At 41.2% G+C, this 144179-nt stretch overlaps 1 protein-coding gene across 1 annotated transcript; it reads left to right on the top strand.

Moving 5' to 3' along the window:
• Window positions 1–43637: 43637 nt before the first annotated feature.
• Window positions 43638–120144, top strand: LOC124606333 (UDP-glucosyltransferase 2-like). Its single transcript, XM_047138316.1, has 7 exons — window positions 43638–43748; window positions 78811–78996; window positions 82927–83117; window positions 105837–106296; window positions 108605–108824; window positions 111569–111788; window positions 119705–120144. The coding sequence occupies exons 2-7, from the start codon at window positions 78820–78822 to the stop codon at window positions 119979–119981; spliced, it is 1545 nt and encodes a 514-aa protein (XP_046994272.1). The 5' UTR covers window positions 43638–43748; window positions 78811–78819; the 3' UTR covers window positions 119982–120144.
• The last annotated feature ends 24035 nt before the right edge of the window (window positions 120145–144179 follow it).

Below are 144179 nucleotides of genomic sequence, written 5' to 3'. Positions count from 1 at the left end.
GACTTAATTAACACCTTCTGACCAACTGACAAGATTTTTAAACGACCAGGACGCTTAGCTGATTTCTCTCTTCTAGCAGCCGCAGATGCAATATTTTGTAGAGCCAGGTTGACAACTTCAGAATGCTGCAGTTTCCGTGTAGGCGGAAAAGGAACGATTTCAGAAATGCGATTTGTCGGAGCTTTGTTTTTTAATATCAATATAGGCGGTAAAGAAGTTGAATCATTAGGGAGTTCATTCAGAATGTTTTGAAAAATATGAAGATACTGATCCCACGTTCTGTGATTCTGATGACAATAAAGACGACACAATTTATTGATTTCCTTCATCCATCTCTCTGAAGCGTTAGATTGAGGGTGAAAAAGTGAAATGAAAATTGGTTTAATTTTACGACGCTGTAGAGTACGAAGCCAAATTTTAGAACGAAACTGTGATCCATTATCTGATATAACCTTATCAACATGACCAACTTCTTTAAAAAAATGTTTGATAAAAGCGTTAGATACTGAACGAGCTGTTGCTTTGCGTAAAGGTGTAAAACACACATATTTTGACGTCAACTCCACTGCTACGAAAATGTACGCAAAACCATTAGTAGAACGAACCACTGGACCGAACAAATCGACTGCAGCCATCTCCTTTAATTTCGCTGGAATGATAGGAAACAACGGTGCTCTGTGAGAAACTGTTGGCGGCTTAGCCTTTTGACATAATTTGCATTTGGCCAGAACAGATCGAATACGTTTTTCCATATTACTGAAGTAGCAATTTTCTCGTAATTTATGAAAGCATTTTCTGGGACCAAAGTGTGCATAACTGAAATGCGTATACCAAATCAGCTTATTAACCCACTCATCAGGAATACAAACTAACCAAACAGAGTTGTCGACCGATTTTCGTTTAAAAAGAATGTCATTGCGAACTAAATAATGCTGTCTAATCGCTACGCTTTCCTTTCTCCTCCACTTCTCCTTAATGTCCTTCCAGATTGGACCCTTATTTTGCTCCTTAGCGATGTCCTGGAGCGAAGACGAAATAAAGTTCTCAAACGCAACACCTTGTATATACATCAAACAATAATTGTTTTCCTTGCAGTCCTCTTCAGCACTTTGTTTCAAACCTATAGGTGCACGTGATAAAGCATCGGCAACAATATTTGAAGAACCCTGTATGTAAACAATACTAAAGTCAAATTCCTGTAGGTACAACGCCCATCGTGACAATCTGCCGTGAGTTAATTTTGTTGACATAAGAAATTCCAGAGCTCGATGATCGGTGTAAACCTTAGTATGTCTGCCAAACAAAAATGTGCGAAACTTTGTGAAAGCCCAAACAACAAAGTTTCAAGTTCCGTAATCGAATAATTCTTTTCTGATTTAGAAAGAACACGACTTCCAAATGCAATAGTCTTCTGTACTACAACGCCGTTTTCTTCTATCTGTTGAAATAAATGTGCACCTAGGCCTTTGTATGATGAGTCCGTCCCCAAACAAAATTCTTTAGATAAATCCGGATGTGAAAGAAGTGGAGCAGCAACTAAAGCATCACGAAGCTGTTCAAATTCTGACTGAGCTTCCTCATCCCTACACCAATTAGATTTCTTTCCAGATAGTTCACATAAACGAGGTGTGGCCAAATCGTCCAATCTAACAAAGCGTCGAAGAAAATTACAGACACCAAGGAAACTACGAACATCACGTTTTGTGGTAGGAACAGCATAAATACGGAAAGCGTCAAGTTTTTCTGGATCATGAAGAATACCTTCTGTAGAAATAATGTGACCGAGATATTTCACCTGAGAACGACCTAACTCAGATTTTTCTAAGTTCACTGTAATGCCAACTCTTGCAAAGATACGTAATAATGAATCCAAAATTTTGTTGTGCTCACTCCAAGAATGTTTAGCAATAAGAATGTCGTCAACATATGAAATAAATTTGTCACGAATATAAACAGGTAAAATTTCGTTTAAGCTACGAATGAATGCTGATGAAGATACAGTAAGTCCACATGGTAATTTTCGTTTAAGCTACGAATGAATGCTGATGAAGATACAGTAAGTCCACATGGTAATTTCCGAAATCACATTTAGGTAAATTAGTCATATCCGGTTATTGTTTACTTACTCTCTAGATAGATTCATAGTCGAAGAGTTGTTTTGACAGATGCAAAGAATAGTAAAAGAGTAGGCAGCGGTACAGAAAACTAAAAGGGAAATAGCACCACTACAACTCGGGGCCCTATGCTCGCTACGGCACATATTCACTTAGAGTAGTGAATCCCCTGAGGGCTTTAATAGCCGCACATAATTTCAAGTTTGTGACTTAGTGGCCAATTTGGTGGAAGTGCGTACATAAATTGATCTAACCATGCACATGGATGTATGTTATTCTTACAATTGCGGAAGATCTTAAATTTCCGAACAGTCAAAAAGTGTTTATAGTCAAAGTTGTGCCTCGTGGCGACAAAGACCTACCGCGTCTGTCCCAGTCACAATGACGATTATTGTTAAATTCACGCGCCTGGCGCTCTCTTGTCGCATCCCGTAAATGAAACAAATTATTTTCTTCAAACCCTTCTGCTATCTGTGATTCCAAATTTCTTTTGCTGTCTTTTCCTACAATTTCGCCTTCGATCTGTTTGACTTGCTTTCGTAATGCCTCAACTTCCCTTTTAACGCGTTCATTAAATTTTCCCTGATTTTCAACATGTTTATTTATGTTCTGGTACTCTTCGGTTTCTGCGAATGGTAATGCAGCTGTATCATCCGAATCTCTGTCCCCATGTAAACTAAGATTTGTCAATTTATCTGATATCTCCTCAACTCTTTCCGCTAAATCACCTATTTTTTCTTTCTGTTTATTTACGTCTTCCGTAAGTGTCGCGACTCGGGTTTCAGTATTGACACATTTGGTAGTTAACTGTTCATATTGTTGTGTTAGATTATTTATTCTGTCATTTGGTACGGATTCCTCGATTCTTTCAAATATTTCTTCCTTATCGTGTGCACGTTGTAAATTTAACTCTGAAATTTTTTGTATTATCACGCGATCTCTTTCTTCCTGTTCTCTAACCTGTTCCTTTTGTCTAATCTCTACTGCAATTAATCTGCTATTGTGAGAATTCAAAATCGGTTGTACTTCTTCTCTGATTTCTTTCTTTAATTCATCTTTCATATTTTCGAAACATGTCCCTATTCGTGAGTCTAACCGTGTTTCCATTGTTCCCATCTCTGTTTTAATTGTCCCTATCTCTGTTTTTAATTCAGATCCTAACTGTGTTTCCATTGTTCCCATATCAGTTTTTAATTCAGATCGTAAAGTTCCCATCTCAGTTTTAATTGTTCCTATCTCAGTTTTAATTGTTCCTATTTGTGATCTCACTATTTTTAATTCAGATCCCAAATTTAATATTGCACCCATCAACTGCTCCATATTAAATGGTTCAAAATTTTTTTCGCCCCTAACATTTCCCGCAAAACTAACTTCCTTCTGCATAACCATAAAGCTATCTGTGTTCGATACTATTTCAGAATCATTTATCATTAATCTCGTATTCTGTGAATTTTCTGATTGAGAAAAATTTTGAAATGGTTCCGGACTATTTTCCCCACTTATTACATTGTTTTCCACTTCATTATTCATCACACTGTTTTCCTCTGTTGGCGAGTTCGCCATGTTAACAATTTCGTCATTCTCACTATCCATCATTTTTGCCTTCTTCATCGATCGCGTAATCATTTACAAAACATACAAACTCGTCACTGTACGAAAATTACACACAATGACTCTTTATCTCCAACAATACCATTTACATGAAAAGTTTCCCTCAAACACGATTAATCGAACAATTGAAATAATTGCACTAAATTGTCAAACCCGTAGACAAGACAAAAAAAATTTTGAAAAATACCATTAGAAGAATGCCAATTACCAAATCTACACATGCAATATAGACTACAATTGCTAAACTACAAATTACTACAACAATACTACTGTCTACTATTTTTACAATCAGAAGATTCCAAGGGACGATCCGAAGCAGCGGTCGCCACGTGCATGGGGGCTTAATTAAATAAAAAATGGAAATATTTTTTAGTAGCTGTATGTCCAATTACGCTGTTTTGTAAACGGTTGGCCCTCACTAGTATTATTACGCTATCTGACTGCAAAGAACAACAACAAAGAATGAAAGAAAATTTTCGTTAACACAATTAATGAATTAAGTCCCCAGCAACTATAAAACCTACAAAACCAAGGCACAAGTATAACTGTTCTGTGTGTGGAAGTATGACTCAACGCACATCTGGCACGGTTCTTCTTCAACAAGACAAGAATTTTTAAATACCAATTTTACTGACGTGATAAAAGAAAATTAGAAATACTATAATTGCGTAAGGAAAGCAGAATTAAACTCTAATACAAGAACACACGCCAGATGCTTTGTTGACTGAACCTGTAATGACGCATTATTTAGGACACTGAAATAATGAAAAAAAAGAAACGGAGTTTGTTACCTCATTTATATTGATGAAAATCACTCTAATCCTTACAACATATCTCACACCGACTCTCTACTATCACATCTCAGCCAGAACTCTCCAATATCACATCTCAGCAAGCAATGCCTACTAGCACATCTCAACAAACTCTCTCTGCAACAACATCTCAGCACAGACCACCCCGAGTCCTCGACAGGCACTGACTACTACGAGCTCTCGACAAGCACTGTGGAGGCGGCTTAATAATACTCTTTGGCGCAATCTCTGGCGCAGTGGCTCAGTGTATCCACCTTTCAACAGTCACGTACGATAACAGGGATACGTTTTATGCTGTACGTTACGCTACATCGACTGAGCGATAATACGGCACAACAGTTTTACAAGCACATTTAACTTGGGCAGCTCAGGCCAGCCAATTGGCCAAGCTAACCTGCCATCATGTTAACAACTGAAGTTGAGTTGAAACGTAAAAAGAGATAAACAGGACCTACTTCCAAGAGCGTAATAACAGTTTACGTGTGCTGCAGCTGCTTCACATCAGGTTTATTCTTGTGATGAACAAAGTACAAGGTGCACAACTTTACTTCCGCCGCTTGTCCCCAACATTTGAGGCTTTAATGAAACAAATTGGTTACACATGTATCATTCAAAGTATTTTCCATCGCTGACCACCACTTTCTCCCATGTTTCGGGCGGTGTACCAATCCTGCGTCGAAAAACATTTTTCATCTTTTGAAGCGATCCACGAAGCGATCCATTTTGTGACGTCTTCATGAGATCGAAAGTGTTGGTCAGCCAGGCCATGCGCCATTGATCTAAACAGGTGATAGTCAGAGGGAGCAATGTCTGGAGAATACGGCAGGTGGGGAATGACTTCCCATTTTAACGTTTCCAGGTACGTTTAGACCTGTTTTGCAACGTGGGGTCGAGCGTTGTCGTGCTTCAAAATCACTTTATCGTGGCTCTCGCTGCATTGCGGCCGTTTGCTTTTAATGCTCAGCTCAAACGCATTAATTGCGTTCAATAACGAGCACCTGTGACTGTTTCACTTGGTTTTAACACCTCATAGTACACGACGCCGAGCTGGTCCCACCAATTGCAGAGCACGATCCTGGAGCCGCAAATATTCGGTTTGGCCGTCGACGTGGAAGCATGGCCGGGATATCCCCATAATTTTTTGAGTTTAGGGTTATCGTAATGAACCCATTTTTCGTCTCCGGTCACAATGCGATGCAGAAATCCCTTCCGTTTTTGCCTCTGAAGCAACTGTTCACAAACGCGCAAACGCCGTTCAACGTCTCTTGGTTTCAGCTCTCACGGGACCCAAGTTCCCTCTGTCTGAATCATGCCCATAGCCTTGAGGCGTTTTGAAATGGCTTGCTGTGTCACTCCCACTAATTGTGCCAATTCTTCTTGAGTTTGACCCGAGTCTTCACTCAGCAATGTCTCCAATTCCGTATCTTGGTAAACATTCTCTCTTCTACAACTATGCCGGTCTACGACGTTAAAATCACCGTTCTTGAAGCGTTGAAACCACTCACGACACTTCTTTCACTAATAGCGTCCTTACCAAATGTACTTGAGAGCATTCGATGGGACTCAGCCGCTGTTTTCTTCATATTGATACAAAACAGTAACACCTCCAGCAAATTATGAGAATTAGGCTCGTAAACTGACATTTTCAATCAAGAACGACTTTATGATGCAGACACAAATCGAATAATGTTTGAGTGAGGTTATGTTGACCGAGGTCCAAGCTTACTGCCTGACGTCTGCGATCTGTTTCTTTCGATCGCTACTTACCGTTGTCGCCACCTATCGGCAAACGGCGGAACCAAAGTTGTACACCTTGTATATGTCCTATGTGTTTGGTTAAATCTGTAAATCGTAAAACACTGCAGACATGTTTGTAATTTTTTTCCATGAATTATCAATCTGTTGTCAGGTATGTAATCTGCGATACGGCTAAGAAAAAGGTTATAAAGACATACAAAATTGTTCACTTCTGATATTGTCCCTACTGTTGTGGAATAGCACTGTCTTGTATCAAAAATCACCTGGAAACATTTGGTAGCAAATAGCTCTCTAGCTCTAAATGTAGAAAAATATAAGTTAATGCGGATAAGCAGGCAGAACAAAGTGGGTTCGGATGCAGCATTAGTAGTGGCTTGCTTGAGCGTATCGTTGCAAAGCGATGCGAAATGAAACGAGCGTGTGAGGATTGCGGTAGGAAAGGAGAACGGTCGACTTCGGTTTATTTGAAGAATTCTATAAAATTGTGGTTTATATGTAAAGGAGACCGCATATAGCACGCTAGTCTGACCTATTCTTGAGTACTGCTTGAATGTTTGGGATCTGTACCAGGTCAGATTAATGGAAGACATCAAGGCAAATCAGAGACGGCTGCTAGATTTGTTACTGGTAGGTTCGAGCAACACACAAATGTTATGGAGCTGCTTCAGGAACTCAGATGGGTCATCTCTGGAGGAAAGGTGACGTTCTTTCCCAGGAACACTTTTGAGAAAATTTAGAAAACCGGCATTTGAAGCTGAGTGCAGAACGATACTGTTTCCTACAGTATACATTACGCCTAAGGACCAGGAAGATCGGATACGAAAAATACGGCTCTTTCGGAGGTATATACCGGGTGATCAAAAAGTCAGTATAAATTTGAAAACAGAATAAATCACGGAATAATGTAGATAGAGAGGTACAAATTGACACACATGCTGGGAATGACATGGGGTTTTATTAGAACAAAAAAATACAAACATTCAAAAAATGCTTTATCTGATCAGAATAGCAATAATTAGCATAGCAAAGTAAGACAAAGCAAAGATGATGTTCTTTACAGGAAATGCTCAATATGTCCATAATTCCTCATCAATAGCTGTAGTCGAGGAATAATGTTGTGAACAGCACTGTAAAGCATGTACAGATTATGGTGAGGCATTGGCGTCGGATGTTGTCTTTCAGCATCCCTAGAAATGTCGGTCGATCACGATACACTTACGATTTCATGTAACCCCAAAGCCAATAATCTCACGGACTGAGGTCTGGGGACCTGGGAGGCCAAGCATGACGAAAGTGGCGGCTGAGCACACGATCATCAATCATCACCAAACGACGCGTGCAAGAGATCTTTCACGCGTCTAGCAATATGGGGTGTTTTTTTTTTGTTCTAATAAAACCTCATGTCATTCCAAGCATGTGTGTCAATTTTTACCTCTCTATCGACATTATTCCGTGGTTTATTAAGTTTTTTAATTTATTCTGACTTTTTGATCACCCAGTAGATAGTCATTTTTCCCTCCTTCTATTTGCGAGTGGAACAGGAAAGGAAATGACAAATTAAACACCTTTCCGCCGCCAAGTTTCCAACCTTATTTTATTTGGCAACGAGTTTCAGCGTTTTACTACGTCAACTTCATGCCCCTGGCCGACGTGTAGCGAGAATCTACCTGGGTTGTGATCAAAATAGGGGCCAGCAATATTGGTATTAGTAGATCACTATAGCAAAAATCTACTAATACAAGTATTGCTGGCCCCTGTTTCGGTCACAACCCAGGTAGATTCTTCCTACACGTTGGTCAGGGGCATGAAGATAACGTAGTAAAACGCTGAAACTGGTTGCCAAATAAAATAATGTTGGAAACTTGAAGGATGAAAGGTGTTTAATTCGACATCGTCTACCGAACAGCCGAGTCCCGCAACCATCACTAGAAAGATGGACATACAGAGGAAAGGAAATTGCTAGCAGTGAATGGGTAACTCCGCCACTCGCTGCAAGGTGGATGTAAATGTAGATGTAGATGTGACTTTTAGTTATCTTACATCAGAGAGTAGTGTACCAGAGCCACAAAACGTACGAAAGAAGGAAACTATTAAGGTCATAATCTTCAAATATTCGCAAAGTAACCATTGAAACAGGTCTATTGGGAGTTCGTTATTTGCATTTCTGGAATTTGTACGTACAATAGATGTCCCAGACTCTAAGCCACAATTTTGAATCGCTTGTTAATGGCGCGCAGTCTTTGCTCAAGTAGCTGCGTCGCTGGAAAATGTGCTTGTTTTTGTCACCGCTGCTGGACAGCGAGGAGCGCAGGAGTTCTATAGTTAGATTATTGAGACAAATCCAGAATAGAAAACTCGTGGCAATGTGGACGTAAAGTTATGTGCATGTGTGTTTAAGCGAAATGATTTATATTTTAATATTGTAAAACAGACGAGAAGGATATGGTTAGTGAATTAGAATGAAAAGCGTAGGAAGAGGAACGAAGGTAACATTTTAATATTTTTATTTACTGGCATTGTAGTCGCGTAGTTGGTATTCATTGTTGAACGAGACATCCATAACAGAGAACTTCAGATTTTTCATTAAATACTGGGTAATTTTCACTGTAAGATGTTTTTCATGTTTATTAATGATTTTTCCAATATTAGTGAAATAAGAATTTATTACCAATGTTGCCCTTTGTCAGTGTTAATGAGTGTTGTAACATGAACTTCATGCAATAAATAATATACCAGATAATTTAAAAACAGCGTGTTAAAGAAATATTTCACCTAGGAACATTAGCCACACCCTCGATCCAATTCATTTCATATTTAAAGGAGAGTCTCACTCAGTGATGTATAAAATACTTTACTTGCTGTCTGGAGCATTGCGCTAAGCTCTCAGCTACTGTAGTTACAAATTTGCAACTGGCACACAGAGAGTAGCAAGCACCACATTTCTAGCAATTACATTACCAGCTAAGACTTTTTATTTCAGGAGCAGTTTTGCTACAGAAATTATCAATGCACAGGGATCATTTCATTAACAGCATTATTACACAGATCATTAATGCATAAGGACCACTTTGTTTAATTAAAGAGATTAATAGTAAAGTTCAAGATTTCTACATCTACATCTACATATATACTCCGCAATCCATGATACGGTGCGTGGCGGAGGGTACCTCGTACCACAACTAGCATCTTCTCTCCCTGTTCCACTCCCAAACAGAACGAGGGAAAAATGACTGCCTATATGCCTCTGTACGAGCCCTAATATCTTCTCTTTGTGGTCTTTCCACGAAATATAAGTTGGCGGCAGTAAAGTTGTACTGCAGTCAGCCTCAAATGCTGGTTCTCTAGATTTCCTCAGTAGCGATTCACGAAAAGAACGCCTCCTTTCCACCAGAGACTCCAACCCGAGTTCCTGAAGCATTTCCAAACACTCGCGTGATGATCAAACTTACGAGTAACAAATCTAGCAGCCCGCCTCTGAATTGCTTCTATGTCCTCCGTCAATCCGACCTGATAGGGATCCCAGACGCTCGAGCAGTACTCAAGAATAGGTGGTATTAGTGTTTTATAAGCGGTCTCTTTTACAGATGAACCACATCTTCCCAAAATTCTACCAATGAACCGAAGAGGACTACCCGCCTTCCCCACAACTGCCATTAAATGCTTGTCCCACCGCTCTGCAGTGTTACGCCCAAATATTTAATCGACGTGACTGTGTCAAGCGCTACACTACTAATGGAGCATTCAAACATTACGGGATTGTTTTTCCTATTCATCTGCATTAATTTACATTTATCTATATTTAGAGTTATCTGCCATTCTTTACACCAATCACAAATCCTGTCCAAGTCATCTTGTATCCTCCTACAGTCACTCAACGACGACACCTTCCCGTACACCACAGCACCATCAGCAAACAGCTGCACATTGCTATCCACCATATCCAAAAGATCATTTATGTAGATAAGAAACAACAACGGACCTACCACACTTCCCTGGGCACTCCAGATGATACCTTCACCCCCGATGAGCACTCACCATCGAGGACGACGTACTGGGCTCTCTTACTTAAGAAGTCTTCGAGCCACTCACATATTTGGGAACCAATCACATATGCTAGTACCTTAGTTAGGAGTCTGCAGTGGGGCACCGAGTCAAACGCTTTCCGGAAGTCAAGGAATATGGCATCCGTCTGATACCCTTCGTCCATGGTTCGCAAGATATCATGTGAAAAAAGGGCGAGTTTCGTTTCGCAGGAGCGATGCTTTCTAAAGCCGTGCTGATTTAATCAGTTTGCACATTTTTTTTAGATATATTATAAAACAGGGTCAGTTTCATGTTGCATTCTCGCAAACAGATATATTTGTAATTCTAGATTTTCATTTTCTTCATTATTCACTTGAAGTCTTGGAAAACAGTGGTAATGTATAGGTGGTATGTACGCAAGCAACTGTTCTAGTATCACTAAATTCATTTTTTTTTGTGCACAGGATGTACCCCATCGTATTTTCAACTTCAAGCTGACGTTTATGCCATATTGTGCGCCATAATTTATTATTTCGTATCTAATGGCTTACGCCATTGTAATCACGTATGCAAGTGGAAACGAGAAGTTCCCTACTCCACGATTAACAGATGGTCATGCCATATGGCCAGAGAATGTGGGAAAGACATGAGAGTATTATGCAGTGTACTGAAACGTCAGCAGATAGCAGGAGACATATGTTAGATTTGGTGCCAAGAGAAATAACTTCTAGTATTAATATTTAATGTTTAATTGACTAAAATATCACCGTGGTGTTACTGAAGACCTTATCCACACGGGCTTCATAATTACACCAACAAACTTCGATCGTATGCAGAAAATATCTTGACGAACAAAATGAGGACAGGAACCGGTGACTGGAAACTTCATCCAACTGCTCTACAGAGCGTGAAAGTTACAGACGCCGGCGACTGTATTTCTATTTATGTATGTCTGTGTATATGGGGTTATAATACAAACTTTTAGGGATGATGGAGAAAGATAAATGTATCAGTATGAGTTAAGGGACCCTGGTCCGGAAACGAACGAGTCAAAAGTTAAAGCGAAAATCATTTTGGTACCTCTGGCAGTGGAATATTTGTACCGGTAGCATTGTTGCTGAGATTTTAGGATAGACAACTTCTGGGCTGGTAGTATGGGCCAAAACGAGGAAAAAATGTCCAGTTAATATGAGCCTGAAGACGCTTACCTTAAGAATTATGAGCACTTGTTCACATTCTCTTCTGTGAAACACATCTCCTCTCTTGAACAAGTGTTCATAGTACTTAAGGTATCCATTTTAGAGCCCATATTTGCTACACTCTTTTCATTGTCTTGGTGCAGACTACCACCCCTGAAAGTTGCCTGTACTAAAATCTTAGCAGCAACAGTTCCGGTATATGTATTCCACTGTCAGAGGTATCAAAACGATTTTCATTTATAATTTTAGACTCGTTCGTGTCTGGAACAGTGTTGATTAACTTAAACTGATACCTTCACCCTTCTCCATCATACCTGAAAGTCTCTAACATCATCACAGAATCACTTTGTATACACGTACACATTCAGTTGCCAATGCCTGTAACTTCGACGCTTTCAAATGGTTCAAATGGCTCTGAGCACTATGGGACTCAACTGCTGAGGTCATTAGTCCCCTAGAACTTAGAACTAGTTAAACCTAACTAACCTAAGGACATCACAAACATCCATGCCCGAGGCAGGATTCGAACCTGCGACCGTAGTGGTCTTGCGGTTCCAGACTGCAGCGCCTTTAACCGCACGGCCACTTCAGCCGGCTTCGACGCTTTGTAGCATCGTTTGGTGACGTTTACTAACACAGGTTTCTATCCCCATTCAGTTCCTCGAGACTCCTCCTACATCCCTTCGAAGTTTGTCGATATAATTTTGAAAAATCCTGTGTGTGTGCGTGTGTGTGTGTGTGTGTGTGTGTGTGTGTGTGTGTGTACGGTTATTCAACACTGACGTGCAAAGATTAACTGAAGGAGTAATTTAATATTACGTGCAAAGATTAACTGAAGGAGTAATTTAATATTACGAGTGATTGGTGGACTTATGAAATCCCGCAAGCTCAAATGGCTCTAAGCACTATGGGACTTAACATCTCGGGTCATCAGTCCCCTAGACTTAGAACTACTTAAACCTAACCAACCTAAGGACATTACACACATCCATGCGCGAGACAGGAGTTAAACCTGCGACCGTAGCAGCCACGCGGTTCCGGACTGAAGCGCCCAGAACCGCTCGGCCACAGCGGCCGGCTTATCCCGCAAGCATCCTGCGCGGGCCGGTGGGAAAGAGTAGGAAAGCCCGGGGGGAGTCTTTGACTATCTATCATGCCGGCAACGTTTGTAATCTACAAATGCTTTGCTCAGGAAACGACAGTACTAGTCTATGACCATTCTTCCGGCTGGCAACTCGTGTGCCCTGCATGTGATTGTTTCGTTTAACTAAAAATAAGTTGATGTTTTTCCCTCGTGAAATTTTTATATGCAGTCTCGTACTACCATCAGAGTTGTGAAAGCATACGAATCGCGAGTGCTAATTCACACTTAAGAAATTAACCTGAAGTTTTATATTGTCTAGTCAACTATTAAAACTGACGAAAAATGGAAACAGATACTGTGTATTGCTTTGTAAATATCATGGTGCTCGAAAGGCTATAATCTTATTCCGTGAGCGTTACTTCAGTGAATGATTTCAAACTGATTTTCGCGTAGGGTTGACTGCGAAAACTCATTTTCCACATTTTGGTTTGAATTAGTAAATGAGGTAGCATCTCATGTTTCGACACTTTATTGTAGAATCGTATCAGAATTCTCAAAAGCCACTCCAAAATTCACCGTCTATTAATGGTATGTCAGGAGCAGCGTCCTACGGAGAAAAAATCTAGTGGATACATCGAGACAGCTGTAGAAGAATTAAGGAATCCACTCTACCTCCTAATCATCTGGGAAGAGTCAGAACCTTACATCGCAGTTAGTTCAATGCAGCCCTCCACATGAAACCTTTCACAGACTACAACTTGCGTGGTTAATATGTGTAGCACAGTAATGTGTCACGACAGGAAAATTTCTTTTCTTTTCAGTTTCCCAATATATCACTTAGAAGGCGTTCCGCTACAGTTTCTGCCTTTTCCGTAATGTAACATTTAAAAAGGCTGCATTCAGTCGATGTTTGATGTTCATTGATATTGCGTTGTCGTTGGTTGGCTGATCCGTGGGAAGGGACCAAACAGTGATGCCATTGGTCCCACTGGATTAGGGAAGGGTGGGGAAGGGAGTCGTCGGAGCCCTACTAAAGGACCCATCCTGGAATTTGTCTGAAGCTATTTAAGGAAAACACGTAAAACTTAAATCATGAGGTCTGGAAGCGGGTTTGCACAGCCGTCCTCTCGAATGCAACTCCACTGTGCTAACCAATGCGCCACCTTGCTCGATGCGTCAATGCCACCTGAGTAGCTGTACATTTTTGTGTTCCAATTTAAGGCATACAGTTTGATTGAAGTTGATGTTTTGCCCATGACCACATTTAGTTTTTATATCTGTAACATTAAACAATTCTCAAAAATATTAATAATTGCTATATCTTAACCTTTAGAAGTTAGACCAATGGAAACATATTGCGAAGTGACACAGTATCTTTAACATCTGGTGTATTCCCTGCTTCGTAATTAGGATCTGCATGACTACCATCAATAAATGGGTCACTGTTGCTATTAAATTCTCGTGAAACATCCATCTCTTTACTCGATCGCACTAATGAGACGTCATTGCTATGTTGACACCGTAGTATGGCACTGTTTTCTTGGGAATATGAGAACGTTAATATGATAAGGCAAAACAATATTCACAGCCGGTAAATTCTTTCTTCCTTGGCAGCATGAAGTGCAGTTAAAACCACGACAAAAAGCGAAACCAAACTAATTTTCATTAAATTGATGGCTTGCACTTTCTTCCACCCACCTCTCCATTTCTGCTTCAGTATTTGCCGCATCGTTTTCCAAACGATATAATATCTACTATATTGGCTATAAACTGTGCTTTATCATTGCCTCGTAGATGGCGCTCGGTGCATCTTTGCGAAATCTCGTACTCTAACGTTCTGTTGCTGTTGTAACAAACTCGTGTGGTGAAATTCGAGGACGACACAAACCGTCCACGACATTCAGCTAGATATTCATTCATAAAGAATGCATATAGAATCATATTGTTGTAACGGGGTGATGAGGACTAGTAGAATGTGATGGCATGCAAGCGAATGCGAAACAATCTGTCGTGGTACGTATCGTGAAACCGGCTGTGCTTTAAGGCGTAGTTGCAAATAGTACGATAATTTGTCTTACAGGCACAGGAAAAACAAAACATCCAGGGCACAGACTTGCCCAGCGGTTCCCGGTGGTATGAATTTTAATGTTACACACTTCTCAGGCAGGGGTAGTTTGCTTTAACTGAGTACGATTTTAACATGCAGACCAGGAATCAAACAAAGGCAAGTTATCTTGCTTACTATTGACCAAAAGCAGTGCTCATACCATAGTTGTAGTTCTCATAAGCCGTTTTCCCACTCTTGCTTGCTGTAACGTAAATATTCCCTACTGCCCTTGCAAGAGCATACACGAGAAAGAATCGTAGGGGCAGAGTACCTCCAACTTCTCGCAGCGCAATAAATAATTATCCAGCCAATTTACCATCCAGATTGACAGTCGGCATAATTGTGTACAAATCCGTTAGGGCATTGATCTAAATAGAAATCTCTTGCTGCCTATAATTTCAAGGTTCCTTTTCATAAGGATTTCCTTTTCAAATCCCTATTTGTCAGAGTTGAAAACAAATTCCTTAGTGAATGAGGCGATTAGTTTGTTTATGTCTACAAATTTTCGGGCCGATACCGCAGTCTGCTGTGCATCGTCAAGTTGACGTTTTGTTTGATAATTCGTTATTTTATGTCTTCCAATTCTGTAGCACTGCTTGAAGTTATGCATCATCCAATCTTCCTTTGAGATCACTATAATGTATGCCACACGCAGTTTGATGGGCATAATGTAGTAGGTCCCTATCATACACATCCTGTGAACTGAATGAAGCATACTTGAAATGGGCGAGCACTAGTTTTTGTAACAGGTGTGCCTTGTCCTTCCTTGAATATCGGTAGGTTTTCTTCTGTACTACATGGTCATACCCTCCCCCCCTCTTTTCTCTCCCATGAACTATGGACCTTGCCCTTGCTGGAGAGGCTTGCATGCTTGACCGATTCCGATAGCCGTACCACAGGTGCAGCCGCAATGGAAGGGTATCTGTTCAGAGGGCAAACAAACATGTGGTTCCTGAAGAGGGGCAGCAGCCTTTTCAGTTGAGTCAGGGGAAACAGTCTGTATGATTGACTTATCTGGCCTTATAATGTGAACCAAAACTGCCTTGTTTGTTGGTACTGCAAACGGCTGAAAGCAAGGGGAAAGTATACCCATAATTTCTCCCAAGGGCCAGCAGCTCTACTGTATGGTTAAATATTGGGTAAAATATTCTGGAGGTAAAATAGTCCCTCATTCTGTTCTCTGGGTGGCAACAACAAACAAGACATAATCTAGCAATGGAAAAGAAAGGCACTGGAATTTAAAAAATATAAAAAATTATCGCTTTCTATACCAACTCATTAAGAAATTTTGATATAGGAAATTAGTTAAACAATTAAAAATCATATATTTTCATGGTGCTTTTATGACAGAATACTTGTTTTTGATTCATTTGGAACTAATATACCAATTAAACTAGTTAGCTGTTTTAGGTACAAACAGTCTATACTACAATGCTGAAAGAAAAATAATTTTAATGAGGTAATTTGCCATCATTTATGTCTATTTGTTTTAAAACTGTTAACAGACAATTATGAGTTTAATGATATTTTTACTTTAATAAATGGACAATTTGTAAATAAGCTCAATAACGATTTTTAATCATTAGAACCAAAAACTAGCAATGAATTAATTTCAAAAATCGAAAATATTTAATCATCAGTAGACTCACTAATAATTAATCTAGTTAAACAATTTCAGAAAGAATTAAATACCATTTTTAAAGTAAGTAGAGGTTGATTTGGTTTGAAAGGCAGAAGAATTGCGAATATAAGTTATCCAATAGATTTAAAAGATGTAGTCATCAAACAATATTTACAGAATGGTTTATCAAATCTTGTTATAAAACCTGAATACACAGGTATTCTACCACAACCCATTAATTATGTCAATAAAGAATAATTTAAAAATCTTCTTGGAAAATCTGAATACAGCAAGATTTAAAGCAAAGAAATTGTATGTATGAAGGTATCATGAAACATCGTAATAAAGAAATAAATAACATGGAAGCAACTCTTCATCATGCATTAGATGAAACAGATTTACTGTCTGGTAAACTTAAGTTATTAGATTTGAAAATTGGTAAAGGTCTAGAAGTACTGAAGTCTTTAAAATAAAGTTAAAAATTTAATAAATTTTTACTCTATACAACTGGATAATTATAATCACATCTATTGTTTGAAGTGTAATAAATTACTGAAACACATAACCCTCAAAGAGGTACCACTAAAGGTGGAAGACAGATGACTGAAGGCCTTTGTACAGTAAGTAAAAGAAAAAAGAGTAAATTTGTTAAAAGAATTCTGTAGGTAATGGGGTGAATATTCATGAAGAAAGTGTTAATGAATTACATAAACAAACGAGAAAAATTTTTAAAAGAAGAAATGTAATTTTTCTCAGTGGAGACGAGTTATTGCAAGCAGACTTAGTCAAAATGGACTCATGAAAATTAAAAAGAATTTCTAAAATAAATGAAGGATATAGATACTCATTAACTGTTGTAGACATTTTTGTCAAAATATTTTTGAGCTATTCCAGTTAAAGGTAAAACAGGTAAGAATGTAGTTGACGCTTTTGAAAAACTATTTAGAAAAGGTTGCAATCCAAAATATTTACAAACAGATAATGATAAAGAATTTTATAATAAAGATTTTTAAGAACTGAAAAAACATTAATTATTATTCAACTTTCACAGAATTAAATGCAACTGTTGTTGAACAATTTTATAGAACATTGAAAGGAAAATATGGAAAAAAATTATCTTCAAGGAAATGGATTGAACTAGTTTCAAATTTAGTTGACCAATATAATAACACAAAACATTCAACTATGAAAATGAAACTGATAGATGTTAATGAAAAGAATTATAAACCAACCGTTGTCTTAGCTAAAGATAAAAATAAATTTAAAAAAGGGACAAACTTAGAATCAGTGAACATAAAGGTATTTTTGAAAAACGATATACAGCCAATTAGTCCACAGAAATTTTTGAAATTGAAAATGTTATTCGTTCTAATACTATCACATACAAATTGAAAAACATTAAAGGAAAGTTTTACTAAGAAGAATTACAGCACACAAAATACAGTGATGTACATCTTGTTGAAAATTTTTGAAAAAAAAGGAGATAAAGTAGATTTTTCATGGTTAGGATTTGATCATTAACAACAGTTGGGTATATAAAAGTAATGTAATTTTTTTAAATATTAATAAAAACTTTTCCTTATAAATAACTGCATTAAGAATGAAAAACTTACACTTTTATTTTTTCTAGCTTATGTTATCCAAATGACAATGAAGAAGACGTAGCCCTTAATTCATAAATCAATTAAGTAATGAAAATATTAATTATTTACAGATTCTTAATTAAGAAGAATTTTGTATTGTTTATGAATACTTTAAAAAATGGATTATAAATACTTAAATTTTTCCAATCACTGGCTTTCCATATAGTTACAAAAGTTGAATTTTGGTAAAGGTAGCGAATAGTTACACTTATATTTTTTATTAAGGAATTAAATTTGTAAAAGGGAGACGAATAGGCAGGGTTTATAACTGATGAAGAAAAGTCATTAAATCATTAATCGGTTGTTCTTGTGAATAATTATCTGAAATATTGGAATAATTTCGATGATAAATAATTCTTAAGGTTTCTTTCATTTGGTGATAAATTTACTGAATTTGGTACATAATTAATTCTTAAAAAGTCTTCACATCTATTTCTGATAATATCTATTTGATTTTGTGCATTTCTAAATTGTATCAAGTTACATAATATTCATAATCAAAATCATATAATCCTAAAATAACGAAAGTTGGTCTTCAGTTTTCTTCACTTAATTCAGGAACAATTTATCGTAACAAACTATTTATTTGTTCATTGCTTTCACCTAAAATTTCTATAGGTCTATTAAATTATTCACTTGATTTTTGTATGAATGTCTTATTTCACCTGCATAAACTGGTTTTACATTAATATTTGTTTTATATTCCCCATGTCTTCAAACACATGCTAAAACTTTTTCCAGAATCCCATCTTGAAGAATTTCTGTTAAAGTCATTTTTGTCTTCATAATTAAAGAATATAATCCATGTTCATTTATAAAATTTGTTTCAGAATGCAAGAAGAATGTATCAGTTCAACTTAAATTTTTATATTTAATATGATGCTTTTATCTAACTTGATCTCTAGTTGGCTTTCTAGTGTTTGTAAATCCTAAACGTTTAGCAACATCTTTTACTTTAAACCATCGATTATTATTTTCATCAATAGTTACATACACTTGCTTACCATTGTATGCAAGCTTGCTAATAACAAGACCAATGACTGACTCCATTTATATAGAATAAAAATATATTAGATAAATTAAAATTCTATAGTGGACACATTCAAAATTTCGTCATAAATATGTTTCCTCTTCGCATTTATTTCATTAACAGTATCATTGCATAGGTAACATAATTTGCCAATGCAATATGATAAGACTGTTGAAATGAATATCGTACATTTCTTTACTTCCATCTACTCTGTGCACACCAAAATAAATATTAAGCATATGTTCTACTAATTTATAATATATATATTCATTTTTTGAGGCATAAAATATTTTATCTTGTTTATGTCTACCCACTATTATAACTGGATTATCTTCCTGAAAGATGATTTTTGGACAGTACAACATCAACTTTAAAATAATTTTTCTTGGAATATTCCTTAGATCTGGCAACGTAAATGATTAGCTCTTTCTTCATCTCTACTATATCAGAAATTATATTTCTTAGTTGTAGACTATCTTGACCTTTTGCTTATGTTTCAGTCACTTATCATTCAATAATTTTTTGAGATTTATCTTTTGAAACAGATGCTGTATAGTTTAGATAATTAACTAATATATCCTCAATTGTTGTGCAGTGATCTTTAATTTCAATGGCAGCCTTACTTATTAAACTCATTAATTTTTTGAAATTTCTAATAGATACTAAAAGCCAAGTTCTTTAAATTGTTGAGTGTTACTTGTTTACTTTCATTATGAATATATTCATATTCTAAAGTAAGAGGAAATAGTCTTTGACTTCTATACATTCTTAATTATAGTTTTTTAAAGAATCTAATAAATGTCATTTTATTTTATTGAGTTTTACAGGTACTGGCGTCAGGGAACCTATAATTCCTTGCTTAGTAAAATATAAATATCATTTGTAATTATAATATTTTTCGACTAAATAAAGGAACCTGAACATCTTTAAACCAACTTCCCAAATTTAACTGATAATTCTTTTTCTGTTAAATTCAAAAATATATGTCATAGGTATTTCTGAACTATGGCATTAGATGTACTAAAGACTGATTCAGTCATCATTGGAATTGACTACATTTACACAGAGTGATTATATATTAGGTAAAAATATTTAGCCAGATTTCAGTGATTTCCTTAAGAGTGTGTCACAATTTCTTTGTATAGTATTTCATTGTCTTTCAGAAACTGAACATAATTTTTCTTATTTTGTTTCATATTTGTTGAGGGCAAATATTTATCCTCAGGAATTCAATACATAAAAGATAAAATATTATTAGTAATTAACATATTCTTCTCTTCAAATAAAGGAACCCAAATATCTTTTGATGTACCTAAATACGAGGGCAGTTCAATAAGTAATGCAACACATTTTTTTCTGAAACAGGCGTTGTTTTATTCAGCATTGAAATACACCAGGTTATTCCCCAATCTTTTAGCTACACAACACTATTTTTCAACATATTCTCCATTCAATGCTACAGCCTTACGCCACCTTGAAATGAGGGCCTGTATGCCTGCACGGTACCATTCCACTGGTCGATGTCGGAGCCAACGTCGTACTGCATCAATAACTTCTTCATCATCCGCATAGTGCATCCCACGGATTGTGTCCTTCATTGGGCCAAACATATGGAAATCCGACGGTGCGAGATGGGGGCTGTAGGGTGCATGAGGAAGAACAGTCCACTGAAGTTTTGTCAGCTCCTCTCGGGTGCGAAGACTTGTGTGAGGTCTTGCGTTGTCATGAAGAAGGAGAAGTTCGTTCAGATTTTTGTGCCTACGAACACGCTGAAGTCGTTTCTTCAATTTCTGAAGAGTAGCACAATACACTTCAGAGTTGATCGTTTGACCATGGGGAAGGACATCGAACAGAATAACCCCTTCAGCGTCCCAGAAGACTGTAACCATGACTTTACCAGCTGAGGGTATGGCTTTAAACTTTTTCTTGGTAGGGGAGTGGGTGCGGCGCCACTCCATTGCTTGCCGTTTTGTTTCAGGTTCGAAGTGATGAAACCATGTTTCATCGCCTGTAACAATCTTTGACAAGAAATTGTCACCCTCAGCCACATGACGAGCAAGCAATTCCGCACAGATGGTTCTCCTTTGCTCTCTATGGTGTTCGGTTAGACAACGAGGGACCCAGCTGGAACAAACCTTTGAATATCCCAACAGCACTACCAACAGAGATGTCAAGTTGAGCACTGAGCTGTTTGATGGTGATCCGTCGATCATCTCGAACGAGTGTGTTCGCACACTCCGCCATTGCAGGAGTCACAGCTGCGCACGGCCGGCACGCACGCGGGAGATCAGACAGTCTTGCTTGACCTTGCGGCGATGATAACACACGCTTTGCCAACGACTCACCGTGCTTTTGTCCACTGCCAGATCACCATAGACATTCTGCAAGCGCCTATGAATATCTGAGATGCCCTGGTTTTCCGCCAAAAGAAACTCGATCACTGCCCGTTGTTTGCAATGCACATCCGTTACAGACGCCATTTTAACAGCTCCGTACAGCGCTGCCACCTGTCGGAAGTCAATGAAACTATACGAGACGAAGCGGGAATGTTTGAAAATATTCCACAAGAAATTTCCGGTTTTTTCAACCAAATTTGGCAGAAAAAAGAATGTTGCATTACTTATTGAACTACCCTCGTATAATTGATAATTATTCTTCCATGTAAATTCAAATAAATTCATTGAATTGTAGACAGCACTAGATATCACTGGAATCGACTACATTTATATAGAATAATAATATATTACCCAGGTTCCAGTAATTTTCTTAAGTGTGTATCACTATAGATCTCAATTTCTTTTTCATGAAATGTGTATTGTACTGAAAATCATAAATGAAATGTTAAATACACAGTAGAAATGCTAGTGACAGTAAACAAAATTGAGAGTTTAAATATTTTGTCTGTACAGCTATCTAAGCCACAGCAATATGAAAATGGATTCGTTTAGTAAGGAATAATTTTTATTTCGAATAGAAAAAGATTGCAATAGGTTGACCATAAAAATTAAATTCTTTTTCTAAACATCTAATTTTTCTTGTATGGTAAACATTTTTCATCCAGTTATAAAACAATCTGCTAAATCATAAACAGTTTCACTACAATGAAGATTATTGAAGTGTTCTTTTGCCCAATATTGAATATGTTCTTCGTATCACTTGATGTTATCTTCATGATTAATAAATATGTATCCATGTCACATATATTCATCTTAATTTTTTCAAATTTTTCCTTAGAACATCTCAAATTTTTGTTTCTTCAGTAATGTAGTGATGCTTTCTTAATTTATATCTTCTTGGATTTTTTGTTACCAATTGTAGCAACTTTAGAGTTTCCATTGTATTTATTAAATAAAATTATTAATTAAAGAAATGAAAATTTTTCTCAATAAATGGAGGTATTCAAGAAGCGTAAAATTTGTGAAGTGCAGATGTCGATTGATAACTTTTGCTCACACAATTATGCAAATTATAAACATTCTTTGTGTATGTGAAAAATATATTTCATCTAACTATTAAAGAAGCCTTTAAAAATAGTTTTCATAAATGAACATGCTAAACTATTGTTATCTATGAAAAGTGATATATGTGATAATTCTGCCAAGAAATATACAAACTGTCAACAATTTAAAAATTTGATTGTTTCTGCTCAAATCCCACATGGTTTGTATTTGGAAATATGTCAAACAACGAAATAATATTAACAGACTTCCAAGTGGTGATGATGAAGTTGATGAACAACAAACAGACTGTAAAAACTGTATAGGCTGTAAATAAATTAGAGATTTTAGTTATTTTTCTTTAAGCATCCAACTAGGAACAAGCTCTCAAATAAATGTAAGATCTGTCAACTAGAAGATAAGCTAAAAAGAAAAATTGTGGAACAGAAATAATCAGTGACCTCAAAAGACATTTATGGTCAGCCAAACATATAAAAGTAATTGCAGATAATATTTACTTAATTAATTAAGGCTTCTCATTTTTTCACTTCCCTTTTTTTGCAAATCTAATGGATTTTTATCTCTGTTAAATAAGGACTAAAAATGAAAGGTTCACTGAGAAAGTTTACAGTCTCTTATCTTTCTTGAATGTTGAAGAAGGAATAATTTAAGAGTATATATCAGATATAGAAAAGATGATTTAAGTATTTTAATCGTTTCAAATAAGTTTACCCATTTTCAAAAGTCGAATCAAACAATTTTCCTAATAAAAGAGAACAAAATTGAAACTGGTAAGAGAGTTTACAGTTGCTCGATTTCTTGATTATTGTAGAATTAATGATTTAAGCATATATATACGATTTAAAAAATATTTTTGAATTAATTTAATTATTTTGCATATTTTACCTACATCTACAAGGACTCTCACTAATTTGAAAGCAAAGAAACTCAAAGCTAGTGCTAAAAATCTTGGCATTAGAGGATACAGTAAATTAAAGAAATCAGAGATAATTAATACTGTTGGGTTACAGGAATTTAATTTCATCCAGAATTATTCGAAAAGACTAGATAAATACCAAATACTCAATATTATTGTGTTACATTATGAAACCGAAAGACAGAGAAGTATTTCTGAAATGGCATGGCTCCAGAGTTAAAGAAAATTATGTGTCCAATACGAAAAAAGATATTAATGAGTACTGTACTTCTGATGTAGATATATTGAGAAGAGGTTGTTTGGAATCAAGAAAACAATTTCTAGAGATAGCTAGTATTGATCCATTCTGTGATTTAACAAATGCAGGTATTTGTATGGCTATTTGCTGATCTAAAAATTTAGCTGAAAATACAATTGCTGTATTGGATAAAGAACAATTTCAGGTGTTTGTATGGCTATTTGTGGATCTAAAAATTTGGCTGAAACTACAATCGCTATATTGGATAAAGAACAAAACGAAAATGATAGTAAAGAATCCATAGGTAGGTTGACCAGTTTAAACAATCACAATATCATCCATGTTCGTAATGGAAGAAAGGTAAAAATAGCCATTGCTGAAGCAATACTGTTTATCAGTACCATGGTTGGTTTTGACATGGTTGTAAAAAATGTTTTTAAAGTGAGACGATTAACAAATAAAAATAAAGAAACAATGGATGAACTTCAACAAAAGACTTTAACAAGAAGTGCAGAAATATGAAATGCGGGATATAATTTAGTGGAAATGTCGGAATGTGATTGGCGCAACTCAGCAGATTATAAGAAGCTTAAGAAAATAAAACAGATACCTGAAATTGTTGAACCAATTAATCCTAGAGATGCTTTGTATGGTGGTCAAACAAATGGGACAAAATTGAGAGCTAAAGCAGATAGTGTTAGTACGAAAAAAATATTATGATTATTAATCTGTTCGACATGAAACAAAAATATATAGACCAAAATATTTGTCTAAAAATGGTACAGATATATGAAATGCAAAGTAGTGGCACCTAGAAGTTTGTATCATCCTGTTTTACCTGTAAGAATAAATAAAAAACTGTTGTTTCCTTTGTCTGTCAAATGTGCAGGCGAAAAGGTAAGTGCAACCACAATTATGAAGAAAGACGTTTTATTGGAACTTGGGTAACTGGTGAGGTAAAGTTGGCTGTAGAAACAGGATGTAACACTTCAGATGTCTACGAAATATTGGATTTTAGAAGCAAAAGCGACATCTTGTTTAAAAATTATGTGAAAGATTTTATGAAAATAAAATTAGAAACCCATCCACTTTATGCTGAAACTGATGAAGAGTATATCAAAGGAGTTAATGAGAAATTAGATATTGATTGTACCTGATAGAATAACACAAAATCCAGGGAAACAAGCTGTTGCTAAGAATGCCTTAATTCATTATGGGTGAAACTTGGGCAAAGGCAAATTATAAATCAAAATTTACAGCGATTTTGTGAGACACTATTGGATGATTGATTAGATAATATAGATATCAAGTTTATTACTGATAATATAGTTCATATGAAGTACAATTTCAAGGAGTGTTATGTGGAATATAACAAATATATTTATAGCTCCTTTCACTACATGGAATGTTAGGTTTAAATTGTGTGATAGACGAGATAAACTAAGAAAAATGTTATATATTTTGATACTTATTCTGTAGTGTAGAGTGATAATGTCAAAGTTAATTTGTATGTTGGGTGACTGAATTGATGAATGACGAGATAATAAATGGGTATCAACTGGACCGAAAAGTTATATTTATGAGAAATATGATAAAAGCAAAGGGATGCAGTTTAAACTACAAAAATATTAAAAAACTGAATGGCGAATCTATGATAAGATTAATTGAGAGTGAAGTGAAGGAATAGATACAATCAGAATGCAGTAAAATCAATAGATCTGTTGATATTAAAAATCTTATCAACAATCAGGCTAAGGAAGATAAGTCATTTCGGTATGATAAAAGATTAGTTCTAGAAAATTATGATACAGAGCCTTATGGATATTATACATTAGTTAATATTTAATAAATTTTAATAATGTTAAAATAATTTTTCTATATCTTCTAGTGTAAGAATAAAATTCATACCACTTTTGTTGTACCAGTGATAAAAATTTATTAGTTTAGTTAAATAGTATTCTCTATATTCTAAATTTCTAATTATTCAGTGAGAAACTATTAAAGTTAATGAATAGTCTTTAATATAATTTTCTATTATTTTTGGTAAAATTTGGATTGGTAAATTATAAGTCACTACCTTTTTTATAGTCGTAAAAAAGAGAGAACCTGTGTGTTATGTTTCCTCCCATAATTCTATACCTGTTTCTCATGACTATTAAATTTCATTTGATATTCTTCTCTATAAATTTGCTCTAATAAATCAATATTCTCAGTATGGTCCTGATTTCTCAAATGTTCTATTGTTAAAAATGGTTTAAAATATTCTTTGCAAATGTTACATTCACCTTGCTCCTCTCTTGGTTTCTTATTTCTGTCAACAAAAATGTCAAATTTAAGTCATACCACATGTTAGTCATATATATAGATAGATAAAAATAGCAATTTAAATTTGCTATCTTCAGATATACATAACTTTTTTGTTTATTTTTATTGATTTAATTTTTATATTTTATTTTTTCTTGTGGGAGGGTTTGATCACTAAATAAGCCTTTAGTCGCTGAACATACCCATTTACAACTCAAGTCGCATCCTAGCCAACAGAAACATGGGAAATGTTTCGTACAATATTTTATTATGAATGTAGTGCTCATTATCTTACCTGAACATGGTGCCTCAAGGCATTAAAGAAGACTGACGAGTCACCTCTAATCTAGTCCAGCGCCATCTACCGAGTGTACTGTATACCTGAAGAACCAGCCAACCAGGGAACTGCCACCATCACAGACAAGCTAATCTGCGACTTCCTGTTGCCTGACTTTCTTGTAATCGCTCCCACCATTGCCTGCCATGCACTGTGACTCAAGCACCAGTGGCTAGGATATATAGAGTAGTTCTAATCAATTTCATCCTGACATAGACTGCTCAGTTTAAAAAATCCGAGCCAAAGATGTTGTTGACCATACACCTCGAATTCCTGACGTGAAATGTAGATTTCTCTCTTTTATATGAGTCATTTTCTAAGACAGAAGAAATGGGATCATGCACACATTTTCACATCACTCAAGTATCGCTGCTGGTTGTGAAAATCCGGTACAACACTATGGCATAGGCTATATTTATTCTAAGTATTCTCTCATCACGTAGAAAAGTGTCTTTTCTTATCTGCCACGTACTGCACTATAGGACTAGAATGTTAAACTCATTTCTGGTCCATGATGGAGCGCTAAGAGCATGTTCTATTTCTGCTACAGAATGCCTCCTCGCTTTCGAGCTCTCTCTTAAAGTAAACAAAAGTCTCTCATGGTAACAACACAGGGAAATTGTAAATATCAGGTTCATACTACTTATCATGTTATAAATTTGGTAATATAGCTGATTTTATTACAATGATCATCTCTCCTGATCACCACTACAGCTCTCGAATCATGATTGTGGTACTCTCGTCCACATTTCCATCCTCCCAGCGGCAGGTCATTGATATCAAATTGATGGGCTGATTAATTAATTAGACCATCAGAGCCCCTCTGCATGGTGAGTAATTTTTTGCTGCAGTCGGATTACACTCGACAGGTAGCTGTTACAGGCGCTTCCATGAGATCTCTGGAGGCTTCCTGCAAGCTAGGTACTCACTTCTTCCGATGCCAAAATGCGTGGTAACCATAGTCAAATAACTGAAGACATTCACTGCTAGTTGCGTTTTGTCTCTCGGTTGTCTTGTCATACTTGTGGAAGCAAGTCACTTAGAATTCAGATATATTTCTTCCCAAACTAATCATGCTCAGACCTGCCAATCCGTGGGGGCAGTAGGATGCTTCACTCTCTTCTTCACCACCAGGACGTCTCTGCCGTTGCGTCGTATGTGAACAGCCGTCACCGGAACACGAACCTCCAGCCGTGCATGAGTGTTGTACTGCTCCCAGCCATTAACCCACTGCTTGCCGTGCCGGACACCTGTTACCTATTCCAGACTCGCGAAAGTTGTCCTAACCTTCTCAGAAGGAGTGGGCGCTTAAATGTTGGAATACTAGGATGTTGAACAATATGATTCCCCACGTCTCTCCTGGAAAACGAAACATTCTGAGATGTATTTTCGAAATATCCTGGAAAGGCTGCCACATCCCAAACGTGTACGAGTCTGGAGACCTAGGTGGTCAAGCTGTCTCTTGGCCACAATTTGGTAATGGTGGTTCATGCAAACAGACAGCTTGTTGGTTGTGAAACCTTTGTAGAAAACAGCACAGTGGCTGCAACTTAGTTCATAGATAACATAACTTCTTTCATAGGTAGGCCTCGCTTCGATGGGATAGGTCATGCCTCTGACTGACTCGAGTAAGGGGTGGTGAGATGATGTATGGGACAGATCTTGCGTCTAGGTCTATTGCAGGGGTGGAGTGGGAAAAGACAACGATATCGCATAGGTTTGATGTGTGGCAGAATACCACTGTGGGAGAGATGGGAAGGATAGTGAGCAGGATATTCCTTATTTCAGGTCATGCCAAGAGGTTGTTGAAATTCTGGCAGAGAAAGTGATTCAGTTGTTGCAGTCCTGGATTATATTGAGTAGCGATGGGGTGCTCCTTTATGGCCAGATGAAAGGAATGTCTACCTTAGATTTGTTTGTAGGTGATGTCTTCAAAGGTGAAGTAATTGTGGGTGATGATGTAGTTGGTCATTATGACAAGAGAGTGGGTTATAGGTTTGGAATCAGTCAGGTACTAGGAAAGGTAGTGGTGAATAGTGGCAAGGGCAATAGTGATGTTAGTGTAGAGGGAGGTGGCATCAACAGTGACGAACAGAGTGCTGTGTGGTAAAGGAACAGGAACTGTGGAGAGTTGATGCAAGGAAATGGTTGGTGTCCTTTATATATGAGGATAGGTTATGGGTAATAGGATGAAAGTGTTGGTCCATGAGAGCAGTGATTCTCTCACTGGGGGCACAGTAACGCCTGCCCACTGAATCTAAGTAATATCTTTGTCCATCCCTACTCCAACCCTGCTCCCAACACTTTGCCTCATGGCTCATACCCCTGCAGTAGACCTAGATGCAATCTCTACCCCATACATCCTCCCACCACCACTTACTGCAGTCTGGTCACAGGCATCACCTAGCCAATTAAGGCAGGGTTATCTGTGAAAGCAGTTGTGATCTACACACTGTATTCATATAACGGAATTTGGGCTCAGTAAAGGTTGGCTTCTCTAACTCGTAGTGAAATCAATGCATGTGGAGAGATCCAGAATACACATACTGACACAGAAAGGCTTTATTAAGTATGCCCACAATTTTGCCAACTCCAGTCCTTGTCTCAAGATTGAGGACTGCTTAAAATTTGGTCTCTTGATATAATCTCTTGTGTCACATTGCCCCTCCCAACGAAAATATAAACGAATTTTGTGATAGTTAGAAACTTCATATGGGTGGCCTAATCAATAGGTAATTAATGTCAGGATAATTACCATAATTTATGGGCATGATGACCATCTTTGTTTCGCTTTGTACCTAGTTGTTCAATGCCTTTATCATAAAGTGATAACTGTCATTTTTAATTATAGTAATTTATGATCCAAAAAAATTATGTCTTCCTGCCCTCACTATGCTTTTATTGGTTGCACCTCTACCACCAGCACCCCCCCCCCCCCCCTTCACTGCTCCATAGTTTCATACTAAGATTGGCATTTTTACAGTGGACCTTAATGGAGTAGCAGCAACAGCATCAGTAAATACACATAATATTGCAAATTTCGAACGTAGGAAAGCAGTCACTGGTATTGGCTTAGTTTTCATGACTGTTTGGCTCCCAACGCTGTTTTCTGGAACGTATGGCACTATTTGTGGCTTTGTGACCAATATTTATGACTTTATTTTATGAAGAAACACACATCATTGTCATTTTACTGATTTCCCCACACTTTTTAAGAAAATGTATGTAAATGTACGTGATGCTGCTATTTTCTCCAACTTTTGAAGAACATACATGAAAATAGGGGTTTCATTACTAATTTGGCTAATTTTTAAGACAACACACAAAAGTATGGGCCTTTAACTACAGTTTTATAGATTTTCTCCACAAATAGCTCCTTTTTCTGGAAGACTGATGTAAAAATATTGGTCAACCAATGACCACATCTCGATAATCTAACAAATTACACAGTCAAACAATGGAAACTCCAGGTAGGAATTTCAACAATATAGGAAAAGACAGAATTCTAAATACTGTAAGGAAGACATGTCAAGTTGCGGACAGGCACAATTGAGACACTCACACCAAGCTTTCAGCCACAGTGTTCATCAGTAAAGAACACACACACACACACACACACACACAAATGGCAAGCACACATCATGTAAACATGATCGCCATCTCCAGCACTCTGGCAAGAGATGCTTGAGTTGACAGTCGTGTGTTTGTGTGCGTGTGTGAATGTGTGTGTGTGTGAATGTGTCATTTGCTGATGAAGCCTTATCTGAGTGTCTTTTAATTGTGCCTGTCTGCAACTTGACAAGTCTTCTTCACTGTAAACAACAATCTGTCTTTTCCTACATTGTTAATAAATTACACAGATATTCAGCGTTTAACAATTTTTATTTAATGACAAAATATGCACTAAACCTACATTTCAATTAAAACAAACTTACCATCTACACTTCTGTGATGCACCTATCAGCTCTCCTGACACTATATGATTACAGTGGACTTATAAAAAAATAATGGCTGGAAAATATATTCTTCACTAATATGCTCCGCACATGCACCACTACCACCAGGGTAAGAAAAGGAGGGCTATAAACTGTACAAATAAACAATAAATTTCTGTATTTCTCACAGTGTTTTTTATCTCATCACAGACCAGGCCCCAGAGTGCTTTTCTTGATACCACCAAGGCTATGGAAAGAGAGCTACCATCACTTCTTTATTTAAAACTGGTAGAAACAATGTAACAGTCCTGTCCTGGTCCAGTCTGTCTGTATGCTACCATTATGTAACCGTAAACTGGAGCGCTGCCACTGCAGCGAGTCTTGAAGGCAGCTTGCCTCCACAACATGGACAAACAAAATCTTATGAATACAGAGCTTGACTTGTATTGACCGGTGGCTGTGCTGTCCCCCCCACCCCTCCCACATCCTGCTCACCTGCCTAGCACCAAGGGGGAGATTAGTGAACGCAATTGTATGGCGCGTCTGTGCTGCACTGCAGCCAGCCTCTACGAACGACATCCATCCACACATATTTCAATTAAAGAAAACTGAGTAACCATGTTAGCCCTGTGTACTGGAGCAGACTGCATTCCTTCTAGTCGTTTTGTAGTGTTGAAAGAAAAAAAAAAACATTGGACACTTCCCCCTGTGCAACTCCTGGCCCAATGCACGTGCACATCCTGAGTCACTGCGTGCCCCACCTACCTCTGCTCGCATAGTTCACTGCTGCACTGCAGTATGACATGGCCAGTCGGCCAACCACAGTCACACTGCTTGAATACATGAACATACTCTAAGAATATTTTAATATAATGTCTCCCCTAGCTCCATAAATGAATAACTGATTATGCTGACAAATTTCTTCTCTGTAGCAAGACACGTACAGTATGCTTCATGTCACATGTTTCCACAATGCCTTTGTGTTAGTGCACAGCATACACCTGAACAGCATGTTGGTATGCCATTGACGCTGAATACAATATCGGCTCTACACAACACATTGTACACGTTTCCAGAGTTATGACTCCACGTGTTTTACGAAATTCCTGTTCAGTAGCGGTTTCCAGTATTTATTTTCCCTCATTCTATCAGAACATGGTCAAATTATGCTCCAGTTACAGCAGGTGTCTCTCTCCTTGTTTTATGTTTCACTATCGTGCCCATAAGATATCTTTGTCACTCCTAGGCATTATCAAGCATAATTGTTTTTCATCTGCAGTTAATATTATTTGTGCATTGCGCATGGAAAGAATGTCCGACTGTTGGTCAGAGTTCTTAAGCTGCAGAGTAATTCCATAACTTTATTTATTGGATTTCATCTACAAATCAAAAAAATAAATTTAGTCTGCCTGATAAGATGTCAGTCTGTCCATTTGTAGACAGACAGAACTCACAGAAGAATGTACCAAGAAAACAAAAGATGGAACTTCTACTGCTGATTGTCTCTAGACAAAAATCTTCATATTACCTACTAATTTTCTCAATGTAGTCACTTCATGAAACACATGAAACTTACATAGCAGAAAGTAGTATGCTTGCTCACAACACTTAGAAGATGTGATATAGAGCTCACCTGTCAGGTCCCTTTTTCTCTGAGCATCACTCATCACTCATGAATCTTCCAGTCTTGACTATATAGCATTTGAATCTACCTGATTTTGATGATTGAGGCTGGTTTGAAATGCCCCCAGCCAGTTCACAGACTCTTGTTAATTCTCTAAAACCCACCACATTGCAAAAGCAATGTTCCATTAGTTAGAAGGCTATCGATCCCGCTAACCATTTATGGGTAAGTAGAGAGCTATTGGAATGAGAAAAATAGCACACTAGCGGGCAGGAAGAAATTCACAACCGTACAGATGCTTATGTTCAACGATTTTGTGATTGGTACTTCTTCTAGTGACTGTGGTCAAAAGCATACTGGAACAGTACCGGTTATCTTCGGCTGTTTAAGAGTCAATAGCTACATTTATTTACATGCAGCTTCAACTTCCACCAACTGTCAATCCTTTCAGCTTCCACCAACTGTCAATTCTGTGCAGAGTACTATATCTTGCCAGCGTTGGAGCCCTCCAATAGATAAGAGTCTACGTCCAAATACGTATTCTCCAAACCACTGCAAGGTGCTGACTATGTCGCAGCTGTATTAATGATATTTTCATTCCTCTTCCATTCACATATGTAGTAATTGAGTAACACTGATTGTTTGTATGTCTCTGTACACACTCTAATCTCCTCTGCTATTGCTATGCAAGATATAGGTTTTTAATGGCCAACAAAGTCTTACTGCTGCACATTTAGTATATGAGGAATTCACAAATAAATTCAGAGGCATAAGACCTGCAATTCATCAGTATTCAATGATCGTCTATATATGTGTTTCTCTCCTAATCTCCTTTACCATATTACTATGATCGTTATGCTAGATATATGATTATATAATAGTATCAAATTCTTCATTGAAGATATATTTTCTTGCAAGAAATAAATTGCCTTTTTTTGTCAAATGGGAATATACCAATGTAACGCGATTCTGACAGTGTTGCAGAACTTCCAACACACACTATCTGGAGAATATTTCACATTGGTGCAGCTGCTTCACACTACCAAGAACAGTTTAAAGCTACTGTAAGAGTAGGAAAAACATTTAGAGTTTAGTTACAGCATTGTTCGTTTTCCCTTCATGCGCTATTTGAGAGTAAGCTGACCATGAATTTATATTCCAATTAGAGCAGTGGGCAGTATGCATACCTGTAATGGTAATTAATTTTTTGTAGAAACAAACTCACCAGTACTTGCATGTAGGTCTCAGTTGTAATGTTAGGTGACATGCAAACTAGATTTCTGGCTGCTCGCACACCATACATAATTCAAAGTGTCGGTTCTTCCCCTAAGATTCTAGCAACTCAATCTGAGCCAAACGTATCCATTCTGCTTCAGTTTGTTCCAGGTGCTTACTGCTCTGCATCTTAATCCAGTTAATGCTTCTGATAACAGTATATAGAATTCCTAGTCCTATTAATGTGCAAAAGATTTAGTTACATTCATATCAACTACCAGTCCCCATCACAGGTCATCCCACCTACTTATAAACAACTCCATCACCAGCAAAATCCTACATCTAAAACAAATATGCCACCTGAATAGTGCATAGTGGAGGGTACATCACAACAACTCTGTATATTACTCTTCCGTCCCAGACTCACACAATGACTGAGTAAAAAATGATTGCCTATATACCTCCATTATAGTAGACAACATTGTGTTAGAACTACTGATAGCCTTGAGAGAGTCAGCTATGATAAAACTCTTCCATCTGGTGAGCAAAATGTATCAGAGAGGCAAAATACCCTCAGACTTCAAGAAGAATACAATAATTCCAGTTCTAAAGAAGTTCCAAGGAAATGTATGATGCTGGATGTGAGGTTGGTAATATTTGGGCAGTGGAATTATTGACAACAATATAATTTTTGTAACTGGATATCACATGAATAAGGTAAAATTTTCTAAATACAGTGTTTGCTCTACAACCAAATCTTTCTTTTGGGTAACAATGCCTCCTAGTAGTTAGAGTCTATAATAGTTAGACTCTTTTTATTTAGCTGGCCGTTGTTACTACTTGCTGTAGTTCGTGTTATGAAGATTTTATGCGAGGTAAGTGACTTATAAAAAAGAATGGGGTTTCCACTATCAGGATTGGTGATTGAAATGAGTTTAGGCAGTAAACAGAGTTGAAGATGGTTTCATATTTCTTTAATTCCATCCTTCTTGGGTTGGTATTGTTGTTAGAATTTCTTTCAATTCAGGGCCATTCTTTTTTGTTAATTACTGGAAGTCATGTTGTCAATGTATACCAGTCAGTTTGTGTTGGGCTTGTGGGTAATAAATGAATATGTTAAGTTTGAGTCATCTTAGTCAGGGAAAATTCTGTTGGTCACTGCTTAATAAAAAAATAATTAAAGGGTTAATTTCACATGCCACTACAATGTGTTACTGACAAACAGAGGTCTGCAAAATATTCATATCTTCCGTCTGGAATTGTAAACATCTGATATGCTAAAGTAATATCAAAAGGCGAAATGTCAGGTACGCTGAAGGCATTTACGATTTCAAAATATGTATTTCTTCTTGCCTCCGCTGACGCACTTAAGCTGGTGATCGGTGTTGCTGGAGTGCAATATGGGTGCAAGTGGATTTGTTGATGAGGCAGTAGTAACCTCCTATGTGCGGCAGTAGTAACCTCCTATGTACAGAACAGAGTTCCCTAATTAGTGATATGAACTTTTTGGAATATTATTTGGGTCGATAACTTTAAAAAGAAATTTGGCCAAAATATTCCGAATACAGCTTAGAATCCCTCACTGTTTTGTTTTATTGTTATATGGTATACAATTTCCAATGCCTCACTGTTTTGTTATATTGTTATTTGGTGTTTCTTTCTTGCTACTTTCTTTCTCATATATGGCGGTGCCAAAAATGCATTGGTATTGCTATGATCTGCAAGACAAAATTGCTTATGAAGTGGAGTTAGATGAGACAGTTTTCCTGCACATCTGTTTAACGAGAAAATTACCAGCTGAAAATATTTAAGTAGAGAATTAAACTGGTTTCTGTAAACAGGCTACGTCTGATTTGATTTTCCTATCACGTCAAAGAGCGCCATAAATTCCCAATTTCTCCCTATGGCGAACGTCTTTGCACAATATTTTCTTGCGTTTGTGGAACGTGATGTAAATTCGTTTGAGATTTTCCATATGTATATGAAGATGGTATCTGTTCTTTCGGACATGCAGGGCAGGGGCACTATGAATATAATGCTGGCCGGCCGCGGTGGCCGAACGGTTCTAGCCGCTTCAGTCCGGAACCGTACGACTGCTACCGTCGCAGGTTCGAATCCTGCCTTGGGCATAGATGTGTGTGATGTCCTTATGTTAGTTAGGTTAAAGTAGTTCTAAGTTCTAGGGGACTGATGACCTCTGATGTTAAGTCCCATAGTGCTCAGAGCCATTTGAACAATTTTTGAATATATTGCTGGACAATAAGTTGCCAATGTGGGTATCACGGGAGGCGTGTCATAGATTAAGTCCGTGCAGTCGCATTATCCTCTGTGTCCTCGGTGGCTCAGATGGATAGAGCGTCTGCCATGTAAGTGGGAGATCCGAGGGTCGAGTTCTGTTTGGGGCAAACATTTTCCACTGCCCCATTGTCTTATATCAAGGTCTGTATGCAGCTAGGGGTGTTAATTGCACTTTAATTTCACCCCTTAACTAGTTGTGAAGTTGTGTGCATCATTATCTTTCAAGATAACAACCGGAAACTTTATGATCGACTGTGTTAACGTTTACATTGGTACACAGTTGTTCGATTAGTCTATGGTATATAACGAAATTGTGGACCACATCTATTTTTCCGATCGTCCATCACCCCTCGCCTCCCACCGATTATGATAATGTACGTAATACGTAACTTGAGCGTATCATGTAAAATCTCTTCATGCACACCTACAGCTGAGTAGAATATAAAAGTTCCACATGGGAGTACACTGCTTATAAGTACTCATTTTTTTGATTTCTAGTAGTGTGTAGTGTACTCATAGTTGATTAAAAACGCTATTTGCATGAGTAATCCATTGGGAAACGTTGTTGTTGTTGTGGTCTTCAGTCCAGAGACTGGTTTGATGCAGCTGTCCATGCTACTCCATCCTGTGCAAGGTTCTTCATCTCCCAGTACCTATTACAACCTACATCCTTCTGAATCTGTTTAGTGTATTCCTCTCTTGGTCTCCCTCTACGATTTTTACCCTCCACGCTGCCCTCCAATACTAAATTGGTGATCCCTTGATGCCTCAGAATATGCTCTACCAACCGATCCCTCCTTCTAGTCAAGTTGTGCAACAAACTTCTCTTCTCCCCACTTCTATTCAATACCTCCTCATTAGTTATGCGATCTACCCATCTAATCTTCAGTATTCTTCTGTAGCACCATATTTCGAAAGCTTCTATTCTCTTCTTGTCTAAACTATTTATCGTCCACATTTCACTTCCATACAGGGCTACACTCCACACAAATAATTTCAGAAAAGATTTCCTGACACTTAAATCTATACTCGATGTTAACAAATTTCTCTTCTTCAGAAACGCTTTCCTTGCCATTGCCAGTCTACATTTTATGTCCTGGGAAACGTTAGTACGCTTTATATACAGTGAGGCACAAAATAATCTAGTACAGGCATGCATATTCAAATACAGAGAAATGTAAACAGGCAGAATATGGCGCTGCCGCCGCCAACGCCTGTGTAAGACAAGTGTCTGGTGCAGTTGTCAGATCGGTTACTGCTGCTACAATGGCAGGTTATCAAGATTTAAGTGAGTCTGAACGTGGTGTTATAGTCGGTACACGAGCGTTGGGACACAGGATCTCCGAGGTAGCGACAAAGTGGGGATTTTCCCGTAGGACCATTTGATGGGTGTACCGTGAAAATCGGGAATCTGGAAAAAAAATTAATCTCCGACATCGCTGCTGTCGGAAAAAGACCCTGCAAGACTGTGACCGACGACGACTGAAGAGAACTGCTCACCGTGACAGAAGTGCAACCCTTCCGCGAACTGCTGCAGATTTCAGTACAGGGCCATTAACAAGTATCAGCGTGCGAACCATTCAACGAAACAACATCGATATGGGATTTCGGAGCCGAATCCCCACTCGTGTACCCTTGATGAATGCACGACACAAAGCTTTACGCCTCGGCTGGGCCCGTCAACACCGAGATTGGACTGTTCATGACTGGAAACATGTTGCCAGGTCGGACGAATCTCGTTTCAAATTGTAACGAGCGGATGGACGTGTACGTGTATGGAGACAACCTCATGTGTCGATGGATCCTGCATGTGAGGAGGAGGTTGTTCAAGCTGGCAGGAGCTCTGTAATGGTGTGGGGCGTGTGCAGTTGGAGTGATATGGGACTGCTGATACTTCTAGATTCGACTCTGACAGGTGACACGTACGTAAGTATCCTGTCTGATCACCTGCATCCATTCATGTCAGTTGTGCAGTTCGGCGGACATGGGCAACTCCAGCAGGACAATGGTACCTCCCACACGTCCACAATTGCAACAGAGTGGTCCCAGGAGCACTCTTCTGAGTTGAAACACTTCCGCTGGCCACCAAACTCCCCAGACATGAACATTATTGAGTATCCTGGGATCCCTGCAACATACTGTTCAGAAGAGATCCCCACCCCCTCGTACTCTTAGGGATTTATGGACAGCTGTGCAGGATTCATGGTGTCGCTTCCCTCGAGCACTATTACAGACATTAGTCCAGTCCATGCCACGTCATGTTGTGGCACTTCGGCGTGCTCGCGGGGACCCTACACGATATTAGCCGGGTGTACCAGTTTCTCTGGCTCTTCAGTGTACTAATTTTGTTCAACAGGCACACATATCATCGTGTTGAGATCTGCTGGACGGATTTTCAGGTTTTGTACTTAGTAACACGAATGGCTAAATATTTGTTCCATGGGTACATCTGGGCATCGTAGACTGTACAGCAGTCAGTCTCTAGCTACAAATGTCTCACCTTTGTGAAGTGCTGACTGTCATGGTGTGAAACACGTACTTCGACCAGTACCAGTGCGTTTCCGATTTCATAAAGTGACCTGATGCCGCTCATTACGACACTAACGTGACAAGCCGCTTTCAATACGATTCTTCCATGCCAGCTTCTTGATTATAAAAGGGGCGACCAAAAAGTTTTCGTTTGAGGGCCTTGCTGTGGAGTATATTCAGCGAGCACGACTCTGATGCTGGTGTACAAGCACCGACATGTAGGCAACCGATCAGTGTGCGATAATGTGAACTATGGGGACGTTGAGTTAAAATCTTCTGGATTATTAGGCCGCGTCATATTTCCTCTAAAATAATCGACGTTTCGACCCCTCTGCTGGGATCTTGTAAAGGGCAGTTTTCCTGCGTTCGTGCTCGAGAATTGGTATTCTTGTTTAAATTCTTATGGCTTCCATTGGTGGGCCATCGTCATAGGCTAGTATTCCCTCACTGATGGAGAAGAAGGGGCGTTATTGGCTAATCCCTTGTGGATACTATTGATCGCTCATCGTCATTGGATAGAAGAAGGGTTGTTGGTTGAAATTCCTCCTACTGCTGTTGGTTGACTGTCATCATTGACTAGGTGCGAAAGGGACAGATCAAGAGGTTGGGGGCTGGGGGATCTTTACCCAAATTATTATTGTCCTCCGAGGTGACTTGCAGCGCGTTGTCTATGTTACTCGCACACAGCTGCCGCATATTCACTTCCTTCATGGCGGAAGACCATAGCCGTCCTCTTTATTGAAATCAGATGCATTCTTGGAACTTTCGACCGCTTCTCAGACCTTTCTTCTATAAATATTTGTTTCCTTAGCAAGCATAGGTACGCTATTGAAATCGCTGTGAAACCCACAGTTCTCATGATGTTCCGATACTGCCGATTTTAACACTTGTTTTCGCCGTGTGTGCCGTTCATGTTCCTTAATGTGTTCTGTAACAGTTCTTCCTGTTTCTCCTATATAGACTCTGCCGCAGCCACGTGTCACTTGATGGACGCCTGCATTGCTTTTTTTATGTCTTTGGTAGGTATGGATATGACTGACAGGGTCAACAGTTTTCGGTTGTCGGCTATGATGGGGGACAGTGCGTTGTCTCTAATAAAATTTCTTCAACTATTCGGATTTTTGGATTAAGTCGTGAAGTGTTCAGTATGTCGTGAAGAAATGAGGCTTACTTAAAGTTCCGTTGTCTCCGACCAGGGACGGCTGGATATGGAGATGTCGTAAGGATAACAGGAGGTCAAGGGAAGTGTTCGATCCCAGTGTGTGGCTGTAAATGTTGGTATCGGGAGATATTTTTGAGCTATATAGGTCAAGGGAAGTGTTAGGTCCTAATTTATGGGATCAGGAGCTGCTGTTGAGCTATATAGGTCAAGGGAAGTGTCCGATTCCAGATGATATTGTGCTTAGTGGTATTTGGGGAGTTTTGTGGTGTCGGTTTTTTTCGTCGTTTTGCGTGGTTTTGTATGAGGGTGGGTGTCTAAATTTGTTTATATTTAGTTTGTCCCCACCCAAAAAAAACCCTATTTCCCGCGCTTGTCCCGTTAGTGTCATTAGGTTTTTTGTGGAACGTGTGTGTGTGTGTGTGTGTGTGTGTGTGTGTGTGTTTTTCGATATATTTTCGTCCTCATAATGTATACGTAACGACTTTATATGCGCCATATTGCAATCGTGGTTTATGGTCGATTCCGCCATATTTGTGACGTTTGGGGCAAAGCAGACGGGCGGGATCGGACGCTTCCGTATTTCCGGGGACTGAGTACCAGGTCACCATCATTGTGAAGCCTAGTGCAAGGTTGGCTGAGGTGACTGACAGCATAGGTCAGTTACGTAGGAATTTTATGGAGGAGGATCAGGTAGTGATAGTGGTTGGAGCAGGGATCAGTCTTGATAGGGACGGGGAATATGATGTAGGTGGTGACCTAGTGAAGATAGCTACTCAAACTGGTGGCACTAATGTTCATTTCGTGCAACTGTTTCACCATCATGATCGGCCTCACCTTACTGCGGCTGTTAGGCGCGTTAACATGGGGCTGAGGAGAGCGCTGATGGCAGAGGGCATGGGTCACATCTCAGTGGTGCCAGTTTGGTCTATCAGTAGGTCGGGTTTCACTAGGCATGCCCTGCATCTCAATAAGTATGGGAAGGGTAGGCTGGCTAAGCTTACAGGTGACAGTGTAGTGGGTGGTGGTGGGGTCACTAATGGAAAAATTCCTCTAGTATTTGGCGTTAGAGCTGCACCTTTTTAGATTGAAATCAGCTGAAAGGTATACCTGCTGGAAGGAAGTCCCTGTGACTAAGGGCTCACCTTCCGAGGATGTTATGTTTCCAAGTAGAGAAGGAATTAGCTTGTTTCATCAAAATATAAGAGGTATTAAAGATAAACTCAGTGAACTGCTTATAGATGTTGACTCTGAAATTATTGGTATATCAGAGCATCACTTAAATAATTTGACAATTCAGAGGCTTCCTTTACCAGGATACAGATTAGTTGGCTGTTTTTCGAGGAGTTCCTTGCGGACTGGGAGAGTGGCTACGTATGTAAAAAAAAAACAGTATTCATTTTGAGTCCATAGGTGTATCATGGCACCGCACTGAACATATATTTGAATGTTGTGCAGGGGCAGTTGAATTTAGTGAAATTAAACTTCTAATTGTTGTTGTTTATAGGTCCCCTCACTCCGACTTCAGAGCATTTCTGCTTAAGCTAGAGAGGGTTCTTGAGTCTCTTTGTAGGAAGTACCAGAAATTAGTTATATGTGGTGACTTCAATACTAATTTTGTATATGATTGTGCAAGAAAAAGGATGTTGGTAGATCTCCTAAATTCATATGATCCGAAGCAGACTGTGTTTTTTCCAACTAGGGTGCAGGGGAACAGTTACACAGGCAGAGACAATATTTTTATTTATTCTTCATTACTAGATGGGCATTCTGTTGGTAAAAGTGCGAATGACCCTTAAGACTACAGTGCACAATTTTTTAACACTAAAAGGCTTTGGTACTCAAACAAATGTCATATTTAATTACAAACTATGTAGGAAAGTTAATCCAACAGCAATAGAGTTTTTTAAACCTTGTCAAGGAACAAGAGTGGCAGGACGTTTATAGTGCCGATAACATAGATGATAAATACAATGCTTTCCTTAACGTATTTCTCATGCTCTTTGCGAGTTGCTTTCCATTCGGTTACTGGCAGTAATAGGCAGCCCGGGTGACTGTCTAGTGGGATAAGGATATCTTGCAGAACAAAGTGGGAATTACATCAAATGTTTGTAGTCACCATCAAGCTACAGTAGCCCATTACAAACAGTATTGTAAGGTGCTTAAAAATATTAATAAGGCAAAGGGGATGTGGTATGCAAATAGAATAGCTAATCCACAGGATAAAATTAAAACCATATGGTTAGTTGTGAAGAAAGTGTCTGGTCAACGATATAAAGTTAGTTCGCTTTAAAAGTATTTCTGTTACTCATAAATCGGATATATGCACAGTATTTAACGATCATTTTCTGAACATTGCTGGTGAATTAAATAAAAATTTAGTTTCTACAGGGAGTCATATAATATTCTTGGCAAATGCCTTTCCGAGATTGATGTCGGAAATACTCCTCTGTGATACAGACAAAGGGGAAATTGAATCAATAATTAAATCACTGAAGACTAAGGAGTCTCCATGGATATGATGGAGTGCCTAGCAGAATATTAAAGTACTGTGCTGCACATGTTAGCCCTGTATTTAGCCATGTTTGTAATTTTTCCTTTACAAATGGTCAGTTTCCTGAGCGATGAAAGTACTCAGTAGTAAAGCCGCTTTATAAAAAGGGTGAAAGGGATAATGTAGATAATTTTAGATCTATTTCTATGCCATCAGTGTTTGCAAAAGTTATTGAAAAGGCTGTGTATGTAAGGATAATTGATCATTTTATATCACACGATTTGCTATCAAAAGTGCAGTTCGGCTGTAGAAGTCGTTTGACAACTGAAAATGCTATATTCTCTGTTCTCTCTGAGGTACTGGATGGGTTAAACAAAAGGCTTCGAACGCTTGGCTATTTTTGTATTTAACTAAGGTATTTGATAATGTTGATCACAAAATATTGCTCCAGAAGTTGGACCATTGCGGAATACGGGGTGTAGCTCACAATTGGTTCACCTCTTACTTTAGCAACAGGCAGCAAAAGGTCATTATTCACCATGTTGATGATGGCTGTGATGTGGAGTCTGAGTGGGGTACTGTCAAATGGGGCGGGGGGGGGGGGGGTCCCAGGGACCACTTCAGTTCCTTATTTATATAAATGATAGGCCCTCTAGTACTACAGGTAAATCTAAAATATTTGTTTGATGATGACACTAGCCTGGTAGTAAATGATGTGCGCAACATTGGCTCGATTTCAAATAGTGCAGTACATGACCTAAGTTCATGGCCTGTACAAAATAAACTAGCGTTAAATCACAGTAAGACTCTGTTTTTACAGTTTCTAACACACAACTAAACCTGAAGTTTTAATTTCACAGAACGGGCATATGATTAGTGAAACTGAACAGTTCAAATTTCTAGATGTTCAGGTAGATAGTAAGCTGTCGTGAGAGATCCACATTCAGAATCTTGTTCAAAGACTTAATACTGCCATTTTTACTATTAGAACGGTATCTGAAGTGAGTGATCCTTCGACACGAATATTAGTCTACTTTGCTTATTTTCATTAGCTTATGTTGTATGGTGTATTTTGGGTAACTCTTCCCATTCTAAAAAGTTATTTCTGGCTCGGAAACAGGTGGTTCGGTCAATAAGTGCTGTAAGATCACGAACCTCGTGTCGACCCCTGTTCACTAGTCTGGGTATTTTGACATTGCCCTCTCAATATATAATTCCTTACTGTCATTTCTTGTTAACATTATTACTTTATTCCCAAGAACAATCAGCTTTCACTCGTTTAATACTCGGCAGATATCAAGCCTGCATTTGGATCGGACTTCCTTTACTCTTGTGCAGAAAAGTGTGCAGTATACTGCTGCATCCATTTTCAATAAGCTACCACTCGAATTCAAAAATCTTAGTAGTAATCCACTCGCTTTCAAATCGAAACTGAAGAGTTTCCTCATGGGTCACTCCTATTCTATCGAGGAGTTCCTTGAAAAATGAAGCTGATTCTTGTTGTATTGTTGATTGCGTTTACTTAAACTTATTGACTGACTTTTTCGGGTTCATAAACATTTTTTTGTATTATATTGACACGTTCCATGACCTTGGAGATTTGCTCTTCAAATTGGTCGTACGGAAGTTGACGTGTAAATAAAATAAAAAAATTCTGCAGAACATATCCTGTGAATATGAATGAGTCGTTCAAGGCGTTCTGTTTCTTTCGGAACTTGAGTGTATAAACAATAATGTGTCGAAATGACTTTCTAACACTAGAAATTCAGTTTGCGTTGTTTACTTCTGCGACGCAGATAGCTTAGGAGCTGCAAAATTTCATCAAATTTCCATAGGATGGCATTTATCAGAGTTGTATTTTGTCTGTTCAGTACGTTCGTATTCACTCGAGAACGCGATTTGTTACAAAACTGCGTATATTATTTAATTACCACGTTTCGAGACACTCTTATCGTAGCATCCAATCATCGACAATACCACGTGCACCGTGACACGAGCGATATCTTAACGGTCTAGTATCTCTGCCGCACCGCGCCGTGTTGGTGCGAGTTAGCAGCAATGATGCAACGCTGCGCACGTCAAGGTCGCGCCCGTTACAAAACGTTGGCGAAGACTCAGCAGCCGGCAGTCAGTGGCCGGGACGCTAGCAGTGCGAGGATTGAGCAACTGTACCCGACCTACACGTGCTCACACCTCGTGCGTAGCCAACGCCCACGGAAAAGCTTCCTTAGTTACTGAGGTCAGTGAACGCCTTATATAACGCGTTTTTATAGGAACAAATAACAAGCAAAGAGCTAAGGCTTAAATGCTTAGAAGACCTTGAAGATACTCAACATTTACCACACTACCAGTACGCGAATTCATTTCGATCAAACTCTGCTTGGCACCGCCTCTCTTCTAAGTTTCGACTTATTAGTCACCTTGTAAAACCAGTACCACCAATCTGTTCCATTTATACATTCGCAGCCGTTTTGTATTTTTTGCGTATTTGTACCGAACTGTCTTGTTTTAATCTATATCCATACTACTATATAAAGATAAGACGCTCTTTAAATTTTTATTCCAAATCTTCTTCTTTATGAATATTCTGCAGATCACACGTGTCTGGCAGATGGTTCATCGAACCACCTTCAGAATAATTCTCTATTACTCCATCCTCGAACAGCGCGCAGAAAACGCACTATATCTTTCCGTGCGAGCATAGAGTAAATATCTCTGGAGTGAGCATTGTGTTCTGCGCATGTTGTAAGCATTGAACCAGGATTGTCACGTGTTTTCGGGACTTCGCTGTGCGTGTGTACTTTCTGCAGCGTTTGAAGTTTATAATATCAAGAGCTTTTTTTTTGTATTTCACCGTTTGTTGATAATGTAATAGCGATGGTAAATTACTGTTGTTGCTACGGACCCAAAGAAAAATATGTGAAAGGAGGGATAGTAACTTTTCATGGGCAAGTACAATGTAGCTCTAATTATAGTTATCATATAAGTAACAGACACTGTATATGTTTAAAAATTTCGAGACGCATTATAATTAAGGCTTGATTCTGTAGACCTATTTTTCTACGATTTTATGACTATATAATCGATATTACGGCTCGTACAAAAGATTACAAACAATCGCTTCCTCTCGTAAATTTGCTAGTGGAACAGGAAAGGGAATGGTTAGTTGTTTCAGCAAATACTATCCTCCATGCATTTTTCAGTGACTTGCCGATTATGTATATAGATTACTCAGTCTACTATTTATTTAATAAACTGGGAGCAAGTACGTAAAATGCGTTAAATAAGTACTTCAAAGTGTCACCAGTAAGAAAAATTGTGCTTTAATTCGCAAAAACGAGAAAATAAAGAAATAGCAGAAAAAAAGACGAATTAGCAGGGATATAATCGCTAATGTGCGGCAAATTCGGTGTTTTTCGGAGACTTTCAAAAGTACTAGCGTACTGTCGTTTTGCAAGACCATCACCGCAAAAATGTACGTGAGGCTCCGCAATACTATAAAGTGCCGTATCATACCGAAAACTACAAAAAATCGAGTGTATCTGAACTGTGACACCTATCGCAAAGAAGCAGAATGTAATATCACTTGCCCTTAAAAGTTACGTAGCTGGTTTATTCCCGGTATCAAATGGATACTGTTAAAATGTCTGCGCAACATATGTAAATAATCCACGGCACGTACGAAAAGGATCCGTCTGTACTAGGGATGTAGTGACATTCGAAATATACAGGGCGCTATACGGACAAACACACGACGTCCCGAGAACACGTGACCAGGCCGGCAATGTATGTTGACAACACAAAATCTGTTCTGCGCATGTGAATGCTCACTTCAGAGATATTTACTCTATGCGTGCGAGCTCCGTTTTCCCGTATTTTATTATGATGATCGTTTCTCCCTGCGTAGATCGGCGTCAAAATATTTTCGCAATCGGGGGAGAAAGTTAGTGATCGGAATTTCGTGAGAAGATTCCGCCCCAACGAGAAACGCCTTTGTTTTAGTTGTGTTCATCCTATACCATGTCCGTGACACTGTCTCCCATATTTCGCGATAATGCAAAACGTGCTGCTTGCTCTTCGTTGAACTTTCCCGATTTACTCTGTTAATCCTATCTGGTAAGGATCTCGGACCGCCCAGCAGTACTCCAAAAGAGGACGGACAAGCGTGGTGTAGGCAGTCTCCTTAGTAGATGTGTTACACTTTCAGAAGTGTCCTGCCAATGAAACAGTCTTTGGTTTGCCTTCTCCACAACATTTTCTACGTGTTCTTTCCAATTTAAATTGTTCGTAATTAAAATTCTTAGGTGTTTAGTTCAATTTACGGCCTTTGGATTATACTGATTTATCGTGTAACCGAAGGTTAAAGGATTCCTTTTAGCACTGTTGTGGATGACCTCACACTTGTCATTATTCATGGTCAACTGCCAATTTTCGCACCATTCAGATAACTTTTCTAAATCGTTTAGCAATTTGCTTTGATCTTCTGATTTTACTAGACGATAAACCATAGCATCATCAGCAAACAACATAAGACGGCTGCCCAGATTGTCTCCTCAATCGCCTACATAGAAAAGGAACAACAGAACAACTTGAAAAGTTCTTGACCGATTTACTTTATATAGTTACATGATGCTCTCATAAACATTCGAATCTACAAAGGCTGTAAATTTTATATTTATGAAGTGAAAATGTTGTCAAAACTCTCGAAATGTTCTTGACCGCCGGCCAATGTGATCGAGCGGTTCTAGGCGCTTCAGTCTGGAACCGCGCGACCGCTACGGTCGCAGGTTCGAATCCTGCCTCGGGCATGGATGTGTATGATGTCCTTAGGTTAGTTAGGTTTAAGTAGTTCTAAGTTGTAGGGGACTGATGACCTCAGATGTTAAGTCCCATATCGCTCAGAGCCATTTTTTTTTTTTTTTTTTTTTTTTCTTGACCGATTTACATCAAATTTTTATACGATACTCTAATACACGTTTCGACGGACATAGGCTACACACTTTTTAAATATGTATAAATTATAAATACGATAACTAAAGGGGAAAGGTTGTTTCCAGGTGTCTCGGGAAGTTCTTGACGTATTTACTTCAAATTTTTATCCGATACTCTCTGAACGTTCGGGAAGATATATACGAAATTTCTTCTTACTATATACACACTATAAATATATACACATAATATACAAAGGGGACGCACTGTTAGCAAAAAATCTCCAAAAGTTCTTGGACAGACACAGGCCACGTATTTTTAATGTGTGTGGTAAGAGTATTAATAGCTACAGTAATCTGTAAAGGGAAAACTGTTAGCAGACATTTCGAGAAGCTCTTGACTCTTTTAGTTCAGCTTTCTACACAATACCCTAGTAAAAAATTCCACGCACGAGGGTTATGTATTTCCTGTAAACAACAATGTTCCGGTTTTGTGTCAATACTGTCTGCAGCAAAGGAAATGCTTTGCTGTAAAATATGCCGTTTCGTTCTCTTTTTTGCAGTGAGTGTTGACTACGATAGCAAGGCATATAAACCAGTAGACAAATTGTTTCCCCCATATATATTTTTTCTCCTTACATAAAATTTTAAACAAAAATTGTGCACGTAACCATGTGCTGTTTTGTTTTGTACTTTGGGGTCGGTTTTAATAAAAAAAGGAAGTCATAAGTCTGTAAACTCTTCTTCCTTACGTACGACCTTGCAGTTTTAATTGTAAACCTGTGTTTGGCAAAGCTTTTCTTGCAGCATCTGACACTGCAGTTTGAAGAACATACCCGCGATTATCTCGAGTTTACTGAACAAACGCCTGTGAAAGGTATCTCCCGTCTTTGGATGTTTACTATCTTCCCTATTAGTTCTCCCTGGTAACTAAGTGTCCCAGACTATCAATACTAAAGAACCTCGGAAACGAGTGTTTTTTGAGCTACCTATTTTGCTTGTGTATTAGTTTTGCTTATGATTTTTGCAGCTAGCTGCCTTTCCTGCAACTACTTTTATACGATCGTCTGTCTTCTCTCTTGATGCATGCACCTAAGAAATAGACTTTTGGCACGTGATAGTGCTAAAAAGTGAGGAATGTTTTTGCTGTACTACTGTAACTTGTCACCTTTGTACCTACCAAAATACTAAGTTTTTCGCCCTCTTTCTATCACATTCGGAAGTCCTTGGACTGAGCAGAATTATAACGACTGACAGTTGTTGCGATTAAGTGTTTTGTATGTGTACATAAATGGCTGGGAATTGTGAAAAAATGGAAGGCCGAAGTTGGCCAGCATATTGTAAAGTCACCTCGAGCTGAAACAGAAATCCGAGGTGAGTTTTTAATGGTGGCGTTAGTGTGTTTGTCCTGGTCTTTCACCTTGTACCAAGGATGTTTCGTATGTAAGAGCTAACTGTTACACAATAACAGTGCTTAACCATAACTGAGCCGCTGAATGCCAAATTGTTTCAAGTTCCATGAATTTTCATTTAATATTACGCTAGTTTCTATCGTCAATTTGAAATTGCTATCGAAAATTTAATTAGTGAACATGCAGCGACCAATGAAAGTTTGCTCTTTATTAAACGTTCCAAATAGTTTTCTGGAACAGATTATTGAGGTTTAGGACTGCAGGAGTGAGGGGGGGAGGGGGGGGGGGGTTGGCCTTCTGTACATTGTGGTGAAGTTCAACGATCTAAGTAGCTGTATAATGCTCATTTATTTAACAGATGGAGCTTACTCCTGAAACTGCACTTACATGAATGACATATAAACAGTAATATGGTATGCTTCCAAACAACCAAATGGTGATAACGTACAATTTCTCCCAATGTACTGGGTGAATTAAGGACCGTATCATGGACGCGAAATTGCCCACACACAAGGATTCAAACTCCCCGAGTAATCGAGAGAAAATTTCGCCACTTTACATTAACAACTGGTCAATCTTCAAAGGCGGTTCGTCACTCACAGCAAAAATAATCTTGAAAGTTAACTGGGCGCACGATATATAAAGTAAATTAAGGACCAAGTTCGCTACCATCTGAATCTACGTTAAATGGAACTGCGATCCAAGTCGTCTGTGCCCCGGTAACTCCCGGTCAAAATCCTAACTTCCTTTCTTGCGCCTACAGAGGACGAAAAAACTTGGTAGGGATGCACTGACCAATCAGCAAGACGATTTGGCCCGAGGTTCCATGCGTTTCCTGCTATCAGAAAAAAACGAGAGATCGCTCCTCCGCCTTAAAATTTTTCACTCCGTTCAACGGCTGAAGTTTTGAAGACGGCGTCCTCAGGCTGGGTTCAAAGGGCCAACAGCATGGTGGCACGTTTAAGGGCGCGCGACTGAATGTTGCCACAGACTTTTGGCACAGGAGAGGACTTCGAATATTACATTCAGCTGTCTTTTCAGTCTGCTACAGCAAAATTAAACTAAGAATTCCACCTGAATTAACCCAGTTGCATACGTTTCCAATTACACCCACATTCATTGAAAACGATCGACCATCCATGTTTAGGACGGATGGGGTACATGTTGTGCTGACTAGTAATATCAATAAAATGAGTATTAAACACACTCAAATTAGGTACCCAGCGTGATCTTCCACCTTACATGAGAAATAGGAACAAACGCAGACACAGAGAATATACCCCGCGAACATGTTAAAGCAAAACCGCAATATTATCGAGAAGTGAACTGATTGACGACTTTCAGTATCAATCCTAGTACGGGGTGTTAAAAAGTCTTTCCGCAGTGCCGTATGATTGTTAGCCGCGCGTGCCATATGCCGCATTCAACATACCGAAATGAAACTCAGTGCAATACAAGTTGCTAATTTATTGAATATTCATTTTTACTTACAAATTTTCACATTAAATGTTGAAAGTGTCCCTACTGTTTTTGATTACACAATTCAATACGTCTAATCATGTTTCCAGACACATTTCTTCTGTAACAGACGCAGTGAAAGTGGATATTGCAGTTTTCAATTCATCGATGGATTTTGGACGTTTTGATAGACAGTTGCTTTCGCTGCAACCCAGAAGAAAAAGTCAGGTGGTGTTAGGTCAGGCGATCGTGGAGGCCAAAGTCCCTGTGAAATTATGCGATCACCAGTAACATCAGCAAGCAGTGACATTGAAACGCGAGCTTATGCGCGGTTGCACCATCTTGTTGAAAATAACCGTTCAGTATTTCACTTAACCCAAGTTCTCCGATGAATGGGTACAGAATATCACTGCAGTATCTTTGTGCGTTTATTGTTTCGTTGGAAAAACCCAGGCAGGTGAATAATCATACGGCACTGCGGAGAGACTTTTTGAACACCCCGTATGTATGTCACGACCTCTGGTTCAAGTAGTTGCGAGTTTACCTCGTGTTGGCGGACTTCGGCTTCACTTTTATCGCATTTCCCATTGATTTTATGAAATGTTAAAGCAACGTATGTTAGGACTCATTATATCATATTTCCCTTCAAGAGCCATCGAATGTAATTCAAAAAATATTTATGTGATTAGTGTGTTCTCGGCTGATTGGATGGGATCGTTGGGTTAATGCCCGTTAACCGTGTCGAGAAAGTAGCCAATAATGTCTGCAACAGGAAAAGAATTCACATCCAGCGCTATGTAAATATAGTCTGCCAGATTTGTAACTGCTCTTCACAGGAGAAGTTCACCCGCACATTTACCACATTCATTTGTTAAATGTTTATCTGTGAATGTTAAGTTTTACTTAAGTAGTTGTCAAGCACTGTTAAAAATAAATTAGTTACGCAAGTAACTCAAAAAGATAATGTGACTAATAATAACACAGCAAAATACTGTCAAATTCTGTTGAGAATAACATATGGATCTCAGCAATTAACAAAAATATTTGTTTCCAGAATTAAATTTTCACTCTTTGTTCCTTTCCCCACTACCACACATCCAAAACCTCATATCGATATTTCGAACATTTTATGAAGCGTTGCAGGCTTTCAAGGTATGTGTATCAGTCTATCCTAATATAGATAACTAATAACATTCCTCTTTACCTTACCAATAAATTTTAATGAAGTTTTACAATTTTTAATCCTTGACATACTTTGGTTCCCCATGTCCTATAGATAAATTTGTTTTTCCACACTGTCATGATTGTACTCTTAAAGTTAACATGTAGTCTGAAGTTCCTCCACACCAATAGTTTGTTATTAATTTCTTCAAAATTAATCTCCGGCATGCTATTATCTTTCACGACAATACTGAGCTACTGTCAGCTGTTACATATGGCGTCCATATTAGTAACGTAGCAGTAACACTGTGGAGGATGGTGCGTTTATTGTTTCGTTGAAACTTTGACGCTCGTATCATAGTTAGATGTATACAGGACCACACACCAAGCTGAAAACAGAACTGATAATCAGCACTGCTGGATTTTCGCTTCACTGGGCTGTGACATTCGATGCGCCACAGCAACAAATCAACCCTCTCCAAAGCCTGATGTTCTGATCAGATCAATGATAAATTTCAGAACTGCACCATCATTTGATATAGCGAAACACCTGCACAATTTTCTACAAAAACGCTTTACGTCCACAAACAACAGAAGCCTAGCAAACACCAGTGACCTAACCGAAAAATAAAGTCTATGAAAATACACAACACAGCAATACTACTCTCATTTGACATCACATCAATGTACATTCACCTATCAAACGAAGGAACAATCACAATAATTGAAAGACAACTGAGAGAAACATTATCCCAGAAACACAGGCTCAAAGGGTCTCAACTATTTTCGAAGTAATTGCAGAGCTAAATTATTTCAAATTTAAAGATGAATTCTGCATCCTACAGAAAGGACTCGTGAAGAGATCAGTCACGCGTGGCTCGATGGCCAGCATCTTCCTCAACCACCTTGAAAACAAAATTCTTGATGAAATAATAAAACCTAAATAGTACAAAGTACTGTACATGTGCCACTATGTTAGTGACATAATTAGCATGATAGATGAAACACATGCCGCTGTGGTACAGTTACATAAAGATATCAGTACTGTCCACTTCATCCTTGAAAGCGAAGCAGAGAAAACAATACATTTCCTCGACATCACATGAAAAATAAAAAGCCCAAATACTAGTCCGCAATATTTAAAAAACCTCCACAATAATTCACAACATGTCAGACCACTCAACAGCCCACAAATAGGCCAGACTCAGATACTCCCTTGACAGCTGAGCAGAATTCCAATGGACATACATAGCTACACACAAGAACTAAACATAATCAGACAGTTCACCATAGAAAATGGGTACAAGGTAAATACAGTAGCAACGCAAAGAATAGGAACAGTAAGAAATTGTAAGGCGAGGAACAACTTTTTTCTGATTTGATCGGGATGCACATTAAAGGAAAATCGCGTTGTTCAAATCTCTAAGCTCACCAACGTTAAAGAAAATGCGAAGTTTCAAGGATTCATTTTAGCCTCTTAAGTATTACAACAATAGTATCGTAACGTTTTGACGACACTGCCAATGTAATATTTGCCTTTCAGTTGTTTGCGAGACAGTTTGGCGTTTCAGTTGAAAGCGCCCCTGGGCACGTGCTGAAGTAACTGATTGATGTACGAGGTAAGTCCATCTTTGAAGACAAATCCCGTTAACATAAAAACTGAACAGGACGTCTACATTGCTTTCCTCGGGCAGAATATGCACGTCTCCGTAATGAGGTTACAAAAGTGTTGCTATTGTATATTTAGACCAACATACGCGTGTTTGTGTGTGGGGGGGAGACGTTTTTTCGATTATGAAACTAAATGAGAGATGATTATGTGGCAGCTGAGTGCGGAAATCTGTGAAATTGTCCGCGCCTGTCCGCATGCCGACAGTTTGTACAAGATAAAAATTATATATCTACAACTACATATATACTCCGTAAGTCACAGTACGCTGCATGGCAGAGGGTACCATGTACTACTCCCAGCCATTTCCTATCTTGTCCCACTCACAAATAAAGCGAGGGAAAAACGACTATTTATACGCCGTGTGAGCCCTAATTTCTCGTGTCTTACCTTCGTAGTACTTACGCGCGATTTGTGATGACGGCAGTAGAATCGTTCGGCAGTCATCCTCAAATGCTGGTTCCCTAAATTTTTTCAATCCCTCCAGGGATTCCCATTTGAGTTCCCGCAGCATCTCCGTAACAGTTCTGTGTTTTTCGAACCTACCAGTAGCAAATGTAGCAGCCCGCCTCTGAATTGCTTCGATATCTTCCATCAATCTGACCTGTTACGGATTTCAAGCACTCGAGTAGCTCTCAAGAATAGGTCGCACCGGCATCCTATATGCGGTCTCCTTTACTGGTGAACCACTTTCCTAAAATTCCCCTTCTCTACCACAGCTTTCACATGCAAATTCCACCTCATATCGCTTCGGAATGTTACGCCCAGATATTTAAACGACTTGACTGCGTTAAGCAGCGCACTAGAAATTAGAAATACCGTACCCGAACATCACAAGTTTGATCTTCCTACTCATCCGCATTAACTTACATTCATCCACATTTACTGTTAGCTGCCATTCATCACACCAACTGCAAATTTTGTCTAAGTCGTCTTATCTTCCTACAGTCACCAACTTTGACACTTTACTGTACACCACAGTACCATCAGCGAACAATTGCAGATTGCTGCCCATCTCGTCCGCCAAATCATTGATGCATGTAGAAAACAACAGCGTTCCTATCACACTTCCCTGGGGCACTCTTGCACTCCTGACGATATCCCTGTCTCCGATGAACACTCGCCATCAAGGATTACTATGTTCTATTATTTAAGATGTCTTCGAATCACTGACATATCTGTGAACTTATTCCATATGCTTGTACCCACGTTAACAGCCAGCAACGCAGCACAGTGTCAAATGCTTTCTGGAAACCTAGAAATGTCGAATCTGCCTATTTCCCTTCATCCATAGTTAGCTTTTTGTTGTTGTTGTTGTTTTTATGGGGAGGGAGACCAGACAGCGAAGTCATCGGTCTCATCGGATTAGGGAAGGACGTGGAAGGAAGTCGGCCGTGGCCTTTGAAAGGAACCATCCCGGCATTTGCCTGGAGCGATGTAGGGAAATCACGGAAAACCTAAATCAGGATGGCCGGACGCGGGATTGAACCGTCGTCCTCCCGAATGCGAGTCCAGTGTCTAACCACTGCGCCACCTCGCTCGCTCATAGTTAGCATAGTTAGCAGTATAGCCGGCCGGAGTGGCCGAGCGGTTCTAGGCGCTTCAGTCTGAAACCGCGCGATCGCTACGGTCGCAGGTTAGAATCCTGCCTCGGGCATGGGTGTGTGATGTCCTTAGGTCAGTTACGTTTAAGTAATTCAAGTTCTACGGGACTGATGATCTCAGCTGTCAAGTCCCATAGTGCTCAGAGCCATTTGAACCAAGTTAGCAGTATATCATGTGAGAAGAGGACAAGCTGAGTTTCACAAGAGCGATGCTTCGTACACATAAGCTACTCAGTCTCAAGAAAGTTTAGTATATTCGAACTGAGCGTATGTTCGAGCATTCTGCACCAAACGGAAGTTTGCAGGTCCGTTCTTCTACCCTTCTTTGTACATTGGAGTCACCTGCGCCTTTTTTCATTTGCTTTGGACTTTGTGCTCGGCGAGAGTTTCACTATAAATGCAAGCGACATAAGGATCCAATGCCGTAGAATACTCTTCGTAAAATCAAACTGGGATTCCATCTTCAGTGCGCCAAAAATAATTGAGTAGTAGTGAAAACTTGTTCTTTTCAATATATGTTGTTGAGAAATGTGAAACATGAAACTTTGTCACACTAAGTGAGATTGCACCGCCATTTAAAGGCGGCGCGTTCGCCTGTTCGCAATTTGCCCATCTTCACGCTCAGATAATGTGACGTGGCAGTGCGGGAAAAGTGCCAGAATGGCTGAGCGCTACGGCACACGTGCCAGGGAAAGGTCTGCGAGTCGAATTCTTGGCCATCCGTAAATTTTCCCACTTTTAAAATAATTTATATCAGCGAGAGAAAGTATAGACGGCGGTAGGAAGAAAATTGTGGCAGTTGCTGGCTGTTTGAGCCTTTGTTGAATGTAGTAACTCTTAACAACTGTTAAATAATTGATGTAACATAGCTATGGGCCGGGTAATAGCCAACAATAATGAACGTAGTACAAGCAACAATTTATTGGTGGTCAACTCATCCGCCCTTCGTTTACGCTTCTTTCAAGCGGTCTTACACCTTATTGAGATTATTTGAGAAATTATTAAAAGTATTTTAATTTCGTCTTTGCAACAACAAGAAAATGTGCATTTTTTTCAGCACATGCGTTTCGTTTTATTGAAGTAAAGCATCATCAGTGGTCCCTAATGAAACGTATTTCCAATCTGGCTTGCTTTCAGCATCTAAAAACAGGTCGTTAGAAAAGATGTTGATGTCACGTACGAAATGTTACGCCCGATTTTCACTCACATCTGGAAATGCTGTCTGTGCACGTGTGTGTGTTATTCTCTCGTTGAACATCAGGCTTTGGATATTGTTGTTAATGTGGTAACACTTTTCTCCATAATTGGAATACTGTCGAGAAATGCTTCAGCCATCTCTTTGTACTACATACTTTTTTACATTGTTATGTGGTAATTCAGACAAACAACGTACTTCATGGTACAATTGTACAAGTTTTTCGATGTGGCCATTGGTCCACCCCCTTTCTACACTCTTATCAACTAGAGCTTGCTGTAACCTGAAAACCAGTCTTTCATCAGTGGTGAATTTCGAATATCACCTACATTTCTCTTGTTTCCATGTCAAAATTTGCATCTTCTGTCAGAACAATGCGGTGTTTACGCAATGCCACCTCCCCAACAATCCAATCAAGTTGCAGATGCGACAGCATCCTGGAACAGTGGTTTATTTAACGAGGAACTCAGAACAAATCGGGTCAAAAGCTTATGAAAATGCAGATTCTCGGTGTAAATATAAACGTGTAATTTCTTCATTTACAGTATCTTGCTGCAAAGCCACACCAATTTCTCATTTCACCAACTATCGATGACTTACAGAATTACGTAATTTTATCGCAAAAGTCTGCAGTTACTCACATTTTGCGATAGGTAACGAAGTTTGACCTGTTCGCCATGTGGAAAAACACTCTTCTCTTTCTGCGCTGTCGTTTGACAAAATCTCGTTTCGATATTTCAAACCGTTCGTGAGATACAGGTGGTGTTAAGAGTATATCATTCCCGGTTTATTGCTGGCACGCGCGATCGCAAATGAGTGCGATGCATACAAATCAATTTGCTCGATATCAGCGATAGACAGACTCCTCCTCTCAAGTCTAAATAAAAGTTCAATACGTTAGCTAAATTTCATGTGCAGCAATGTATGGTCTAATATGCACCCAACGCAAATTCAAGTGACGTCTATTTTTCATTGCAAACTTTATGAATTTTACCCAGTATGTTTCTTGTATACAAAGTATCATAATAACTTTGATCATTAGCGAAATGATAGGCCCTTAATTATGAAGCTAACATATAAAGCTATAACTAATGAAAAAAAAACATTTTTTTACCAAATATTTTCTTTAAAATTCTTTTGGATAGATTACGGGGTAGCCAACGTGATACGACAGTATATAGCCAGCTATACTGCCTTCCTTTCGCCATTCCTCTCCCCTTGGCAATGCGGGGGCAAGTCATGACTCCTGCCTTTCCCGACAGCCATTGCGAGGATTGTCCAATTGTTGTGGACAAACACTACACAGCCGAGGCCTTCATACTACAGAGCGCATTTACAGGGTATTTCAGAAGTGATAGTCAATAATTCACACATGGGAAGTGCAGGCCAACAGTAACCAAGCGGCTCCAGTAAACATGGGTCCGAAAATCAAACGTTGCCGACGTATCGCATTAATTCGAGTTGGGAACCGCTGTAAACGCATCTGGATACCGCTGTAGTTACGTTGGTGTCTCAGGGTTTAGGATCGACTATCTGTGCTTGGCAACTACTTCGCTTTCCCCCTCTGTGCACTGTGCCGTCCTCGCAATTAGTTACGAACATGAAGGCACCTTGTCAGAGGTACACCAGTTAAGAGTACGCTGACATGCACGTCCTGAGACTGTTTTGCTGCAGCTCTCCATGCTACTCTATCCTGTGCAAGCTTCTTCATCTCCCAGTACCTACTGCAACCTACATCCTTCTGAATTTGCTTAGTGTATTCATCTCTTGGTCTCCCTCTACGATTTTTACCCTCCACGCTGCCCTCCAATACTAAATTGGTGATCCCTTGATGCCTCATAACATGTCCTACCAACCGATCCCTTCTTCTAGCCAAATTGTGCCACAAACTTCTCTTCTCCCCAATCCTATTCAATACTTCGTCATTAGTTATGTGATCTACCCATCTAATCTTCAGTATTCTTCTGTAGCACCACATTTCAAAAGCTTCTATTCTCTTCTTGTCCAAACTATTTATCATCCATGTTTCACTTCCATACATGGCTACACTCCATACAAATACTTTCAGAAATGACTTACTGACACTTAAATCTATACTCGATGTTGACAAATTTCTCTTCTTCAGAAACGCTTTCCTTGCCATTGCCAGTCTACATTTTATATCCGCTCTACTTCGACCATCATCAGTTATTTTGCTCCCCAAATAGCAAAACTCCTTTACTGCACGTAAAGTGTGGCAAAGCGAACGGCAGTGCCCTTGAGGCTGCGCGATTGTATGAAGGAGCTTTACCTGTCTGCAGGCAGCCCGACAGGCGTACATTTAGCCAGTTACATCAGCGCCTTAGAGAAACCGTTAGTTTGGCACACCATGTACGAGAAGACCGAGCCAGATCCGTAACTCCAGATGTTGAGGAAAGGGTGTTACGCATTGTACACGATCTTCCGAGTACATCAAAGAGGAGGATTGCTACTCAAGAGCGTGTTTTGAGTCATAGCAGTGTGTGGCAGATTTTACATCGGCAGTACTCTACCCACATCATCTCCAGCGAGTGCAATCCCTCAACAATGCGGACTTCCCTCCTAGAGAGACTTTCAGCCAATGGGTGCAACAACAGTGCACCCTGAATCCCCTGTTTGTAAGCAGTACACTGTCCACTGATGAGTCTGGATTTACTCGTGACTGTATTTGTAACTACCGTAATTGTGACATTTGGCTCGATGTCAATCCTAATGCAACATAAGTATCACGATATCAACAGCGTTATTCGTTGGACGTCTGGGTAGAACTGTTCGGAGACCGCATAACTGGACCACACTTCCTACCACAGAGACTAACCGGACAGCAGTTCATGCGGTTTGTGGCACTGTACTGCCAGATGTACATGATGATGTCCCATAGAACCAGCGCCTGAACATGTGGTTCATGCATGACGGTGCTCCAGCACATGTTCATTTACGAGTGCGCCGGCTTTTAACTCGGACGTATGGTCAACACTGGATACATAGAGGACGGTCTCCAAGCTCTCCGGATTTAAATCCCACGGATATCTGCTTGTGGGGTCATGTCAAAAGCATGGTCTACGCTAGCGAAGCCAACTCTCTTGAGGAATTACGCTTGCGGATTGAAGCAGCCTTCCAGCATTCACAGAATTCTCCATGACTGCCTGAGAGGATTCGCATTTCAGAGACGAGTTCAGTGTTGCATTCAGACGCATGGACAACATTTCGAACACTTCAAAGTTTAGAGATGTCATGTTTTCCTAGACACATGAGCCTCAACAGAAAATGTGGTGTACCTCAACAAAGGTTGATCTGTGGGCCCATGTTGGAGATTTTTTGCTGCTTTTGGCCTGTTTTTTCCGTGTGTGAATTATTGACGATCACTTGTGAAACACCCTGTATAGACACTATGGTGGCTGTGCGCCTCTACAGGTGAGCACGGGCAGTCGAGTGAGCTGTGTCCACCCCTCAACCCCCTCAGATATGTGGGTGTTGCATACGTACCAGCAGGTAACGCGGTGGCGTATTGCCGGCAGCACTAGTGTTTATACTAAAACACAGATTTCAACTGCAGCATTCGGAGCATAGTTCATTGTCGCTTGTGCACTGTAATCTTCCAGTTCTCGTTTAAGCGGGTAATAAATTCCACATCTTTTAGCTTTCTTCACGTTTTATATTACACTAAACAGGGCGCAGGGGCTACACTGGTCGAGGAAAACATCGTGATTATGCTCCACTGTGGGAGCAACGGTGTCTACTCTTTAGGAGTATTGTTGCACGCTTTGAGACTCTTACCAGAAACGATTGATGGAGGACGCTGAAGAAAAATTCAAAGAAAGGCAGTTAATTTAGTATTATCCCGAAATAATGGAGGGAATGTCATGGATACCATGCGCGACTTGGGACTGCAAATATTCTCGCACGTAGACACGAATACCGGCAGTGGATTTTTAACTGAACATAAATACAAGCTTCGGAACGCTAATATTTGGACCTAATCGTCAGATGTAGCCGTAATTTTCGAGTCAGTGAGTTGTTATAATGTCGTTACATCTTACAGTAAATAACACCAGAGTGTTTCGTAGTGTGTGGCAGAGACTGCATTATCCTGCGTCCCTGCCCGAATCATGTGGAAAGAATGATTGCTGGTAAAGCTCAGTATTAGTTTGTGTAGCTTATGTGCAACTTTCTCGCATCCACTATACGAACCCTTGACAAAACGCACCCCCCTCCTGCATCTTCTGGTAATTTAACACGGTTCCAGATGATTACTTCCAGGTATTCTTTTTGCGATTACTCCAATTTCCAGCGATAATGTAACCGTACAGTTCTGGATTTTTCGACACACTAATATACATTAAATGCAGCTTACTTACATCCATTGTCAAGCCTCAGGCTCCAACCAACCATCAATCCTGCATAGGTTTTCCTGCAGTTACCAAGTCTAACTACAAAGCGGCCTCCTCCCACACAGGGAACGTGGACTAATAGCTGAAATGTCCCCAGACCAGGAAGTCACTACAAAACGCATTCTGTGTAGTGATTTTGCCATTCTATCCCAACAATTCTGAACCTAGTGACTCCAAATCATTATCCCACCTAACATCTAACGTGAAGGGTTCAACTACTTTTTTTTACCCAAGAGATAAAACTCGCCTTGACATGTGTACCCTGTGTCTAGTAAAAATTTAGGTTTCTTACCGTTTGTAACAGCTGCTAAACAACACTCCGCCTCTCTACACGTTCTTGCAGAATTGAAACTTACTGGGAACCTCCTATTGCGATACCTGACAAATGCCTTTGTTTCCTGTGCCAAATGCAACTTTGTTATCTGCAACGATTGGCCATGCACCCAGGAACCCTGTCTTGGGTAAGCCACTACATCAGCTATAAATGACAGTACATCCCTTGTTTACTTTCCCAAAGAGGGTGTAGCCACACTGGTGGCAGCTGAAGACAACAAAGGAGCAGGCAACCTGGATAAGGCCCTCTCCCCTCTCATAACCCATTTTATTCCTCTCCCGTAGCTGCCAATCAACTCTGTGACCCGTCTTTAACTGTGTTTTCTGCTGCTCGATGGCTATGTCACAAGTAATCGGTGACGTAATGCCATTGTATCAGTAGTGCCAACATGTGATGCATGCATGTGATATTACTGTGTTTGTACTCGAAATATTACACAGTTTGGCAAATAACGACGTAAACAATTTTATATTGACACAAGACCGAATTACTGGCTGGAAAAATAATATTACACAAATTTCTATACAAATAAAGTGGCTCCACATGTGTACTATTCTATAACATAACCCCAAGGTGTTCGAACCAATGTTTTCTACCGCAGGCGGAGTATTTCGGTATAACTGTTTTGCTGCAGCATAGCTATGTATGGTGTAAACTGCCAAATGTCTATCTGCTTATCTGTAACGAAGAATACTATAGGAAATCCTGCGAGAATCTTTTATACAAATTGATTTTTACACAAAATCTGAACGAGCAAGGTGGCGCAGTGGTTAGAACACTGGAGTCTCCTTCGCTAGGACGAAGGTTCAGTCCCGTGTCCGGTCATCCTGGTTCAGGTTTTCCGTGATTTCCCTAAATCGCTTCAGGCAAATGCCGGGATGGTTCCTTTGAAAGGGCACGACCGATTACCTTCCCTAATCCGATGAGACCGATGACTTCGCTGTTTGGTCTCCTCCCCCAAATCATCACAACCCAACCAACACAAAATCTTTGCTGCAACCAACTTGGTTGGCCTTAGTCTCTGGCTTAAGGTACACATAACTTATGCAAATATTTTATCCTGTGAAGTCTATTACAATTTTATGTTGACGAGAACCTGTACCTGTAGGCATTTACGAGAGAACATTCATTCTGATGTACGATATACGTAACCTGGCTGCTATCTAAAGCCATCGCTTGCGATAATTCTTGTTTTGTCAGTTTTGTTTGACAAGAGCCGCTCGGCTTCATCTAATCTAATGAACCATCATGTGATGTAACAAGGCCTACTGCTTCTGAAGATATTTTAGCATATATCTAAACCTAGGTCAAGGGCTACTAACCTTTATTTGCAACTAGTTGCCTAAATTTTCAGCCTCTTTTTCTCTAGTTCTAAATTAAGAGCCGTCATTTCAAGAGCTAAATTTTTCTTCCATTTTTTTCTATAGCTTTAAATTAGTAGCAGCCATTTCATTTCTCATCTTTAAAGCTTGAGTTGCTAACCTTTCTCTCCCGTTTCGTGTCCATTCCGCAGACGAAACTGTTGCTTATATTTCTGCTAACTGTTTAAATTAACGGCTGTCACAACTAACAGTTACTATACAGGGCAGTGTGCCTATTAAGCGTACACCGTGTGATGTTACAAAATAAAAGTGATGTTGTTATTCAATGGAAAGTTGGAAATTGAGATTTAGCTTACTGTTTTATCAATCACAATTGGCGTAAGAATCACGGATTGACCATTGTCATAAAATATTGCATTATGAGATGTGATAAGTTTTTACTTGCTGTTTCGCGTGGCTTGAGGCAGTCACAACTAGCGTGCCATGGATTAAGAAATCGCATTATCGTCTGTCTAATTACTTCATGATCGTAGATACGATCATACCCGGTTGTGAAGTTATTGTTATGACAAAACAATTTCCTCAGGGACCAGAAAGTTCTTAAGGGCGCAAAAACAACTGTAACATCACACAAAAGGAAATTCAATATTAAAGCTGATGCAAGAAGACGATAAAACAGTTTTCTTTTTATCAATGTAACACACACATTGGACTGCTGATCTCCGTGTCTGTAATCTTAGCAAAATGTATAATTAAAATGAAAATAATACAGAGGAGATGGTAGGAATGAGCACTGCTAAATGATTCAGTATTCCCAGAACAAATATTTATTATAAACTAAAACATATATCGTACCTTAAGCTTAGTACTACAATGACGGTAGATTTTTATGTCCGTATCATGTCCACTGAGCACTCTTTTATATGGCCATTGTCTTCTTTGAGTCGCTCGTGCGTCGTCACGGTAAGTTATAACAGTTCTTTACACTTCACTCAAACTTAGACATAACACATTTTTATACATTTAGTTAAAAAAATTAGATCAGACTGCCACAAATTTGCGTCCGTCTTACTTGATAAAAACAGTACAAGTCTTTTTTAGCGCTCAAGGCTTCATTTGTTCTCCAGCGAACAAAATAGTGAAGGATCGCATATCTATTCGTATTTTTCTGTTTGCCGCCCAAAGACGACGAATTACATTATTTAGAAAATTCCACCGTCGCCATGCAACGCCTCATTATACATTAATCATTATTTACAAACAAGTATTTGCCTTCTGGCTGAAAGTATTAACTACTCGTATTTGCTGTTTTAATGAAGTCAAAAATAGCGAATATCACATTGCCTCCCATGAGGAGAGAGGGAATGCCGAAGGATTACCTCGATCCTCATGTCCTCATGAGATATTCGTGATTTTTGGTGTGACATTTACATAATGTTACTGGCGTACTATGTACATAAATTGAAATTACATTTATAAACATATATCAGATATTTATCATTTTTCAAAATAAAGTTTTTCATTCTTTGTTCATCAGTCACTTCATTCCATAATACCAAGATTAACATTTATGTGCATATTTAAGTTTGGTCCATATTTGCTTATAACAATAAGTGAACGTTAATTTCGCACTTCAGGGGATAGAATTCAGAAATTACTTTCTCTTACAGTGAGTGCTTATTTTCACTAAACTAGAGTGGACAATGTTCGAGCATCCGTTGACTCATTGTAGTTCAAAAACAGTTTAATAACGTAGCACTACACTTCGTGATGCTTTCACTTTCTGTGTTAGCTCTCTACGGCGTTCATCATGCCGTACATCTGTCCTTTCCACTGTGGTGCCAGGAATTCAAGTGGCTTCCCGGGTTTTTATTTACAATATGAAACAGAAGAAGTGGAAAATTATTAGTATAACTTACAACCTATTGGATACATTTGTTAAGGATCGGGACTGGTCTGGAGTTTAGGGTCTTCCTATAGTGCACATTCATTTTCTTTGTCCATCAAGAGACAGGATTATAATTCATTTTAGCAGTGTTCAGGAGTGCTGGTATTAATGGCTTTAAGGTCTGAGTAATCTAACAATCTACTTCTTACTCATCTTAACTTCAACTCAAGAAAATTGCTTAATTTACGTATGAAAATGTAGTCACACAAGTAGTATGTACGATGGAAGTCATGGCGGTTAGCAGTTTAAAGTTTGGATTGTTTCGTCACCCACACGTCAGCCACTCACAGCGGCTGCACAGTTTTGCGTGAGCTCCAATACTCAGTATCCGTTCGCGCTCAGGCTGTAACAGAGCTGCTGGTCGTCGATTGCTCCTTTTTTTTTTAACTTAGTAACACGCGAGTGCATCGATACACACACCTCGCGCGCGTATATCAACGATCATGAAGTAATTAGAAAGGCGATAATGCGATTTTTTAATCCATGGCACGCTAGTTGTGACTGCTTCAAGCCACGCGAAACTGCAAGTAAAAACTAATCACGTCTCATAATGCAATATTTTATGACAATGGTCAATCCATGATTCTTAGGCCAATTGTGACTGATAAAACAGTAAGCTAAATCTCAATTTCCAACTTTCCATTGAATAACAACATCACTTTTATTTTGTAACATCACACTTGGCGCCCGAACAGGGACATGACCAAAAATTAGTTCAAATTCTTGGAAAATTTTCTGTGTGCTTGTGTTAATAAATGTTCTGTCGTTTCATGTACACATCATCTCTCTGTGAGTAAGACAGAAAATACGCTGGTCGATAACGCCGTTTAATTATCGAGAGAAAGGAAAAGAAAAGAGACGCGAATTTGCTGAGACAACCTACTGCAAACCAAGCCATCAAAAAGTAAGTCAGAATTTTGCATACGCAGTGTAGTGCTTCAGTAGCAACGTTGCTTTTTCAAGTCGATCCACATCCTTTCTATCTCCTTCCCGCTACAGAAAATCTGCTTTATTTTATCTTTCAAAGTAAAATTCTTCGTAGTCTGATAATAGAAATTATTTCTCCCCATTGTTAGTATAGCTGTATTACATTTTCAACATGGTGGATAGTGTGTGCAATTTGCAGTGAAGAGCATCTTCATTCATTTGTCTGAAACGTTTAGGTTCCATCTTGTCTTCTCGCCAGATAGAATTTCATTTGTTGGTCACGCGAGAGCGGTGCTCTTAGCGGATTCACCACGTCACTGACAAACGACGAAAGCCTTGCGTAGCACGTGGTTTACTGATGAAAATGGCAGATAGTAAACAGAGACAGGTGACAACAGGAGACGGGAGTGAAGACGTTAATAGTATTCCATACCCTATACGATCGCGAACGGTAGGTTCCCGTGTGGAAACTGAACTAACCATGTCTGTAACAGGGGAAAGTGACCCTAAAGTCCGAATTCTTCCCGCTGCAGCTACAAATGACCTCGGTGCGTTAATGGAAATGCTGAAACAACAGTTTGACGCAGTAAATGAGACTATAAAAACACAAAATGAGACTGTTAACGCCCGATTAGATGCTGTAAGCGAATCAGTAAAAACACAAAATGAGACTATAAAAACACAAAATGAGACTGTTAACGCCCGATTAGAAGCTGTAAGCGAATCATTAAAAACACAGCTAGGCACAATTAAAACGGATCTGCATAAAGAAATAACGGCTGAATTAAATACCCATTTGGGTGAGGTGCAAACTAAGATCAGTGATCAAATTCAGAAAATGCAGAAACAGGTGAAAAGTGAAATAGCTGAAGTATCTGGAACATTAAACACAAAAATTCAGGCAGGTACCAAAGAAATAAACTCAGTTAGAAATGCAGTATCTGACATTGAAGGTGTAGTGGAGGATCTGTCGAGGCAGATAGACTCAATCAATATTGAAGAACAGGTTAAGAGCACCGTGAAAGCACACGCGGAGGCATTGTCGGAACACTACGGTGAATGGGTAAAGGGTAAAGATATTTTTATCGAAAAGAAGGTCAGGGAGGAGCTGTCAAGGATGTAACTTATGAAATCTTAGCTGCTCCTGGTAAGTCGGGAGACACAGTGGTTTCTGAATTGGGACAGATTCGAAGGACACTTACACGGGATCTTCCCGAGTGGAAGCAGCAAGTAGTGGACGAAGTCAGAATGCTGAGAAACTGGGTAGAAAATCCGCACACGCATACGCAAACTATAGGGAACAACTCTTTAGACGGTGACGAATGTCAGTCAACTCCTTATCGTTCACCGCCTGATTACATGCAAAACAACAGTCCTGTTGAGTCCCGAGTAGGGAAAACAAATGATCCGCCCACAATCGTGAGTTTAATGCAAGAGGAAAGTGTGATTAAGCATCGCACTTTTCCTGTTTTTCATCTGCAGAAGCGAGAAATACACCCCATCGTGTTCCTAAAGAATTTTTCCGGCATATTTCCCAGGAGCTGGACAGACAGACAGCGTATTCAGTTCGTCACTGGCTTTATTTCTGGTGATGCAGCATTATGGGGAACGGAAATGGTAGACACGTGTAGGAATTATGAAGAGTTTGAGAAAATGTTCTTGGCAAAATTTTAGAGTAATGGGGTACAGCAAAGATTAAGGAAGGAGGTGTATGGTGCGGAAATTTTCAATGAGAAGCATGGAAGTCTCCGGCGATACTTCGAGAAGTATCTAGCAAAAATTAAATTCTTGGATTCTTCGATTTCTTCCAAGGACGTAATTATGATTCTCAAAAGCAAACTCCCTGTGTCTATTAGAGAGAAACTAGTAAATGTGTCCGAAGAAGACACGGATGTATTCCTTTCTGTGCTGGATTCCTTAGATTTAATTAGCGAGGATGTGCGCTCCAAGGTTGGCAGCGGCAAATTCTTCCCTGGCAGCCAGCAGAATGCATCGCACGCGGACAACAATGCGCCGAAGGAGAGAGCGAGCTACTGCGACCGCTGTTGCCAACCTGACAGCCGTTATGAAAACGCAAACGGCAATAACTTTAAACGGAAGCAGAAAACCAATTACAGTAATCAGCAGAGATACCACCCAATTTACAACCACCAGGTACAACATCAGTACGGAAACCCACCCTTTAATTCTGCGCCTGAGCAACATGGAAATTCTCCACAAACTAGTGGTAATTTTTCAAATGGGCCAGTGTACAATCAAAGTTATAGGTCGAAAAATAGCAAGTGGCATGGGCAAGGCGGAGGCCACCCAGCACATCAGAACAACTTTTCACAGAATAGAGGACCGCGGAACAATTTTCAAACGCTACCAAATACGAACTTTCCTTCACAAGGAAATGGTTCTGCCGGCAACCAAAAGATCGGGCGACAGCAGCCGTCTCAAGTATTTTATTCACAAGTGAATGCACCCAGTGGATTTTACCCCTCTACACCGGCATTTGTACCACATAACCAGCACCAATATGAAACGGAACAAACACTTAAGGCCATGAATGACAAACAGGTTAAACATCCTGCGGAAAATTAGAGGCAGTGCCTTTCAGCCTCCTAGAGGTCGCTGCCGGTTCCAGTGGGGGTACTAACGAATACTCTGATTCTGAGTATGTTAATGCGATACGGAACGACGATGAGACCGACTTACGAGATGACCTTGCACCTGACCTAGAAGCTCAAGACATTAATGACATTTATGATGAACTGGTCCAGGCTTCGATTAAGATTTCTATTGCCAACATTCCTGTCACAGCCATTGTTGATACAGGAGCAAACATCAATGTGATGTCATCATGTCTCTTCAGACAGGTGTCTTCTGTTTCAAAAGTTTTATCTTTGCCGATTCAAGGTTGCTCCATATCGGGAGCGACTGGTCCATTGAAACAAAGTGTTAGTTTACAGACACAGCTCCAACTGCAGATAGAATCTGTTTTGGTTTCTTACCTCTTGCGTACTGGAAATTTCCTTGTGTGAACTGTTAATGATAAGTATTGTGTTGAACAGCGCACGGACTTCATGGTAACGGCTACTACATGTAAACTTTAAGTATTAAATGCTATGTATGGAAAAATTGTTTATAGTGATGGACATTGAACTGATATTTCTTCAACAAGCTGAAGCAGGAAATTGGGGTTGCACCAAGAATTTCAATTTAACAATTTAATTTTAAGTTAGTATTAAGAAAAAAAAGTGCTTGCGAGGCGATTGCCCGGAGCTATATAAATATGTAAAGGTGAGAAATGGAGAAGGATGCGTAAATAAGCACTTCTCTCAAGGTACAAGAAGATTTATAGATTTATTTTTAGTAATGTAAGTACTTGAAGTTCTGTTGTAAAAGCCCAAATTACCTGCTTAAAAAAAAGTACATGTTCAAACAGTCCAGACAGTGGACAGGAGTAGAAGAAATAGCTTAAAGTTCAGTTAAAGCATGCTGTTAAATGGAAAAACAAGTGGTAGCCCACATGTGTTCACGCAAGGAGACAATAAGCTGTAGTAAACTAAGTTAGGTGAAATACAGTACAAATAGAGGCAAACCATGAAGTATCAATAATGTAGTGTAAGTACTCCACGAGGCCATTAATTGCTATGAAAGTAAACTATTTCCCTGTGATCTGAGCCCAATGTAAAGAGTATATGAGGAATGTTAGCTGACGAATTGATTTCAGTAGAATCAAGGTACTAAATAACCACACAGCAAGCCCCCTGTATCATAAATAAGTCCAAGTAAAGGTCTTCAGAAGATTTGTAATGTAATCTAGCGACCATTCAATACCCTAATTAAGGGCTAATCTAAAAAACAAGCAATGCAGTGATATTTAAACTTAATACTGACTATAACCAGAGTAAGACGTAGAAGTAGCAAAGCATGCTATAATGAAAGAGGTTGAAATTTATATATGTGCCTATGTTTATTATGATAATTTTATTTACTTGCAGATTTTATTGCAAAAATGTCTCCTAAGACACTCCTCTTATGAAATCCATTTTCCTTGTGCCCGTTCCTTTTGATCCTGGTTCATTAACCCAGACCAAGGGTCGACTTGTAAAAGGCACGTGTGCTTCGAGGCAAAGCAGTGCTTATGAGAAATGAGACACGTAGCGTGATGAACTTCGCTAGCTTTGGTAATGTTTGTTATGGACCGGTTGCGTAAACCCAGTGAACTGTCGGTAATTCCATTCATGCGAAAAATAGTAGACACGCATTACCCTATTTTTTTTTAACAGAGAACGATTGCTGAGTACATGAAGCGAAGAGGGAGACCTATTGTTATCCAGTCTGCCCTCAAATATAAAAAAAAAAATTTGGCAAGCACAAAGGAAAGCACAAAAAAAAAAGATTCAGAGTTAAATGCGTACTCGTTAAGTAGTAGATATGCTGCGTGGCAGTAGAAAATGATCTTGGTTGCACTAAAGAATAAATGCAACGAGTGTTGCGAAACCTGTAGTTTTCATAATGAGGAGATGAGCCCTTAAAAGAAAGTTTGAAAGAATATTTTTAGGTTCACTAGTGAAAGTAAACCTTGAGATATGAAGAGTCCATTCATAAAGCAGTTGTTCACTGGACTTAACAAAAGGAGTGACCATTAATTGTAAATATTAGCTCGTAAGTGATCTTTTGTATATAGTAGAATATAAGTCTTTCTGTACCAATGGAGGAAACCTGCAAAATTGGTTGTTTTGTAAATGAACTCTATCGGCGAAGGAACTAAGCACGAATGCTGTGTGAAGATGCACACTAAAGTGCGACGTGCATAATAAAAATAACTGTTCACTGTATATTAGTGGTAGTGTTGTACTGCAAGTGTAAAAAGAAGTCAAGGCTACGACAACAGGTGCAACGCAAAGTTCAGTGTTGTTCTAAGTGCAGCGACAGCTAAAACATTCGTCGTCACTTACCTGTGAGCCTCACGGGAGGCAGTTGACAGAGAAGTATGGAGGCAGCTTCAGTGTCCGGCTCCTCCGATGGAAAACGCGCGCGAGGTGTTTGTATCGATGCACTCGCGTGTTCTAAGTTCAAAAAAAAAAAGGAGCAATCGACGACCAGCAGCTCTGTTACAGCCTGAGCGCGAACGGATACTGAGTATTGGAGCTCACGCAACACTGTGCAGCCGCTGTGAGTGGCTGACGTGTGGGTGACGAGACAATCCAAACTTTAAACTGCTAACCGCCATGACTTCCATCGTACATATTACTTGTGTGACTACATTTTCATACGTAAATTAAGCAATTTTCTTGAGTTGAAGTTAAGATGAGTAAGAAGTAGATTGTTAGATTACTCAGACCTTAAAGCCATTAATACCAGCACTCCTGAACACTGCTAAAATGAATTATAATCCTGTCTCTTGATGGACAAAGAAAATGAATGTGCGCTATAGGAAGACGCTAAACTCCAGACCAGTCCCGATCCTTAACAAATGTATCCAATAGGTTGTAAGTTATACTAATAATTTTCCACTTCTTCTGTTTCATATTGTAAATAAAAACCCGGGAAGCCACTTGAATTCCTGGCACCACAGTGGAAAGGACAGATGTATGGCATGATGAACGCCGTAGACAGCTAACACAGAAAGTGAAAGCATCACGAAGTGTAGTGCTACGTTATTAAACTGTAATTGAACTACAATGAGTCAACGGATGCTCGAACATTGTCCACTCTAGTTTAGTGAAAATAAGCACTCACTGTACTCATGTATTAGTTGTTAAGCTCAAGAGAAAGTAATTTCTGAATTCTATTCCCTGAAGTGCGAAATTAACGTTCACTTATTGTTATAAGCAAATATGGACCAAACTTAAATATGCACATAAATGTTAATCTTGGTATTATGGAATGAAGTGACTGATGAACAAAGAATGAAAAACTTTATTTTGAAAAATGATAAATATCTGATATATGTTTATAAATGTAATTTCAATTTATGTACATAGTACGCCAGTAACATTATGTAAATGTCACACCAAAAATCACGAATATCTCATGAGGACATGAGGATCGAGGTAATCCTTCGGCATTCCCTCTCTCCTCATGGGAGGCAATGTGATATTCGCTATTTTTGACTTCATTAAAACAGCAAATACGAGTAGTTAATACTTTCAGCCAGAAGGCAAATACTTGTTTGTAAATAATGATTAATGTATAATGAGGCGTTGCATGGCGACGGTGGAATTTTCTAAATAATGTAATTCGTCGTCTTTGGGCGGCAAACAGAAAAATACGGATAGATATGCGATCCTTCACTATTTTGTTCGCTGGAGAACAAATGAAGCCTTGAGCGCTAAAAAAGACTTGTACTGTTTTTCTCAAGTAAGACGGACGCAGATTTGTGGCAGTCTGATCTAATTTTTTTTTACTAAATGTATAAAAACGTGTTATGTCTAAGTTTGAGTGAAGTGTAAAGAACTGTTATAACTTACCGTGACGACGCACGAGCGACTCAAAGAAGACAATGGCCATATAAAAGAGTGCTCAGTGGACATGATACGGACATAAAAATCTACCGTCATTGTAGTACTAAGCTTAAGGTACGATATATGTTTTAGTTTATAATAAATATTTGTTCTGGGAATACTGAATCATTTAGCAGTGCTCATTCCTACCATCTCCTCTGTATTATTTTCATTTTAATTATACATTTTGCTAAGATTACAGACACGGAGATCAGCAGTCCAATGTGTGTGTTACATTGATAAAAAGAAAACTGTTTTATCGTCTTCTTGCATCAGCTTTAATATTGAATTTCCCTTTCGTGTGATGTTACAGTTGTTTTTGCGCCCTTAAGAACTTTCTGGTCCCTTAGGAAATTGTTTTGTCATAACAATATGATCATAGCTACGATCATGAAGTAATTAGAAAGACGATAATGCGATTTCTTAATCCATGGCACGCTAGTTGTGACTGCCTCAAGCCACGCGAAACTGCAAGTAAAAACTAATCACATCTCATAGTGCAATATTTTATGACAATGGTCAATCCATGATTCTTACGCCAATTGTGATTGATAAAACAGTAAGCTAAATCTCAATTTCCAACTTTCCATTGAATAACAACATCACTTTTATTTTGTAACATCAGTCTTACTTTAATACGACTTGTACTTTCTGAATCACCTACTGTTCTCTGAGTCTATTCAGTCCTAACTTAAAGGTCCCTTCACTTTACGGGCGCGCGGTTTGAGGCGTCACGTAACGGATTGCGCGGCCTGTCCCGTCGGTGGTTAGTCCTCCCTCAGGCGTGGGTGTGTGTGTTGTTAGCATAAGTTAGTTTAAGTAGTGCGTAAGTCTAGGGACCGATGACCTCAGTAGTTTGGTCCCTTATAAATTCACACACATTTGAACGTTTTTCACTTTACACTCGCAGTACAGGACACGAACTGTTATCGATCTGATACTGTTATCAATCGTTCTGATGCTGTTATCAATCGATTTGATTCATCGAGCTTCTAATCTTGTTGCTGGTCGTTGCTGCGAGAGGTGATGGAGGCAGGCGGACTGCGTCCTCTGCATATACCTGGGCCGCGGCGTCGGCACGCTGACTGCATCCTCGTGTCCACGTGTAGGCGGCGTGGCTATGCAGCAGGCGCTCTGCTCGTCGTGGCGTGTTGGTAGCTGCCAGCCGGCCTGAACACTCTCCACACTCGAACCAGCTGCACAAAAAGAAACCACTCTTCCCAGAGGACTACTTCTTCTGCTCTTACTTCATCTTCTTATTCGAAGTTGATCTTGAGTCTTCGTCTTCTCAATCGAGTCTGGATGCTCGTCCCATGTTTTCTGTCCCCCGGTAGTATGATGATTCGATTCTATTTCTTTCTTGATTTATTCTCCTTTGTGCCCGCTATCCGCCTTTCGCTCGACATCTGCGCTAGGATCGCAGATTGTGTCCCAGTCACACAGAATACGATAGGAATGTGCACTAGCTTTGGTCACGTTAATAATACACATACAACTCGTTAATAACGAGATGCAGTTATACTGACGAGATTATTCAACAATATTTGTACCCCATCAATCCGAGCAGCCTCCCACGGCCGTTCTGTATCAGTTACGTCTTCGAGGGGTAATAGTGAATTCGTTTACTCGTGGTAGATTTTTCATAAAATGGCTCTGAGCACTATGGGACTTAACGTCTGAGATCATTAGTCCCCTAGAACTTAGAACTACTTAAACCTAACAAACGTAAGGACATCACACAAATCCATGCCCGAGGCAGGATTCGAACCTGCGACCGCAGCGGGCGCGCGGTTTCAGACTGAAGCGCCTAGAACCGCTCGGCCACACCGTCCAACGTAGATTTTTCATACTTCGTACCCCCGAACGCAATATCTGCCGTCTCTCCGGAGACATTTTCTAAGGTTGCAGGTCATAATTTCTACGGATCAGGGGTAAAAACTCTTCTAACATTCTAGAATGAAATTTTCACTCTACAGTGGAGTGTGCGCTAATATGAAAGTTCCTGGCAGATTAAAACTGTGTGCCGGACCGAGGCTCGAACACGGGACCTTTGTATTCGAGAGCAAGTGCTCTACCATCTGAGCTACCCAAACACAACTCAAGCTTCGTCCTCACAGCTCTAACATTATTGGTGAGCAATATTTAAGTCAATTCTCGTGAAATTATCGTAATCTAGATTCAGTATTTCTTCCGTTGCTATGGTTCCCATAGATCACAATCTCTCTTCCAGATCGGTAAAGAGATGAAAGTTAAAATAAGAAAGAACGTACCATTGTAGACTTACGTTATTTTGAACCCACAGTGGGCGCCGTTTTAAGTAGCCCAAAAACATTAGCATACTGATGTTGACAAGTGCTTCTTGTTAATAATTTCTGCCGTGTGCGAACAAGAACTGTTTTAAATACTACAAATTATAGAACTTACGTGAAAAACCTGGTGTCAAGAAAGCAATCTCTAACGTTTTTCTCTTCTTGAATGCGTATTTGCTCTAGTAATACGACACAGAGTGATGTCACGGGGCAGTATCACTGAGGTGAACTACACTCCTGGAAATGGAAAAAAGAACACATTGACACCGGTGTGTCAGAACCACCATACTTGCTCCGGACACTGCGAGAGGGCTGTACAAGCAATGATCACACGCACGGCACAGCGGACACACCAGGAAGCGCAGTGTTGGCCGTCGAATGGCGCTAGCTGCGCAGCATTTGTGCACCGCCGCCGTCAGTGTCAGCCAGTTTGCCGTGGCATACGGAGCTCCATCGCAGTCTTTAACACTGGTAGCATGCCGCGACAGCGTGGACGTGAACCGTATGTGCAGTTGACGGACTTTGAGCGAGGGCGTATAGTGGGCACGCGGGAGGCCGGGTGGACGTACCGCCGAATTGCTCAACACGTGGGGCGTGAGGTCTCCACAGTACATCGATGTTGTCGCCAGTGGTCGGCGGAAGGTGCACGTGCCCGTCGACCTGGGACCGGACCGCAGCGACGCACGGATGCACGCCAAGACCGTAGGATCCTACGCAGTGCCGTAGGGGACCGCACCGCCACTTCCCAGCAAATTAGGGACACTGTTGCTCCTGGGGTATCGGCGAGGACCATTCGCAACCGTCTCCATGAAGCTGGGCTACGGTCCCGCACACCGTTAGGCCGTCTTCCGCTCACGCCCCAACATCGTGCACCCCGCCTCCAGTGGTGTCGCGACAGGCGTCAATGGAGGGACGAATGGAGACGTGTCGTCTTCAGCGATGAGAGTCGCTTCTGCCTTGGTGCCAATGATGGTCGTATGCGTGTTTGGCGCCGTGCACGTGAGCGCCACAATCAGGACTGCATACGACCGAGGCACACAGGGCCAACACCCGGCATCATGGTGTGGGGAGCGATCTCCTACACTGGCCGTACACCACTGGTGATCGTCGAGGGGGCACTGAATAGTGCACGGTACATCCAAACCGTCATCGAACCCATCGTTCTACCAGTCATAGACCGGCAAGGGAACTTGCTGTTCCAACAGGACAATGCACGTCCGCATGTATCCCGTGCCACCCAACGTGCTCTAGAAGGTGTAAGTCAACTACCCTGGCCAGCAAGATCTCCGGATCTGTCCCCCATTGAGCATGTTTGGGACTGGATGAAGCGTCGTCTCACGTGGTCTGCACGTCCAGCACGAACGCTGGTCCAACTGAGGCGCCAGGTGGAAATGGCATGGCAAGCCGTTCCACAGGACTACATCCAGCATCTCTACGATCGTCTCCATGGGAGAATAGCAGCCTGCATTGCTGCGAAAGGTGGATATACACTGTACTAGTGCCGACATTGTGCATACTCTGTTGCCGGTGTCTATGTGCCTGTGGTTCTGTCAGTGTGGTCATGTGATGTATCTGACCCCAGGAATGTGTCAATAAAGTTTCCCCTTCCTGGGACAATGAATTCACGGTGTTCTTATTTCAATTTCCAGGAGTGTATGTGGGTATGAATGCGGTGAACCTAATGTTTTGGGCTAGTTAAGATGGCGGACATTGGCTTCAAGCCTGTGACGTAATGTGACCTCCACTCTTTTTTTTGCCTCCATGGGTAAAGAGAGTAACTATCACAGTAATGTCTCTGGTTTAAAGTAAAGGCGGATTGTTAAAAGAACATCCTCTCTTCATTCTGACAATATTTTAGACCAGTGTGACGTGTTCTTTCACTATAACTTCCAGAAAATATTCCCACTTCGCAATAATCACTCTGTCCAACATAAATTTTCGGTAGTCGTAGGTAGTACTTTTCAAACATATTAAACGTCATGGTAGTTTCCTGTAGTCAGAATATGTCAGTCCTTCAGGTTACATCCTCTTGTTATAGTTGGTTAGGTTAGTACTTTCTTCAAAGTAAATACGTTGGGAACGAAATTCATAATTCGGGTGTATACATCTCCCAAATAATTCTGTCTCGATGTTTTATTTTACGACATTTATATATGGTTACAGAAGACGACATATACCGAACCTTCACATTTATATGCAGTGCTTTCCGCTGAATACTAACGGAGACCCACTTCATTTTACAAATGGAACATTTTTCATTTGAATACTTACAACTCAATTTCATATTTTAATAATAGGCACAGGAAATGGTCACAATAACGACGGCTTCTTCTCCTAGTGCTTGACAATCGGTTGATTGACAGTGATGTCCAGCTCCTTAGCTTGCAGCACCCACGTCAGGAACCCCATTACCCTTGTCTCCGATTCCACATGTCCATGAAGCAAACAATCACAAACAAACCACATGGTATATTGTGTGTTATTCTTTGTGTGTTATGCCAGTTATTGTTAGTGTCATTTACTGTATATAGTAGTGTGCTTGAGAGTCAGGACATGCTGATAATTTGTATAAAAAGCACACCGCCACCTAACAAAGGCCTGCATGCAACAGGGGTGGATCCACCTCCAAACTGTACCCAGATGTGGCACAAGTGGATCCCCATCTGAACGATACCCTGGACGCATGGGGCACTTGCGACGCATACACACACACAATCGTGATGCTGGGCAATGTGTTATGTCTTTATAATTGGATAAAATCTGTTCCTAGAACATTATTTCCCTCTGCCACATACATCTTGCATCGTTAAGAGTACGAATATACAAAGCTTTGACAGTAGAAGTTGATCGGTATTCTATGTGAATAATATATGATGAAGTAAGAACGGATGTCGCCTTTGTTAGGTGGTGTGGAGTGAGATTTTGTAAGAAGCAGGAGATGTAGAGATGTATTATAAATAGCTTAAGTTAGCAATCCACCTCCACCACAGTCCATGTGTTTTAGTGTATATATGGGGTTTCTTTGGCATGTAGCACTGTGTTCATGGTATTTTTTCTGTGTATACATTTAGAGGAGGAGGAGGAGGAAAAGATGCTCCTGCAAGCACTTTGTAGATAGTATGGCTGGGTTGGTCATCTGTATCTCGGTTCGATGCTAAAAACACCAAGTCATGCCTGGTAGGGTAGTGGATAAGAATACATGTATTCTGGTACAAAAAACTTTTTTCATTTGCATATACATTTACACATAGATTATGGAAAATTCTGGATGTAGATTTGGAATACAAGATACCTGCTTTCACTGTAAATTCTAATGCTGTGATCAAATGGTCGACTTTTGGAAAATGATGGGTTGGAAGGAATTTACTACATTAGGTTATACCGTATCTCTAGGATCAATATAAAAGTCTCTCTTCGCGTCTGGGTCTGCTTAAAAAAAGATGTTATTTGTATCAACATGTGGTGGACTGGATGATGTGCTTGGTGCTATTCCATAGGTCTTAAGAAAAAGTACCATAAATTGTTGCTGTTCTTATAAATAATGTGGCTCCAAAAGTCTTCAGAAAAAGAATCCATGTATCAAACAGACTTAAGGTAAGCCCTATTGAAGAAATTAGTCCTTTAGGGTGGTTAATGTTGAAACTGGAAAAGGAGATCAATTTCATAAAAAGGAAACTGTTGTATGTGACACAGGAAAAGTACAAAGTGCTACTCAAACCAGAATAAACTATTGCTAAAGTGCAATTAGGGCCTCCAAATTACTTCACACAATATGTGGAAAAAAATCTTAATACGAATGGGGAGAACAAAATATCTGTATTTACTGGAAGTACTAATGGGGAGTGATCACACTCTGGTGTACTTGTCGAAAGTGGTGGGTTCGACGACGTTTACTACATTAGGATATATATGAAAGATCTGTTTACAAGCCACCATTCTCATCAGCTGTAGGACATGATTCCTCTTAGGGAGAGGAGGGGTGGGCACACTCTCTGTTGTATCATGTTATAAATCATAGTGTCAGGTGCAGGAAGTGATTCCTCTTGGTGGGAGGAGGAGCAGGGAAGTGGGAACTATCAATGGCAAGTGACGTCATAGCAATTCATATGACACTTTATGAATACATCTTTCTGACTCTTTGACCGTCAGCCGTCTCACTCGTCATATTTGCTTGTGACATAATATAGGCAAACATCTTCGGACTGGCTCTGACATTTCAAAGTTCTACCATCTTGCCCGATATCTTTGACCTTCAGATATCCACTAGGATAACTGCCCTTGAATTCCCCTTGGCCTAGAGGTGTGAGGGAGCAGGTCATATTCAAGAGAAGGTGTGATTGGGTAAAAAATTATGCTAACTGAATCGTAAATTTGGGTCATAAATTAATATAATTTCAGAGATTATTGTCAAACTATGCTAATTTGTTAGTAAATTCCGCTAATAAATTCATAAATTGTCCGATTAGGATCAAATTATACTAATAAGGTCATAAATCTCCTTGAACCCTTATGACACAGATGTAGATATGGTGAAAAATGCACCAGAAAGTACACAGCTCCTTTACTGCCGTATCTCTAAAGATACCTATTACATGGCTAATATTGGAACTCCCATCTACCTCGTTTTCTGTGAACTCCCGTATCTTGAAGGCCAATATGCTTCTTCTGAAACAGAGCAAACAATTGCATGTGACTCAATATGTTTAACAGACACTGACACTTGGTTGTAAGACGACGCAGGATGGCCTTTCAAGCGGCTTCTACTCGTCCATGGGTGTAACCAGAGCAGCCACAATAGTGAACTGATTGGGGGACACATGGGACATGCTGGATGTCTCTTAGATACCCATGTCTGGCCCTCAAATTGAAGCCCATTGGCAACAGCCTCAAGATGTGTGATCAAACCCAGCAGCACCTTGAGCTGTGAGCGAAGGGTCATAACTTAGCTATCATCCAGACTCAACTACTGTCGTCCCTATCCATACGAAAGACGACGGAACTCTACACTCAGTTGTTATTAAAATGTGGGACTGTGCCCAGTAAATACAGAAATAGGCAAGAAACTTAAGAATGTAAACTATAAAGCACACAGCTAAATGAAAACAAGTCACCTTTGGCGTGGAAACCATTAAAAAACGAAGTTTTTCAGCGAGATTTCTGAGAGACAAGTCAAACGTTACTGGTGGAGACATGAGAACGAATAATTCCTTGGGAGATAGGCGATAAGAACACTTAACTATGAGCGTCATTAAAGTCAAACGGACGTGTAGCCAGACGAATGGAGGGTAGATAGCACAAGTAAGTTTATTGCTGGCTTCCAAGAGATAAGAAAATAGATAGCCCAAGGAAGTTCCTTGCTGGCTTCCAACAGACAAGAAAAGACCATGATGTATTGGAAACGGTGTAGACGAAACTGGACCTTAATGCATGGAGAAATCTGAAAGGAGCCTGTTGTATGTCGAATGGCTGATGGTGGCGAACCTATCTCCTATCAAGTGCTTTCATGTCCTCTTGAGTTCCTATTAGTTGGTTGGTTGGTTGTTTTCGGGGAAGGAGACCAGACAGCGAGGTCATCGGTCTCATCGGATTAGGGAAGGACGGGGAAGGAAGTCGGCCGTGCCCTTTGAAAGGAACCATCCCGGCATTTGCCTGAAGTGATTTAGGGAAATCACGGAAAACCTAAATCAGGATGGCCGGACGCGGGATTGAACCGTCGTCCTCCCGAATGCGAGTCCAGTGTCTAACCACTGCGCCACCTCGCTCGGTCGAGTTCCTATTACATCTAATCAATTAATTTGCTGCGTTTTTGCTATACACAAATTTTACATGTTTCCTGTTCTGTCTTTGACGTTTCCACATTCAACATTTTTTCAATCTACAATTCTGTCTCTAGTCCCAAGCCTTCGCCTCTCTTTTATACTAGCTGCCCTAACGATCTACTTCTTGCTTCAGCAGTGTCATGTTATCTTGCTGTGTGATACGTATATCGTTTCACTGCTTCTACTGCACTTGTAATATGGTGAAGATTATATACTGGGATTTGTTGGATCATTCATAACAGCCGCATAAGCTGTCATCAAGACGTGAGCGTGTGTAACGAGTGCAGTACAGCTATTGGTTGTCGGCAGGCGACCGCCATGATGACCGGCCTGTTGCTGGTGATGCTGTCGGTGCTGGGAGCCTCGGATGCGGCCAAGATCCTGTCCGCCGTGGCGTTCCCGGCCGTCAGCCACCAACTACCCCTCAGGATGATAAGTCTGGAGCTGGCCAAGAGAGGCCACCAGGTCACCTTCATCACCACCGACCCGTCCAAGGTACCTCATTTCTCGTCTGTTCAAAGACTGCGGTGGGCAAACTGTCGTTAAACTTAAATTGTGGACGCAACACCAGTAATAATTTAGAACTAGCAGAACAAGTGTAACAGCTGAAAATATGTGATGAAAAGAACCTCCGCGTCCTATCTAGCATCTACACTGAAGCGCGAAAGAAACTGGTATAGCCATGCGTATTCAAATGCAGAGACACGTGAACAGGAAGAATATGGCACTGAGGTCGGCAACGCCTGTATAAAACAAGTGTCTGACGCAGTTGTTAGGTCGTTTACTGCTGCTACAATGGCAGGTTAACACATTTAAGTAAGTTTGAACGTGGTGTTATAGTCGGCGCACGAGCGATGGAACACAGCATCTCCAAGGTAGCGACGATGTGGGGATTTTCCCGTACGACCATTTCACGAGTGTACCGTGAATACCAAAAATCTGGTAAAACATCAAGGCTCGGACATCGGTGCGGCCGGTAAAGATCCTGCAGGAATGGGACCAACTACGACGGAAGAGAATCGTTCAAGTGCAACCCTTCCGCAAATTTCTGCATCCCAGAAGGTAATATCGAGTATTGGATTTAGAGGGAATATTTTTGAAACTGTGAAACACAAAAATGTTTCGTAAAAAAAACTGAAAGGTAGTTAACATTCTTGGAAACCGAACAATCAACTTCTGTACTAATTTGAAATTTCACAAAATATCCCACCACTATTAATTTATTTTGAAAAATGAAAATGCTTGTTATAACACAAATTAAGGAAGCTTTCACACCACATCCAACCATGAGTAATATAGCTGGTCTCTGAAATACGAACTTTGTAAAAAGCTGTACACAGTGTGCCATCAGAATATTTTCACCATAGCTAATTAAAATACCTAAATGTTCATTATTATTGTAATTATTTGTTTTATTTATTTTTTAATGTTTTAAATTTTATGTTTTCAATTAATTTTTTGTTTTTTAGTTTACTGTTTCACACCCCTGTATTTTGCCAACTGAAAATTATAAGTAGCTCATTGTTATGATACAAAATCATTTAAATTCCGACAATATGTGAAGAAAAAGTTAGAATGTAAGTTTTTCACATCTGCATAAAATGAACTAAATTTCTTCACATAATGCACACGATAGACAACAAAATAGAACATAAAATTCAGCAGGATCCTCAGATTCTGACAGGCTAGCGTCTAAATGTGCCTGACACAAATCAGGATATTCATAAAATTCAGCAGGATTCTCAGATTCTGACAGGCTAGCGTCTAAATATCCTGATTTGTCTCACGCATATTTCAGGACACTGGAAAACCTTGGCGGACAGAACTGATTATGTACTGGTGGCTTCAGCGTCATTATATCGTACCTCAATTGGAAATTGATATCATAATCAGTCAGCAGAACTAGATCTGAAAACCTTCTCACGATGTTTTTCCAATATCAAATGCAATTTATAGCCAACGGATGCACACGTCACATCCCGCCTTTTGGGATCACCAGATGAACAAAATCCTCATCAGGTACGAGGTTCAAAACGGTTCTTTTACACTGACGAGCTCAAGAATCTTACAATAGTATCGACGTGTCTCCCAGACTGGGAGAGAAAACTTCTGTCAAATAGTCAGACGGTAGTTCACCATTTGTCGATGCTGACACAAGAACATTTAGGACTTCAAAAAGAGATTCTCAAATTCTAGGTCCAAACTCTCCATTAGTTTCCTTGAAAACTGTAAGAAAAGGGCGGGGTCCTGTGAAAAACTTTCATTTGAAACACATTTTTATATATCATAGGTTCGAAGATATTCACACTAAACGTAATGTGTCGAATTACCTTATGGCATGTGTTTTATCCATTCAAAGTGAAATTACACAAAAACCAAAAAGTATGTATCGCAGTATTTTAATATTCCACATACTCGCTAAGTTTCATCAATCTCGTTTATTAACATGTGCGAATGTTGTCTTGTAAGACCATCCTCCTCCATAAGATCCTAAAGACTCAGTAGTCGAGTGTTAAAATTTGTTGTAATTGCAAGCAGTATCATTTCTGCTTCGATATTTCCCGTATGGCTTTCCGAACGGTCGGTTATAGGAAACACTGAACTTTTCCCCTTGATGGCGGCAACGTACCTGCTAAAGATTATCGTTATCCATCTTGTCGATGGGGACTGGAAGTTCATTCGATTTTTAAGGCGGTGACATTTCTCATAGGTAACTGCTTCATCTTTGTAAATCTTTCTCACAAGTCGACAGTAGCGTAACGCACAATACACGAGAAGCTTTTCTTATTGCATCTACATTAAATTAGTGTAAATTACACTGGTCTCCAAAATTAAAGCAACAAACGGAAATTTTGCAAGGTTGCGTTTAGTTTGCCACAAAACAGAGTGAACCACTCATAATAAAGTAGAAACAATGTAAAGAACACAAAACGTAAACAACTGCAATATGCATAACGGTAGACAAAAACGTTCTTCGTTTATTCCAACTTACCGGATTTGCACACAAGTTCCGCCAGCTGGTTAATGTTCTCAGCATGTGGTGTTACAATGTCTGGCTGCAGTACAGGCCTGACAACAATGGGGCATGCTTAGAGTGACGTCAGCAGTCTCATATTGAGGCAATAACTCCCATTCTTCCTGGAGAGCTGCTGGCAAGTTTTGCAGAGTGGTTGATGGATGCTGAAATGATGCAGTCCCTCTTTCTAGTTCACCCCAGACATGCCCTATGTGACTGAAATCGAAAGAGCGAACAGGTCACGCCATGCGTGCAACATCTTCCGTTTCCAAGAAAACAGCTCTTGCTCTTTGACGTCCATCATTATTGTCCATCAATATGAAGTCTGGGGCCACAGCACCACTAAACAATCGCACATGAGGTCCCAAGATCTCATCGTGATACCTGACAGCTGTTAAACTTTGCCGATTCACCCACAGAATTTCATGAAGAAGTGTCCATGTGGTCAATATAATCCTTGCCCACAACATTAGAGATCGTCCTCGATATCGGTCTCTTTCCATAATGTTTGGGTCCCAAAATCGTGTTCCACGTTCCCTCCAGATGCGAATGCGACAAGAATCACTCTCCAGACCAAATCGGGACTCACCTATGAAAAGAACATTGGCGCACTGTTCGACTGCGCAGGTGGTATGTTGACGACTCCAGACGTTGCCTTCTGTGAAGACGTATGAGAGGTACACATACAGCAAGTCTCCAACAATGAAGGCCACTTTGCCGAAGCCTTCTGTGTACCGTTTGTCTCGATACAACACGTCCATCGGATGCTGCGAGGTCTGATTCCAGTTGCCGTGCAGTACTAAGGCAGTACCGTCTTGCCCCTATGGCCAAATAACTGTCTTCTCCTTTCTCTTTATTATCACACGTGGTCGGCCGTGCCCTGGTCTTCGGAATACTGTTTCGGTCTCTATAAGTTGTCGCCACATCAGAGAAACAACAGAACGATTTACATTAAGCACACGGATCACGTCAGTTTGCGACTGTCCTGCTCCCATTTTTCTTATGGCCCTCCACGGCAGAGGGTCTGGTAGGCGTCTTCTTTGTGCCATACTGCACCATAAGTGACTGTATACAGCGCCATTGTGGATATGGGACTACCCAGCAAACATTACCCCGTTTGATAAGTGCACTTAGGTCATAATTGACGTGGTTGTCCATTGACCAGAATGCCATCTTCCATGCGGAACACGATCGTACAGAAATGCGTTGACATTTTGCGTGGTTATACCGTGAATTAGACACAACACAGAGAAATAGCGGCTTGTCGCTTTAATTTTGGATACCAGGATACTATAGAGATCTACATTGGCTGTTACTATGAAACTTATATAACTGTAAGAAATTAAATACTTTGTCTCTGAACGTCTCCTCAAATACCCGTTATACATTATGATTATTTCTACTTCCAGAAAAGCATCGCCAACTTTACAGAAGTTGACATATCTGCGTCGTACAAGTTTCTGAGAACAAGCGCAACCACCTGGGACTGGATGACGATGGTTCATTTGACAGCAACCGATAATATATATTCGTGGAAGGAACAGTTCCGTGGTATTTGTGAGAGCGAGCTGAGTGCTCCAGAGATGGTGGAATTCATAAAGTATGTAGCTGCTCTGTCAGTCTTACTACTTCTCAGTCTTCTATTCTTCCTCTTTCCAACTTCCTCTTCCCTCTCTCCACCTTCCTCTTTCTCCACCTTCCTCTTTCCTCTCTCCACATTCCTCTTTCTCCACCTTCCTCTTTCCTCTCTCCACATTCCTCTTTCCTCTCTCCACCTTCCTCTTTCCTCTCTCCACCTTCCTCTTTCCTCTCTCCACCTTCCTCTTTCCTCTCTCCACCTTCCTCTCCCCTCTCTCCACCTTCCCTCTCCACCTTCCCTCTCTCCACCTTCCTCTTTCCTCTCTCCACCTTCCTCTTTCCTCTCTCCACCTTTCTCTTCCCTCTCTCCACCTTCCTCTTTCCTCTCTCCACCTTCCTCTTTCCTCTCTCCACCTTCCTCTTTCCTCTCTCCACCTTCCTCTTTCCTCTCTTCACCTTCCACTTTCCTCTCTCCACCTTCCTCTTTCCTCTCTCCACCTTCCTCTTTCCTCTCTCCACCTTTCTCTTTCCTCTCTCCAACCTCTTTCCTCTCACCACCTTCCTCTTTCCTCTCTCCACCTTCCTCTTTCCTCTCTCCACCTTCCTCTTTCCTCTCTCCACCTTCCTCTTTCCTCTCTCCACCTTCCTCTTTCCTCTCTCCACCTTCCTCTTCCCTCTCTCCACCTTCCTCTTTCCTCTCTCCACCTTCGTCTTTCCTCTCTCCAACCTCTTTCCTCTCCCCACCTTCCTCTTCCCTTTTTCCACCTTCCTCTTTCCTCTCTCCCTCTTGCCTCTCTCCACCTTCCTCTTTCCTCTCCCCACCTTCCTCTTTCCTCTCCCCACCTTCCTCTTTCCTCTCTCCACCTTCCTCTTTCCTCTCTCCACCTTCCTCTTTCCTCTCTCCACCTTCCTCTTTCCTCTCTCCACCTTCCTCTTCACTCTCTCCACCTTCCTCTCTCCACCTTCCTCTTTCCTCTCTGCACCTTCCTCTTTCCTCTCTCCACCTTCCTCTTTCCTCTCTCCACCTTCCTCTTTCCTCTCTCCACCTTCCTCTTTGCTCTCTCCACCTTCCTCTTTCCTCTCTCCACCTTCCTCTTTCCTCTCTCCACCTTCCTCTTTCCTCTCTCCACCTTCCTCTTTCCTCTCTCCACCTTCCTCTTTCCTCTCTCCACCTTCCTCTTTCCTCTCTCCACCTTCCTCTTTCCTCTCTCCACCTTCCTCTTCTCTCTCTCCACCTTCCTCTTCTCTCTCTCCACCTCCCTGTTTACTCTCTCCATCTTCCTCGTTACTCTCTCCACCTTCCTCTTTCTCTCTCCACCTTCCTCGTTACTCTGTCCACTTTCCTCGTTACTCTCTCCACCTTCCTCTCCACCTTCAGCTTCTACATCAAATTCTGCTGCCAACAGTAGCACACGCATGCTTTGGGTGTTTAACTTTCAGCTATGCTTATGACATCCAGTTTTTTAATAGCGTATTGAAATTTCACAGAGCACACAATTATAGTTTTTAACATACCGGTCGTTTTGGCCGGAGGCTCGAATCATGTTTCGGGCATGGATGTGTGTGATGTCCTTAGGTTAGTTACGTGTAAGTAGTTCTAAGTTCTAGGCGACTGGTTACCTCAGATGTTATGTCCCATAGTGTTCAGAACCATTTTAACATGAAAACAAAAAAATTACAAGTTTTGAAATTTGTTAAAAACTATTTGTTGCATTTTGAAACACGAAATTAATGGTTTTTATTACGATGAGAACGAACCACGTTAGTTCGCTGCACTAAGTTGAATGTTGTGAGGTCACCGTTGCTGCATCTCGATCGATAAGAGAACAAGTGCAACCTCTGGGAGGTGCGACGCCTCACGCTTAAACATCTCTATGGGCTCAGCCACGAGTTTCAAGGTTGCATGCCCTTGCCCTTGAGTGCACGAGCTAACGCGGCAGTCGTTAATGCTGGGTCATCAGATGTAGTGGCTCCCGAGCTTCCGGTCGCATGTTGCAAGGCTAATGTTAGCGCACACGGAATGTTGTCCAAGGTTCATGAAGGTTGAAGTTTGATTCTAATCTCGTGGTAATGGTTTTCTTATTTTGATTCAATAATATTTTTTGACAAATTATATAAGCAGTAGTAGAATCTTAATCCATTGTGCACTATGAAGTTCCCCCAAACCGATCACTAAACAATACTAGTGACGAAACACAATGACGAGGAGAGGGATAATTTCACGTCCAACTCTCTCGCGGATTGTAAAATTGTTGCTCTTTGGTTTATTTATTCTCTTTGTAACAACACATTTACGAAAAGAGTTACGTGAAATACTTTTAGCAATGCTGTGCTTTGCTTTTCTTTATCATCATTACCCTTTAGCGGAATAAAATGTATATGTGGAAGTCTTATTGTTCTGTATCTGGCCTACAATTTAAGGAACGATTTTTCGTAACTGCAACTCATGCTAAGAATCAATATATCTTCCCTACTTCATAGTGATTAAAAGTTGAAATTACTTTGTTATGAGCACTGATGTTACAGTCCGTGTGATCGTTCAAAAACACAAGTTCGCAGTGGATTTTATTTCTCGTTAAAATGCTATTTCATACCACGACTAGCCCAAGAACATGAGACTCTCATTAAAAAATACGTTGTCACTATAAAGTTTGCCAGATCAGAACGGAGCACAGCAAGATTCCTATCAGATTCTGAAGGTACATTAAATTATTTGCACTGTAAATTATATCCTATCAGCAGCCCGCGTCAATCTGCAACACATCATAAAATCTGCTGATCTTCACTGCCAGTCTGGGAGCTAAAAGAAATAATATTATTTTACTATTATTTTACCGCTTCCTTGCGGTATGCTCGACTATATTGTAAGTCGTTTAAATACGCCGCGGCAGCGGCTCTTCGTTCTCCACGCAGCTCAGCACCACAGATAATATTTATATAACTGAAAAATGTCTCAACAGGATGGGATAATATGCAAGCAAGCTTAACAATAAATAATACAAGTTTTCATTTAAACAACTCTATTAAAACCTTTAAATATCTCAGTGATTACAGACCTTTGTGAATTCACACGTAATGGCGTACATTGCTTAGTCTCGACAAAAGAATGCTACACTAGCGTTCGCTACTACGACACAGGATATCTTACTCGTTCGACTCCCAGATGAAGAAGACAAAGAAATTGCTATTCGTCACGTATTATATACTAGTTACTTATTTTAATCTTTGTTCGACATTTATCGTCTGTGGCGGTTTCATTACTCGCCGAAGCAGATATTCTCAAAAATAAATAATAAAAAAAATACATAATTTTATACAATAACACAATATGATACATATAATTTTCTCGTTACTACATAATATGTTGTTTTTGTTTCTTACTAGACGTTACAATGCCCCCTGGCAGCAATTGACTAACGTTAAGAATGTTCGGCAATATGCTGCCACTAACGTCTGTTTGGTTATTGTCTGTTACCTTGGTTAGAACATTCACTTTAAACTTCTTAGTTCTTTTACACTGTAGGTTTAATTACACTTTTTATACTGTTCTTACACTTTGCGAGGTGACCATAAACCTAGTCCCAGGGTCATTACGTTTATTTGGCTCCCCCATTCGGGCTACGTGCGATCAGAAAACCTGGGAAAACTGCGCCGGAGCCATGGTCATCTCGTCTGGTTTGTTTTAATACCCAGTTTGATCACAAAAAGTTCAGATTCTATCCAATGTTCACATATAACAAAGGCTATTTGTGAGAGCATGTTAAACCTTTAGTCTCTTTGTTACCCATATAATATTTGTGTTTTGGATTGTAATGAAAGTCACTTATTACACATTTTTACAGTAGTATCATGAATCGTCCTTGCATTTACTCGCGACAATTGGTTTAAAATGTCTAGCATTCATGCGAGTATACTTCATTAACATGACGAAAACATGTTATATCTACATATCACTGAACCAATGAATACTTTGGGTCCGTATTGAATAACTCAAGAAAAAAAAACAAATGTTTGTCACGTCGTTTCGTGTCCACTAAACCCTATTCATGTTAGTGCATTAAACACATATTTGGTAGTTCATTTGAATGACAACAATGTTGTACGGAGCTGGCGGCGCGAAGCAATTGTTGAGTCGCGTCGTCTGGAACGCCGCGTGCCGACGGCCGCTGGGTTCGACGACCTGCTCTCAGTAACAGCGACGTCGTGCTGACGTGGCGCCCAAGCAGTCGCGAACCGCGGCGAACCATTCGCCGATGTCGGTGAGTGGCAGTGGTTTACCGCGACCGGCTGGCTGGCGGCACGGCACTCGTCTCGGCTTCTCCACATGGCTCCCCGTTGTAGCGCATGAAACAAACATTCCACAACGGTGTACTGCCTTTAAGGACACAGATTACTAGCTGTGGAAGAAGATGCAACTTGTTAAAAGCGATTATTGTTCAGTAAGCCGTCGCTTCACTGGTATGCACAGGATGGTTTGGCGTGATAACAGGTTTCTTGTGGCATTGTGACACTGGTATTCAAGGTTCGTCACACGCACATTGTACTACACATTTTCACTCACTCCACGGTTGGTACACTGCCAGAGCGTCTTTCAACACGTGAAAATGTTTCGTAACACACATACTACATGTCCCCGTCGAGCTAGGTTCGTTTAACTCGACTCCGAACGGATCAATAACTACTGTTTTTATACACTGTCTGTTGTTCGTTGAGCACTGCACTAGGACAGTCTGTCACTCAACACTAGACTTATCGACGTATATATTGGTGCAGATACAACAGTCATTTTCTGTCCCTGCTACACACAATATTCCGTCCTTTCCTCCATTGTTTATGCACACAGTTTATTTTTTAATACCTTTTAACTGTTCTTCGCATACTCACTCTCATCTACATGGCGTCTATTTGTTTTTACCTTATCACAACACACTTTTCATATTGTTACTAGGCGTATATAGCCCTTTTGTGAAATTTTTTAATTTTCTTATCAGTGTAGCTTGCCTGGTTATCACCCATCTATCAAACAGATTTTACCATGTGCATGACAGCTTGACTTGGGCATATTGATCAATAAATACTTCATTTAGCACTAGCATTATTTTTAATGATTTTTCCTATATGACTACAGTGTAGGTTCCACATTGGTTGACTTAATTCGCGTATCGCGTAATGAATATTCAAGGGCGTGTACCAAGTACACAGGCTTCAATTGAAGCATTGTTATATACAAAGCGGATTTTCCACGGAACGGGCTTGTTTTTTGATTAGCTTATGCTCCAGTGTCGTTCTCATATCACTACTGGCAGCAAACATCACATAATTGTTGCATATTACAGAGTCCATGTTTGGCTAGTCAAGACTCTCTCTCTCAGGGTTCCATGCCAAGTGCGTGTGCCATATCATAACTTTTACCGACTGGTTAGGTATACATACCGCCCAGCAGTCTTCTTTCGTATTAAGTTTATGATACAAAATATGGTTCACTATTTTAAAACCTTGCTCATCTCTATTGTTAACACCCTCTTCAATATTATTAATGATTTTTTTCCACATCGGATCTGCTCTTTGTAATTCGCACAGGTTTTTACATATATATAAAAAATCCTTCATGTAAGTATTGTCACGCACTAACAGCACTTTATACTCCGCGGATTGCTCTAACATTTCTGCTAAATCCGGTAATCCTACCGGCAGTCGCGACAGAGCATCCGCTATTACGTTATCTTGGCCTTTTATGTACATAATCTTTATCCGGTATTCTTGTAAGACAAGCATCCATCTCCTCAGTCTAGTATGGAATAGTTTGCATGACATCAAAAAACTTAACGCCTGGTGGTCACTATACACTTTAATCTCCTTCCCTTGTAAATAATAATTAAACTTTTTCACAGCCCAGACTACTGCAAGTGCTTCCAGTTCGGTTGCCGAGTAGGCTCTCTCGCAGCTAGTTAAAGTCCTACTGGCGAAGCCGATAATCTTTATTGTTGTCGGGTCGTTTCCTTCCTCCCACTGAAATAAGCACGCTCCCAGGCCATAGGAACATGAATCCGTCGCAAGACAAAAATCTTTTGACAGATCTGGGTGCTGCAAAATATTTGCATTCAGTAGGGCGGTTTTAATCGCTTCAAAAACTTGTTGACATTTGTCAGTCCAAACCCACTGCACACTTTTTCGTAGCAGATTTAGTAGCGACGCGTCATTTAACAACTGATTGGGCACGAACCTTCTGAAAAAAGACGTGAGCCCAAGGAATGCTTTCAATTGCGTCTTAGTGCGGGGGCTTGGAAATTCTCGGATCGCCTCTAGTTTTTTGTTGTTTGGGCGTATACCAAGTGGTGTAATAAGATGGCCTAAAAATTTAATTTTATTTCGTCCAAATTTTGACTTTTCTAGGTTTGCTGTCACACCTGCTTGCTTAAATCTCTCTAGTACTCTACGCAACAATTCCATATGTTCGTCCCAAGTAGCAGTAGCGATTACCAGATCATCAACATATACAGTGATTTTTTCTAATAAGTCTGGACCCAGTACCGTGTCTAGTGCAGTAATAAACACTCCAGCACTCACATTCAATCCGAAGGGAAGTACCTTGAATTGGTAACTCCGCCCTCCGAATATGAAAGCTGTGTACTTCCTGGATTCCGGTGTAAGGGGAATTTGCCAATATGAACTTTTCAGATCGACCGAGGTCAAGTACTGTGCTCCATGAAATTTTTGTATCTGCTCATCTAAATTCTCAGGGCGAGTCCGGACAGGTATGATAATTTTGTTAATGTCCCTCGCGTCTAACACTAGCCGGATTTTTCCATTGGCTTTCGCCACTGCTACAAGAGGACTACTGTATGGAGAGAAGGAGGGCTCAATGATATCCCACTCTAACATCTTCCGAATCTCTTTAGCTACTAATTCCCTCCTCGACCAAGGGATGGAGTAAGTTGCGCGACAGTATGTTTTGTGGGGCATCACCTCTATGTCATAGTGGTACCCTTTGACTATTCCTGGTCGGTCGGTAAATACCATAGTGTATTCCGATAGCAGCTGCGTCAACTGTTGCTTTTGTTTACCGCTTAAACCTTCAGATTCCTGCACTTTGGTTTGAAATGCCTCAACATTTGTTTCAAAATTTCGATCCTCTAAATTCGGGTAATAGAGGTCTGCTACATGTGAAAAATCATCGAGGTGTAGTACCCAGGGGTTCCTACATTTGATATTAATTCGATTACAACATGGCACAAGTACCTCCTTCGATTTCATCATAGACAACTCAATCCTCCTACCTGTATTAACTATGCTTAGTTTCCCCAAGGAGAGGTCGATCACTGCGTCCCTCTCACGGAGAAAATCTACTCCCAGAATGCAGGCCACCTTTAGTCCTTTAACAATGAGGAACGAGCTCACTATGGCTTCGCCCTCCTTACAAATCTCTACCTGCACCTGGTATTTAACTAATTGGCTCTGTGCACTTATGGCTCCAGACACCTTACAATTATTAACCGGGAAAGTCGGAATGCTATGTCCTTTTCCCAGTGCCTTAAATAACTCCATACTCATTACACTTACTGAGGCACCTGTGTCGATGATTATATTCACTGCAACATCATTGATTTTCGCTTCGATAATAGCTTGCACATTTTCGTTATTATCTTTCTTACATTCGTGTGGTTCGTTCAGTAGATCTTTATCCATACTGACACCATCGTTGTATCGCAGCATACGTATCCCAGGTATATTATTATCACTCGTGTTGCTCTCACTCCATCCCTCGGCCATCGATGGAGAGCATATCGAGGCCGATTCTAGTTTGTTGGATTAGTTGCTTGTGAAGTACTTGGAAGGCTATTGTCCGCGACCTCCACTATATGTACACTCTGATTTGTCGGCCGCCACGGCTGCGCAATAGGCGCGTTTTGCGGCGGTGGTCTATTGTTGTCATACCGGTCATTACCCTGTCGCTCTGGGCTTCTTCGCTGATTTTGCTGCCAATTTCGATTACTATCACTATAATTGCTCTGCCACTGACCTCGCGCATTTTTCCAGCGGTTGGTCCCTGACATTCCAGATTCGTACCGGTCGTCAAATCGACGCCTTTTGTTATAAGTTGTTTGTCTATACCCGTTCTGGCCTCTACCATTACTACCATTTTGCGAATGTTCTTGCCGCTTGTTACCACCCCCACCATTTCCATGGTTGTGGTTTTGTGCACTACTATTTCTGTCATGTTTACATCCTGACCCATTATTCCGCGAGTCATCACACGCAGATTTTGCGTCTTCCTGTATCAAGTCTATAGAATCTAGAACAGACAGGAAGTTTTCCATATCGCTTTCTGGTACGTGTATTAATTTCTCTTTGATATGAATGGGTAAATGTGATTTTAGTAGTCTTATTATGTCTCTTGGTGATATAGGCTCGTCCCAGTAGCGTGTTTTGTTTATATATTTTTCAAAATACCGTCTCAAATTCCCCAGACGAGGTGAGTACGGTTCGGGATTATATACTTCTTTTCTTAGCCGCTCTTGTATACAAGGCGACCAATATTTCGATAGAAATGCCCTTTCGAACTGTTCATATGTCATGCAGCTGTCTGCTACTTCTGTAGCCCACAACGCTTCATCACCTTGAATGTACGACATTACGTATTGAATTTTCTGTGTTTCGTTCCACACACTGGGCAAGATATTTTTAAAGCTTTTTATGAATACTACTGGGTGTACTGATTTCCGTTCAGTAGTAAACGTTTGAAATTGTCTATTTTTGATTAAACTTTCTTCCACTAATATTTTTGAACTACATGGTTTTGCTCCTTGGACATATGCTGTGTGCTCCGAACCGAAGCTACAGCTCTTCGCATTATCGACTACAGATTCCCCATTGTTGTATCGCGTATAAGTTTGTGCGTTGCCGAAACCATGGGCTGTTGGCGACAGAGGTTCCTGTTCCAAATGTTTTCTGCTTTGTGCTAAACCCTTCTCCAGGTCGGATATCCGTTTGTTCATATTCACTTGCCACTGCGGAATATCCTCACTGAGTAGTTGTTTGATGGTTTGCACGTCGTTCTGTACCTGACTATTCACTGCGGTACTGAACGATTCGGAGCCTCTATTTGCTATGGCTGCTTGTACTTTGGAATTAATGTTCTTGTCAATCTCACACTCCTTCACTTCTAGCCATGAGTTGAATTCTGTTTCAATTTTAGTTGCTTGTTCGTTCCACTTCTGCTCTACAAGCTGCGTGGAATCTATTTCTAGCTTTTCTACTCGATTGGCTAATACACCTATTTCGTCTACCCTGTTAGTGTTTGCTACTTGCAGGTTGTTGACCTGTTCAGTCAGCTCCTGCACGGCCTTAGGTGTCGACTCATAATTCTGTTTCATATCTGCAATCTCTTTTTTCATGTTTTCTAACGATTGCACAAGTTGCTGGTCCCGCTCAGCTTGCCGGCGATCTCGCTCAGCTTGCTGGCGGTCTCGCTCGACTTGCTGTTGCGCAAATTCTGCCTGGTAATTCAGCACGCGCTCTAATATAGCCTGAAGCGAATACCCACCAGGCAGATTACCACTCTCTGGTTCCTGCTTTTCTGGTGGTGGTACAACTTCTTTCTCTACATCCCCTTGAGGACTAGTGGGCGGTGGCACCACTTCCTGTGCCCCTGCCCCCACATTCTCACATGTTATATCCTCAAAGAGAGTACTAGTACTACTTGAGGTACCCGGTTCCACATTTCCTGCACTAACTAATTGTTGTTCCTCAGTATCCATATTGCTCGGACGTTGACTACGCAACTTAACCATATTCATAAATTGCTTACTAAACCACAAAGTCTGACAGTTTTGCCCCTTGCACACAAAATACGTTAATTTATCTACACTAACTGCACACTAAAAATTACTATCTACCATCAACTTTGTCCTGTCACAAACACTAACATCAAACTACGCACAATATGCACACCACTAGCGAAATGAGATCACTTCACTGGTGCTCGACTTCTACAAACAGGACAACTACACTGTAGTCTTACCTTTAGTTTATCTTATCTCGGGGTTCGGCTGCCCCCGGATTACGTAGTCTTTACAGCTTCCCAGTACTATCAGGATCGTCTTCTCAGACTCGTTTGCAGTAGTACGTTTTGTCATGAAAGAGTGTTTACACATTCATTAATACATAGCATTGATCATGATATACATACATACATACATTTATCACTAAATACATATATATCTACACATACATAACAATCAACACTGAAAGAAAAATACATAAAATTTCATATTTGTGGCCACTGCAAATTCGGGCCCCGCGTTTTTGGGCGACAGTTTCACGTTTTTGGTGTCGCATGTACGAAAAGAGCCGCGAAATATCTGTTAATAATGCTGTGCTTTGCTTTTCTTTATCATCATTACCCTTTAGCGGAATAAAATGTATATATGGAAATCTTATTGTTCTGTATCTGGCCTACAATTTAAGGAACGATTTTTCGTAACTGCAACTCATGCTAAGAATCAATATATCTTCCCTACTTCATAGTGATTAAAAGTTGAAATTACTTTGCTATGAGCACTGATGTTACAGTCCGTGTGATCGTTCAAAAACACAAGTTCGCAGTGGATTTTATTTCTCGTTAAAATGCTATTTCATACCACGACTAGCCCAAGAACATGAGACTCTCATTAAAAAATACGTTGTCACTATAAAGTTTGCCAGATCAGAACGGAGCACAGCAAGATTCCTATCAGATTCTGAAGGTACATTAAATTATTTGCACTGTAAATTATATCCTATCAGCAGCCCGCGTCAATCTGCAACACATCATAAAATCTGCTGATCTTCACTGCCAGTCTGGGAGCTAAAAGAAATAATATTATTTTACTATTATTTTACCGCTTCCTTGCGGTATGCTCGACTATATTGTAAGTCGTTTAAATACGCCGCGGCAGCGGCTCTTCGTTCTCCACGCAGCTCAGCACCACAGATAATATTTATATAACTGAAAAATGTCTCAACAGGATGGGATAATATGCAAGCAAGCTTAACAATAAATAATACAAGTTTTCATTTAAACAACTCTATTAAAACCTTTAAATATCTCAGTGATTACAGACCTTTGTGAATTCACACGTAATGGCGTACATTGCTTAGTCTCGGCAAAAGAATGCGACACTAGCGTTCGCTACTACGACACAGGATATCTTACTCGTTCGACTCCCAGATGAAGAAGACAAAGAAATTGCTATTCGTCACGTATTATATACTAGTTACTTATTTTAATCTTTGTTCGACATTTATCGTCTATGGCGGTTTCATTACTCGCCGACGCAGATATTCTCAAAAATAAATAATAAAAAAAAATACATAATTTTATACAATAACACAATATGATACATATAATTTTCTCGTTACTACATAATATGTTGTTTTTGTTTCTTACTAGACGTTACAATAATTACCAACGTGATGCGTACTGAGAAAGGGTAAACTGGGAATAGAAGGGTTAAATGTTGTGAGGGGTTCGCCGGTAACGTAATTTCTGGGTTGATATGTGGGAGATGTGTGGTGTGGGACAGTGAATAGTAGCACTCCTTGGATTTCGGTTAGACGTGACTGCGATGGAGACTGGACCATGGATAAGGAAGGAGAGAAAAGGATAGGACGGGAAAGGAGGAGGGAATCAAAGATCAGAAATGATGGGAAGGTGTGAGTTATCTCTAACAGGAACGATAAGTGTTAGGTCGGATTTCGCCGTCTAGGAAAGAGAGACTATGGAAGGTGCGTTGGGAGAGGTCATTAAGAATGTGTGGAGGTGGGATAAGTCGGACGTGAATTTGCTGGTATTGTGGCATGTCATGATTGGTAACTAGGAGGAAAATGATAGGATATTTAACACTTCTGGAGAGATACCGTTTATATTCCGGCCTCTATTTTTTATCTTCTTACCTTTAACCACGAACGTAGCGATCCCAACCAGTTTATTATACCCAAAACGATGCAGTCAGAAAATAAATGGTACGATGGTTTGAAACATCATATTTTCATATCAAGAAAACTATAGCAAAAATCTACCAAATTCGGCACTTTTGATTTAGAAAGCTGAATTTCAATATTGTGAATCACGCAGAAACTAATCTTGCATCGCGTTGGTTGGCATTCCATAGCTTGTTGCGAAGATCCAATATGAATTGTTCTTTTGGCCATTGGGAATATTCCTAACCGTGAAAATCTAGCTTCATTCGGATTTACGTACAAAAACGCGTTTATTATGAGACTTTTTACACGCGCCACATTTACGTGCAAAAACACACGTTTTTCTGGAAGGTTTTTGAAGCGCTCCACTTCATACTTTAAACTCGTACGAATCGGTTCAAACGTTCCACGAAGATAGATAAGTGGATAAAGTCAGAACGAAATTTTTTGTACCCGATAGTCTTCTTCCAATATCAAGACTCAATTAACGTGGAGCTAGCATATAAAATTCGTTCTAACGTGAACTGAATGAGTGGAGGCGGTTTAAAGTGAATCAAATAAATAAAAAATGCATTCTTATGATAAAATTGAGAACTCGCTTTCAAAAATTTAGCTTCATTCGGATTTTACGTGCAACACACAAGTTTTTTGAGTGTTTTTACATGCACCAACTCTGAGTTCCAGACATGTGCGAATCAGTTCAACTTTAAAAGTAGACAAGCAACATGTTATTAACGGTCGTCTTGTTTTGTGAAAGCTTCATTCGGTAACCTGCACCGGATCAGTCGTCGCCTGGATCAACAAAAATCTACCTCCATTGCCAAGCAGTGGTGGTCTAATGTTAGAATTATGATAGAGTAAAAGTTGGAAACCAGAATGAAAAATTCTCCTATCATAGCGCAAAAAAAGGCGAATACGTTCTGGTCAGAGTTAGGGATGTAAAAGGAGGGAACCAGCTTTTAAACGTTTGTCGCTTTTTTAAAGACATCTAAATCAAAACACTTCGACATATTCGGGCTTTTTATGGTGTTAAACCTAATTCCCAGACCAGCGAGCTCTCATAGCTGCAAGGTGTTGGCACACCTCCATCTTCCAATTTTTGGCTGAACTCCCTGATACAGTACAGCACTCCGTCTTGAGGCCACAAGTGGCCCAGCGGGACCATCCGACCGCGGTGTCATCATCAGATGAGGATGAAGATAGAAGGGGCATGTGGTCAGCACACCGCTCTCCCGGTCGTTATGATGGTTTTCTTTGACTGCAGCCGCTACTATTCGGTCTTGTAGCTCCTTAATTGGCATCACGAGGCCGAGTGCACCCCGAAAAATGGCAACAGCTCATGGCGGCTTGGATGGTCATCTATCCAATTGCCGGCCACGCCGGACAGCGCTTAACTTCATTGATCTGACGGGAACCGGTGTATCCACTGCGGCAAGGCCGTTACCAAAGTCCCTGATACTCTGCCCAAATTCTAGCCATGATAAACAATCTATAATATCCTATCGCTGAAGAGCAGACATGTAATAGCTAAAATAGTTTTCCAGGGGTGATATCATTTCTGGGGGTGGACCTGCTCGTTGGTAGGGCGCTAAAACAATTTTCTAATTTCTGTGTGGGAGGGGCGGTTGGTTTGTTTTTCCTCTCCAGAGAGGACCGTCCCCCCCCCCCCCCCTCCTAGACCCACGCCTTGTTACATGTATGGTAAGGGGTGTAAGAACAAATAGACACAACGCACCCACAATAGGAAGTATACGAATGCCTAGGGGTTTATCTATAGTAGGAAGCGTCGCAAAGTTGGAATGTGTGCGACCTAAACTTTGACGTGTGTCATCGGAATGAAATTTTCTCCCTGCAGCGGAGTGTGCGCTGATGAAACTTCCTGATTGATTAAGACCATATGGTGGACCGGAACTCGAACGCTGTATCTTTGCTTCTCACAGGCAAGTGCTCTTCCAGCTGAGCTCCGCAAGTTTTACAGAGAACTTCTGTGAGGTTTGGAAGGTAGGAGACGAGGTACTGGGAGAAGCAAAATTGTGAGGACGGATCGTGAGACGAGCTTGGTTAGCTCAGTTGACCCTCCCACCGAAATTCGTAGAAGGCTTGCTTATCCCGGTCCCCAAACCGTCGGGAGGTCGGGGAGTTGGACATGATGAGGCGTTGAACATGTTAAACTGTGACTTCAAGATTTTTTAGCCGGATTCTTGCTGCTCGCTTTCGGCGCGTCATCCCTCAAGTCATCGCTCTGGTGGTGACAGTAGCATTCAGACAGCACTCAGCGATTACCGTGACGTCATAGCTCTGGCTACGACCTGCCGCAGTCGTGGTGCTTAGTGACGGTGGACTTCGACCGCGCCTTTGATAGTGAGTCATGACTTAATAGGAAACGTACTCCGACGGATAGCCTTCCACCACAGATTCATACACATCGTCTTGCGACTCCTCCGAGGTGCCACGTCGCGAGTACTGGTCAATGGCCGTGTGGTGGACCCTATTACTATCATGGGCTCTGTCCACCAAGGATGTCCGCTATCGATGCTCCTTTTCGCCACCGCTCTTGAGCCACTGTTACACGGTTTGAGGAGCCGGTTGATGAGGATAACAATGAGAGGGCATTCTTTCATCTGCCGCCCGTATGCAGATGACATGGTGTTCTTGGTTCTGTCGGAGGATGAAGTAAGAGGGCTTGGATTAGTCAGCAGGCTATTAATCACTGAAAACTTACAATGTAAATGTTATCATGTGTACTTCGTTTTCTAACAAATGCTGCAGCGATATTCGTGTATCTGTTTTATATGGGTAGTTATGCTCACTTCAATAAATTGTTCAATTCAGAGACTTCTCATTACCTAATTAAACATTTAAATAAACATGTATCTAGGTCATTCGTTCTGTGTCGATAAGCGATTTCATATGGTAGGCCGATCAGTTAGTGCAAAAACCGTTGCAGATTCCTGTAATTAAATACTTAACTTTCAAAGACTGTCTGTACATCAGAATAACTGTCTCCTTCAGCCTTCAAATTTGATGTATCGAGCTGTGATGTTCGTTTAGTGGTTTACATCCCACGTGTACGAATGTGTGATGCGACGACTGTCTTTGTCAGACTGGTCGTGTTACTAGGGCCTCCCGTCGGGTAGACAGTTCGCCCCGTGCAAGCCTTTAGATATGACGCCACTTCGGCGAGTTGCGCGTCGATGGCGCGTCGATGGCGACTCGAGACCCACGAGAAGGCGGTGGCGCGTTACGTCACAGCACGTGACACTGCAGGACTTACGTGCTAACAGCCATCTGCGGTGGGGAGCGAGTAAATATTTCAGACGAGTTTAAGAATTCTTGACTGTGCTACCGAGAGCTAGTATGCATTTAAACGCAAACGACAAAGACAATACCTTTCGTGAGTACCTTGTCAATTAAATATTGATTTCTCTGTGGCCCTGTACGGAGACGAGCTTTCGCGAAATGTGGCGGACAAGCCAACTAGCACGACGCCATAAATTCGTTGTGATGCCTGTCTTTCTCGTGGGTCGCGGGAGCAACTTTCGTGACGTCACTTCCAGACGATGGGAAGCACATGGGTCCGCTGCTGCCTACCTCCTTGAACTGGCAGCACGTCCGAGCATACACAAAGTAGCGACCACGCGCTCAGAGCAATACGTGCAGCCCCTTTCTCTTTTTTCCTCCCGGTGCTCTTTCCACTCTCGTGTCACAAGGGCGAGAAACAGTGGAAGATACTCTCCCCTTCTCCCCCAGGGGGGTCCACAACTCTTTTGTGGATACGTGCGTAGCGAGCACGGGACCCCGAGCTAATGTGGCCCTCCTTCCTTTTCGGGCTGCATACCCTCCCTTTCCGCATCCTTCCCTGTCCCCCATCTTCGCCCCCCCCTCTCACCTCTGGCTCCTTCCTTCCCCTTCTCTCCCTCTAGGAGTATGGTTTGTGCCTACGTCCGGAGACGGACGCTCGAAACTGTTACAAATTTCTTGCTTTCTATACTTGCAAGTCTTCGTCCTTCCTCTGTCCTTCTCTTTTCCTTCCCTCTTCTCTTTGCACTTTTCTCCACTGCGGCGTTTGAGACCCCTCATCTTTCCTTTCCCTTTCTCTTTTTTCCTCCCTGTGCGTGTCTGAAGGCCGACCCACACACTTCCATGCGTAGCCAGTGACGGGGTAACGCGTAATTCCCCGCCCTGGGTAGACAGGTAGGACACGTACGTACCCCCTGGTAACGGCCAGGCCCAAGGAGGGGTGATTACCCGAGCTGATACCTTCCGAAAGTGCCGATTGGTCCCTCCGTCCGTTTGTCGGGAGGTGTGACCTGAGGTGTGAACAGTCACCTAAGTCGGGAGTGCCCTCAGAGAGGGCCCCCACAAGGGAGGAGCGCGCCATCGGAGACGCCGGTAATCATGGGGGATTCTTCCGCAATGGTTTCCTCACCTTCCACTATGTCTGCTCACAAGCGTAAGTTCACTGAGTCTCAGCCACAGACAGTTCTTCCATCGTTGCCACAGTTCCTTGTTGTTTCTCGGTCTGACGAAGGTCACGACTTCTCCACGGTCAACCCTTTCATTATTCAGAAAGGTGTCGACGCAATTGCAGGTCCTGTAAAGTCTTGTTCCCGATTACGGAATGGCACCCTGTTGCTAGAAACAGTCAGTGCCCTCCAGGCACAAAAATTGCTGCGTACCTCACTACTACACACCTTCCCGGTCCGGGTGGAACCGCACCGTACTTTAAATTCCTCACGTGGAGTCGTTTATACACGCTCCCTCGATGGATTGTCTGACGAAGAAATTCAGCAATACCTGTCTGACCAGTGCGTAATGGCTGTTCATACGGTTATGAAAAGGGTTGACAAGAACATCATTCCAAACCGCACTGTCTTCTTGACATTTGACAAAGTTCAACTCCCATCGAAAATCAAAGCAGGCTATGAGATAATTTCCGTTCGCCCTTACATCCCAAACCCTACGCATTGCTATCGGTGTCAGCGGTTCAATCACACCAGCCAGTCCTGTTCCAATCCGGCCAAATGTGTTACATGTGGCAATGATGCCCATGAGGGTGCTTGTCCACCTCCATCCCCTCGCTGCATCAACTGTATGGGTGACCACGCTGCTTCCTCTCGAGATTGCCCCGTTTTTAAGGACGAAAAGCTCATCCAGGAAATTAGAGTGAAGGAAAAGGTGTCGACCTTTGCTGCTCGAAAATTATTCGCCAGTCGACAGCCCACCGTGCCTCAGACAGGAAAATACAGCACTGTCCTTGATTCTCCTTGGCCAACAAAGGAGGCGGCCATGCAGACTTGCGAACTCACCTTTAGTACCACGGTCGTCAGATCGGCCAGCGCAAAGATCGCCCGTTCAACCTCACCACTTTCGCCTGCCCACTGTCTGGCTCACTCTTCGTCGGGTTCTGCTAAATCTCGAGCCCAAAAGTCAGACACCAAGACTTCGAAAAAAGAGCATACTCGTGAAGAGTTTTTACGTACCGCAACTTCCCAACCATCGGTTCCTCCTTCATCTAAACATCATACTTCCAAGAAGGCTACAAAGAAACCCAGTTCCTCTCCTTCTCCGCCAAGGCGTGTCCCATCTACAGCACCACCTGGCGGAAATCGCCCTCGGTCGTCTTCTGTATCGCCGAGGCGCACTGCTGGCAGCCGATCAACCGGCCGATCGCTGGTGGCAGGAGCTGCTCCTGACCAACCTATGGATCAGGATCTTCTGCTTTCGGCTGAATGCCATTCCATGCTGTCGGTCGCAAGCTCTGAGCAGTCGTTGAGTTGACAGCGACCTTGGTCACATTCCTCCATTTTCTGTTCACCCTATGTCCATTATCCACTGGAATATCCGCGGTATTCGAGCCAATCGCGATGAATTGTCGATCCTCTTGCGATCCTACTCGCCGGTCATCTTCTGTCTTCAGGAAACAAAGCTGCGTCCCCATGACCGCTTTGTTCTCCCTCATTTTCAGTCCGTCCGATATGATCTCCCCTCTGTTGAAGGCACTCAATGATACTCTCCATTATCACCCAATCCACTTAAACACTTCCTTCCAAGCTGTCAATACTGTTTTCTCCATGCGGGAACTCCAACATGCACTCTCTTCTTCTCGCTCCTCCGCCCCAGGACCGGATGGTATCCACGTCCAAATGTTGCTGCATTTATCAACCCATAGTCTGCGTTACCTCCTTCGCCTTTATAATCGAATTTGGACCGACAGTACTTTTCCCAGACGATGGCGGGAAGCTATCGTCGTTCCCGTTCCGAAACCTGGAAAGGACAAACATCTCCCCTCTAGCTATAGCCCCATTTCTCTCACGAGTAGTGTCTGTAAGGTTTTGGAGCGTATGGTGAATTACTGTTTAGCTTGGTGGCTAGAATCCCGCAGTCTTTTAATGCCTGCACAATGCGGATTCCGAAAGCATCGTTCTGCAGTTGACCATCTTGTTGCTCTCTCCACTTATATCGTGAACAATTTTCTCCGGAAACGCCAAACGGTAGCAATATTTTTTTATCTGGAGAGAGCATACGATACCTGTTGGAGGACAGGCATCCTCCGCACACTGTTCTCTTGGGGCTTTCGAGGCCGGCTGCCCCTTTTCCTTCGCGAATTTATGGCAGAGCGCACATTTAGGGTGCGGGTGAACACTACTCTCTCCCATACTTTCTCCCAAGAAAACAGGGTACCCCAGGGCTCCGTGCTGAGTGTGGTACTGTTTGCCATTGCCATAAATCCAATTATGGATTGTCTCCTTCCTGATGTCTCGGGCTCCCTCTTTGTGGACGATTTTGCGATCTACTACAGCTCTCAACGGACCAGCCTTCTTGAACGACGTCTTCAAGGATGTCTCGATCGCCTCCACTCTTGGAGCATCGAAACCGGCTTCCGTTTTTCTCCCAGTAAGACAGTTTGTGTTAATTTTTGGCGACGTAAGGAGTTTCTTCCACCCTCCTTACATCTAGGACCTGTCAACCTTCCGTTTTCAGAGGTCACTAAATTCTTGGGTCTTATGTTTGACAGAAAACTGTGCTGGTCCTCCCACGTTTCCTATCTTTCGGCTCGCTGTCTGCGATCCCTCAACACCCTCCGTGTCCTGAATGGTACCTCCTGGGAAGCGGACCGAGTGGTCCTTCTCCGCCTCTATCGCGCCTTAGTGCGCTCGAAATTGGACTATGGAAGCATAGTCTACTCCTCCGCTCAGCCGTCTATTCTTCGGCGTCTCGACTCTATCCACCACCGTGGATTACGTTTAGTGTCTGGAGCTTTTTACACCAGCCCTGTGGAAAGCCTTTATGCTGAGACTGCTGAACCTCCGCTGTCCAATCGGCGAGCAGTCCTTCTGAGTCGTTATGCTAGCCATCTGTCTTCCATGCCTGCTAATCCAGCCCATGACATTTTTTTCGACGCCTCCTTTGATGTAGGGTATGCAGACCGCCCCTTCTCCCTACTACCACCGGGAGTCCGCTTCCGTCAACTGCTCCATTCTCTTTCCTTCCGCTTTCCTAAAACCTTCTTGACAACTTGGGGAACAGCACCACCTTGGCTCCGTCCCCGGATCTGCCTGTTCCGTGACCTTTGTCGATTTCCCAAGGATGGTACCCCTTCACTTGTTTATCGTCGGGCATTTGCTGCTCTATGTGCACAAATGACCGACGCCACGTTTATTTACACCGACGGCTCGAAAACATCGTTAGGTGTAGGGAGTGCCTATGTTGTTGGCGACACCCCAAATCACTTTCGGCTTCCCGACCAGTGTTCGGTTTATACTGCGGAGCTTTACGCTGTTCTCCAGGCTGTCCACTACATCCGCCGCCATCAGCGGATACAGTACGTTATCTGCTCAGATTCTCTCAGCTCTCTCCTCAGTCTCCAAGCTCTTTATCCTGTGCACCGTCTGGTCCACCGGATTCAGGACTGTTTGCGCTTGCTCCACCTGGGGGGCGTCTCGGTGGCGTTCCTCTGGCTCCCGGGACACGTTGGTATCTGTGGAAATGAGGCGGCCGATATTGCAGCCAAGGCTGCAGTCTCTCTTCTTCGGCCAGCTATCCAATCGATTCCCTTCGCCGTTCTACGGAGCGTTTTATGTCGTCGTGTTGTTCATTTATGGCACGCGCATTGGTCGACACTTCCCCATAATAAATTGCGGGACGTGAAAGCTCTTCCTTGTGCTTGGACCTCTTCCTCCCGAACGTGTCGTCGGGAGGAGGTAATTTTAACTAGACTCCGGATAGGGCACTGTCTTTTTAGCCATCGACATCTTTTAAGCGGCGATCCTCCCCCACTCTGTCCCCACTGCTCTCAGCTGTGGACGGTAAGACACCTTTTAATTGAGTGCCCCTCTTTTAATCCGTTACGCGCCCGTCTACAGCTATCGCCTGCTATATCGTCGATTTTAGCAGATGACACGCGCTCAGCCGATCGCGTTCTCGAGTTTATTAGTGCCAGAGAAATGACGTCAGTCTTTTGAAGTTTTTTTTTGGGGACAACCAACCTCTTTCTGTAGTGGATTTTTAAACCTTCCTTCTGCTTTTAGTTTCTCCAATTTTATGACTTCCGTTCCCATTGCTGCTGGTTTCCACTGTCGTTTTTTACTGTTTCCTAAGTCACGGACCGGGCGCTAATGACCATGGCAGTTTTGCGCCCTAAAACAAAAAAAAAAAAAAAACCTCTCCCCTTACTTGAACAAACCTTCTGACTACTGTACAGTTACTAAATCCATTTTAATTTTTACTAACGTACACTCAACCGTATTATTCGTTCTCCACATGCTAATTATACACTACTGGCCATTAAAATTGCTACACCAAGAAGCGATGCAGATGATAAACGGGTATTCGTTGGACAAATATACAAGAACTGACACGTGATTACATTTTCACGCAATTTGGGTGCATATATCCTGAGAAATCAGTACCCAGAACAATCACCTCTGGCCGTAATAACGGCCTTGATGCGCCTGGGCATTGAGTCAAACAGAGCTTGGATGGCGAGTGCAGGTGCAGCTGCCCCTGCAGCTTCAACACGATACCACAGTTCATCAAGAGTAGTGACTGGCGCATTGCGACGAGCCAGTTGCTCGGCCACCATGACCAGACGGTTTCGATTGGTGAGAGATCTGGAGAATGTGCTGACCAGACCAGCAGTCGAACATTTTCTGTATCCAGAAAGGCCTGTACAGGACCTGCAACATGCGGTAGTGCATTATCCTGCTGAAATGTAAGGTTTCGCAGGAATCGAATGAAGGGTAGAGCCACGGGTCGTAACACATCTCAAATGTAACGTCCACTGTTCAATGTGCCGTCAGTGCGAACAAGAGGTGACCGAGACATGTAACCAATGACACCCCATACCATCACACCGGATGATACACCAGTATGGCGATGACGAATACACGCTTCCAATGTGTGTTCACCGCGATGTCGCCAAACACGGATGCGAGATGCGACCATCATGATGCTGTAAACAGAACCTGGATTCATCCGAAAAAATGACCTTTTGCCATTCTTGCACCCAGGTTCGTCGTTGAGTACACCATCGCTGGCGCTTCTGTCTGCGATGCAGCGTCTAGCCACCCTTGGTCTCCGAGCTGTTAGTCCATGCTGCTGCAAACGTCGTCGAACTGTTCGTGCAGATGGTTGTTGTGTTGCAAACGCCGCCATCTGTTGACTCAGGGATCGAGACGTGGCTACACGATCCTTACAGCAATGCGGATACGATGCCTGTCATCTCGACTGCTAGTGATACGAGGCCGTTGGGATCCAGCACGGCGTTCCGTGTTACCCTCTTTAACCCACCGATTCCATACTCTAACAGTCACTGGATGTCGACCAACGCGAGCAGCAATGTAGCGATATGATAAACCGCAATCTCGATAGGCTACAATCCGACCTTGATCAAAGTCGGAAACTGATGGTACGCATATCTCCTCCTTACACGAGGCATCACAACGACGTTTCACCAGGCAACGCCGGTCAAGTTCTATTTGTGTATGAGAAATCGGCTGGAAACTTTCCTCTTATCAGCACGTTGTAGGTGTCTCCACCGGCGCGAACCTTGTGTGAATGCTCTGAAAAGCTAATCATTTGCATATCACAGCATCTTCTTCCTGTCGGTTAAAGTTCGCGTCTGTAGCACGTCACCTTCGTGGTGTAGCAATTTTAATGTCCAGTAGTGTACTACCACAACACGTAAATCACAGGTTAAAAGATTCAAATAAACATCTGCAACAGGGTAATTATAAATGAAAGCCCTTTCCATTATTAGTTTTCCATTGGCGCAATAGCAAATCAGCATTAGCCAGCCGTGTCATTTCAAAAGTGACGAGTGAGGAGGATTATACTAACACTCTTTTGTAACAGTTAATCGAGATGTCGCAGCTAAAGTGTGGGCTATAAGCGAGATCCCTAGTCGACCAATGAATGGAATAAATGCCATCTATCATACTTATCTGAAATTCAGTACCCCAGACAACTTAGTGGTTGGAGGGGGGGGGGGGGGGTATGGACATCAATGAAACCGTCAATGCGTTGCAGAAGAGTTAGAAAACAAGCATTAGAAATGGATAGCATGGTATTCATTTTATTCTGTCCAGTTTCCTATAATTTATGAAGTCTCTTTTTGTACAATGTAAAAATGAGGTCCAAGTCATCATTTTTCTCCTTTTTTTTTTTTTGAAAGTTTTGCTATTTGTCGTAAGCCGCATGTTGTACTAGTTAGATTAATCCAGTATTTCTCCAACGTGTTCAGGTAGCAATAGCGCACTAACACGCAAATTTGTTGCAGGTCACCTCCAAAATTCGACCTGGTCATTATGGAACGGTTGCTGTCGCCGTGCTTCTACGGTTTGGTTCATAAAGTGGGCTCCCCGCCTCTCGTCGGGTACATCAGCATTAACGCAGGCGTACCCAGCCTCTGGACCGATGGAAACCCCAGCAATCCCGCTTACATTCCAAGCTTTATGGTGCCCTTTTCACACCACATGTCATTCTGGGAGAGGCTTTACATGACATGGGTATGGCTCTACACGAACTATCGCTACTTCTACGTAATGATGCCGCACCAAGAAGAAATCAAGAGGAAATATTTCGGGCCTGACGTTCCATCAGTTTATGAAACTGAAAAAAATTTCAGTTTGATGCTTATGGGTAACCATTTCAGTATAAACTACCCTCGACCGTACCTGCCGCACATGATAGAACTGACTGGACTACATGTGGAACCAAACCCAGCACCTCTCCCTAAGGTAACTACGCTTTCTTCTGTCGTTACATTAGTACAAATCACTTTGACACCACCTGACTTATAAAAATAACAAAATTATCACTAATTTTAAAGTGCAGTATATAATTTTAAGACTACCATAATAACATTACATACATACCCAAAAACATAACACCATCAACAAATGAATTCCTCAAAAGTGTATCGAAATGCAGAACAACAAGGTACAAATTTCTCCAGGACATGTAGTTACAGAAAACCTCGAAACAAGATACATAACAAAATTTGATAACGAAACTAAAAAGGTAGGAAGGTGAGTATCTAATGTGCAGTCGACGTCGAGCTTGTTACAGATGGAATGAATGCGAGCTCGAATTGTGGAGGGAAGGGAAAGGATGTCGGCAGTGTACTTTTGAAAGTAAACATCCTGATAATCGCGTAAAGCGATTTATGGAACTCACAGCATCTTGACGCTAATTTGAATCTCCATCAACGAGAATGCGAGTCCACTGTCTTAACCACAGCACCACCCCGCTCAGTAGCTGGGAAAATCACTTCCGCGAAAAAAAAATTGTTCATTAGGAATATGCTTACTATTATCACAAGCGCATGATAGCAGGTGTGTCATGCTTTGTACGGGGTGTTTCAAGAGCTCTACTGGTAGTCCATTCCAGTTCTCAACAAGGACTGTGTACAGGTCCTTGAATGGTCCTCAGTGACAGGCTAAGGACTAAATGTCCACTCCCAGGCTTCCTCTGCAGCATTCATATTAAGTGACCTCACTGACGAACTTTACAAGAACTTCACCCACCGGAGCAGCCACATGCAGATAGGCGCTATCGGTACCAAACAGGGAGTCTTGGACCTTTACCACGTCAGAAAATATGGACGTCGTTACATTACTTCGTCAGTACCTCTCAACCCCCTCTGACCACCATGAGGCCCTCTAAGTTCATCAGATGTGGTGCCTCCCTAACCACTGGATCCCATCACCACCAAACAGATTCATTCTCAGTCTTTTCTTGTTACTATATCGAGAACTTATGCCAATAATTATTTTGAAAACTGAAGTAGGGCTCAACTAAAATGAGCGTACTTCCTCATATAAGCGTACTCCATAATAAATGGGACCTTCCTTGTACTTGTCCGCCCCAACAGCTGAATAGTCAGCGCGGCGGTCTGTCACGCCAAGGGGCGCGGGTTCGATTCCCGGCTGCGTCGATTGCCTCCGCTCAGGGAGTGGGTGTTGTGTTGTCCTCATTATCATATCATCATCAGTGGAAGGCAACGGGAAACCACCACTGGAATCCCTTCCCTAGATGCTCGTGCTGTGGACCTCTTTGACGAGGCAGAACACAAAAGTTTAAGTTCCTGTACTTCGGCATGCAGAACACGCACTACTGGACACCTGGCACACTGATCAGCTGCTCTGAACTTCTGGCGCAGTTTCCTGGGAAACTGAAACACCTGAGACAGCTGTACGTCCTACATTCGTCGTTGGACTTCGTTGTTTACCTCAACCCAGATGTAGATGACGGTTGAGTTTTGTTACTCTCTCCGACATTCTACCGACTTATGATGAACATTTCCTGTGCCTACAAGCCATCTCTAAAGGCCGTGATAAGACACTTGGTGATACAGCGAACGCTGTGGAGTCTGAAGTCTGTACCTAATCAGATACAAGGATTTTACCCTCTCGAAATGGTCCAAATGACCACTTTTTGTCATTCCTTTCCAAACAGTGACAGGACACTAAGCTTTGCTCACGACTAAATTGAGACATGACAGAGACTTTATGGGTCATAGCGAGGCAACGCAGTGGTAAAGACACTGGGACTCTATTCAGGGCGAACATAGTTCAGCGCCTTATCCAGCCATCCAGATTTGGAAGTGATGTGATATGATGTGAATCGTCAAAGTGAATGCTAGGAGGGTTGCCCTGAAAAAGAAACTGCCAACATCCTTTCTGACCCATATCAAATCAGAGTTTGTTCTGCGTATCGCGTGGCCTGATGGTTTACTGGATGTTAGGCCCTAATCTTTTGTTATGTGCATAGCCAAAGTAGAGACTACACTATTACTATACCAATGCCACATTTCCATTTCGTGGAGGAATCTGGACTGTTACAGTGAATGTTTCTTTTTCATTTGTTCTTTACAATTGGTTACTAGTGGAGTGGTATATTTGCATGATTGTATTTGCATATGGGAAAGAGTGATGCGGACGTACGTTTAGTTACGGTTTACGGCACATCTGCCTTGAAATTCCCTTGAACTTGAAGACCAGCTATTACAGGTGCTTACAACTCAGTGTTTGCTTTCACGATCAGGACCTACAAGAGTGGCTGGATGGAGCAGAACACGGCGCCGTATACTTCAGTATGGGTTCCACTGTCATGGGCAGTTCGATGCCTGAAGATAAAAGACTGGCATTTCTCGAGGGTTTCAGAAAAATCCCACAGAGGGTGCTGTGGAAGTGGGAGGCCGACATGGACGACCTGCCGCCCAACGTCAAAGTCTCAAAGTGGCTGCCTCAGCAGTCTGTACTGGGTACGTCACCAACATCGCAAGTACCAAACTTAATTTGTATTTCTCTTTCCAGCATTTGTCTGTCTCATTTCCTGAAAATTAATCGATTTTTCAAGAATCATATGGGAACTTCCTGCAGATCTAGGCAGCAGAAACTCCCTTCTCTATTGTTCGCAATGGGTTACTACTGTCTGGTTGTATGGCTCTATTTTTGGAAATAACTGCCTCGCGTGCCTATCATGGAAAAAAGAATCATCAGCTATGTTTGGTCATCTGATCGGTAGAATATCTGACCACCAATGTGCAAGCCATGACTTCAATCAAAATCCAGATGTCACCATATTGGTTAGCCACGCGGTGTACGGCGCCTTGCCACGGTTCGCGCTGCTCCCCCCGTCGGAGGTTCGATTCCTCCCTCAGGCATGGATGTGTGTGTTGTCCTTAGCGTAACTTTCATTAAGTTAGATTAAGTAGTGCGCAGGCCTAGGGACCGAATACCAAAGCAGTTTGGTCCCATAGGAACTTACCACTATGTCATCATAACCATTCCAATGAAGATCTTTCCACGATAACAGTGCTAATTCCTTCGTTTCCTGTTGACGTAAACTGAACCTGGACGGAACGTCTAACCATTGGAGTCGCTGCAAGACACTGGCGAGGTAGCAACTTAGTTTACCACAGTTAGACGTTGCAAGCGGCTCTCTGGTGACTAGATTCAAAATGTACACCCCGTGACATACAGTAATAGGCTGGGGCAATGGGTGCACGCAGGGATAGTCTGAGGTGCCAAGCCATCAATTTTTTGGGTTCAGTAGCGACCGAGAACCCATCAGAGCCATAGAAGAGCGCCTTTGCGCCAATGAAGTTAGCTATGGACTACCCAGTCCTCTGTCCAAGCGTTCACTGGCTGGAGAAACTTACGGCACTGCTAGCACACAGACGTCTCAGCAGTTAAATGCAGGAAGAGAGATACAGTCATGAGCGCACTAAAAAGAGCATAGGAGGTTCCGTGGGATAGCGCAGTGGAAATGATTGACAACCTGGGGTAATCTATATTTGACAACGGTTATGCATTCGTTTCTCGTAGTCTGTGCCCATATCCGATGTAATGCGCTTCTGGGACACTAGCTACATGTTCCTCATGCATAATGGTCGGTCTGTTAGGGCGCGTTCACACCTGTGCGACAAACAGTAGATTGCGCTGTATCATAGGAGGCACAGCTCACTGACGCAATTTTTACGAGCCCTCAAGACGGAGCGCCAATGCACTACTGTGCTGCAATCCGCAACCAAGCGTCGTGCAGTCCTTCCTATAAACACGTGTTTATCTCGGAAAGCATTGATTCATTTTAGTGCCCAAATACGGCTAACGTAGCTTAACACTATGAACAGATTCTTCAAATTACGAGGGCACTTGCCATTAAGGCGATTCAAAAAATACCGAACGTCCTTGCTTCTACCAATATCTCGCGTAGGGATATTGCATGCATTCAGCGTTATACAAAGGTTTAACTACTGTAGTTCTCTTGCGCCATTCACTAATGGAGTTGGAAAGGGCAGCGAAGAGTGGCAATGATACTGGTCCGTGTGATGTTACAAAATAAAAGTGATGTTGTTATTCAATGGAAAGTTGGTAATTGAGATTTATCTTACTGTTTTATCAATCACAATTGGCGTAAGAATCATGGATTGACCATTGTCATAAAATATTGCATTATGAGATGTGAATAGTTTTTACTTGCAGTTTCGCGTGGATTGAGGCAGTCACAACTAGCGTGCTATTGATTAAGAAATTGCGTTATCGTCTTTCTAATTACTTCATGATCGTAGATACGATCATACCCGGTTATGAAGTTATTGTTATGACAAAACAATTTCCTAAGGGACCAGAAAGTTCTTAAGGGCGCAAAAACAACTGTACCATCACACAAAAGGGAAATTCAATATTAAAGCTGATGCAAGAAGACGATAAAACAGTTTTCTTTTTATCAATGTAACACGCACATTGGACGGCTGATCTTGGTGTCTGTAATCGAGCAAAATGCATAATTAAAATGAAAATAATACAGAGGAGATAATAGGAATGAGCACTGCTGAATGATTCAGTATTCCCAGAACAAATATTTATTATAACTAAAACATATATCGTACCTTAAGCTTAGTACTACAATGACGGTAGATTTTTATGTCCGTATCATGTCCATTGAGCGCTCTTTTATATAGCCATTGTCTTCTTTGAGTCGCTCGTGCGTCGTCACGGTAAGTTATAACAGTTCTTTACACTTCACTCAAACTTAGACATAACACGTTTTTATGCATTTAGTAAAAATTAGATCAGACTGCCACAAATCTGCGTCCGTCTTACTTGAGAAAAACAGTACAAGTCTTTAGCTCTCAAGGCTTCATTCATTTGTTCTCCAGCGAACAAATTGTGAAGGATCGCATATCTATCCGTAATTTTCTGTTTATATTGCGCCCAAAGACGACGAATTACATTATTTAGAAAATTCCACCGTCGCCATGCGACGCCTTATTGTACATTAATCATTATTTATAAACAAGTATTTGCCTTCTGACTGAAAGTATTAACTACTCGTATTTGCTGTTTTAATGAAGTCAAAACTAGCGAATATCACATCCGCTATGTACACTGTTCTGTCTTACATATTATTGATACATGTATACATATAGGAATTTTTAGGCAAGTTAGAAAAGCTTGATTGTTTGTGCAACTTTTATAAACTTTTTTGATTTTTTCTTTCCAGCACACCCCAATGTCCGTGTGTTCATCACTCAGGGCGGTCTGCAGAGCTTTAACGAGGCAGCCTATCACGGAGTTCCTCTACTGGGGATTCCCTTCTTCGGCGACCAGCAACATAATGTAGCGAAAATGGTCGACGCTGGTGTTGGCATAGAGCTCAAATTGTGGGACGTCACAAAAGACACGATTTCGGACGGTATTCGAACGATTATTGAGGATAAAAGGTACAAAATACTATGTGTGAATGAATCAGTGTTAATGCTAATCGATATTTTATTATTTACACAAAAATCAGGGTGTGTACGACCCGAAAAAACGGGAGATCTGGGAAAAACCCGGGAATTTTTTCATCCGGGAGAAAACCGGGAAAAACCCGGGATATTTTTAGGATTCCGGGAATTTTTCATTGTTTTAATTTTCAGTTAAGTTTTTGTAATTTTGACTGGGAAGAACCGACACTCCAACAAAGCATATTACTGTATCCCGCTACCGCAGAATAGTACTTCAACAATAAAACATAAACGAGAGAAAAAAACGAAAATAAATTGCAAAGGAAATGTGCCATATACAACAACGACACATCCAAGCGTCTGCCAATTGAAAATGTGTCAAAGGCTTTAGGAAGACTATGCAGTGCTTCATAACAACAAATTGCCTCCAATGAGCGTGAAGTCGCAACTGTTTATATTCGATTTGTTTTAGCAGTTACGCGCGGGCTCATGCGCACGCGCAGTTGAGTGACGTTTGAGTAGTAGATTCTCCCGCTTCTGGCTACAGGAATTGCCTGGGCAAGCAGTCGCAGCAAGCAGCTAGATGCTACCGCGAAATGGTGGCGCCAAAATCATATTCTTGAGGAAAAAAACTTGTTTCACAAAGCGCCTAGCATCCAGCGCACGTTTGTCTATCGTGATTCTGAAACGCTTCCCTGTTGGTTTTTGAACACATTTAAAGTTGATTTCTGAATGAATCATAAGTTGACTTTTGAATGGATGCATTGTGTACGTGATGTCTCTGTCAGGAGAATCCTCGTCGCATCTAGAAATAAACTTTCTACAGACAAAAGGGGAACGGGGTTATACCAGCTGAAGGAGTAAAGCCAAACGGATGAATGTCAGTCGTTGTCTGATTATGTGGTTGATTGGGTTTGCGAATGATCAGCATTGTTATAATTACTAGCAAAATCCATAGATTCAGACTACCAGATGGAAATAAACGACTGACAGGAATAACATTTGAGAAAGATTACGTATTATCTTCTCAGTGTATCCAAGAAAATGAAATTTTGACAGAAAATCTTTGGCCAGATCGCTACACTAGCAAGGACCAGTAGTACAGTCCCCGGCTAGCAGCCGCGTAAATTATATTCTGGAAGTAACGCGGAAAACGTGTTGTTCGAACACGTATTAACGCCTAACCGGGAAATAATCGCGGGATAACTAAACCTGTGATTCTGGCGGGGTTAGTGAAGTTAATCGGGAAACAAATTTTGACAGTGGCAGCAATAGCTACAGAATTGGTGATGACACAATTGTTTGTTAGAACGAGGAAGGAGAAGAAACGGAAACATCACACAATTTATGGAAGAATAAGACGATTCCAAATGTATATAAAAATTTCGTAATTCTACTTTTCGATCTCATGGTTGAGAGACTGGTCCGTATGAATGAAATGTGAAACTATTTCCTAGCATAAAACTTTTTGCTTGTAGTAGGCCTAATAGGCATTTGATATTGGTACTTCGCGGATTATATTCTATCGTGTTATGAAAATGGCCATTTGTGGCAAAACAGTCTCGCTTATTTGGTGTGTTACAAAATATTAGGAAGGTCTATTTTGTTTTATCTAGCAGACAGTGACAAAATAGACGTAATCAGTTCGAGAAACCACACCAGTCTTGGGTATTATTCGTGTTAACAGCAATATCAGTATTAGATAACGACATTTCGATTTTTCATGTAGCAATAAGTTTGACGAACTTTGATGAGGTAATAGAGTCTTTCGCAGAAAGGAAAGCACGCCATGTAAAGCTGTAGCAAAATAGAGAGAAAAAAATACTAGGAGCTAAGGTTTGAATAAATGTGTAATTTCTTGCGTATGTCCTGTCAGGATTGGTTTTATATATCCTACGCTTAATTTTATGTCACACAAAACAGCAGGTTATTAACTAATAGGCAATAAAGAGTTCACATTTTCTGAAGAATTCTTGTTCTCTCGATTACAAATAATCCCATCCGCTATTAATTGCGAGGTTTTTTTTAAGAGGGGCAGGCTGTCAAACCGGCCGACTGGGAGCAGGACGGCTGGTCCCGGCGGAGGTTCGAATCCTCCCTCGGACATGGGTGTGTGTGTTTGTCCTTAGGATAATTTAGGTTAAATAGTGTGTAAGCTTAGGGACTGATGACCTTAGCAGTTAAGTCCCATGAGATTTCACACACATTTTCCGCGCGACCACTACGGCCGCAGATTCGAATCCTGCCTCGGGCATGGATGTGTGTAATGTCCTTAGGTTAGTTAGGTTTAAGTAGTTCTAAGTTCTAGGGGACTGATGACCTCAGATGGTAAGTCCCATAGTGCTCAGAGCCATGTGAACCATTTTGGGAACAGGAGGGGCACCACAGGACATTTCAGTTTCCACTCTCCTGAATATACGAGGGCAGTTCAATAAGTAATGCAACACATTTTTTTTCTCGGCCAATTTTGGTTGAAAAAACCGGAAATTTCTTGTGGAATATTTTCAAACATTCCCGCTTCGTCTCGTATAGTTTCATTGACTTCCGACAGGTGGCAGCGCTGTACGGAGCTGTTAAAATGGCGTCTGTAACGGATGTGCGTTGCAAACAACGGGCAGTGATCGAGTTTCTTTTGGCGGAAAACCAGGGCATCTCAGATATTCATAGGCGCTTGCAGAATGTCTACGTTGATCTGGCAGTGGAAAAAAGCACGGTGAGTCGTTGGGCAAAGCGTGTGTCATCATCGCCGCAAGGTCAAGCAAGACTGTCTGATCTCCCGCGTGCGGGCCGGCCGTGCACAGCTGTGACTCCTGGAATGGCGGAGCGTGCGAACACACTCGTTCGAGATGATCGACGGATCACCATCAAACAACTCAGTGTTCAACTTCACATCTCTGTTGGTAGTGCTGTCACAATTGTTCACCAGTTGGGATATTCAAAGGTTTGTTCCCGCTGGGTCCCTCGTTGTCTAATCGAACACCATAAAGAGCAAAGGAGAACCATCTGTGCGGAATTGCTTGCTCGTCATGTGGCTGAGGGTCTTCTGGGATGCTGAAGGGGTTATTGTGTTCGATGTCCTTCCCCATGGTCAAACGATCAACTCTGAAGTGTATTGTGCTACTCTTCAGAAATTGAAGAAACGACTTCAGCGTGTTCGTAGGCACAAAAATCTGAACGAACTTCTCCTTCTTCATGACAACGCAAGACCTCACACAAGTCTTCGCACCCGAGAGGAGCTCACAAAACTTCAGTGGACTGTTCTTCCTCATGCACCCTACAGCCCCGATGTCGCACCGTCGGATTTCCATATGTTTGGTGCAATGAAGGACGCAATCCGTGGGAGGCACTACGCGGATGATGAAGAAGTTATTGATGCAGTACGACGTTGGCTCCGACATCGACCAGTGGAATGGTACCGTGCAGGCATACAGGCCCTCATTTCAAGGTGGCGTAAGGCCGTAGCATTGAATGGAGATTACGTTGAAAAATAGTGTTGTGTAGCTAAAAGATTGGGGAATAACCTGGTGTATTTCAATGCTGAATAAAACAACCCCTGTTTCAGAAAAAAAATGTGTTGCATTACTTATTGAACTGCCCTCGTAGTTTGGACGTTCGGTAGAAAAATGCTTTGTGAAGAGGCGTGGCACTGCATTTTGGGATACTTAAAACCAAATAATATGTCTTACATTTCCTGGAATACATTTGTTTTATGTTTCAGACTTTTCAGAAAGCTGTGAGCTACAAGATGAACATACACTCCTGGAAATTGAAATAAGAACACCGTGAATTCATTGTCCCAGGAAGGGGGAAACTTTATTGACACATTCCTGGGGTCAGATACATCACGTGATCACACTGACAGAACCACAGGCACATAGACACAGGCAACAGAGCATGCACAATGTCGGCACTAGTACAGTGTATATCCACCTTTCGCAGCAATGCAGGCTGCTATTCTCCCATGGAGACGATCGTAGAGATGCTGGATGTAGTCCTGTGGAACGGCTTGCCATGCCATTTCCACCTGGCGCCTCAGTTGGACCAGCGTTCGTGCTGGACGTGCAGACCGCGTGAGACGACCCTTCATCCAGTCCCAAACATGCTCAATGGGGGACAGATCCGGAGATCTTGCTGGCCAGGGTAGTTGACTTACACCTTCTAGAGCACGTTGGGTGGCACGGGATACATGCGGACGTGCATTGTCCTGTTGGAACAGCAAGTTCCCTTGGCGGTCTAGGAATGGTAGAACGATGGGTTCGATGACGGTTTGGATGTACCGTGCACTATTCAGTGTCCCCTCGACGATCACCAGTGGTGTACGGCCAGTGTAGGAGATCGCTCCCCACACCATGATGCCGGGTGTTGGCCCTGTGTGCCTCGGTCGTATGCAGTCCTGATTGTGGCGCTCACCTGCACGGCGCCAAACACGCATACGGCCATCATTGGCACCAAGGCAGAAGCGACTCTCATCGCTGAAGACGACACGTCTCCATTCGTCCCTCCATTCACGCCTGTCTCGACACCACTGGAGGCGGGCTGCACGATGTTGGGGCGTGAGCGGAAGACGGCCTAACGGTGTGCGGGACCGTAGCCCAGCTTCATGGAGACGGTTGTGAATGGTCCTCGCCGATACCCCAGGAGCAACAGTGTCCCTAATTTGCTGGGAAGTGGCGGTGCGGTCCCCTACGGCACTGCGTAGGATCCTACGGTCTTGGCGTGCATCCGTGCGTCGCTGCGGTCCGGTCCCAGGTCGACGGGCACGTGCACCTTCCGCCGACCACTGGCGACAACATCGATGTACTGTGGAGACCTCACGCCCCACGTGTTGAGCAATTCGGCGGTACGTCCACCCGGCCTCCCGCATGCCCACTATACGCCCTCGCTCAAAGTCCGTCAACTGCACATACGGTTCACGTCCACGCTGTCGCGGCATGCTACCAGTGTTAAAGACTGCGATGGAGCTCCGTATGCCACGGCAAACTGGCTGACACTGACGGCGGCGGTGCACAAATGCTGCGCAGCTAGCGCCATTCGACGGCCAACACCGCGGTTCCTGGTGTGTCCGCTGTGCCGTGCGTGTGATCATTGCTTGTACAGCCCTCTCGCAGTGTCCGGAGCAAGTATGGAGGGTCTGACACACCGGTGTCAATGTGTTCTTTTTTCCATTTCCAGGAGTGTATTTTGAAAATTCGATTTTTTTTTAGTATTAACTCTGTTTGCAAATGTCGTAGATCCGGGGCTGACGCACAGAGCAGTCTGAATTATAGTGGGTAGTCTCCACGTGACGCGTGTTTACATTCAATGATTTTGCTGTTTCTCCTTCGTTTACTCTCACGTCAAATGAAAACAAAACGGATGTCTGTGGCTTGGAGGTATCAAGTGAATTAAAACACATTCACATAGTTACGGAAGGCTGAAATATGTCATTAGTTTCAGATTTTATTTTATTTCCACCTTTCTGACAGTGAAGCACTAATCGCCTTGCAGAACAATGATGTTATTTTTGTATGTTTGCTAAAGAACTCTGACTTCGTTAACCTTTTCCGCAGAGTCAGTCAATGTATTTGAAACAAAATGTTTAATTCCACAGTACTGGCTAGTTTCAAAAAGTGCCGTTTTCATTTTCTAGCACGTATGGCATTGTGCCATAATAAAGAGCCAAAGATGATATAAAACAGTACTGGTGCTCCAAGAAAATTTACATCCCGAAAACTACACTGAAAAGCTTAATATCAAGTCGAGGTCTATTTCATTGGGAATCTGGACATACGAATGTGCCCTTTAAGTATGCACTTTAAATGTGCACATTTTAATATGGTTCACGAAATTACGATGCTCTTGCAATATCCTCTGATGTCTTGTTTCTTTTATGACATAATGTATGATCTTTTAATGTTTTACACGTACGTACATACGAGCTTCCTATGCCATTGTAGCTGCGCAAGCGTGATGTCGCCTGTTATCTGTGCTCTCTGGCAACTGCTGAAACAAACCTATTTCTAACAGGTCATGGGAAAATATTGCGAATGGTAGTTTGAAAAGCGTTACTTTCAAAGTAAATATCGTTTTACGTAAGTTGAACTATGTGCGAGAGTGTACGATGAATTTCTTAAATAACAGAGCGTTTGACTTTAATTTAAAAATCAACTGATGACGAGCCATTTAGAATAATTTCGAACCCTGAAGATCAGACATTTATTTCACTATTAAAAATTTTACCGGCACATTTCTGTGATATATCTTAAAGTAACATGCGCAAAAAAGATAAACAGTATATGCGAAAGCTTAGCTTCTCTTGCAGCTTGAGACCAATATTATACGTGAAAACATTGCTTTTCTTGTAGCAACACTATGTATATTAATTTAAACTATTAACTTTCCCTGTTTGTGTGTTCGTGCTACGTAACAGTGATGTTGCTGTTGGCTGACTACATCACGTGTCCTATGCTCTGAATATCCGCTGTCATCGGCTGGCGAGATCACGTGACATGAGCTACGAAAGGCTTACAAAAGCGCATCGAAATCTCGATTTCAATGATTCGGAAAGCAACATGCGGTGTTTAGTGGAATTCCAATGTATACTTTCATAATAAGAAAATACGCAGCGTACATGTTGCTGCAAATCATAGATATTTCCAAAACGTGTCTTTTTCCCTGAGTTTCGTTTTCTAAAGTGCCGAGAAATTGTACGCCCGCGTATAAAACCATAACCATTCAAAGGATTGATAATGGAATATATACTGTCACCCGGGAGAAAGTGTATTGTTAACCGGGAAATCCGGGAATTTTTTTCCTTGTCCACGTTTATACCCTGAAAAATGCTCCACTGAAATGGGTAGCACGAACAGGAGTTTGGACGATGCCGTTCTATACTGTACGATTTATGACTCTGACGTATGGGAAATTTTTGTGTAGAAACGACGTTACTGAACACTTTTAAATCTTCAGTAGTCTTAATTTACAGGAACTGAAGTGAAACTAACAGGCTTGATGCCTTTACATATTCTAATCGCAGTGTTTACAATCGACTAGTGAACCATTCTCAGCAGCCTATTCCTTTACTGTAGAAGAGAGGTGACTTAGGACAGTCTGCTTACAACTTCAGAACTCACCAAATAATACAGTATCTACACTGGCTAGTGGCATGACCAGATGGAATTTGTATACCACAGTATCCCCAACGTTTTCGGTTGAAACTGAGAAACAAAACAGTTTCATTGATTTTCTAACCAGTTAGCTACCATTTTGATAATTGCATTGGGTAACAGGAGAGCTTCCATGTCACTCATGAGGTTGATTTTTTCCTAAGAGACATCATGCGTCAGGGATAATCTCCAGTTACTCGAACACCTATCTGTGTGATCTCTATCTACACATTATCTTACACATGAAACCGATTTATTCTGAACCATATCACGAGGGTTATGTTTGATGACGTCACCTCATTTTCACTAGAAATTATATTGTTCAGTAGGCTTGATAACACGAGAATTACGTGCTTTTAAGAATATTATTTGCTCCTCAGCTTCTAGAAAACTGTCTCCATCAATGCGTTGTTGATGGGAGGAACTCACTGTAAAACCTAATTACGTCTTCATTGGGTGTCCATCTTCTGTTACACAACTTTTTGATCCTAAGGTGAGCCCTCATAACATGACCAGGTCCTTTCCCTGTTCCAATCATAAATACCTTCTGCACCCAAATTCCTCCCGGTCATCTTCGTTTTCATATTTACTTCCCCTGCAACGACCAGACTTGCAGTGCGAATATTTAACATTAAGTCTCCATACGACTTACCAAAAATTAGCTATCTTGATTCTTCTAGTCACTGTTGCGAACTGAAGTATGGCCTGTTATCGCTTTCAGGCACTGCAGAAATGCATTGTCATCAACCTTCTTTCTTTCTACAGATTCAGCGAGAACATGAAGCGGTTGTCAGCTGTATACCGTGAGCATAAGGAAGAGAGCCTGCCTAAAGCTGTGAAGTGGATCGAGTATGTACTTCGCCACAATGGAGCCCCACATCTGCGTAGTGGTGGAAGAGACTTGGCCTGGTACCAATACCTGCTGCTAGATGTCGTTGCCTTCGTGCTGGCTGTTGTAATGGCCTTTTGTATAGCTCTCTACCACATTGCTAGATTTCTAATCCACAAATTGTTTAAATCCAAGAAACTGAAAACGAACTGAGGACGTGTAATCTTCTGTTATACAGAAGTCTATTTGCCTACTAATTCACTGAGCATGAGCTTGAATGTCTCAAGTGGAATGCTGGAATACATACATTCACACAGATTTGTGAAATCTATGTCGTGTTTGTGTCGTATGAAATACAATGTATAAAACTTTTAAATCTCATTTGTGTAATGTTACAAGTGGGAAAAAGTCTATGTGTATTGTAACGTGCGCGTGGGGCACACGATGCTCATTAAAGGCTGTACTATGGTAAGTTACCGGCTTCACCTTATGAGAAAGGATTTTTGTATAGAAATTGACCGCGTGTACCTGAATTCAGGCAAATCAGACTTACACCCACTCTGTAATAACAATGATACATCAAGCAAGTCCGAAATGCAACTACACGTCAGGACGGACAAGAAACAACACAGAAGATGCTACCAATTTGTTAACAATACGGTCGCCAGCCTAATTAGGCATTAACTGAGTTTCTTCCCTGTACAAATTGTTGTACGTTCAAGCAAAACAACACGTAGTAACACAGTATAATATGGTAAATTTTAGAACCAGAAAATCTATTGAACTGATGATTTCACTTTCTGTACTAATATGGATAAACCATAAATACGTAACATTACACTATAATGTTTACTACAAAACTTCGTACTGTCTATTGATCTGATGAAAATTGGGCATAGGTTACCCTAGAAATAGCACTTTCGAAACACACACACAATGTCAATTTTGATAAAGGTAAAACACTGATAAGTTTTGTTTTCTATTTTGGCTTTGACTTTGCTGGTCAAATCAGTTTAGAACACTTCAGAATTCAAATGAATAAAAAAAGGGGGGGGGAACCTGAAACTGTTATGATCACTGTATTAAAACAATTAATTACTGAAATCATTATGCCCTCAAGATTTCCAATATATGATTTACTACTCTTTTTGTCTTATTTCCTACTCATTTAAATACCATTATATCAGTCTCGAAATAATTAAGCTTCATTACTAAATCAATATCAAAATTATCTTCCAACTTTGTCAGACCTTTGTTATTCGTCTATTAGTTCATTAACAAAAAAGTTCTTTAAACATCATTCTAACATAGCTAGGTCTGCAGGTAATTATTATTAACATAAACTTTAATTCCTTATTTCGGGACACTCGGATTGCACAACATTTAGAAAGGACCCTGGCTAGGTTAGTTGTGAGGATAACTAATGATAGGACAGTTCTGGTAAAATTTAAGTTGTTATTGAACAGTATGGAACAGAAGTAACACTGGTCCACACGAATACAGTACTAAAAGTTTCAACCTGTTCGTATCGATGCGACAGTTGGCGGGCGGCGAGATGGCGAAGCACAGAGCACACATACAACCACAGCAATGGCTCTTGACGTATCGGCACTTTACTTCTTCTTAGCGTCGCAATACTTTTCCATTTAGTGCCTATGGAATTTTGCCATGCTGTATAGGCGTCGGAACGGCATATCCGAGGCTCAATGAAACTACGTCTTCCAGGAGAGCCTCCTCGATCCAGGACGTGTTGCTCAGACCAATGCCCAACTCCGACTACCACTGCTGAGCCCGTTATGCCGTGCAGCGCCCGTGTGCATTTTCCCGCGCTCACCTGCCATCCACCTTTTACCGCTCCCCTACAGACAGGGTATTCACTGGAGGTTTTGCATTCTACATATCCTAACACATTGCCTACGTATGGACCAGACGCACAATCACAATTTTAAACATGTTACAATAGATTCAACGTTTGTTACACTTCAATTCTATTACAATATTGCTTGAAATTTGACATAAACATCAATATTCACATTGAAAATTGTTTACAGTTTCTTTAACATAATGGCATGAAACAAAAAAAAAAAAAAGAAATGAAATCGGAACATCGATTACACTAATTTATCGAAAAATCAGAAAAAAATATTATTTGTATAATAGTACAGCGTTGGTGTTGTAACACATGCCCCTGCTTCCAGTAAATTTCACTAAGTGCAAATTTGATGGGAACACTGAACTTTATATTTATACAGGGGTTCTGAATCCTTGTGTGAATGTCCCATCACAAAAGTTTATACCACAAACTTCCTTTCACTCACATTATCTAGGTCTATACTTTTTAACATATCAAGAACATTTACCTATCGTTTGCTTAAGTGCCTTTAGCACAGTCCAACCTCCTATCACAACATGATTTAAATAGCAAATTACTCATTTTTTATTAAATTTCTCAGAGAAATAGTTTCAAATTCTGGAACACTAACACTTAACAATAAAGCAGATACAAACACCTATATACACTATAAAACAATTTGTTGCTGTTTGCATTGAATGGCAGTCCATTTCCTTATTTACTAATAAACACACAATAATATTTAGAAAATTACTACACATATTTGTTGCCTATTATTCAGATTTGGGCAGTCCGTTTCGCACCATTTTATTACATCTCCTGTACCACACTTACAATTCTCCTTTGACTATTTATCTGCCCTCTTTGATTTTTGGCAATCCTTTATATTATGACTCATATACTGCCCACTTTGGTTTTCGGCAGTCCCATCTTTTATCTGGCTTACAACATTTGCTTTTTCTTTTTAACCCTTTTCTCCATACATCTTTACATTTATAGGACATTTGGTAATCTGAAACTCACATAACTACACTAGCACACTGACATTGGTATGCATACATTTACAAAGCTTTGTTACATTTAGAATAAAATGGTTTCAGCATAAGATACAGCGCATTTACTGCAAATTGCTCTCTGAGTGTACTTAGGTCACTCACTCCTAGGAACATACAGTTTCAGGTCCACAACATTTCTTACACCTAAAGGTCTTTTGGATTTTGGGTAGATCAGGTAGTAAGCATTATCGTGTGGAATGTTCTGTATTACCTATGGTCCATTATAAATATATTTAAATTTGGAAATTTAATGGTTCAGTTCACTAGATTTTTCGTGGGTTTTTAAAAGAACATAATCCACAATTTTAAATTTTGAAACTTTCAGTTTTTTTTTATCGTGTCTTTCAGATCTAGATTCAGCTTTTTGCTTTGCCCTTTTTCTGACTAATTCTTTCTTTTGACTCAACCCCAACCTTGTACAAGGTGTAAACTCTAGTTTTTCCTCAATTAAACTTTTACTTCTGCTGCCTAACAAAATTTCTTCCGGTGGGAACCCAGTAGTTTCATGATGTACTGTGTTCATGACATTCTCAAAGTCCAATATAAACCTGCCCCAGACTCTAAATCATGCCCCTTCCTGTTTTTTCCGCAACGCACCTTGGTCGACTGTGACATCGTCCCAAGATACGTTCCTGACCTGTGAATCATTTATATCTGGTGGCTTTCTCGGTTTCTGGAGTTCAAAGTCTTTGCTTACTTGAACTCTTTGTAACAATAACACTGAGTCGTCTGGTGGCTCCTTTTTTTCTGTGTTCAGTCTCAACCTCTGGGTTTTGTTTTGACACTTCATCATCGGTGGGTACAATATCACAATTAGCTGTATTCCCATTATTTTCACTAGTACCGAAATATTCATTATCTGAACTATCGTCCGAATCCGACCATTCTGGATCGCTTTCAGGTTCTAACATAAAAGCTTTTCTGAGACAGGCACTAAGTTCTTCCTCTGCATTTTCATCAGGCTTTGATTTTAACTCAGTATCTTCTTTTGGCAAAACGGCCTCATTATCAGCTTTACTCACATCCACTGTTACTTCATATTTAGTGTAATCCTCGTGGACTTCAATTACTCTTGCCCCTTTCCCACAGTGTCTTTCGGTAACAGCTTGTACTATTGGCTGATCATTAACAGAAGTTGCTACCTCGTCAATGCTTAGGATTTCATCCTCCAATTCCTTCCTATCTTTAACCATCGTCCTATCGGCAGCACGCGTACTTTACACAGCGCTATTTACTCTCTCCTCTTTAAATTCGGGCCACGTCACCTTATCGACGTCCCTACTATCTCCTTTTTCACTAATTAACCTCCTTGCCTCATATTCCTTCTTAAAATCCTCCCACTCACATTGCTTGAGGCCCTTGTACAGATCGTTGATCTGCACACGCCAGTCAGTTACTTCTGCTAATTCATTCTAGCCTTTTACTTTATTGCTAACACTGCTAACTGCATCTCTCTGTGTATCCACTGTTTTATCTACTATTTCCTTCACCACGGAATTACCACTCGTAATGTATTCACCAGCTCTTACGGCAATGTTTGTACCTAATGCTGCCGCCTTGCTAGCGGCTTCTCTCTGAACAGCTGTTCTGCTAGGCTGGGCCGTTGCCCTCTGAATCTCCATTTGCCTGTTAAAGTGTATTGCTCTGCGCGGCGAAGATGACTCACCAGCGCTCGCACCTGACGCTTGTTTCGCAACAACACGTTGCGTCGTTCCACGCCTGTCTCTAACCTGTCTCATAACTTCACTGTCAGTCCGGTAACATTTCTTAAATTGGGACCGGTATGTACTGTCCGCTTCCGTTTGGCCCGCAACGTTCGCGGAAATCAGTTTCCCGCGTCGTTATTATTTAGCGCGGTGTACCCTCTACCGCGACCTAGATAACTCCCTCTTCCTCTGCCCCTGCCTCTTCCTCTCTGTATCACGTTGACGCGAAACCCTTCGCCGTCATTTCTCTCGTCATTATTGCGAATATTTCTGTTACCAAAATTCTGATAATTGGCACGACCTTCTCGCCAATGGTCTTCGTCTTCGACCCTCTCGAGAAACGCTTTGAAGCTACGATGATTGCTTCCCACATATCTTTTTGAATCTTCTGGAAGCTTTTTATATAGCTTCCATATGATTTCAGAATCGGATCTTCTCCCTCTTAAATGTGTGAATTTTCGGTACCAATATTCGCAGAAATCTTTCAAAGAATTCCTGCCCCTGTTATCATGAAGCTTGGCCATGATAAACTCGCGCCACAAATGATCCTGTTTTTGTTCGGACCAATATTCTTCCGTAAACTTTTGCTTAAATTCTTCGAACGTCATTTGTTCGGTATTCAAATTAATTCCCCAGCGCTTAGCGTCACCTGCTAAGGCGCTAATTACTACGTTTATCTTTTCCTGACCAGACAAGTGTTCAGGAAACATTCTCTCGCAGTTTTTGATGAAATCTAACGGATGCCATCCGTTATGTTTCTTGGCGGGATCGAAGCGTTCTTCACCTTCCAACAGCTTCGTAAGTGGTGTGCCATTACAGACAACACAAGTCCTATCTTTGATTTTACTCTCGAGATCGAAAATTTTGCCTTGAATTTTCGATGTATTTTGTTCACACTTTTGTACACATCCGGTAACTTTCTCGTCTAAATCTCTTTCAGTGTCTGAAACTCCCTTTTTCAACTGTGAGATTCCGTGTTGACATTCGTTTACGATCTCAGTTTTAAGACCGAAAACTTTTCCGTCTACTTTTGTTTCAACCAGAGGCTCTACTTTCTCTTGGATGTTGAGAATTTCAACATCAAACCTACTGTTAATGTTGTCAATTTCCCCCTGCATAGTATCCATATTTTTATTAATTGTGTCAATTTCAAACTTCATAGTATTTACTACAGAGCTTAAATTACCCACTTTTTGTTCTACCTGTTCTATTTGTTTACTAATTTTAATTCCTTTTTCTTCGACCTGTGCTTTAAGCTGACCAACATGTGTTTTAAGCTGATCATTCTGTGTTTTGAGCTGCTCACTCTGTCCGGATATTTGTTTGGTTAATTGTTCAAATAAATCGTTCATGCTTAAAATTTTCACGCTCTTTTGTTCTACGAAATCGGTGGGTTCCGATCCTACATTAAAACTTTCTTTCGGTTCTTTCTTTATCTGTGGTGAATCAAACATCTCAGTGGATTCGTTCACATACCCACTATCATCTACAAAGTCATCCTCTACTTCCTGTTTTATTCCTTGCTGTGTTCGAGGCAATCTCGACATTTCAATCTGCTCGTTAACATGTTCGTGATATTGTATGTACGCCAATTGTCTTCCGCTAACGCCATCTGTTATCTGGCCACGTACACTCCTGTCATTCCCAGCCGCATTTTCCATTACGCTCGACACTGTGGCTACGTTCTTGTCCATACTGAACGCAAATTACACCACACTACCGTACTTGATGTTCACTGCTGTTTACTTTACTGAATATTATTACAATTCGTGCCACTGAACATCCACTGCTCGGTATTCACATTAATTTGTGACCGATAACAACTGGATGTCCTGTCACGGTCGCCACTTGTAACGTGCGCATGGGGCACACGATACTCATTAAAGGCTGTACTATGGTAAGTTGACGGGCTTCACCTAATGGGAAAGGATTTTTGTATAGAAATTTACCGCGTGTACCTGAATGGAGGCAGATCAGGCTTACACCCACTCTGTAATAACAATGATACGTCAAGCAAGTCCGAAATGCAACTACACGTCAGGACAGACAAGAAACAACACAGAAGATGCTACCAATTTGTTAATAATACAGTCATCAGCCTAATTAGGCATTAACTGAGTTTCTTCCCTGTACAAGTTGATGTATGTTCAAGCTAAACAACACGTAATAACACAGCATAATATGGTAAATTTTAGAACCAGAAAATCTATTGAACTGATAATTTCACTTTCTGTACTAATATGGATAAACCATAAATACGTAACATTACACTATAATGTTTACTACAAAACTTCGTACTGTCTATTGATCTGATGAAAATTGGGCATAGGTTACCCTAGAAATAGCACTTTCGAAACACACACACACAATGTCAATTTTGATAAAGGTAAAACACTGATAAATTTTGTTTTCTATTTTGGCTTTGACTTTGCTGGTCAAATCAGTTTAGAACACTTCAGAATTCAAATGAATAAAAAAAGGGGGGGGGGAACCTGAAACTGTTATGATCACTGTATTAAAACAATTAATTACTGAAATCATTATGCCCTCAAGATTTCCAATATATGATTTACTACTCTTTTTGTCTTATTTCCTACTCATTTAAATACCATTATATCAGTCTCGAAATAATTAAGCTTCATTACTAAATCAATATCAAAATTATCTTCCAACTTTGTCAGACCTTTGTTATTCGTCTATTAGTTCATTAACAAAAAAGTTCTTTAAACATCATTCTAACATAGCTAGGTCTGCAGGTAATTATTATTAACATAAACTTTAATTCCTTATTTCGGGACACTCGGATTGCACAACATTTAGAAAGGACCCTGGCTAGGTTAGTTGTGAGGATAACTAATGATAGGACAGTTCTGGTAAAATTTAAGTTGTTATTGAACAGTATGGAACAGAAGTAACACTGGTCCACACGAATACAGTACTAAAAGTTTCAACCTGTTCGTATCGATGCGACAGTTGGCGGGCGGCGAGATGGCGAAGCACAGAGCACACATACAACCACAGCAATGGCTCTTGACGTATCGGCACTTTACTTCTTCTTAGCGTCGCAATACTTTTCCATTTAGTGCCTATGGAATTTTGCCATGCTGTATAGGCGTCGGAACGACATATCCGAGGCTCAATGAAACTACGTCTTCCAGGAGAGCCTCCTCGATCCAGGACGTGTTGCTCAGACCAATGCCCAACTCCGACTACCACTGCTGAGCCCGTTATGCCGTGCAGCGCCCGTGTGCATTTTCCCGCGCTCACCTGCCATCCACCTTTTACCGCTCCCCTACAGACAGGGTATTCACTGGAGGTTTTGCATTCTACATATCCTAACACATTGCCTACGTATGGACCAGACGCACAATCACAATTTTAAACATGTTACAATAGATTCAACGTTTGTTACACTTCAATTCTATTACAATATTGCTTGAAATTTGACATAAACATCAATATTCACATTGAAAATTGTTTACAGTTTCTTTAACATAATGGCATGAAACAAAAAAAAAGAAATGAAATCGTAACATCGATTACACTAATTTATCGAAAAATCAGAAAAAAATATTATTTGTATAATAGTACAGCGTTGTTGTTCTTACAGTATGACTACATTGTTATTGTTGTTATTTGAAGTACAGTTTTCGTTTTAACGGCTGGCTATACAATTCAAAATACTGTTTTGAGTTCTGCGATTTGTACAAGTGAAGTTTAAAATTTTTGTACGTGGTATTTCATATGATACAACCACGATGAAAGTTTCATAGGTGTACATACCTATGCATATGTGGCTGGGGTTAGTCCAAAGAAACACTGCTCGTAACATCTTTCATGCGACACTCAGTGTCAATGGAAAGTGCTGGCTTACTTCCCGTTACAAACAAAATAATTTTTAAAGCGGACTTTTATATGCCTGTTCAAAAGAGTGGTGTCACCTTAGTTTAGTGTGATACTTTTTTATCGATATGTGTGTAAAGTAAAACACGAAGAATTACCTTAGCAATGTGAGAGCTGCTGTATACAAATACAGGATATAGAAACAGAGCCAAAATGTTGTAACTTACATATGGCATTAATAAACTGTTATACAGTTTCTTCACAATTAAATAAATCAGCAAACACGTGCCGCCCTGGTACACACTGGTTGCTGCCGCCATGTTGCAACGCTGCTCAGTTGTTGCCTGGGGTACGGGTTATTCTGCGTGTCTTAATGTTCTTCTTAGTAAATATCGATGCAACGAATACCGTATTAGACCCATTTGGGACCGCTTTATCGAACGGGCACAGAAAATCCAGCTTTAAAATAATTTTTGTGGTAATGGGAAACAAACTGACGCTTTCCGTTGACGCTGGGGCACCGTACGAAATGTGTGATGAGCAATATTTGTTTGGACTGATTCCAGCTGCACATTGTAAAAACGAAAATGCAAATATCTACCGAAAAACCAGACAAAATGCCCCTGACAGCTCTTAAAAGGGGCGCCACACATACATTCTTCTATGTGGAGCACTATTTGTAAATAATATTTCATCCTCTTCAGGACACTTCATTAAATAAAAAAATTGAGAACATTTTGAAATGTGTAATTTTTTCGTGTTTTCTGAAGCTGAGTGAAATAGCTTCCCTACAAAAAAAGCAGTCAGCTTATTACTTGAATAATTTCTTAGTCTACAAACTAAGCATTTGTAAAGTACTTGAAATCATATAACCTAAGAATGAGAGCAAAAAACAACTGTAGAGACCCATTCGTCATACAATTACATTAGCAATGTGAGAGCTGCTGTATACACATAGAGGGATTGAAAAAAGAGCCAAAATGTTGTAACTCATAAATGGCATTAATAAACTGTTACACTGTTTTTTCATAACTAAATAAATGATATTGTGTTTTACAAGTTAAGTTTCCGACTTATTTTCTTGTAGTCATGATCGGTTCACTTTGGTAAAAGTCCTTTTCTTCTCATCTGCATCCTAGAAATTTTGGACTACAGCTTACATCTGTCAACAGAATATTTTTTTTTCTTTATTGTAATTTCACACCCCCATCCCATATCAGCAAGGCGCTGGCTGTCAGCGAATACATTTGCCATTCTTCTGCCACATAAGAGGGAAATTTTGAAAAACATAGTATAAAGGTTGGATGTGGTGGTTGACAAGAGAAACAGTTTGTACAACAGAAAGACAGATCCTCAATTCCATAAGTAAAATGTAAAAAGTTAGTTCAGTGACTAATTAAAATATATACACAGATGAGTGGAAGATTAGTGTCACAAAAGAAGATATAAAAACAGATGTAGTGGCAGTTGAGCTGTGACTCCTCCTCCTCCATCATAGTGTCCACGTCGATCCGCCTGATGACGGTGGTTGGTGGATGGTGAGAAGGTTGTGGTTGCTTGGTCCTGGAGTTTATGGGAAAGGATGAAAGGTTTGCATAGGGACCAAAAATGGCACAGGGATCATCTGGAGGAGTTTGGTCTGAAATTTCGATCAGGGGATTTGATGAGGACGGAGTCATTTCTAGGGATTATCTAAGTAATGGGTATGTAAGGGATATATTTTCTGGTTTTAAGGAGGAGGGTTTTGAATTTTAGGAAGTTGAAGTCAGGACAGGAGGAAGGTATGAAGTTCTGTGGACTTAGTGGCAGATGGGTTCATGTGGCGGTCCGTGAAGTCTGGGCTTTCCGTTACTTTAGATGCTCTTTTTTTATCGGGGGTAGGGGTAGTGTCAGTGCTGAGACATTTGGCGGTCATTTGTATGTTCTTATGTAAGGAAGATGTGGTGGGCACAACTGAAGGTAACAGGTGATGGGATTGTTTGGAAAGGGGTGCCACAGTCCAGGAATCTATTGCAGAAACGATCTGGCTGAGTCTATGGTGATGTATGGTGGTGACAGTTCTGGTGTTGGTGCTGTACTTGATGATGCTGGTCCTCGTGCTGGATCAGAAGAGGGTGCCGCTGAGGAAAGCATGTCTGGAGAGGTGAGGACTGAGAGATGGGTTAGGCCTGATGAAAGGTGGAAGACTTTCAGGTGAAGATAGCAGGTGATGGGAGGGGCTTGTGTAAACATTAGTAGTGGTTTGAGAATGTCTGGTGGCGGTGAAGTTACTAGTTGATGGTTGGCTGACGAAGTCGGCGGCGAAGGTGACGGCAGGGGTAGCAACATCGGCAGCTGTGAAACTGCGACAAGACTGCGGCGAGATGGGGACGGCGATAGTGACGATGATGCACCGAAAAGAGTTAAGACAAACAGGTGCGTGCATACACAGTAGTAGTCTAGAAGGCAGAATAAACTGACGATAAACACGCACATACACGGGTGAAGTCTCAAAGGCACAACGAACTACGCGGATAAACATAAGTAAAACATAGGGGGGTATACTCCGTCCACCATAAGAATAAACCTGATGTAAACAATCACAAACGCGTTGATTGGTCGGAGGCCAGTCATATCACACGTACACTGGTGTTGTTGCACTCTTGGAAGTAGGTCCTACTTATGCATGGGATACGTCATTACTAAGTTAAGTTAAAAGAATAAGATATTCAAACGTATTACCAATCATCGACGTATTTCTCAATCACGTTTTAGCTATGTAGCGTTCATTTAAAAAATCGTGTACAGTCACGGTCTCTGCACTGTTGTGGTCTGATTGTCGCGCTATTAATACGCAGTATAAAAATGGCTGACGCTGCTTACTGTTCTGCAGTAGAACACAGTTAAAAAGCGTCGAGAAATAGGTTGTTCTTTTTGTTTTCCATGAATTCACAGAGATAATCAGCTCTGAAGTTTTTCGAGGGACTGTATTGCATATAGTTGAGACAACCATCTACATTGTTTGTATAGCGGTATCGGTAGTGTCGTAGATTTTTAATTTACTTCAGTTCCTGGTTCGCTGGTTCAAGTTTTATCTGAGTAATTGTTTTTCTTTGAAATATCTACATCTCACAGTTGTAAAATTCATCAGTTTTTATTAATGATGGACGTCTTCTTGTTTCTGATTACATACTGCACTCGAAATTTGTTTTCATTTCAAATATAAATTCTTAATTATCAATACTTTATGAAAGGCTGTTAATAGAAGTTACTTAAATTAAGAAAACATAAGTTTAATTTTTGATGGCAAAAATGGGAAACCTAATGTTTTTTATTCTATGTAGGTGGGTGGCAACAATGTTTTCGCAGTCGGAAGAGAAAACTGGTGATTGAATTTCATGAGAAGATCCCGTCGCAACGAAAAACGCCTTTGTTTTAATGATTGCCAGTCCAATTCACGTATCACGTCAGTGACACTATCTCCCTTATTTCGCGATAATACTAAACGAGTTGCCCTTCTTTGTACTTTTTCTATATCATCCGTCAGTCCTACCTGATGCGGATCCCACACCGCTCAGCAATACTCCAGAATTGGGCGGACAAGCGTGGTGTAAGCAGTCTCTTCAGTAGACCTGTTGCACCTTCTAAGTGTTCTGCCAATGAATCACAGTCTTTGGTTTGCTCTACCCACAATCTTATCTGTGTGATCGTTCCAATTTGGGTTATTTGTAATTGTAATCCCTAAGTATTTATCTGAACTTACAGCCTCCAGATTTGTGTGACTTATCACGCAATTGAAATTTAGCTGATTTCTTTTAGTACTCACGTGAATAACTTCACACTTTTCTTTATTCAGGGTCAATTGCCACTTTCCGCGCCATACAGATATCTTATCTAAATCATTTTGCAAGTCTTTTTGATCATCTGATGACTTTACAAGACGGTAAATGACAGCATCATCTGCAAACAATCTAAGATGGCTACTCAGATTGTCTCCTATGTCGTTAATATAGATCAGGAACAATAGATGGCCTATAACACTTCCTTGGGGAACGCCGGATATCACTTCTGTTTTGCTCGATGACTTTCCGTCTGTTACTACGAACTGTGACCTTTCTGACAGAAAATCACGAATCCAGTCGCACAACTGAGGCGATACTCCGTAGGCACGCAGTTTGGTTAGAAGACGCTTGTGAGGAACAGTGTCGACGGTCTTCTGGAAATTTAAAAATATGGAATCAATTTGACATGCTCTGTCAATAGCACTCATTACTTCATGAGTATAAAGAGCTAGTTGTTTCACAAGAATGATATTTTCTGAATCCGTGCTGACTATGTGTCAATAAATCGTTTTCTTCGAGGTACTTCATAATGTTCAAATACAGTATATGTTCCAAAATCCTAGTGCAAATCGAGGTTAGTGATATAGGCCTGTAATTCAGCTGATTACTCCTACTTGAAACATGGAAAAGAATCATTTTCACAGCATCGAGCACACCATACAAATGCTGCATTTCTTCATTTGCCACTGTACAACTACAACATGAACCCAACAGAACTCATCTGGAGAAGGGATTTGGCCCGAGAAATAACAAGACTGTTAAGCTGCCAGACTAGTGGGACTAACGCACGCAGCTTTTTCACGTGATAGTGCCGAATGCCTGGCGGGATATAAAACAGCACCTCATAAAAGGAGAAAATGCGGCGCCTGGTTGGCTTCGTGGATTCTGTTGTTGATAGACTCGTTATCAACGTAGCATATAACGGTTCCATAACTGAAACGTACTTCTCAGATTGGGATTAGGAAGGAGCTAAGAGATTACCAAACGATTGACTGTAATTAATACCTTCAGTGGCTTCAGTATTCAACAGCACGGGGAAATCCCTGCAGTACGCTTTTGCATCACACACCACTCGCTCAGAAAAATTACCCCGTGTTTAAGTTAGGAATTTTCTTCACTCTTGTTTGTAATTAGAACACTGTTAGGTGAGAACGAAAGCATTTTATGCTTTCCGTCTGCTCGTCTAAGAAGCGTGCGGTAGTTCTGGAGTTTTGCCAAATATTATTTCATTTTTTAAAAAAATTAAACGGCTTTCGAAGAAATATTGTTTCTCTGCTCGTCTCTTTACGTCTGAACTGTAGCTGCTCGCTTCATTGCAAGTTAGTTGGACCAGCTGACTGGCCAGTGCTGTCCAGGTTAAGCTGTTGTTCCCCATTGTCGCTATGTGTGTACGTGTAACACAGCGTAAAACGTATCCTTATGATCATATTCACTGTACTGGTCACAGCTCGGCTTCCGTTCCACGTGAAACGAAATCCAATGAGATTCAAGCACACGCGATAGAATACATGGCGTAACATTTACATCAGGTTTATTCTTATGATGAACAGAGTATAGCTCCTGCTGGTCCATGCTATCAGGAGAGTAGCAGCAAACGAACTAGTGGTAGTATGTACACTAGCGAATTGATATTAGTCGAACGATGGGCGCCAGCAGAATAGAAACAGAGAAGAAACATTCTTTACAGACCCGAATGTTGATAAGTTCTTTTGTGCTGATGATTTGTTTCCTCACTCCTGATGTTTACCCTGTGGTCATAACATTTTCTCGCTGTGATAAGTTTCTTTCACTTTCATATTTCACTTATTTTTCAATTTTAGACATAAACTATCCGATCAGTTCCATCGGTGACCCCTGTGTAACGCGTAATTGACGACTACATGTCGAGTGAGGCGGACCTGCCAGTATGTAGGAGGAGAGAGTATTGTGTTGCCGGTAGAGAAGCACTAACAAGGGAACCTCCCCATCGCACCCCCCTCAGATTAAGTTATAAGTTGGCACAGTGAATAGGCCTTGAAAAACTGAACACAGATCAATCGAGAAAACAGGAAGAAGTTGTGTGGAACTATGAAAAAAATAAGCAAAATATACAAACTGAGTAGCCCATGCGCAAGATAGGCAACATCACAGGAGATTATGGGCGCAGGAGAACCGTGGTCCCGTGGTTAGCGTGAGCAGCTGCGGAACGAGAGGTCCTAGGTTCAAGTCCTCCCTCGAGTAAAAAGTTTAATTTTTTATTTTCAGACAACTATCAAAGTTCAGGCACTCACACATAATCAACTTCGCTCTCCAAAATTCCAGGACATGTTCAGATTTGCTTGGACATATGCAGGATTTGACGGTCTTCGCACGGAAAAATTAGAAACGTTAAAAACATATGTTTTGACAGAGCACAGGGAAAACTGTGCGACTGTAAACTGTTGCATTCATTTGTTGCAGTTTACGTGACAAACTGTTATGTTTTCATCACTATTTTGGGAGTGATTATCACATCCACAAGAAAACCTAAATTGGGCAAGGTAGAAGAATCTTTTTACCCAATCGCCAAGTGTACAAGTTAGGTGGGTCGACAACATATTGCCGTCATGTGACGCACATGCCGTCACCAGTGTCGTATAGAATATATCAGACGTGTTTTCCTGTGGAGGAATCGGTTGACCTATGACCCTGCAATCAAATGTTTTCGATTCCCATTGGAGAGGCACGTCCTTTCGTCTACTAATCGCACGGTTTTGCGGTGCGGTCGCAAAACACAGACACTAAACTTATTACAGTGAACAGAGACATCAATAAACGAACGGACAGATCATAACTTTGCAAAAATAAAGATAGAAAAATTGTTCACTGAAGGGAAGACTTGAACCAAGGACCTCTCGTATAGCAGTTACTCACGCTATCCAAGGGACCACGGCGCTTCTGAGCTCACAATGTTCTGTGATGTTGCCTATCATGGTTATGGACTACTCAGTTTGTATATTTTGCTTATTTTTTTCATAGTTCCACACAACTTCTTCCTGTTTTCTCGATTGATCTGTGTTCAATTTTTCAAGGCCTACCCACTGTGCCAACTTATAACTAAATCTGAGGGGGATGCGATGGGGAGGTTCCCTTGTAAGAGCCTAGTGGGTCGGTCGACAGACCTCAGTGACTTCAATCCTGGACTATACTGCGTTCATCATAAGAATAAACCTCATGTAAACATTACATGATGTATTCTTCCCCGTTTGCTGTAACGTCATTGGATTTCGTTTCACGTGGAGCGGAAGACAAGGTCTGTAAAGAGCAGTCAAGTACGATAACGAGGATACGTTTTATCCTGTGCGTTACACAAACATCGACTCAGCAATGATACAGGGCAATAGCCTTCCCGGCACATTTAACTTGGACAACACTGGGCAGGCAACTAACCTGCAGTCATGTGAACAGTTGCAGTAAAGACATGAAAAGAGACGAGCAAAGAACAATATAGCTATGAATGTCAGTTTTTAAACAGAAGGAAATTATATACATCAAAACTCAGGCGATAGGCTTCTTAGATCACCTCACGGAAAACATAATATATGCTCGATCTTAGTTAAAATAGTATTGTAATTAAAAACAAGAGTGATGAAAATTTCTGACTTTAACAAAGCTGATTTTTCTGCATGAGCTGTGCGTGACGTAACAGCACACAGCTGATTTCCTGTGTAGTTAAATACTGAAGCTACTGGAGGTATTACAGTCAGTCGTCTGGTAATCTCTGAACTCCTTCCCTGCCGGACTCCGAGAAATACATTTCAGTACTGCTACGTTGATACCGAGGCGATCAGCAACAGAATCCCTAGACACCAAAAAGTCCACATTTCCTCCTCCTCTTTCAATGACGTGTTGTTCTGCATCTCGCCATCGTTCGGCAACAACGTGTCACAAATCTTCGTTTATTAGATCCAGTACGTTTGACAGCTTAAATGTCTTGTTATTTCTCGCGACAAATCCCTTAACCTGGCTCTGCATCAGCTCTACTGGAGTTCGATTGCAGTGGCACGGTGACAAGTATAAAAATGCAACTTTTGTACAGTTTCTCGGCGCCGTGAAAATTGTTTTCCGTGTTTCTACGATGCTTATCACTCTGATTCATGGAGACCACATCTGTTCTACAGAACAATGGGCATATTTAATAAAGAGTATTTTACTTCATTTATCTCCAAAAAAATTTGATTGCGTGATGTTTTCATAACTTCAGCAATATGTAACAACCTGTTACAAAATATCGATACGTAATAACTTACATTTGCAAAGAAAACTAGAATTTTGCTTGCATTATGTGATTAGAATGTAGAAGACGTGAATTTTCTTGAAAAATGATGTTTAAGTACGAGTTAATTAACATATATTTGACGAATTCCATATTTAAATGATCTAGGTATTCAAAGCGAAAAAAGAAGTTATAGACCCCAAAACACGAGATTCGAACAGTCGTCCCACAACATACACGATAATCCCTCTGCAACGCTACAGATCACGCCACGCACATAATTCAAATACAATATTACAAATTCAATATTCCATAGTGTTTCTTGAAACACCTCAGAACTGATTATTTTCTGTAAGCTTGTGAAAAATCATTAAGAACAACTTGTTTCTCGCCGTTAACTGTATTCCGCGTACGTGTTTCACCACGAAGCAGGAAGCGGTGTCATCCATTTTTACGGTACATATGAATAGCGAGACAGAGTACAAGTAGCGCTTACGGAGGCTATGACTGTACACGTTGTTTGAAATAAAAATTATGTAGCTGAAGTACGATTAAGAAAAACGTTGATGGCTGTTAAATATCAGAATGTCTTAAAAGTTCTTTTACAGCGACATAGCAATAAGATATCCAGTACATAAATTGGACCTACTTTCAAGTGCGGAACAACACCGCTGACCGCTCATCGTGGTTGTGTTTGTTTAAATCAAGAATATACTTACGGTGAACGAAGTATAGTAACTGGACGTCATCTGAGTAACATACGCTTCAGGAACATATCAAAATCTCTAAGGCTGTCCAAGTCGGCTACTGGGAATGTGATTGTGAAGTGAAAACCACAGTTTAGTCAAGACCTGGGGAGTGTACACACAAAACTGATTTATTCTTCATCTTATTCTGAAGCATCTCACACAGCTTATGTTTGAAACAGTCACCTCATTTTCACTGGAATTTATATTGCCCAGTAGGATCGATAATAACATTACACAGAAATAAAACCCGAAATTCTCTTGCTCTATATTACCTCAGACTCATATGGAACTGCCCACATGCTTGGTGAATCATAACGAGCACAACGAGCAATATGCTTTCCATAACATGCTGCTATTATGTTGTGTTGATTATCTTGCTTTGGATTTGAATTTCGACTCGGATACAACTGGAACTATTTGTATATTGCCTACACCGCACTTGGAATGGGTTCTGGAATTTATTGTCTTAGAACTTATCACAGTCTCCCGCTTTTTACCGTTTGTGAACGTGTTCCACAGTCGTTTGTACTACAATCTGGAAACTGTATACTGGAAATCATCAACCATGCACGTAGAGAGGTTTTGCGTTTGTGTTTAGCGGGGTACAAAATTCTACAGGTACGTATTCGGTTTGAATCTTGATGGCAGAAAAAAGTGTTCATCACTACTATATGGTCAGCAAGGCAAAGAAGTGTGGTGGTATTAAGTTCCGGGACCCTAGTCACAGAGCCAATGTGCTGACTTAAATTTCAACGCCCTTTGCAGAGTCTCGTTGAAGTGAGGGCACTTGATACTGGTGATGGGCGTTAAGCTTTCTGGCAGATTTGGTGCTATTCCAGGAAATCCCTCCTTGCAGCTACACAGTCACCACATCACACTACTCTGTACACTGAGATCACGCAAGGCATGGGACAGCGATATGCACACATACAGATGACGGTAGTACACAACGTACGAAAGGACAGTGCATTGGCGTAGCTGTCATTTGTTCTCAGATGATTCATGCGAAAAGGTTTCCAACCTGATTATGACCTCACGATGAGAATTAACAGACTTTGAAAGCGGAATCAATAGAGATTTAAATATTCTGAGAGCCAAAGTGTCAAGAATGTGTCGAGAATATCACATTTCAGACATTACCTCTCACCACTGACAATGCAGTGGCCGACGGCCGGCAGTTAACGCGCAGAACATTGGTGTTTGTTTTTAGTTGTCAGTGCTAACAGACAAGCGACACCATGTGAAATAACCGTAGACATTAATGTGGAGTGTACGACGAACGTGTCCGCTAGACACTGCAGCGAAATTTGTTTCAAATGGCTCTGAGCACTATGGGACTTAACTGCTGAGGTTATCAGTCTCCTGGAACTTAGAACTACTTAAACCTAACTAACCTAAGGACATCACACACATCCATGCCCGAGGCAGGATTCGAACATGCGACCGTAGCGCTCGCTCGGTTCCAGACTGTAGCGCCTAGAACCGCTCGGCCACCCAGGCCGGTGCGAAATTTGGGATTAATGAGCTATGGCAGCAGACGACCGTCGTGAGTGCCTTTACTAACAGCACAAAATCGCCTGCAGCGGTTCTCCTGGGCCCGTGACCATATCGACTGGACTCTACACAACTGAAAAACGTGGCCTGGTCAGATGAGTCCCGATTTAAAGTGGTAAGAGCTGATGGTAGGGTTCGAGTGTGCCGCAGACCCCATGATGCCATTTGTACGGTGCAAGCTGGTGGTGGCTGCAAGATGAGGTGGGCTGTCCAACAGTCCAACAGAACCGACCATTGACTGAAAATTGTTATGATCGGCTACTTAAAGTAACTTACGCTAAGGACTACACAAACACACCCATGTTCAAGGGAGGACTCGAATCTCCGGCGGGAGGGCTGTGCGATTCGTGACGTGGCGCCTCTAACCGCGCGGCTCGGCTACTTGGAGGCCATTTGCAGCTGTTCTACATCTACATCCATATCCATACTCCGCAAGCCACCTGACGGTGTGTGGCGGAGGGTACCTTGAATACCTCTATCGGTTCTCCCTTCTATTCCAGTCTCGTATTGTTCGTGGAGAGAAAGACTGCCGGTATGCCTCTGTCTGGGCTCTAATCTCTCTGATTTTATCCTCATGGTCTCTTCGCGAGATATACGTAGGTGGGAGCAATATACTGCCTGACTCCTCGGTGAAGGTATGTTCTCGAAACTTCAACAAAAGCCCGTACCGAGCGTCTCTCCTGCAGAGTCTTCTACTGGAGTTTATCTATCATGTCCGTAACGCTTTCGCGATTACTAAATGATCCTGTAACGAAGCGCGCTGCTCTCCGTTGGATCTTCTCTATCTCTTCTATCAACTCTATCTGGTACGGATCCCACACTGGTGAGCAATATTCAAGCAGTGGGCGAACAAGTGTACTGTAACCCACTTCCTTTGTTTTCGGAATGCATTTCCTTAGGATTCTTCCAATTAATCTCAGTCTGGCATCTGCTTTACCGACGATCAACTTTATATGGTCATTTCATTTTAAATCACGACTAATGCCTACTCCCAGATAATTTATGGAATTAACTGCTTCCAGTTGCTGACCTGCTATACTGTAGCTAAATGATAAAGAATCTTCCTTTCTATGTATTCGCAGCACATTACACTTGTCTACATTGAGATTTAATTACCATTCCCTGCACCATGCGTCAATTCGTTGTATATCCTCCTGCATTTCAGTAAAACTTTGCATTTTTACAACCTCTGGATATGCTACAGCATCATCCGAAAAAAGCCTCAGTGAACTTCCGATGTTATCCACAAGGTCATTTATATATATTGTGAGTAGCAACGGTCCTACGACACTCCCCTGCGGCACACCTGAAATCACTCTTACTGCAGAAGACTTCTCTCCATTGAGAATGACATGCTGCGTTCTGTTATCTAGGAACTCATCAATCCAATCACACAATTGGTCTGATAGTCCATATGCTCTTACTTTGTTCATTAAACGACTGTGGGGAACTGTATCGAACGCCTTGCGGAAGTCAAGAAACACGGCATCTACCTGTGAACCTGTGTCTATGGCCCTCTGATTCTCGTGGACGAATAGCGCGCGCTGGGATCGTCTTTTTCGAAACCCATGCTGATTCCTACAGAGTAGATTTCTAGTCTCCAGAAAAGTCATTATACTCGAACATAAAACGTGTTCCAAAATTCTACAACTGATCGACGTTAGAGATATATGTCTATAGTTCTGCACATCTGTTCAACGTCCCTTCTTGAAAACGGGGATGACCTGTGCCCTTTTCCAATCTCTTGGAACGCTACGCTCTTCCAGAGACCTACGGTACACCGCTTCAAGAAGGGGGGCAAGTTCCTTCGCGTACTCTGTGTGAAATCGAACTGGTATCCCATCAGGTCCGGCGGTCTTTCCTCTTTTGAGCGATTTGAATTGTTTTTCTATCCCTGTGTCATCTATTTCGATATCTACCATTTTCTCATCTGTGTGACAATCTAGAGAAGGAACTACAGTGCAGTCTTCCTCTGTGAAACAGCTTTGGAAAAAGACATTTAGTATTTCGGCCTTTAGTCTGTCTTCTCTGTTTCAGTACCATTTTGGTCACACAGCGTCTGGACATTTTGTTTTGATTCACCTACCGCTTTGACATAAAACCAAAATTTTTTAGGATTTTCTGCCAAGTCAGTACATAGAACTTTACTTTCGAATTCATTGAACGCCTCTCGCATAGCCCTCCTCACACTACATTTCGCTTCGCGTAATTTTTGTTTGTCTGCAAGGCTTTGGCTATGTTTATGTTTGCTGTAAAGTTCCCTTTGCTTCCGTAACCGTTGTTTTGCCATGGTGGCTCTTTTCCATCTCTTACGATCTTGGCACATACTCATCTAATGCATATTGTACGCTAGTTTTGAACGTTGTCCACTGATCCTCAACACTATCTGCAGAATGAGCCCGGACAGTTCCCAGCGTTTGGAGCAGCTACCATCAGCTACTCTGATAAAGCAAGACACAAATTTTCTCCTGCTGAGACGCTACTCATTACCACCGAGCGAGGTGGCGCAGTGGTTAGCACACTGGACTCGCATTCGGGAGGACGACGGTTCAATCCCGTCTCCGGCCATCCTGATTTAGGTTTTCCGTGATTTCTCTAAATCTTTTCAGGCAAATGGCGGGATGGTTCCTTTGAAAGGGCACGGCCGATTTCCTTCCCAATCCTTCCCTAACCCGAGCTTGCGCTCCGTCTCTAATGACCTCGTTGTCGACGGGACCTTAAACACTAACCACCACCACCACCACGCTACTCATTACCATAAGGTGACCTGGTGAAAGTGGTGGATGACGTTAAAAGTATCACCATGAAAACGTTATTGTTTGTAAAAACACCAAGTATGGTACTTTCAATGTGGGTCATACCTACAGGGTGTTTCAAAAATGACCGGTATATTTGAAACGGCAATAAAAACTAAACGAGCAGCGATAGAAATATACCGTTTGTTGCAATATGCTTGGGACAACAGTACATTTTCAGGCGGACAAACTTTCGAAATTACAGTAGTTACAATTTTCAACAACAGATGGCGCTGCATGTGATGTGAAAGATATAGAAGACAACGCAGTCTGTGGGTGCGCCATTCTGTACGTCGTCTTTCTGCTGTAAGTGTGTGCTGTTCACAACGCGCAAGTGTGCTGTAGACAACATGGTTTATTCCTTAGAACAGAGGATTTTTCTGGTGTTGGAATTCCACCGCCTAGAACACAGTGTTGTTGCAACAAGACGAAGTTTTCAACGGATGTTTAACGTAACCAAAGGACCGAAAAGCGATACAATAAAGGATCTGTTTGAAAAACTTCAATGGACTGGGAACGTGACGGATGAACGTGCTGGAAAGGTAGGGCGACCGCGTATGACAACCACAGAGGGCAATGCGCAGCTAGTGCAGCAGGTGATCCAACAGCGGCCTCGGGTTTCCGTTCGCCGTGTTGCAGCTGCGGTCCAAATGACGCCAACGTTCACGTATCGTCTCATGCGCCAGAGTTTACACCTGTATCCATACAAACTTCAAACGCGGCAACCCCTCAGCGCCGCTACCATTGCTGCAAGAGAGACATTCGCTAACGATATAGTGCACAGGATTGAAGACGGCGATATGCATGTGGGCAGCATTTGGCTTACTAACGAAGCTTATTTTTACCTGGACGGCTTCGTCAATAAACAGAACTGGCGCATATGGGGAAACGAAAAGCCCCATGTTGCCGTCCCATCGTCCCTGCATCCTCAAAAAGTACTGGTCTGGGCCGCAATTTCTTCCAAAGGAATCATTGGCCCATTTTTCAGATCCAAAACGATTACTGCATCACGCTATCTGGACATTCTTCGTGAATTTGTGGCGGTACAAACTGCCTTAGACGACACTGCGAACACCTCGTGGTTTATGCAAGATGGTGCCCGGCCACATCGTACGGCCGACGTCTTTAATTTCCTGAATGAATATTTCGATGATCGTGTGATTGCTTTGGGCTATCCGAAACATACAGGAGGCGGCGTGGATTGGCCTCCCTATTCGCCAGACATGAACCCCTGTAACTTCTTTCTGTGGGGACACTTGAAAGACCAGGTGTACCGCCAGAATCCAGAAACGATTGAACAGCTGAAGCAGTACATCTCATCTGCATGTGAAGCCATTCCGCCAGACACGTTGTCAAAGGTTTCGGGTAATTTCATTCAGAGACTACGCCATATTATTGCTACGCATGGTGGATATGTGGAAAATATCGTACTATAGAGTTTCCCAGACCGCAGCGCCATCTGTTGTTGAAAATTGTAACTACTGTAATTTCGAAAGTTTGTCCGCCTGAAAATGTAGTGTTATCCCAAGCATATTGCAACAAACGGTGTATTTCTATCGCTGCTCGTTTAGTTTTTATTGCCGTTTCAAATATACCGGTCATTTTTGAAACACCCTGTGTATACAATGGATAGGCAAAATAATGTGAACACCTGTACTTACTTGGGAATGGTTTATTATTGAGGGGTTGGACCCCCATTTGCCCGTAATGAAGCTGCGAGTCTTCTTGGAATACTGACGCGTAATGATTGCATAGTCTCCAGTGGAATGTTATGCCACTCTTCGATATAACTCCTGTAGTGACGAGAGAGGCGGAAATCTCCAGAGTCTGCCCCCCATCGCCGCCCACAAGGGACTGCGCTGGCCAGGGAAGACGCTGCAGTTCAGTTGCATGCTCCTCACACAACGGCTGTACTCTTCTGACTGTGCGAATGGATGCATTGTCGTCCTGAAATATGGCATCATTGTTGGGAAACACTATTTGAATCATGGTGTGCACCTGATCACCTGAAATATTCACGTAATCGTTGGGTATAACACGGCATTTGAGAGTAATGATGGAACCAGCAGGTACCATGATATGGCTGCCCACTCCATCACGCCTCCACTTTCATGCTTAACCGTCGGAATCAAGCAGTCAGGATTGTAGGCTTCCTTTGGCGTTATCCAGACGTAAACCCGGCCCGACGTTGTAAATAACTAAATGACTCGTCGGACCATATGGCGTGTTTCCACTGATCAGCCGTCCAGGATTTATGATTCTGACACCATGTTTTACGCTTCTTTTCGTTGGTTGTCGCCACTAATGGTTTAGGTGCAGCAGTTCGTCCATGAATATTCTCTTCATAGAATTCGCGGCTGACAGTGTCGATAGATACGGGGTCTCGAGGATGGCTATTGAGCTCTGCAGTCACTTCAGCCGCTACAGTTTTGTGTCGTTTTGACACAAGTCGTGTTATCGTTCGACGAACTCTGCCTTTTATATTTCATTTGCCACCCACCATTACGTTTACACGATGATGTCTTTCCATGTTTTGTATAGGCTGCCATGACTGTTGAAACAGTTGCTCTTGAAACATTGAAAAAGTTGGATGTCTTGGTTACTGACGCTTCAGCTTATCGGGTGCCCCCGCAGCGCGAGCTGGCCGTGTGGTTTGAGGCGCCATGTCACGGATTGCGCGGCTCCTCCCGCCGGAGGTTCGAGTCTCTCTCTCGGGCATGGGTGTGTGTGTTGTTATTAGCATAAGTTAGTTTAAGTAGTGTGTAAGTCTAGGGAGCGAGGACCTCAGCAGTTTAGTCCCTT

Source organism: Schistocerca americana, chromosome 3 (genome assembly GCF_021461395.2).
Source record: "Schistocerca americana isolate TAMUIC-IGC-003095 chromosome 3, iqSchAmer2.1, whole genome shotgun sequence".
Classification (NCBI taxonomy): domain Eukaryota; kingdom Metazoa; phylum Arthropoda; class Insecta; order Orthoptera; family Acrididae; genus Schistocerca; species Schistocerca americana.
The sequence above is the reverse complement of the archived record's forward strand: the minus strand, read 5'-3'. Positions and strand labels throughout refer to the sequence as shown.

Bases quoted from the DNA above. Each gene is read 5' to 3' on its own strand.
- LOC124606333 (XM_047138316.1), top strand. From the start codon at position 78,820: ATGATGACCGGCCTGTTGCTGGTGATGCTGTCGGTGCTGGGAGCCTCG. The intron at 106,297-108,604 runs GTAACTACGCTT...TTTCACGATCAG, and splicing joins ACCCAGCACCTCTCCCTAAG to GACCTACAAGAGTGGCTGGA. The intron at 108,825-111,568 runs GTACGTCACCAA...TTTTCTTTCCAG, and splicing joins GCCTCAGCAGTCTGTACTGG to CACACCCCAATGTCCGTGTG.